Genomic DNA, 143,370 nt, shown 5'->3' with positions numbered 1-143,370 from the left:
TGGCACGAGTCACGGCCACCCAGGTGGCCACAAGGGCTCTGAATGACGAACTTAGCCGACAACCACTCAAACAAAAATAAACAAAAACAACACCATCTTAATGGGGATGCAAAAAATGTATTGTGCATACGTTTTAGAGTTAATATTCTCAATGAATGCATCTTCATATATATATATATATAAAAAAAATAAAAACTCTGAGCAGTAGATGTTGGCGATTTTTAGAGTTAGCAATTTTAGTATCTGATTTCATCTCTTTCACACTGTTTTACAGTGTGGCTTTTATGGGCAAGCTAAAATTAATTCTTTCCCCCAAACGTCGTCATGTTCTAAACTGGTCAGCATGACTGAAAATTTAATTTGTTCCCTTTGCTGTACAGACAGTGAACTTGAGTAGTAAATTTCCAAGAGTAAGCTCGGAAAGGATGAAGGAGATCTATCTTAGAAGGAATCATTAGTGAGTGTGCCTCCTGTGATGGGTCAAATAAATTGAAGTAGCTGTTACACAAACCATCATTTTCCCTTCAACATGGTGATTAAAGATCCTTGAGCAACGCAACTCTGGAAAGACACACAGCGAACGGCAAGGGAGGCAAGATGTGGAGAAAAACACAAAAAGAGAAAACGGTACCACCCTGGCTCATGAGGCTGCTTTTACGAGCGGGCTTCTTGTAATTAAAAAAAATGAACGGTGTAGCTGATATTTCACCTGACCTTCTGTGTGAGCAGTCGTCAGGCAGGGATCCGCCAGGGAGCTCCCCACATCTCCTGCACTCTAATTTATAACGGCAACCCACCAAGCAGCAGCAACAGGAGAACAAACTAGACCCAGGGGTTTGATAAAGAAGCTTAGCGTTGAGAAGGCCTCCGCTACCAGCAGCCACCCTCCTGCCTGCACAAGCCAGAGAGCAGAGGGGGAGTCGAGCCAAACTTTGCACCTGGCCTGTGCAGAGTCCGCCAAGTCTCTTTCCTGTTCCTGTTTCCTGTTATGACGTGTGTTTTTTTTTTTTTTTTATTATTCATTTTTTCTTTTTTCTGGCCATGTAGTTTGGAGCAGGTAAAAGGGCCATTCAGGCATTGAAGCCACCTGGCATAGCAGGTTGAGCAATGCACCAGGGAGTTGTGCTCTGGAACATGTCTGCAGGCAAATTAGTCTGCCTTTACTGATTAGTCGGGCCAGCCTCTCACCTGGCAAACACAATATCACCATGTGACAGTGGAACAGAGGTAACACTGTCAGTTAAGATATGTGAAATATGGTCATGTTGTTTTTTGATGTTTCAGATATTATAATTATGAGTGGTGGTAGTATTTATAGTGATGGATGTTGCATAACAAAATCAGTATATGGAAAATAAATCTTAATTGTAGCCTTCTTGAACTGAATTATGTATTTTATTCAAACATCACAAACGCTGTCATTAACGAGAATTAAAAAGCTAAAGCACATTCTTACTAAAAGGCCTAATTTATATTTTTAACAATATACGTTACATTATTATTAGACTATTCACACAATAGAAATAGAAAAGACACATTTTGTGTGTGTCAGCTGACGAGAACAGTCTTTTTTTCTCCTTTTTTATATGACATATGTAAACAAACATGATGGGATGAATTTAATGCCTTCCTAAAACTTGAATATCTTCGATTTAGTTTTTGTCTTGTCGTATTAAAACTCCTAAATTAATACGTGAGTGATAGGAAGTTCTGAATTTTGGTGATATGGGTGATACTTTTGGTACATTTAGGTCAGAAATTATGCCCTGTTGCACTCAGATGGTTGTTAATATTTAATATATAAATTCAAGGATCTTTTTTGCATATCATTACTAACTAACCCGCTTTCTACTTCAAAACAGCAGAAAGATGCAACAAGCATTGATGTATTGACTACTATTCAACACATTTTCTATTGTTACCAGTTGTGGAAAATAACTTAGTACTGTGCTTTTACTACAATTTTGCAGTACCTCTATATTATTCAAATTCTACTCTGCTACATTTCAGAGGGAAATATTGTATTTTACTCCAGAACATTAAACAGATATACTGTACAAGTTACTTACACATGATCATTTTATAATATATGCATGGCTCTAGATTCAACTACCGGGCAGCATATATAACTTTAACAGTTCAAATGAACTCTACCTCAACCAACTACAACATTAAATTGCTGCTTACATGTTATACTACAATAAAAATGATCCAGTAATACAATAATACATTACTCACAGGGGCCACTCTACATAATTAATATGTTTATTGGTGCTAATAATACTTGATTATATAATGAATACTTGAATGCAGAACTTTTCCTTTTACTGGAGTATATTTACAGTGGGACATTGCTACTTTTACCTAAAGTAAATAATCGGAATACTTCCTTCACCACTGATTAGTACTTGAACTCATATTAACATTGTTTACACATTTTCTTTTTGCTGTAATAAAGCCCCGTGGTTGAACACTGGGTGGCACTGTGCAGGCTGATGCTGAGGTCTTGACAGCAGCACAACAACAAAGCTTAAAGATGGAGAGAAAGTGTAGCCGCCAATCTAACTGGTGGTCCACTCTCTCACCGTCCTCCTGCATCAGCATAACACTGCCTGAGAGCTGGGCAATATTTAGCCATAAGAAAATATGAAACCCCGTTTCTATGACGGTAGGCTGAAGTACACAAAAATCTGAAATGAAAACATTTTGGAAGAAAAAATACCCCCGGAAAACGAACTCACATTTCAGCAGCGCTGTACGTAATAATTAGTCTGACCACTCTTTTCCTCGCCTTTCTTCCTCTTGTCCTTATCCTCCTCCTCTCCTGCCTCCTCCATAAGACAGAAATAGACGGGCAGATCGCCATGCAGGGTGGCTCTGTGTTTTTATTCAGGATGTACTTTCACTCTATTTTCTCCAAGTGCTACATTTATAATGCTAATCAAATATTTATAGAAAACCCCACATCATTTAAATGGGAGCTGTGCATCTTTTTGTATTTGAGCAAGTGGGACATGCATATGTGTCTAAACATCAGCCTGTGTGTGTGTGTGTCTAATAGTGTCGGGTATTAGAAAGGCTGCTTATTATTGAATGGACTCTCTGTGAGGTTTCCGAGGCGGGAGGACATCTATTAGGAGGTTAACAAAACACTATCAGCTAATACGACCTGTAATTACACCAGCAGTGAGGAAACACAGCAAGTTAACACCAGTATGGAAACAATCTGACAATGCAAACACTGCAACTAAGCCACCGCGTGTGTGTATGTACATTTGTAAGCGTGTATGTGGGTGAGTGAGTGCACATACTCTTTGTGTGTGTGTGTGTGTGTGTGTGTGTGTGTGTGTGTGTGCGCGCATGCGTGCGTGCGGACGGAGGCCTCCTTGCACAGATTGTGGGTGTGCGAACTGTCAAATTGGAGTGGGTGGGTGGGTGGGAGTGGAGGGAGCACATCTGGAGGGAATTTATTGTATAATTCAGTCTATTATTGCTGTGGTCGGTGCTTAAGGAGCACGCACACAATTACCGTCCACTCTGCAAGGCTCTTGCGCTGCAAGTGGCCTCTGGCCTAAACTAATAAACTGTGGAGGAGGGTGGAGAGAGGAGAATTCATTTGAGGTTATCATCATCACACTCCTCTCTGCTACCTCTCACACTGACACTTCCCAGAGTTTACAATAAATCAATGAGGAACACCTCCTGATCAGGCCCAGATTATGGTCAAATTCTAATTTGAATCTGGTTTTCAAGGTATGAATTAGACACACATTGCTAGAACAGAACCATCTCGTGGCACATGGTGAGATTTGCTGAGCTCATGTCCAAGTGTGTTGTTTTGGAGTACCGAAAGTGTAGATTTGAATATTAACTGAACAATTTTCTGTGTTTTTCTCTTCCTCTTTAATGTCAACCCACTGAAACATTGAGCAGTGGTGGAATGAATGTTCTTTATGAAAACACTGAAAATAGGATTATTTCAATGAATGTCCTATATATCGTAGGGCTTAGACTAATGAGTATTTTCACTATTGATTAATCTGCCGATCATTTACTTGGTCATTGCTTGTTTTGCGTGACTAGCAGTCCAAAACCCAAAGATATTCAAGCACAAAATCCTCACATTTCAGAAGCTGCAACCAAAGAATGTTAGGTTACTTTTGCTTGAAAAATGGCATAAGCTATTAATCGATAATCGAAATACTGTAGTATGGTATCAATAATATAGATTTTCTGTTAATCGTCTAATCAGTTTTTCGACTAATAATTTTAGCTCTAGTAATGTAATCACACAAACTAGCGTTTCACATTCACCACAACAGCTCATGTCATTATCTGAATGCATTTTGCAGCTGTCATGTGAAATACCCTGCGTGGTGCAATAAGTACGTGCATGAGCGAGGGCACTCTATTGGTTTATGAGGTGATGTCTTCTCATATACATTAGTTTGTATCATAAAATGCTCCGAAATAAAACCTACCTCGCCTTTTCCATTTCAGCAGCCTCTAGGAACAGACCGGTGAGGCGTCTAGAATAAAGTATTTACCAGGGGGAAAATGTGCTCAGGCCAGGCAGTATCTGGCTCAGGCAGCCCCGAATGACCCACAGAGTGTGTGTGTGTGTCTGTGTGTGTGTGTGTGTCTGTGTGTGAGAGATTTAGGAGCTCCTAACAGCGCTGGCGAGGAGCTCGTAACCCAGAACAATAAAGCGCTTCCCCTCCTGGCGGTGACCTCCGCTGAAAGTTGAAGGTTCAACTAGCTACACGTGTCAGGGTTGTGACCTTTCACCCCCTCAGCGTCTCGCTCTCCTGCTCTTTTTTATTTTTTCTGCCTCTTCTCTCCTGCCTTTTCACTCACTATCTCTTGCCTCCTCTCCTGATTTCTATCCCACTATTAACCCCTCAACACACCCCCAACCCATTTCCTCCCCATACCACTTAATGACACGCTGTCTTGCTGTCAAAAGATTGGACTCTATCATTACTGATTTGTTCACTTTCTATTTCAAATGCTTTTTTTTTTTTTTCAATCAAAAAATGTATTCAGCTATTATTTTGGTCAGGCAGGCTTCCAAAGCTGCATTCTACAGGCTGACAAATTGCTGCTTGTGTTGCTTCAGAAGAATTGCAAATACACAACGCAAAGACACACTAGTCATGGGCTATGCATAATGTTTTGATTCTCTCTACCTTAGTTCTTAGGAACTACCTGACTCTCCCAGTTCTCTCTCTCATGTCTGTACGTGAAATACAAAGCTACGGCTAGTAGCTGGTTAGCTTAGGATAAAGTCTGAAAACAGGTAAGAGCTAGCCTAGCTGCTGTTCAAAAACTGAAGTGTATAAATGATAAGTTGTGTGACATGGTTTATCTAAGCTAAGCTAATCAGCCACTGGCTGTGGCCTTATATTTTCCATATAGATATGAGAATGGTATCGATACCTTCACTAAATTTTGAATTATTCCCTTAAATTACTAAATGACAGCCTCAAACCCTGACGTCAAACTGATCTCTGTGGTTCAGTTTCTTTTAGAGATACTTTATTTAAAGCAGTTTACACAAGTCAATACGATGGATGGATAGATGGATGGATAGATGGATAGATGGATAGATAGATAGATAGATAGATAATTGTGATAATTTCTTGTTATCGGCTCCTGTTTCACAATACAACCGCAGTATTATGTCTCGCCCGTGAGGTGTTATGTCTGCCGGGTGCAACGCAGTCCCCAGTCTGTGGATTCACTACAGTATTCACGGATATTGAAATAGCTTGGGATGAAGTGAGTACTGAATAAGGAATGTGCTTGTGGCAGATCTCCACCCCTGATAATATAGGGTGTTTTTTTCCCCCCAAGTGGTTTTGGCCACTTGTTTTTCTCTCTCTGTTTTTTTCTCCTGTTGCATGCTCTGTCACTCTTCCAGTAACTGTGTATATGTTTGTGTGTGTGTATGTGTGTGCGTGTGCGTGCGTGTGCTTTAAGGAGGTTTGTTTTTATTCCGGTTGCTGTCTGTGTTTGTCGTTATACTATCTTTACAAGCCTTGGGTAGTGAGTTGGAATGTAAAGTCCAAAGAACACAATAAGTTCTTCTGGTTACACTTCCTATGCGTAACCTCTGGGCTATGCTTTATCCATTTATCGGGCTTATTCACATCTTATTCACGCTACTGTGAAAAAGCTTTTGTGGCCTGTTGTGGTAAATAAGTGTGTGCTTCTGCATTTGGCCATTACTGTGTTTTCTTGGCTTTTTTTTTTTTTTAATGATGAAACGGATTTTACAAGTGTGCTGTTTATTATGATGGTAGTAGTGTTAATACGATTTAAAGATAGTTCCCTAACTGCTGAGGTGGCATGAATGATTTTGTAGGTTAAAGAGAGGATTCAAAGATTATTATAGCGCAGAAAAAAAAAAAAGAAGTCATTTTGACAGGCTGTCATGACGTAAAAAGACACACTCTAGAATATCAAAGCACTGGAGGCACTTCAGAGGGAGATCAAACATGCACACTAAACAGGCAGCGTGTATGTCCATCTTAATACTTCATTCATTTAATACTGTGAAACAGCATACAGTAGTCTAAATGATACCCTACTCTTTTGTCTGTCCCAATGTGCAATTTACGCAGCTTGGTGATTTGGTCAGATGGAGACCACACGATGAAGGGTGATAGACCACAGACCAAGTGGCAAAAGGACAGGAAATATGCGATGAAATGTGCAATGAAGTGGATGAGGTCACCCACACGCAGCAACTGAAAATCAAGAGATTCGCAACCTCAGAATTAAAGATAATAATTTCTCTGACTTATAACATTATGCCACCACCACTAAAAAAAAACTTGTACAAGTCTAGTTTTTTTCCTCCTGAGTGTACATTCATTTACGCAGAGTGTAGAGAGACCACATAAGAGGAGGACACAAGCAGAACCCAATTAGAGAACGATGGGAAAAAAACTACAAGAAAATAAATGTCACGAAACAGCTGCGGTCACTACTTGTGCGACAGTTCACAGGCTTTCATAAAAGGGGGAAGAGAAAAAAAACACTTTACATATATTGACAAGTACAAGGGGATGTGGAGCAGCCACTACCAAGGCATTTCTCTTTTAGTTGGCTCTCTGTTTTTATTTTCGCCTTTTTGTCACTTAAAAGGATCAGGGTGTCTTTGTTCTCTCGATAGCGTGGAAGAAGCGTTGTTGGGTGTAATTGAGTTTTTTTTTTTTTTTTTTTTAAGTGAATTGGGTGATTCAGAGGGAAGATACGGAGCATCAGAGAGCACCTGCGCTCACTTAACTCCACTGGCCAGAATTAGGGCTGTGCTCGATTAAAGAAATTCTTAGTCATTCAATTGTATCGACTAATCGTTTAGTTGATTTAATCAACAGATCTGTAAATCTGAGTTTCTCCGCAAAGAGACATCCAAAAGCACCACTTTAATTCCTGTGTTTACCAGAGATGTGCTTGTATGTTTCATGGAAATATAAATTTCATTCTGCATGAAAAAAAGCATAAAACATGACTAATCGACTAAAGAAATCTAAGTTGACTAAGACCAAAACGACCGATTAGTCGACTAATCGACTAAGAGGGAGCAGCCCTAGCCGGAATATCGTAAAAAACACTTCTCGGGGGTCTGGCCCCCTTGTAAACATGAGAATGTGTGTGTTTTTATAGCCCCGTAGCTCTATGGATGACAATGTCAGTCAGCCAGTTGGCTGGTCGGTCCAGAACTATCTTAACATCCATTGGATGGATTGCCATGAAATTTGGTACACAAATCCATGATCCCCAGTGGATGCGTCCTAATGACTTTGGTGACCCCCTGAATTTTCCTCTAGCCCCCAACAGCAGCTTGACATTTTTATTTTTAGTGGCATGTCTTTGCAAGCAACATATGCAACATAGATTCCCATTCAATTGTGTACATGCATTCAAGATCTTCAGAGGATGAATCCTGATTGGTGATCACGTGACTTTTCCTCTAGCGCCACCCTGACAATTATTGGATGGATTGCAGTGAAATTTGGTATACGTTCATGTTCCCCTCAGGATGAATTGTAATTCTGATCATCTATGGTGATCCCTTGACTTTTTTTCTAGTGCCATCATCAGGTCAAAATTCCCCAAATAAAAATGTGTCCAATACTTTGGCCAAATATCTGTGAAACTAATAACATCCCCATCAGCCTCATCGTCACCTTGTGATTAGTGCTAATTAGCAAGCTAATGTACTAAACTAAGATGTGTTAGCATTCAGCATCTGGCACCTCTGAGCCTAAGTACAGCCTTACACCGCCACTAGCATGGCTGTAGGCTCGTACGGTTATGTATATAAAATGTATTTTCATGTGTCCTATCTTGTCATTGTCAAACTCAGACAATCGTGCATACTCAGTGTTATCCTGTCCACTTAAATTTCTAGCTTTGCCCATGTCGAGGAAACGGTCAGCAGAAAGATGGTTACAGTGTGTAAACCCCAGCTGCTGTCAAGTTTCAAAGGCTGAATGCTTTATGTGGCAGACATACACTCCAAATTCAATCACTCAGAATCTTACTCTGTCAGATCTCATAAACAGTGGCACCACAATTACCAGCAATTGCAGAGTAAACTTCCATCTACTGTTACAAAATGATTTTTTTTGTGTTTTAAGGGGCCTTATAAATGTAAGTAAATGTAAAAAGCTGTTTGTTTTTTCATTGGGTCCACAATCTTCTAATCCTAGAGCACTTGAAAGTATTTACAGGAACAAGCCATAACAGGATCAGTCTCAGAGCAAGGCTGGAGATCAAAGCGGGGGGCTGCTGCCGACTTAAATATGGAAATAATATGACTCAGTGGGAACACAGGGTGTAACAGAGCCTAGATTGGCAGACAAGAGAGAAAAAGATTGGTAGACACACAAGAGAGGAAGAGACTTGGTTTAAAGGCTGATTTTGTACATTTCTGTTTTTGTGTAACTCAATTACTCAAGTTCAGGAGTTTTTTTTGTTGTTGTTGTTATTATTCCCCTGGAGCAATTTGTCTTGCAGTTTGCTGATTTTTCCCTGACACCCAAACTTACAGTTGTGGGGGGTTCAAACCAGCAGGCTTTTCATATAAAAATACTAAAAAATAACAGACAACAAAGCCATGTGGCAGGAACTTGGTTGATTTATTTGTATGCAGGTAGCCAGAGACTTGTTAACTAACCATGACGCACTGGCAAACAGCACTGTATCTCTCCATCTCAAGGAAAACAGTACTGTAGCTCTCAGCCCGCAGCATTCTGCTGACGAAACACTGCACATGACCCATGGTAATTTTCATAACCTTTGAAAAACAAAAAGGAAATGTTTAAGTGGCTATATGTAACTCTCAGTTTGTGTTGATTCTAGCGGCTCATTTGGACAAAAGCCGTAGTGTTTTTACCACACCTGCTGTCATAAAGTTCTTTTCTTCACGGCGCTGTATTACCCACTGTATATTACTGAGTTAGTGTTACGGGGAGGTCATATAGTTGCGATGAATGTTTTGCTCGGACAGAAAATCAATCATTTATAATAAGAGAATACATTACAGATGGATCGTTGCATTTCAGGTGTTGTATACGGTAACTTAGCCTACTTTAGATGTATTGTGAGCTAAACCTGGTATCACTGTCACTGTGTCACGAGCCAAAGCATTAGCAATAGTTTGTTATAGCAACTAACATAATATTGATAACTTAGATTTATATAGCGCATTTTATGAAACCCAAGGATGCTTTACACAAGTACAGGGGGACAAGGGAAAAGAAATTAGTAGGTCAACACAAATGTGGACTTGCATTGTAAAGTTAATTTTTGAATGAAATAGACCTATTACATACCTGTTTAGGAGGAAGAGGGCCAATTCAGGGTCGGTTTTGAATCATTTACAATCTGTAATTGTCTCCATGAAATCCCGACCGACTCGGGTTTTCGCCCCTCGCTTGCCACTCACCCTTTTAGCTTTTAGTTGTTGCCATAACTACAACATATAACTTCTAAGATAAAAATGAATCTCCTGCTACCTTTTAGCTTGCTGGATACTCAAACACAGGCTTTTCCGGTGTTGCACCGAAATCTGTGAAAGAATGTGTGACTGTAGAGCTGGTCTACCTGCCGCAATATCATTCTGTGACTTCGCTAGAAAAATCGGACCCGGGCAATTCATAAAAACGATATAAAAATAGCGTTCTTTTCACTTTTAGTCTCGTTTGCTGTTACAGGTCATTTATGATCACCAGATGGAAAATTAAACAGTTTAAGAAACATTTCAAAGTTCCACATAGTTATTTTGACTTATTTTGAAACCAACTACATTCCGAGAAGTTCCTGACTGCTGCTTTAAATACAGTATATACTGTATATATTCTTTTACCTTTAGGCTTTCCAAATTCATTCAGAGTACACACATACATGAACACATACTACTGGTATATGAAGATACTGCTCACATTTCTTTACAGTATCAAAGTTTATTTTACACTTTGTTACTAGAGTTTTAAGTTTTAAGTTCTTTTTGCTATAATCTAGTCTCGCATTGCCAGACCTACCTCCAAAGTGCTGTGTCAGCGCTGCAGTATGGTCTGGCTACATGGCTTATCTATTCTGGGATAGGGGTAAAAACACTCTGGCTTGTTGGTATTTCTTTAAACCAATCACAACTGTCATTGAATGCGAACAATATGGTTAGTCAATCAGGAAATGACTGAAAAATATGAAATATCATAAAAATGTCAAACAATGTCCCTACCTCCCTAAAAGCCAGGGGACGCTAGATAGATTTCATCAGACCATGAAATCCATGTAACGCCAACCATCTTTGCTCTAATACAGAGCTGCAGAGGACTGTTGGTTTGTGTGGTTTCCAATATCACATAATTATTTCCTTTGATATTGGCCTCATTGGGAACCTCTTTTCTCCATACAGCTTACTGTCAGCTAAGCATTGGAGAATATTAAAACTTCGCTCCACAATTCGCAAGTTTGCTTCACTATTCTTCATATCATAATCCGATCTAAACTGCTGAGCTCCTGTTTAACAGTTACTACTTCTCTCACCTGCAGTCATTTTAACCATACGCTTACGTAGCTTAACATAAGCTTGTATCCATGTCACCTGCTGCTTATCAACAATATGTAACATATGATAAAAGAGAATTACTGCTTCTTGTCATGAAGTTTTAATATGCATAAGTTAACAATTATCTGCTGGTAGGAATTCAACTGGAACAACTGGACTTGCTGTGCTCTGGTAAACAAAAGCCAGCATTTCATCCATTTAACACATTATCGCTAAAACTGAACTTAAACTGAGAACTTAGAGCAGACTCTTGTCAAAACTTGTCCTTTATCAAAGCTCATATTTACCCTGAACTTGCTGAACTAAAAAAAAAGTGACACAGCGGCAGACCTTAGGGGTGGTGTGACAGTTATCCCTCTCTTTAAAGGTTTGTTCAGACAGGCAACAACACTGCGTTAAAAAAAAGCCTCATTCATTTTAATAGGACCGCTGTGTTGGCATAGCTGGGGGATCCAATGAAGAGGGCACGGCCAAATAAGCGCTTGGCCTTCCGTGTAAAAAGTTGAGTTGCCGCAGTTCACTGCAATGTCATCAGACACGGTTGACCAATCAGTGACTTTGTCACGAGAATGTCGTATTTTGAACGTCCTCCTCCTACTGTTTACTTGCCAATCAGCGCAATTAAAGATACAATTATTGTCACTTTCCAGAATAAAAAAAAAAATAGTATTATAAACCTTGCAGTGTTATGGCATCTAATAAGACTCCAAAATTATTTATTTGTTACTTAAACCAGCCTTCTTATTTCATCATCTTGCTGGTACCTAAAACAACATGCAGCTCCCTTTGCGTTTTTGTGTCTGAAAACCTGAGGTTGAAACTACACCTACCAGAGTTTTTTCCTTTCAAACCAAGACTGAAAAAACAAACGTTTGCCAGAGAACAGAAAAACCTAGATTCTGAACTTCATCCTGAGTCAGTGCAGCACCATGCCAGGGCTAGGTGATGAATTAAATCAATTGAATCAGTTATAATTCACATGTTAGTTTAATGTGTAAAGTGTTTTGATACCACGAGGAGTGAACTTGAAAATCTGCTTTTTTTGTGAGTTGGGTGAAATGACCATAATTTTCTTTTTACTTATTTCATCCCTAATCTTTTATTGCATATAATATACAATATAAATAATTATAGATGTTTCCATAAATTTAGATAGCCTGAACCTTCATTAAAACATGTCATCAATCACCATCATGTATTTGTAGACATTACACCCAGTAAGGTCTGTTGGCAGTGAGTTGTGTATTTACTAGTTCTGTCAGTTAACCGTGTTATTAACGGTGTTAACGCAAACCCATTTTAATGGCGTCAATTTCTTTATCGCGAGATTTACGTTCTTTTTGGCGTAACAAACTTTGTAGTTTTTTTCACATGCTTTTGCAACAACTAGTAACGTTAGAAAAACTACAACACCACACCGGATCTAGCTAGATCGGAAGAAAAACAACAGGCACGCCGCACACACTTGTTTGGGCTTGTGAGCCGGCCAAAGAGCAGTAGGCTAACGTTACGTTTTGATTGGATGGCGAGCGCGAGACGCCGAAATGGATGCCAATAAGATTCTGAATGGAAAGTTTACTTTTAAAAAGTTGTCGAGGGGGACAGTAGTTTCACGCATACACCGCCTGTACTCCACGGAGAAAGCAGCCCAACTGGAACTGCTGCAAAATGCAAACGCTGTCTCATTACCCAGTGATCACTGGACGTCAGTGAGTAATCAGAATTATTTGGGAGTTACTGACATACGGTTTTAGGACTGTGTTTTTTGTATCGTTTTTTTTTGACTGTTTTTGTCCTTTGGGACATTGTCCACCCCCTTTTCTGTCCAGGAGAATTGTTACATTCCTTATTAGAAAAATGTAAAGGTTACAAATGTCCTGCTGTGGCATCTGGTTTTGGACCATTTTGTTTGTACTGTATAAGCAAAGTGTTAGTGTTACATCTCAGTTAGGTTAGGTACTTGGAGGAATTGTGCAATAATGAGAGATTCACACATTTTTCTTTTGTTTACAGTAAATAAATAATAAACAATTACAAGTTCATAAAATAACTTTCTTTGCATTCATTTGATTCCCAATCAAGATACACTGGTAAGAATTGCTTTCCATTGTTAATATGTACTTCAAAACAGTTCTGAAATGCAAAATAATACAATTCTATTCATGTGATAAAACATGCGATTAATCGCGATTAACTATAGAAATTTGGCAATTAATCGTTTGACAGCCCTAGTATTTACAGTTGGGGATGTCCGAAACAAGATTGTATTTTTAGCTCTACATCAAGATAGTCACAGCTTTGTAAGCTTGTTTTAAATGAAGGTTACTAACTCGGTTCTTTCGAAGCTTAACATAATAAAGAAATAGTTTTTCACTTCCTTAATCACAGTACATTTTCTGTTTGTGTGTGTGGCAGAGTGCGAGTGTGGGCGCAAAGCAAGAATTAAAGAGACCCTGGGAATATGTAGAGCAGATGTATTAGCCTAGCTTAAAGGCTTATGCCTGGAGCCCATTTGACACTGTAGGAAATGTCGTCTCTGACAGAAGGCAAAGCATATGTGGGGTCACCAGGTTGAACTAATAACTGAGATCTTCAAAACGATATAAACATATACAGAAGTATAAATGCTTGACCCTTCCAGAGGAGCGTTTCTGTTTAACAGAATAATGGAGGTTGTTGCCATAAGTCTGGGAGTGCGTTTTTACGACTTCCCCATTTAATTTCTGTTCCTAACACAAAGGCATTTGTAATATAATAAATGCCAGCAACTTCTTGGGGGAAAATCTATAATTCACTCCAGTTGGGTAATTTATTCCATTTGTTTAGTCACAAAGGGCTTTGGTCCGGATCAGGAAACTACAGAGACAACTGTCTTTCGAAAGCGAGCAGACTGGCCAGTGATCAGTCAGTTCCTCCGCAGCAAAAACGAGGAAAGCGTTTGTCTGTAGTCTCAACAACGCCTCCAAACTCACGGGCTGTTTCTACACCATAAGGAAACTCCATGTCAGCGTTACATCTCAGGACTCCCACTCGTTCTCTCACACAGCTCTCCATCTCTCTATGTCGCTCCCTCCCTCCTTGGATTCTTCTCTCTCATCTCGCAAAAAAAAAACATGCACATGCCCATAAACAAGCAGAAAAAAAAAACATGTATTAAAAGTCTGTGAAATGAAGCCTTAATGCCACAACATAATGCTAAGCAGCAAGAAAGAAGTGTTTTGATTTAGCAGCTGGCCTGCATGCCGACAGTGTAGCAGGAGATTGGTCATTTCAACTGTGAGCTGCAGCCTAAAGGTTAGAAAAGCTAATTTGTGACCAGTAAGTTGCTGAAAGGCTGTCAGGCTGCCGTGTACAAGGTATTTAACCCTCATTCACTCCAGCAGAGCTGCTTTGTGGCCAGCACTTGATGACTTTGGATATTTTTGCAGCTACCAGGTGTGAATGTGTGTAACTAGTGTAAATGGGAAGCAGGGTGTTGCTGAAAAGATCACGTTCTCTGTCAACTTTTGGGAAGTGATCAAAAAAACTTAACTGAAGACAATATTTGAGATTAATAATATGAAAACAAAATGTTATGTTAAAAAGTAAAATAAAAGCTGAATGATAATATGAAAGACGGATGAACAAATAAACATTTATGAAAGATAAGCTAGCACTATCAAGGACGGTATGGGATGTAACAATTTCTCGTTTATCAGTAGGAATGCCTGAAAGATTATTGTCGGCTGTCAACCATCTACATTTTCACAGCGGTTTAGCTGCTTGTCTCAAGCTAAACCTAGACAGTGAAAGGTATTTTAGTGAACAAGGGAGTACACCGATTTTACAACAATGCCTGTAAGTGTGGTAACTTTAAAAATCAAAGATGGCCACAGCTGTAGTCTCAGACTCCCGGAATGCCATTTACCTGACTCACATTCCACTCTCCACACCGCTGTCTTCGGACAAGAAGTAACCTCGCAAGATTGATAATGTTGTAAGACACTTTTAATAACGATCTGACCCTGTCAGTGGCTGTTTTAGTGGACCAAAATCGTGGGTGCACAATTGCCCCATTGGGTTACATTGCAGCCCGGTTTGCGGCAGCCGGTTACTGCGTTCTTGCTCAGTGCTGGACAGATTTCAAAGATTTCTGTTCAAATCAGTATGTTAGACACAAATGCATTGGGAAATAGGGTCCAGGTTGAAAAAATATATATATATCCCTTTAACATGGTCACTTTTTAAATCGAATCACCAGCATGCCTTGTGCCGTAAATCCTTGGGTGCCGTAAAACAGTGAGTGAGCATTGTCTTGTTGCCAACGGATACGTTCAATTCACTGTTCACCAAAAAATATGAGAATGTTCAATAAACGCTTTTTTAGTGCGTTCATGCACAACACAGATTATCAATAATCAAATGACTATAATGTGACTAAACCTAATTGAATTAAAAGCAGTTTACTTTTTAAGGTAAAAACATTGTCCTGATGTTGACTGCCTCCAGACAAACTCTTCCCACACATTCAGGAAATAAAGGAAATGTGGTGATCCCTTGAAAGTGTATGCTTTATCGAAAATTTGTCTCCAAAATGTTTAGATTTTCACAGTGGCGTTGCTGCCCAGCTGCTCTGTGCCAGACACTATTTCGGATTCTTGTCCCAGTCTTGAGTGATAGTGTTTATTTTTCTGGCAACGGAGGCACCAAGTGTTAGTGCAAGACACTGAACAAAGACTGCATAAGTAGATTTGGTGTGGGGCTTGGTATATTTGGACGTCCACGCTTGTGTACAGTAGAGGCCCTGGAGCGAATTGCGGTGTGTATTTGTTTGCACCTGTCTGTCTCTGTAGATATAACCAAGAAAGATGCAATCTTCCATATGGGAGAGGGACAAAAATAAGTTTCCTTTGAGAGTTTCTCAAAGTAGTGAAAATAATTACTTTAGAATTCTAGATGCAAAACATACAGTACCGTAAAAAATATCTGAATTGTTAAATCTTACTACACTAGAATTAAAAGGAATAGTCAGTTTGAGAATGAACTTGTACGGCATCAGTCTATGTCTGTCTTATATCATGTACTAATCACTGACCAATTCCTGTACAGTCCATTTTACATCTTTCTGCAGTTTGTGGCATGCGACTTCAGCTATCTATTGAAACCATGTGTCTCGTATTAAACACTTCCCTTCCACTTCAAATAAATCAAGCATAGTTGACGTTCTAACTTTATTGCAGCTGTATTAGACTGCGTCATCCCTCCCAATGTACTGCAGATATTCTTTTATTTCTTTATGAGTGCTCCTGTTTCTCAAGGTACAACAGCTACGTCCTAGTAATGCCATTTTGTTGCAGAAGAAGCGGAAAATTCCATGTTTCCCTTTTTCATACATTCACCAAACTTTAATCTGGCATCAAATTGAAGATTTGCTTTGCTTAAGTTGATTTAAAAAAAAAAAAAAAAAAAAAAAAAAACTTTCATCCTTTCATGACTGAATGCTTAAATAGTGGAAGGATCTATTTTTAGGAGCGCTGTTTAGAAAGGAGCCGCCACAACCCCAAGTCACCCCACCCCGCCTATGTCCCATCCCCACAGTGCCTCAGTCTACCCACTGCTCAACCCTCCCACACACTCAAGCCTCCTCTCCTGCGCTCCCAAAGCCCTTCTGATACTTCTCTGTGATGAACTAATCTCCGAGGTGAGGGTCAGGCTGCAGGAGAGGATGACACGCCTCTGACTCTCCTCATCCATCCAGGCCTTTCATTAGTAACCCCCATGCAGCTCCGTCTTCCGTGAAACCCCAACCTTATAGCCTCAGCCTCAGTCTCAACCTCAGCCCAGGGCCCTGAGACAGCCAGGCAGCCAGACCCCTTAGAGAGGCACGGTGCCTTTGTGTGGCTGCACTCCCCAGCTTGTCTGCCTCCCATTATTCCCCCATTCAAGCTCCAAATCAAAGCCAGCTCACATATGAAATGCTTTTGAGGTTTAAAGCTTAACTATACCACTAGTACAACTACTGCAGCTACCATTTCCAACACTGCACGATGGATCAATATTCATGCGGGCCTCCAACTGTACAGAATTATAGGCATAGTCATCCTATGGCAACTAATAACTCCAATATCAACAATATGTTTGTGTTTCCGAACTTATTAGGCTCCATTGATCTAAGATAATATATGGGCTAATATATCTTATTTTCATTAACAACCGCTCAGTCATGTGGCAAGTCATAATTACAGTGCAACTTTTTCATCCTCAGTTTGACAAGTGGTCAGTCAAATGGAGTGCCAGAGAGACTCCAGAGTACAGAGGGATTTTTTTTTTTTTTTTTGCTTGCTCTTTATTTAATCTAGCGCCAGTGGAAATGAAATGACAGCTGTACCATGCTCGTATACTCCCCGAACAGCGATGATGGATGCTTTTTGATTTTTCTTTTTTTTCTCATGTTCATTTTTGCCATGGTGCCCTTTCAATAAATATTTTTAAGTCTGTCAGTTAATTCTGAAATTCCATCGATGAACTCTGTCCAGAAAAATAAACGGGGCAGCCACAGCAGTTGGCCTGGATGGGGAGTTGTTATTTTGTTCGGTCTATTGGCAGGGACTCTCCACAGAAATTTTGCTTATTTTGCTTCGTTTCAGATTCAAGCTTCTGACAGTTTATGTGAAAAACTGCAAACTGTATTGCCATTTAAACACAACTCCTAGGCTCTGTAATTACAAGCTCCATTCACACAGATGAATGAGACAGACAGCCACAGCACAAGGACTGTTTTTGAGAAATAGACATTCCTAAGATCTATAACAAATTGTGGTTAATTTGCAATCAGAAGGAGAAAAAAAAAGATAATTTTCCCCATCATATTTATATCAATCACTACTTGCTTTTTAAGGATTGAACTAGAAACCTTGGAAATCCCAACAGGGCAATTTGTTGGATAGAATTTGGGAAAACACTGTGGTGAAATTCAATGTCCGCTCTGTCAGTCATATGTCTTTTTAAAGGATGTTGCAGTGCGGAAATGTTGACACAATCACCTCAAAAATGTCCTGCGTCAAAAAAGCAGCTTCGTCGAATGGTTTTGACCCAATCATCGGGCTTTGTTGTAAAAGTCATGAGTGGGCCACTGGCCGTAGTGGCCCACAACCCACTGAGTGGGCTCGCTCAGAAATAGAATGGTACATTCCAAACCAATATAACAGCGGCAGTGCACCATCACAAGACCGCAGTAAATGGCAAAATTATTGTGCATACTTTCTGAGGCACGCCTAAAAAACCCCGCTGTGTCCACATGCACTCCTGCTAACATCAGGTAGCACTTAAGTGTCCTTCGCCCTAACGTATGACTAAACATGCTGCCCTTTCACCGAGCTACCCTGATATGCAGAGAGGGACATTGCCATGTGCTGCTGCCTCACCAGGCAATAAAGACACCCGGGCCTTCAATAACAGGATATGGTCTGCATTTCTCATTTTGAAAATGTGCACAAACATCTCTTTAAAGGAAAACGCAGCTTCTGTTTGATAAAAAAAAAGAAAAAGAAAAGACAAAGAGTCCCAGAGCAGCCGCCCATTTCCTGGGAAACTTTGCTGTGTCGCTGTAGCGTTTTCAAATGTTTTCCTCTCTAACTGTGCAGTCTGCTATTTTCCCACTCTTATGTTGTAAAAATCAGGAATGTCCTCGCTATAATGAAGCGCCTCTCTGAAAAGACAGGATGAGAGAAAATTGAATTAATGTTAATATGGCCATTAGGTTACCACCCAGCAGAAGAAATATGGCAAACCTCAGCCATTCATGCTGTACCGCTGTTAATCACTTTGTTACACTCCAAACTTTCATCTGCATAGTTTTGGCTAGGAGCAGGGGGAGAAGGCAAACCCAGACCTAAACCAGAGATCTGTCTGCAGCGTAGTCTGTCTTCCAACCACGCACTGAAAGCTTCTGGTGAACACACAAACTCTGCTGTGAGGTATCCTTGAGGAAAATATCCATTTACTTCACATCAACACACAAAGGTGTGCCTCAAACCGGGCTGAAATAGAAAAGCTGACACACACCGGCACACTGACTGCGTCAAATATCCCTCCTGTTTCAAGTTCTCAGGGGTGAGCATATCTGCCAGTACTTGTTGGCCTTTAGGGAGGCCATTGCAAGAAAAGAAGTAGTGACTTGGACCAAAGCTGTCAAAACCTTTAATTTAATCATGATGGAAAACATCACCTCATACAAAACCTAAGCAGTACAGAGTTTTACGTCTGTTGGGGTTTTATTTGTTGCAGAATTTATGGTCTAAATATTGACTTGAAATTGTGCCTTTAGTTAGCTGTGCCAGTATAAAATAAACAATAACAGAAGCAATGAAATTGAGCATGGGGATGCAGTCACTGTATAGCACAGATGCGACTCTACGCTCACATTTCACAGATCTGAATCTGCCTGTAGCCTGTCAAAGTATTTGTATATATCCTGTGAAATCATCTGTTGTATATCAAATAGATCCACAGTTTCATCTGACAATGGGAGTAGCATCAACATCAATGTGTTCCAGATCTGGCAACGTGATAGCCTGCCTTTCTTCTCCCTGCGAACAGATCATTCATTCAAAGCCTCTGTATTTTACTTAAGACCAGCCCAGGCTCAATGTCCGCTGACTGGTTCCACGTGTGTGCAGGCGGCACTGAGGTGTGTGTGTGTGTGTGTGTATGTGGTTGAGTGTGTATGCACAGGCTCCACTACGGGGGTCATGAGTCACTGGAACGTGGACGTGACTGATGCCCTCCCTAACTCTTACTCTAATTACTGCTGAGGTGTCGGTGATTGCACTGGTGACAATCCTGAGCTCGGCCGGTGTGCTGTTTCAGCCCCGCAAAAGATGACACTGTCACAAAACCCAAGTCTGTAAGGTGTAATTGTGCATTTTCAAAAGTACTGCATTAGTCAATCACTATACACCTTGGCATTTGAACGTGCGTAGGTCGTGGCAAGCGGCAACCCTGTCAACTGCCGTAGTAATTGCTGCTGAGTAATGTTCTTGCTTTGGCTCGGATAGTGAAAAAACTCACCAATAAATCTGGAGGCCATTTTAGGACGTCGCCCAACAGGCTATGAGTTTGCATGGGAAAAAAACCTTGACTATTATAAGCCAAAGAAATGGCAAAGTTGAAACCATACAACCTTAACAACATCAAATTAAAGCTCTCATCAAAAGTTGGCCGCCGTGGAAAGAGGGCGAGAAGGCACAAAGTTGGCCAACAAAGCAGCACAGTTAAAGGAAATACCCGCACCGCTGACTGCACAGAAGCACAGCCTCTAGTCATTTCCAATGCTTGCAAAGACAATGGGGATACGCTGAGGCTTAAGTAATAACCCCAAAATGACTTCCAGAGCATCAGGGCCTCGTCATTTCAGCGTGGCAGCAATGCAGGGAAATCAGAGCCACGCGAGTTGAGGGTTTCATGGAGGATCAAAGATCGTGATTAGTCTACACTGTCCATCCACCATTATGGGGAGATCTGCCGCCGATGGCAACCATATGCCGGCCGGATTAACCTCTCCATCACAATCACTATCCAAGGGAAGAGGAGACAAAGACGAGAGAAGAGGAGAGAAAAGTAGAAGCACAGAGCAGGAGAGGAGAGCAGAACAGAGAGGTGAGAGGAGCCCAAAGAGGGGGGGAGGGATGAGAGGAGTGGAAGTGGAGAGGTAGAAAACATCAAATGTCAGTCAGTGATGTGTGGCATAACACGTGTGCCCAATATGCAGGAAGCCTTTTGGCAGGTTTCCCTGACCTATATAGTCCGGAAGTTGGAGAAACTGCAGGCTGGAACAAGTCTTTCAACTTTTAAATGAGCCACAGTAGATGCTCTGTACTGCACATTTGGGATTTTAATAAAGCTGATACAAGTGAGCAGTGAGGTAATGTAATTTTACAAGCGGTGTTAAAGGAGGGGGTCATCTAATTCAGTAAAAAACTATATTTCATATACAGCAAAACTGAAATGAAAAAAATTTGGCATTGTATGTATTATGGGGCTGTCATTATAGCACTATATATAGCATTGGGCGGAGTGATTAGCGCAACACCTGAAAAGCACCGTTGTTACTCTCTGCTCCTCACCATGAGGCTTTTCTTGTGCTGCGAGCAAATCACTCCGCCCAAGTAGCAGAAGTAGCAGTGCTTCGCCTTCTGAGAATATAGTTCCCAGTTTGTATACAGTTAGAAGATGGCTGTGTCTCATGTGACCTTGTTATTTGTACACACTGTGACTATACAAATCGCAACATGTAAATAGGAACATGTTTCTTAAGCCAAGTGGCGTATTATCTGTACGCATTTTGAGCTATCCGCATGTATGTCTACGCTGTACACAGCGGACGTAAACATACTCGCCACTTTCTAAAGCCAAGTGGCGTGTTATCTGTACGCATTTTGAGCTATCCGCATGTATGTCTACGCTGTACACAGCGGACGTAAACATACTCGCCACTTTCTAAAGCCAAGTGGCGTGTTATCTGTACGCATTTTGAGCGCCGTATACAGCAGACGGGTTGGGTTTAGGTTTAGTAAAAGAAGAAAGCTACGGTTGGGTTTAAGAAATGTGACACGCGGGACATGATCCCCGGTCTCCTCGGTGAAAGTTTTGTGTTTGACCCATCCACCACTCCAACCAACCTCCCTCCACGGATTCACATGCAATCACGAGGTAATGTGAGGCCACAAAAATGACATTTTCGGACGGTGAGCTACAGGTCCTGATAGAAGAGGTGCAGAGGCATTCCTCAACACTTCAGGCAAGAGATTCAAACGTGACAGAGAAAAACCTCACTTGGGATTTAATACTCTGTTAGTTGTGCTGTTGATGTGCTTCTGTTACCACCAACTCTCTGAAGATCCTAATACTTTCACTGTAACTGCATGTGGCTATTAGCACTGATCTTTGTGATTTGGACTGTTTTTTGCAATGAGGCTCCTTTGCATAGAATTTAGTGCCAAATGTATGCATGTTACCTCATTTAAATATGTGGAAATGGCACCGGAGCACCGTGAGGCTATTTGGCAGTGCAGTAAGGGGTGCATTTTACCCTTTGCAGGTGCTTTGAGAATTAGGGCTAATTTACACTCCCTTTACATAAAAAAAAAAAAAAAAAGAAAAGTCCATAAAATACGTCTATTTCAAGGCAAGGCAAGGCAAGGCAGCTTTATTTATATAGCACATTTCAGCAACAGGGCAATTCAAAGTGCTTTACATAAAACATTAAAGAGCAGTTAGAAAACAATTAAAAAACAATAATAAACAAATTAAAAACATTAAAAGACAAGAATAAAATTGATAGTGCAATATAAGAATAAAAGTTACAGTGCAGTATAAGAAATTAAAGTTAATAAAATAGATTATTTAAAGAAAAGCAACATCAAAAAGATAGGTCTTTAGCTTAGATTTAAAAGAACAGAGTTGCAGCGGACCTACAGGTTTCTGGGAGTTTGTTCCAGATATGTGGAGCATAAAAACTGAATGCTGCTTCCCCCTGTTCAGTTCTGACTCTGGGGACAACAAGTAGACCTGTCCCAGACGACCTGAGAGGTCTGGGTGGGTCATAATGTAGTAGCAGATCAGAAATGTATTTTGGCCCTAAACCGTTTAGTGATTTATAAACCAGTAAAAGTATTTTGAAATCAATTCTTTGAGGCACTGGAAGCCAGTGTAGAGACTTCAGTACTGGAGTGATGTGATCCACTTTCTTGGTTTTAGTGAGGACTCGAGCAGCAGCGTTTTGAATCAGCTGCAGTTGTCTGATTGATTTTTTAGGGAGACCTGTAAAGACACCGTTACAGTAGTCAAGTCTACTGAAGATAAAAGCATGGACAAGTTTTTCCAGATCCTGCTGAGACATAAGCCCTTTAACCCTTGATATATTTTTAAGGTGATAATAGGCTGATTTTTTTAATTATGTTAATGTGGCTTTTAAAATTTAGGTCTGAGTCCATGACTACACCAAGATTTCTTGCTTTGTCTGTTGTTTTTAACATTGTCGTTTGAAGCTGAGCGCTGACTTTCAATCGTTCCTCTTTTGCTCCAAAAAACAACCACCTCCGTTTTTTCTTCATTTAATTTAAGAAAGTTCTGGCACATCCAATCATTAATCTGTTCAATGCACATATTTAATTGTTGTATTGGGCTATAGTTCCCTGGCGATAAGGTTATGTAAATTTGTGTGTCATCTGCATAACTATGGTAACTTATTTTGTTGTTTTCCATAATCTGAGCCAGTGGAAGCATGTAGATGTTGAACAGAAGAGGCCCCAGAACTGAGCCTTGGGGAACTCCGCACGTCATATTTGTATGCTCAGATGTATAATTACCTATAGACACAAAGTAGTCCCTATTCTTTAAATAGGATTCAAACCACTTTAGTACTGAGCCAGAAAGACCAACCCAGTTTTCCAATCGGTCAAGCAATATGTCATGGTCTACCGTATCAAATGCAGCACTGAGATCAAGTAATACTAAGACTGAAATTTTGCCACTATCTGTGTTTAAGTGGATGTCATTAAAGACTTTAACAAGAGCTGTCTCAAGTGACCTGCATGCATCTTTTACATTGGCATGGGGGTTTCCCTTCTCCTCACAGCTTTTCTGTTCATCCCGGTGCCCTGTCGAAGTAACATCAAATAATTATTTAAAATGTCCAACCAACTTGCTAAGCATCACCTCAAAAAGTTCCACCATTTAAAAATAAAATGTGTTGTGTCCTATGGTCGCGTCTCGCTTGAACTATTAGCTACACTGCTCCTGAGATTTCCAGTGGTACTGCTTTATCTTTTTAATGTTGCCTATCTTTAAATAACCTATTTTTAACTGCTCTTTCTTTAAAATTCTTATACTGCACTGTACATTTTATTCTTGTCTTTTAATGATCTTAAATTGTTGTTTTAATGCTTTGAAATTGTTTTTAATTGTTTTCTAACTGTTTTTAATGTTTCATGTTTCAAGTAAAGCACTTTGAATTGCCATGTTGCTGAAATGTGCTATACAAATAAAGCTGCCTTGCCTTGCTTTGTTTCGTCCGTATCCGTAATCTTTCAGAAAACGTGCACAAATTTGGACAAAATGAATGCGGAGTATGGACAGACAGCTCAGTCTATATCTTTATATGTATCTAACGTTGAGCATAAATGAGCCTTTGCACGTCTGTCAAAAGACTGTCAAAACTCACAGTAACAGTAGTCATGTACTATAATCTCAGCACTCTGTACATTATCCCTGGATTTACATCTTGACACAGAGCAACGTAGGGCTGCAAAGTCAGTGAACGTAGGAAGTGCTGAAATCACTTCTGGAGTATACAGTATCTCACAAAAGTGAATACACCCCTCACATTTTAGTAAATATTTCATTATATCTTTTAATGGAACAACACTGAAGAAATTGCACTTTGCTACAATGTAAAGTATTAAGTGTACAGCTTGTTTAACAGTGTAAATGTGCCAACCCCTCCAAATAACTCAACATACAGCCATTAATGTCTAAACCGCTGGCAACAAAAGTAAGTACACCCCTATGTTAAATTCCCATAGAGGCAGGCAGATTTTTATTTTTAAAGGCCAGTTATTTCATGGATCCAGGATACTATGCATATGCATCCTGATAAAGTTCCCTTGGCCTTTGGAATTAAAATAGCCCCACATCATCACATGCCCTTCACCATACCTAGAGATTGGCATGGTTTTATTTCAGTTTGCCTAATAGCTGGTTTGATTTGCATTGAGGGATGATATTATGGAAAGTACCCCATGCCAATCTCTAGGTGGGGACAGCACATTTACACTGTTATACAAGCTGTACACTTAATACTTTACATTGTAAAAAAGTGTAATTTCTTCAGTGTTACCTAACCCATTTAAAGATATAATGAAATATTTACTAAAATGTGAGGGGTGTACTCACTTTTGTGAGATACTGTATGTACAAACAAATCGTCAACTTAAGTTGAACTGAAATTACATTGCATTTGTCTGCTACAGCACATACAGTATCTGCTCCTACGCTTGTTGAACGAGCGACCAAACAAACGAGGTAAAAGTGCACTGCTAATGGCAGTTTTCATTCTAGGTAGCTAATTAGTTGCTCAGCTGCAGAACATTAAACAGCATGTAAACGTACCGGCAAATGTCACTTCAGTTAGATACCGGTGTGCTCCTTAGGGCCGTTACAGAGTCAACGCATCAGTACGCATACGCGTCCGCAAGGCTACGCATCACTACGCTTCGGCCGCCATTATGCGTCAATGCGTAGCCAAATGTGCCGTCCTAGTTTTTGATACGCGATACTATGCGTTGTCGGTGGGGGCGACACTGCATGTATTGTAGTAGTGCCCTCTATTTAAATATAGGATACTATATTCTACATTATCAAAAAATATTGAATCAACTTAGCAGAGCAAATTCATCAAACATAGGACTACTGAGTCACATTTTTCGGTATGTATCAACGTTCTATGTGTGTGTCTGTGCTGTGTGCCCTCCTCAAGAGGCTGAAATAGCGTACAGCAGGAGAGAGAGAGACCCAAATGTATTTATATATTTTTAAAACCTGCTAAATGTATTGGTCAGTGCTACCCAATCGTAGTACACTGTACTGGTGGGGAAACACGCCAGCATCTGATAAAAAGAAGTCAGCCAGCCAGCTGCTCACTGACGAGAGCCACTCTCCGGGAGGGTCTGGCTCTGCCGACCGAACACCGTGGAGCACTCTGCTGCCCCCTGCTGCGTGGGTGGTGTATTGCATTTCACGCACCGTCCGTGACGCTTGCGTCTACTTGCGTCCGCTGTTTAGACTATGAAAGGGAGCGTGTCGCTCGCGTTGCTTGTTCGCGTTGCTCGCGTTGACTCTGTAACGGCCCTTACTCTTCAATATCACTAACGACACGCTGTCTAACTATGACATGTAGTCTTTACCGCGGGTTTCTTTACTTTCCCTGTCGTTCTGCAGTGTAATACATAATAATAGACATGCCTCTCCAGCCAGCTGAGACTGATATTTACCCAAAAATCATTTCTCTCTTATTGTTTTAGAGAAGATACTATATACAGTGCAACATTGCAGTCAGTTATAACAAGACATCTTTCTATTAACCCCATCCCACCCACAACAATCCCTTGTGCTGAAGAAAGGACAGATAAAGAAACAAAGAAAAAAAACGAAAAAAAACAACAACACCTTTCTTCTATTACTCATGATAGCAAAATAGTGTAATCAGTGTGCTTTACAATTCTTAGCAGTTATTAAGAGGGAAGTGCAGTAAGTCTTTCAAAGTAAGCCAGTAAAGGGTCCCAATTTTTGTAAAATTTTCTGGTTGATCCTCTAAGAAAGTTTTTTCTATTTTTAGAAACATCATAATATCAGAAAGCCATATGGAGGCTTTTGGTGGTGTAGATGATTTCCATTCCATGAGTATTCTCCGTCGTGCTATTAAGGTTGCAAAAGCAACAACACTTTCCTTACTATTGGGCATTACAAATCACCCCCTTGTACCCCAAACACGGCCATTGTAGGGCTAGGTTGTAGATCCAAATCAAAGGCTTCATTTAAGTCCTTAAATATTGATGCCCAGAACACTCTCAACCTGGAACATGACCAAGACATGTGAAGTGAATCTGCTCTATCCATTCTACTTCTGTCACAGATGTTTTTTTTCCCTCTCTTTTAATGATAAAAAATATTAACAATGAATGTTTTTTAAATGTTGACATCATTTTTAAACCTAAAAACGGATGACTAAATTGGATTTGAATGGGACTTTTACGCAGGTTAGAAGGACATTGAACAAGATACGTAGTCAGGGACCATAAACCTTTGAACTGAGCTGAACAAATCCAATCGGCAGTGATCAGAAGGGATTCATAAATTCCACCTCAAAGCAACAGCTAACAACGTTGGCTCCCCAGATGGTTAACTGCATGCTATCACTGCAGAAAAATTAATGTAATTTTTATGTCTTTGTGTCAATTATAATTTTGACCAAATATGTCAAACAAAGGATATTTTGGGGGGGAAAAAAATCACAATTTCAGTCCAGCTTTAAAAGTTGAACCATAAAAAAATGAAATACCCTATACTGTAAATGTCAGTTGTTTGTCTCTCTATCATTTTCCTGTCTCCTTCAGCCGCTCCCCCAGCTCTGTGCCTGTTCCAAATTACTCAGATGAGCCGATGAGTCGTAAGGTTTAATGGGCCTCTGCTCTCTTTCATCAGCAGAAAGCCCAGTCATCACTACTGAGTGGAAAGCCTATGTGGGCTTGGCTGCTCGGGGAAAAGGAGAGGGATTAAGTTATATCATATTGTTGAGCAGGGGATATCCCTTTCTTGGCAACAGCCCTGAGAGTCAGTCATGCCTTCAATAGGTGGGTAGTCCTCGTGTCTTCTGATTCGGCTCTGTGAGCGGTGATATCTGCATTGGTGATATTTTATCTCACAGCTGTCATGACAATAAATTGAAGTTAAAATGAAGGCATTTGTTAGAAAGGGATGAGTCACTTGTATATCACACAGTCACATTCATCCAGTTATATTACACACACACAGAGCATCTGCGACAGTCTGTCTTTCTTCTCTCTCCAGCTGAGAAAGTGAGTGTGTGGGACAACTCAGCCAATTCCCTTGAGGCCTGTTTTTGCATGGAGAGTGGGCTATCTGATGAAACAGAGTTTTGTGAAGCGGTAGTTATGGTTTATATATTTTCTGTGTAAACCATTTAGCCTTGTTTGGCAGAAGGACACTTGGCCCTGTGAAGTTTCTTAAAAGCATTTTGCACTGAGATCATGTTGACACATCAGCTTACAGTGAAACCTAGATGTAACTTACTGTAGCGCAGAGGTGCTTTAGGGAAACCTGGCCCTGGTTATAAGAGAAGGTCAGGGCAGATAACTGCTGCTGCTTAAATACTTTGTAGAAGCAGCACTAGGCCTCAGGTGGCTCCCCTGTGGCTTTTTAGCTCTCATGACAAAAGTTAGTCCATTTTTAGAGCCTTAATAGGATGTAACCTGAACATCCCAACGTCTTGCAGAATTAAAGCGCCTAAAATAAATTCATGTCTTGTTGAATTTGACTTTGTGCTTGAATAGTGCGACATGTATATCCTCATTAATTTTGAGGTATGTTAAAATTAATGAAATGAATAGATACTGTACCTGAAACAACACAAACGTATTGCGGTTGCTTTGGAGGAAAGGATATTTGTGAATCTGGTCTGGTGGTTTGTGCCTGTGAATAAGCAGAGCCTTCCATCCACCATTCCACTCTAATTAGGTGCAACAGATTCAATATAAACGTCAAAGCGTTTCATATAATCCTGCCTATTAAAATAAGAACCACCATTAGGGAACACTGATGTAATGACTGTTTTGAATGCAAGCAGTTCTACATGTCATATGTCATTTATCATGGCCACCCACGTGTTTCCTGTGTCATGAAACCTTTAGGAACCTTTACAGAGGATTATCAGAATACCAAGTCAGTTATTTTATTAACCAAATACACAAGCCTAGACATGGTAAAAGTGGAACTATTAAAGGGAATAAAACAACACATTTCTTAAATTTGGTAGTAATAATGTCTGTTTTGGTTTTCTAAACCAATCAAACCCAGAATATCAATGTCACCCCATATGCAGGTCAATTCAGCAATACATCTCCATGGATAGGGTTACTGTATGGCAAAGATGTTTCCTTTTGACATTTTAAACTGATTCAGATTGCCACCTCTGGAATATGTGTTCAAAGAAGAACTCACGTTAACTTAAATACGGTGGCATTTGCTATATATTCTCTTAAGGAGGCAAACGTATGTTTTCTTTGGAAAATAGTCAGTAGCAATCTCAACAAAATAATATGCTTATTCTACATAAATATAAAACAATATTCAATTAATGAATAATTTCTTATTTTATTTGGCATTTTTGTAGTATAAAGATATGCAAAGATGATTGCTGAGTAATATGTATGTTGATGTTATATACGGTGGCTAGTTTGGGCGCAAATTCTGTCAAGACAGCATCAAGACATAATAGGGCCCCCTCATTATAGTATGCGCTGGGGCCCCTCATAACTACTTTACGCCACTGTGCCTGCACATGTAATTTTCCAGCTCCATACGTTTTAGCTAGACAGCAGTTGAGTTCTGACACAGCTAACGCTAGTGGATAATAAAAAGGAGTCTGAATACTTCAGTTATTTTTAAGCTCATCGCATACTTTTTTTAATCAGGATCTTCAACAAAAACTGAACATTATAATATTCATAAATGTAGAATTGGTGGCAGACCTGTTGTATTGGATTGAATAGAATAGTTATACGTAATACAGTGGCTAGGGGGGTGTAAGTCTATTGTACAGTAATATGTCAAACATCAATTCACATATAATTTTAATATAATTTTTTTATAGCACTCAACTGGTGTATTACAGTTTTGCTTATTGTCCCCCTTGATGATGATTTATGGGCCCATTTGACCTCCTCCCTAAAAATCCTTGCTCAAACTCATTTCATTCATAACAATAACTCTCAAAATACATCCACATAGCTCATTGTCCTCTTTGGAACAACACAGAAATACGGTATGTTACTGACAACATATTTTAACATCCCGTTTTCTGTTTACTCTGTGTTGATGAGTAACATACAGTGCATGTGTGTTTTGTACAGTGTGTGTATGTGCTTTCAGCAGTAAATTACTACAGATTGACTCTGCATTATTAGTTAATGAATAGCTTGTTATTCATGAAGGAATTTACAAGTACTTCCAACGCTTTTAAACCAGGAGTTGTATAGTGATTAAGTGTTACGACTTTTTTAAGTGAAAAAGCAGAACTCGGGTGTATTGATTGATTCCCCTCATGCTGTAACTTTAGTAGTGCCTTCTGGAAGTATCTATTCCTGTGGCTGGTTATCCAAAGGACAACACAAAGGACACTTTAGAACATTTCATCAAATTTCATGACAGGGAAAAAAATACAACAAGACAAATGTTATTTTTAAGATTATGACAGTTGACGTTAATGGTGATATATGAAGTGCAATGTGTAAGTTAGAAACTTTTTCTGTTCTCAAATATGGCAAGGAATCATCCAGAGGAAATGGCTTTAAGGATGAAATGTTCCTTCAATCTATTTTGAGTGAAAGTTGGTTCATTAAATATACTGGAAAATTACATTTTCTATGCTGGTCCGCAGTATAAAAGTCGAAGAGCGGAAGATTTAGAATTCCAAATAAAGACTGAGACAGATGTTTTCTTTAATGTCTCGTTTTCTGTTATTTCAGTTGGATCAAATGGTTGTACTGTACTTTGCTTAAGCAGCAGTCAGTAAACAGTACAGCAAATATGTAAGTTGGACTGGATGGAATACTTCTGAATTTTAAATGTAAGTTTTGATTAACTTCTTACTCTTGACAAATCTCTTCCAGTGAAGACAAACTTAGTTTGTGTAGTCATGATATCTGTGCAGACATAAAAATGTTGCTTCCCCACCCTGACTCTTTAGGGAAGACACCAAGGGGAAAAACTGTAAATCTATCATATGCAAGACTCTCAACAATTTAGTCACCCTTTGAAATGTGCCTTGATGAGCAGTAATTGCCATCCAGGCCCTTCCATCTTCTGCACACTTTCATGTCCCCTCAGTGGGTCTTGAATCATGGCATCAATATAGCCACGTATTTCTGAACAAGATAAATATTTGACTAATACATACTGTAGGTGCAGGACTGAGCTCGGGTCAAAAACACCACTATCAAAACACGAGTGAAAGAGGAGCATTCACAAGTCGCTGATTATTGCAGATGCAGCGTTTGCACATCTCTGATAAGCCAGGGTCTTGTTTTTCTCACAGTGATTCAAATCAAAATTGCACATCCTAAATAAAACATCTAAAATTGACCTAAAGCCACAAAGTCAATCTTTGTATTTTGACTATTTATGGATACAAATTAGTTCCTTGCAAATAATGTACCAACATCCAAAAGCTATGCCTGTTACTTGCCCTCTTGATATCTGTTGGCCAAATGACACATTTTTAATCAAATAGAAAAATAATTGCAGGCAAAATGTTCTTGGTTTCAAAAGAAACGTTGTCTACATTCAGAGCAGTTCCTTCAATTACAAACTGTTTCAAAAATATCAGATATAATGTGGAAAAAATAAACACTGATAATTTGTTGAGAGACAATTTTGAAATGTTTACGGTATCTCAGTTACATAATGCCTTTCGGGTTGTAGTCCAATTCAAGAGACACTGCTGGCTTTCATTAGCAGCAGGCATTTTTCTCCATCATATTGAGCGATGCTGCCAGAAGTCTGTGCTTCTGAAAACATTGCAGGGCCCTGCCAACAAGTTCCCCCACCCCCCCACCCTCCTCTAAGGGCAGCCAGAGCGGGGCCCGATTGCTGAAAGGCAGCACAGGCAGCGTGGCCCTTCTCCAAGCCTGGCCACTTCGGAAATCGCCACACGCAAGTGCTGGCCTCCCTGTCGGTGGCGTGATGGGGTCACCTCTGGGGCCTGGGGTGGGTAAACACACATGACCCAAGACAAACTTTCACAATTCCGCCAGGTGTGCAAACAGGAGGCCGCAAAAATACCCGGAAAAGTCTGACCGTGCAAAAACAATATAACTGCCTCTGATGAACTCCTACGAATGCAGAGGTAGAGGCAGAAAGGCCGACCCGCGGCGAGGGCATGTTAGCATTGCACATAGAAATTTCTCACGTCTTAGAGAACGAGTGGGTTTGATTGGTTTGGATGGGAAACTCACCTGTTCTTATTGGTCTCTAGTATGGATCGCATCCAGCCCAACTGGTCAGCTGAGAAAACTCCAAACTTCATGGAGGAATCGAATGAGAAACAGGAAAAGGAGACCTTTTTTAACAGTGTAGATTAGATCTGAGCAGGCCTGCATTTTGCTTGGTCTCTAGAATTCTAGCTCAATAAAGCTCTCCACGTTGCCAACGGTCTATTTAATGTCTCTCCAGTGTTCGTTTCATGGCCTGCACCAGCGATTCAATCCAATCCACCCCGTCCTGATCCATTGTCTCCTGGGCCGGTGAGTCCTGAAGCTGACCCCTGTGGGGAGTCTTCCAGGCACCACATGTTGGTTTTGTGTCCATATGAACTCTTCTTGCTTGAGCATTTGGGCCTATGGCACCAAGTCTGAAGGACACAGCAAAACAAGGATTTAACTACAACCAGATGCACTGTCCTCCCAAATCATCCGTTATGCTTTGTGTTAGATGCGCCTCAGATAGTCATTCTGCCAGGGAAAGGGGATGCCTGTTTGTTTGTTCGCGAGGGACAATCAAAGCGCTTGCGATATATTCACAAATGTGTTTTAATTCAGGCTGCCAGCTAATGCCATGACAAAGACTGAACATCTGGCTTTGCACTTTTGCAAATGTTATTTCCATTTGTGATTTCAGAATTATTCATGGTTGATAATTAGTGGATAATCTGACACACAGTGTAACGGCAAACAGATAATTCTTTTTAAACTGCTGTAAATCTTTCATCATAACAACATGCAATTTGAGCCACCAGATTTCTGCGTTATAATGATATCATTGTTTCAGCTTACCTCTGCTCACCCCTACTGCCAGACATTGAGTACGCACGTAGTAGCCTGCTGGTTATACCATTAGCAATACAGATGAGAGATGTCTGCATGTCTGTAAAGACAACCTGTAATTATCATGGCTGTATATCCCCGGGCGAGAGACTATTATAGATTTATTCTGTCTTCAAATTAGCATCATGCCTCAGATTCCAGCATTTCATCTCGCAGGCTGCAGGAATGTTTTGAGAGTAAAAAAGGAGTCATTGTAATTCACAAATACACATCCCAAAACCACCATCTGTAAAATAATGTTGGAGAGGAACAATATGTGTGCTGTTCAAATGAGACACATTAGAAACCTCATTTAAGTGCAGCTGTACTCCTTTCATATTTGGAACAGTTGTGTTTGACTGTTTTGATAAAAAGGGCACCAAAGTATCTCCTTCTGTTCATTATTATAAGACTGGGCTCCGACCAAAGACAGGCATGCTGCTGGTCTTCATTCAAGTCTTTTTTGCTGATTTTTTTCTGCTGCATTTAAATGCCTTCACAAATGGCCCCAACTTTCCAGCTTAAAGATGTGCACCAAATAAATTACCATATGTGATACATTTCTTTATTCTTATCTTTAGTTATAACACTAATGACAATGACAATTATGACACATTTGTATTTATTTTAGTATTCATGAATAATCATTTTATTTCACAATGTTATGATTGTGAGTGTGAGTGTGTTATTAAACCCTTAGGACTTACTCTAATACATTAAATATAAATTGCATTGAATGTAGGTAGAGTACATTAAAAATATATATTCCATTCTTGGACTGATTATCTTCACAAAGCTGCTGTTGGTTTAATTTTATCTACAGATTACTTTTATTTTGTAATGTGTTGTTGCTACTGTGATAGTCCATATGTATTTAATATTTAGCTGGAAAATAAAAAAAAATAAAAACACTGTGCAAAGACAAGGTGATGAGACAAAGGAACCTAGTGCTGGCATATACTTTTACTCAAGCAGTGTAATAAAGTACAAATTTCAGGTACTTTACCTGAGTTTTATACTACCGTACACTTCTATTTCACTACATTTTACTCCGCTACATTTGTTTGACAAATATAACTTAGTTGGTTTGCACCAATGATCATCTTATAAAATATGACAGGTTAAAGTATCTAACAGCATACAAAGCGGTTACAATAAACTTCACCTCGACCAGTTACAACAGATAAATGCTGCTAGGTGTTAGGTTTTGTGATGTTTTTAAAAGTCTAAACCTGTACTATTATTGAAAGTTTACCTGTTTATTATCAATTAAAAAAATGTATCTAAAAATAAGCAGTGACATCCTGCTTACACATTGATACACTGGTATCTATAATCCAATATTACAATATACCACTCACACAGGCCATCCTTCTGCCCAGTGAGTAGTTTTACTTTTGATAATTACGTTACAAAACGTTATTTTACTTTACTAACATTTCAGTTCTGGACTTTTACTTGGAATGGGGTATTTTTTTATACAATGGAATTACTACTTTTATTTAAAAAAAAAACGGATCTGAATCCTTCTAACGGCAATGAAGAAACCCCTGATGTGGAAAACCACACATTGGCATGAAAATGTATTTCAGGTATGCATGTAAACTCCGGTTTTCTCCTGTGCCACATTTTATAACAACTTAGAACACCCACCTCTGTTTAACTGGGCTTTTGAGTTTCTTGTTTTCACTTTAAAAAAATACTTCCAGCAGCACAGTAAGCCTTTTTTTTTTTTTTTTTTTAACAAGCATATTTAATCTGCATGCGTGTTTTAATGGCACATACTGGAATGCAAGTTAATTTTAAGAATGTGTTTACAAGTGCTCCCTTACCCAGCCATACTATAATATATGTATTCCTATCTGTCAATATGCTGTTGGATTAGTCAAATTCCAGCATACATTATAATGTGATTTGTGCTCTCTGTTTGAAGTTAAGTGTTTTTTCCCATAAGGAGTAAATACATTCCTCGGCTGGCCTGTCTCGGGTTGATCTCTGCTGACTCAGAAGAAAGATTGCATACCTACCAAGCATCTAATAGACAATGCCGCAGGGTTTCTTCTGTGCACGTACAGTACATGTGCAGACGGCTTTGTGTGGATAACAATTTTTACAGTTCAACCCAGTCCTTGGGGTAGCAACACAGACTCTCATTTACATTCTGCAGACTGTAGTATACTGCTGTCAGCAAAGAAGAAACATTCATCTTGAAAGAGCTTCAGGTGATAAATATGAGCTTATAAATCCTTATACAAAACCGCTTTAAATATACTGGGTATACAAATTAGATATAAATGTCAGATGTAATATAGCTGTACAATGCTACACAGTATGGTAACTTCCTTTTTTATCCAGTATAAATCTGGGTTTGCTCTGGAGTATTCCCATCTGATTTGAATTTGATATTAAGACAGCAATAAGATATGAAGCCATAAACCATGGTACAGTTGTGTGAGCACTTTTAAATGATTATCCTAAGACAATACAGCCAGTGAACTCTCTAAGCTGGCCTGCCTGCCTGTGCTGCAGGCTGTATTATGACTGGTTCAAGACAGCGTCATGCTGATACATCTTTCTAAAATTATACACCACAATGAAGAAAAGCGGCCACTTCTAAACAATGTCAAAAATTCAGATTTAGATCCCCCCCCCCCTTTTTTATCTTGTTATTGTGTTACACAGGGACTGAAAGACGAGTCACAGCATTATGAAATCATGTGAGGAGGGCAATTATCCATCACAAAAGCCCCACAGAAAAAAAGAAAATAACCCACCAACTGGAGGAGACAACAGAGCCTTTTGTTTGCCCCATTGTCAGTGACACAGTGCCGAACTCCTCCTCATAATGGCTTGTTTCTCCAGTGAGCCGTCTGCCTTCATCAGGCATACTTTGTTCTCGACAGCAAGTAAACTTGAGTTTCTGAGACACATAATGGGCAGCTTATGTATAAGCTCATTCAGTTTGCGATTGGCTGTCGTGACCCCCAGATTTGAGTCATGGCCAGCGCAGAGTTAACGTATTCCTCCTCACACTCGCTGTACACATGACGCACAGTCATTTCTGTTATTGACATTTGCCTAGAGTGACGGCATCTTGTGACTACGGGCATCACGTGACCTTGCACTGGAGTTGTATCATCAGTGCGATGTAATTATAATGCTGACTTAGCAGTTCAGACGCTTGAACTCTGTCGACCTCGGCCTCGCAGCTATTGTAAAATCTCTCAGCTGTTGACGACTGACCACACAATGACAGGGTTTCCAGTGGCCGCAACTATACTGTACCAACCTCAGAGAGGAGTTGGAGTAGAGGCAGGAGCATCACGAGGTCCTCAGTCATGGTCAGCTTGTCTTTGGTATGAAGAAGCCGCTGTAAGTCTCGGCTGGACCTGTCCTCACCTTTAACACAGCATGGCATATGTAAACCAGACAGCAGGACTCATGGAGGACCAGTATTGCTTTTCATGAAGTACCATAAAGTTTAACAGAGGTGGAGAAATAGCGGGAGAGTGGTACGTGTGCCATGTGGGAAAGATATATATATATATATAAGTCCACCTCCATCTACTTAGCACACAAATTAAACCAAGTTGTCAGTGAACATTTAGAAATCATCGCTTGGGTCTCAGCGGGCCTCGCTGTTTGAACTGCAGTGTAGGTAGGCGCTGTTTATACTGGACTGGGCCCTTGATTAAAATGAGGAATGGAGGAAAAAAAAAATGGCCCAGTCTCTCGGTGGTCAGCCACAGCCTCCTCATCGCAGCCTTTACCAATGATCTAACTTACCCCCTTTTTGCAATTTTATGTAATCACAACTCCAAGAGCTATTTTTAATGTGTGTTTAGGTTGTGCGTGCGCCATTTGATATTAAACATTTCCCCTTATTACTTAAAGGCCGACTTTATTTTCCCTCGAAGCTGTGACTCCAAAAACAGCTGTCCAGACACCACAATAAAGGGCCTTAAGTCACTGGAAGCTGTAGATACCACTGCTGGACTCCAAAAGAAAAATATCTACTTTTCATTAAGATTATACTATAGCGTACTTTACCAAACAATTCACACAGAACATCAACATCCTCTTGGCGACGCGGCTTCGTAGATTAAGTTTCTGCACTTCCATGAGTTTTGGACCGTGTTGAAGTGAACCCCTCCGTGACTCTTGCTTCAGTCTATGGGTCCAGGTCACCGTCCCGCCTCAGCAGCGCCGTAAGGAGATATTTACGTTCACACCAGCGGTGCAGCGGCCAACAGAAGCTGATTGCAAGTGGTGTTTGTTTCCAATGAAAGCACGTTAATTCGGGCTTGGCCGCAGTGTAAACTACCTTGGCGTTTTACAGATGTCGCCTGTTGAAGTGAATCACTGTACCTGCCTGTTTGCCCGGACGGGCCGTTCTGATGCCTCGCCAGAGAGAGTACACAACACGAGCCAAAAGGGCTATTAATAAGCCCTTCCTTTTCTAATACTGTAATACCTTCATGTGTGTAATGTCTGCTCCGGGCTAATTATGTCACATCACTTTTAGCTTTCGCGAGAGACAAATACAGACAGCCTCAGTCTGAGTTAATTTTAACTCATCTTAGGTGTCATTATTCCCCAATATTTTTCCAGAAATACTCCGTTGTAAGAAATAATTTGCTACGAAAACAGCCCACTGCAATGTCCGTCTGCTGCGACAAAGCGAGGAAAGAAGCAACACTGCATTACACACACACACACACACACACACACTGTCTTAATAGCATGTGTAATTTTAAAGCATGTTCCAACACATGATACCTCTATTATGTTTCTGTGAGAGCTTGTGATAACAAAGCGAGTCCATTTGAAGGTGTGTGGTCCTGAGTGGTAGGAGAGAGAAAGTGTCTGGCAGGGTGGGCCATCGACCACAGTCCTCAGGGCAGACCTTGGCCAGAGCTCAGAGTATGGCCAGGCTCTTCTGCTCCGCACACACACAAGTATAGCAAGCGTAGTATACGGCCACCAGTGGAGAACCAGTAATGAATGAAATATTATATTCCACAGCATATTCTAGCCCTTAACATGATTACCTTCACATAAAAGATTTTTTGACAGCAAGGAGTACATATATTACAAAATTGTCTGTACAGCAAAATGAAGACAAGCTGGCAGTGTCTTGTATTGAACTCGCTCCACTGCTTCTACTGTACACATACACAGTATGATTGGATATGTTAAATCCATTAAAACACACATCACTGGCTCCTCTTACAATACAATTGTTAAAATCCTTCCAATCAGGCAGGATCAATTCAATAAATACCTTATTTTCCAAATGTCCCAAAAACGTTATTCTTTTCAAAACAAAATCAAGACTTTTAATTAGCATTTTTTGTGGATTAGATCAGGGGTGAGTTGAGTTAAAATCGTTAGACTTGCTTATAGACAAGTAGAGGCTGTGGTCAAGGTTTCAGTGATGGAATCGATTTGTTGTGGTTTTCTTAAGGTGGGTGAACCGCTGACCTGACCAAAAGTTGGGCAAGTAAAACAATATTTGGCTGACTTTAACTAAACTTTGTTACTGTGTCAGGGGAAAACATCATCCATTCCTTGTCCTTCCAATTCATGCAGAGATATCTGAGACGATATCATCCTAGTTCAGATTTTCACCATCAAGGTTGTTTATCACATGCCATGCCACCCAAGAAGTTCTTTTTTCTGCCATACGAAGTTGGGTTTGACATTTATGCTTTTTTTTTTTCATTCAGGATTTTAGATTCAATCATGATGTGCAAATTAGATTCCCATCACACTGCGTGTAATTTACTGTGGCTCAGCAGAGCTCACGGCGGTGCTGCACTCTGTCCTAAAGTTGAATGCTTCTGACAGCAAATCATCTATTCACAATAACCTTAAAAAGGTTTATACATGGCATGAAATAGTATTATCAAACTATGAAGTACCAAACTAATTCTTCTGTACAGCTTGTCTTTGCTATTGCACTGGTGATCCAAACATATAGCCTGACAATCCTTAAGGAAGACTGTTGATGAATAGTATATTAGGCATCAAGGTAAACTGCGTGCATGTTGTGAGCGATTTAAATCTGTAAATGGAAATAGGTACCGTGTACGTTCTGGCATAGTCAGTGTGTGCGCAGCATCTGAATAGGCCTTCCCTAAGGATTCTGTAACATGCGCTGCAACTCAAGAGGCATGTTCTTGTTTTAGACAGCAAATATTTACAAAGCACCAAGCCAAGGAAAATGTTTCACTGCGCAAAAATAGGGTAAGTGGCAAAGACTTGTGGAACTGCTGTTATGCTGTAGAATTTCTGGGGATTGTTTGTATTTCATGTTTGTTCACTACTTTATTAAAGGTAATTTAGATTTGAAGTAAATATTAAACCTTGATTTACTTTATTACTCACACAGATGTTATTAGTCATATCTTTAGCTCAAATGTCTTTACATTGTGCAAACTTGAGGTAGAGTTACTAATTTGTTCATTGACCTCACTTGGATATAATGCAATAAAATCAAAAATCATTGATTTACATTGATTAAATATGTTAGCTTGGGGCTGTAATGGAGTTCTTGCTTCTTAAACAATTTAAATCATCAGACTTACTATAACATTTCTTTACCATATATTTTTAAGACAAATGATCAAATGTTACTTTTAGACACGCTAAATGTATTTCAAATAATACACCCAAACAATGTCCTTATTCTGCTTGTTTTCATAATGTAACAGTTGACCCTTTAACAGTTGAAACAAATGACAAAACTAAACATTTTATCACTTGCCTCTTGTGGTATCTAGCCTCGAAAAGGTTTCGGTGTTGAGATATGTCTCTGAGATTTCTGCTGCCACCCCAATGCAATAGAGGTAAAAGTAAGTTTATTTGTGATGCTCGCAGCAATAAAGAAATACTTTTTTTTTTTTAAATGCAGCAACAGTTTTCTTATTATTTACTATTTCTGTTATAGAAAGTAGTTCCAATTAAACTTGTGCATAGTACTGGTGCCATTGTTTCTAGAAAGACGTATTTTAATTCTGTCAGCAACAGAAACGGAATTCTGTTCACCTCCGTTCAAGAGGGATATCTCGAAAACATGGCCCATAAAACATGCCATTCTTTATTTGGATGGACCAGCCCTTTTAAATTACAGGCTATGATTAAATCGTGATAGATGCAAATGACTTGATTAAAAGGTAGTTTCCACTAGCAATAACAAATCATGAGAAAAGTGCCCGAGGCATTGTTCTTTTCTTTACTGCTTAGTCATACTGGCCAGTGACACGACGACTGATATACTTTCGAACCTGACTGAACCCCCAGCTTCATTCCACACGTTCCTCTGCTTCTGTCCCAACACCCCGTCTGTGTTTTTGATCTGTTGAAACAAAACACCTATGGTGCCTGATCAAAGACGAGCCGTGACGTGTGATGGGTGTGTACCGCGTGTGTGTGTGTGTGTGTGTGTGTGTGTGTGTGTGTGTGTGTGTGTGTGTGTGTGAGATGATTCACCGTTAATTGTCATGAGCTGCCTGCACTACATGTTGGCAGGCCATTCTTGCAGGGTGTGTGTGTGTGTGTGTGTGTGTGTGTGTGTGTGTGTGTGTGTGTGTGTGTGTGTGTGTGTGTGTGTGTGTGTTCACCCGCCCGCCCGAGTGTTAGCGAGACTGTGAGAAGGCATCTCTTTCAGAAAAGAGACAGGTGGCCATGATTTACAGCCTCTTACAGGAATCGCCCCTGTCTGTCGCTTCTATGAGAGCCAATTAAAGGTCAGTACAGGATTGCATGCACACACACACACACACATATACACAGTTATTACAGTAATGACACAATAACATGACTACTGTTTGTGACACAGCAACAGAAAAAGTGTGAAACGGAAGATAAAAGCTTTCAAATTCAGGCTGAAAAGTGACACTGAAGCAGCTCTCGCACACTCCTCTGTAAATAAGCAGTTTCACACCACCTTCGCTTTCTCTATACACACACACACACACCCCCAGCCTTTCTGTCTCTCTCTTTCCCCATTCTCTCTGCTGCACATGTATACACAGACAAACACACACACATACACACCCAGTCTCACACCGCGAGCCAGCCAGCCAGCCATTCGCTCCTCACTCACACCCTCAAATCTTACCAAGCTCAGCTCTCCCTGCTCAGAGGCAGACAGGAGCAGCACAGCAGCCTGTTAAAGGAGTTGAGGGAAGGAGCAGCAGATTCAGAGAGAAACATATAAAGAGCGAGGGAGGGGGATGAAAGAGTGAAGGGAGAGCAAAGCAGAGAGAGCGCTGTTCCCCATATGCTGAGGAGGCATGGGCGGTTGAACAAGCTGCCCCTGCTGAAGCCTCCTGACTCATGGGAGCGTCAGAACCCAATCCCCCAGAGAGCCTGGAAATGCTGTTGAACCACGCGTAAGAGAGAAGAAGGGGAGCCAGAGAGGGAAAAAAAAAAAAAAAAAAAAAAGTCAGAGGAGAGGAGAGACGAGGGAAGAAAGCCACAACGGTAGGCTGTCCCACTCAACTGCTGTGTCGTGATGACATCAGAGGGCATGTGACCCAGGCTCTCAAGTGACGGCACATGGAGGGCAGGAAAGAGACGAGTTTTAAAGCTGGTGCCTTTTGGGTTGTGTGAGGGCTCTGCTCGCCTCCCAAACAACCACAGAACCACAGACGTGCGGCTCGGGGTTGGTGTTTGAGGGCGAAACCTGGAGTGTAAATGGTTAATCGTCGCGGGCCAGCACCAGTCACAAGGACGGCGCTAAGCGAGTAAGTACGTTCCAACCACACTCGCCAAGCAAGCAAGTCCGACACCATCTGATGTATCCGCAAAGGCGATATTTGCCTCTGCAATTTTTTTTTTTTTGCTCTATAAAACCAGACCTGGTTGTTACTTGTGGTCGTCCAAATAGTTGATACATAAAAAGCATGTCTTGTAGATGGCTTTTTCCATTTTTTTTCATGACACGCTGCGTGCTCTTGGTTTAGGACGTGTCAAGGGTCACGGAAACCACAGAGGAACAAAAGTGGGTCTTTCTGCAACCAGAGGCAGCTATGGCATCTAACAGCCTTTTCAGCACAGTGACACCATGTCAACAAAACTTCTTCTGGGGTGAGTACTTCTTCGTTGGTTGCTGTTGTGTCTGGAGTTGGGTCATGGGGAGGACTCGGGGGTCAGGTGTTGAGGTTTGGATACAGGAAAGAAGGGGTTTGGGTAACGGGGGTAACAAACTTGGATCTGATTGAAGGATTTGTGTCCAGATGAGTGGAGTGTGGATCAGCGGAGGTCAGTGAGGACCCTGCTATCAAGGTCCAAGCTTATGTGGTGGAAGAAAGACCAAAATATCATCAAGGCTTTTTGTGGTGCGCGAATACAAAAAACGAAAAGAAGAAAAAACAAAAACAGATTCCACTATTTACTCTACGTTATGTTTATAAATATTTCTCAAAGAGGAAGATGGCATGTTTGTGCAACATACCCTTAGATTTACAAAGCGATGCCATTGCGGAAACCAAAAGCATGGGTGATATTTTTGACAAACGTAAACAGACACTGCACCAGAGAGTTTACAGTTGAGCATTGAAACAAGATGTGGGGATTACTAGATTGTGTGTGTTGGGTGTCTCTGTTGTGCGTATGGAAGAAGTATTGATTAGTTTGCCAAGAAAGGTCTGTAATCTTTTACTGAAACTGTTCGGGTCGTGCTGCTGTCATTAATGAATTAATCAGTGTAGATTTCTGCAGCCTCCAGGGAACATTTCATCGACAGACATAAATCCGCTTTGAACAAGAGGTTGCTCCATGTCGACTTCCATGATATGAATTTGCAATTTAAGTGCTGGAATATTTCATTTGAACTTAAGTCTTGTCTTATCAATTTACCCTGACTTATTGCTTCTCCTCAAATGACTAAAAAAAGATGAAATATAAATTTGTTTGCATAATAAACTCTTTTCCCTTCCCTTTCTTGTTTTCAAATAATTGCACAATTACCCTTTTATATTCAAAATATTCTTCATATTCATCTATATTTCCTTTGTCTAATCATATATTCTAAATGCTGCTTGGATCCCGAAGTGGATCCATAGGAAAAATAAGACCGCGAAAATTGAAAACCTGTGAACAGTAGCAGTGTCAACTTTATGATTTTCAATTACATGTTAAGGCCAACTTGCACGCTCCAGTTTGCGGCCTCTGTTTTGGGTTGGCTGTATTCTATTGTGACAGCTTCTTTACACAATCTAATTTAATCAGTTTTAGGTTTGCCAGATGAATTTTCGAATTTAAACAAACATTTCCATTCCTGTGCGACACAAGGAATAGACAGTATAATAGCCCCCCACCCCCTCGCCTTCTCCGCTCCAGTCCATAGCCTCGGCTCCTCTGTCCAAATCAAATGTTTAAAAGATGTTTTTAAGAAGCCGCTCCGTGGTGAGACACAGCTGTTCTGGGCTCCTGCTCCACACAGAAGCAGGGTGGCTCCTAATACACTCTGAAAGCCGGGAGAGAGTGAGCGTCTTCTACCAATCACCACCACCTATTAACATGTTAACCCCTGACCTCTCGGTGTGTCTCTGGGGTCGGAGCGCGGGAGCACCAGAGGAGACGAGCAGCGGTGCAGGAAATTGAAAGCATGCTGTGGCAGAGGGAGAGAGGAGCAGATGTGTACAGATGTTCAGGTGGAGCGACTCGGAGGAAAGATAATCACTGATCAGTTCTCTCGTTTAAGGTATTGCTGATTGATATTGTGCCGCGGCTCATTGGTGTTGCCCCTGTTTATGAACATCTGGGTAGTAAATCTGTCGGTACAACCACAAAAAGCCCCCTCGACAGCACAATGTGGGCTTGCAAGACCACCAGAGCTTTCTGTAGTATTTATGATATAAAATAAATAAATGGAGTGCACTGTAGTGTATCGGAACTGGTCAAAATTAGGATTCAGATCAGACAAAAAGAGGATCTAACTTTGATTGAAGTTGAGTTTGATTTGGAATATTCATTCAACTCAAATAGGGAGACATTTGATATACAAATTTGCTTCACAGATTTTAATACCAGTACATATTCTTATTTCTTTTCATCTTGATTTTGGAGATTTAGGACTAATTGTCTATTGCTTGCAACTTGAATTCATTTTAGTGGACTAAAACGTGAAATAACTGAGCTCAAGTCTCGCCTGCTGTTGATTTTATATATTTTCTTCGAGTTCTCCTGCTCCCATGTTTCTCCTGGATCATTTTGTCCGGCGTCAGCCAGTTTTATGAGAACACAAAGTTACAAAATATGTTTTGTTAGTTAGAAAGCCACATTACTCCATCCCATCCGTAGGTTTGTATTTAAGGACAGTTTTACTTTAGGACTGAGTGTACATTCCCAGCGATAAATTGAGCTGACTTGAATGAGCGGGCAAATATTCCAAATTGAGAAAAGGGGGCTCATTAAAATTTGTCTTGGCATTTACATCAAGCACGTTTCATTTAATTGCCTCAAATACATTTTGTGTAACTTCTCAGACTGGCAGATCAGATGAGGAGGGCAGAATAATCTTCAACATGTGTGGCACCCACTCAACCACCATGCCTCTCTGGCGAACATTTAAGTGCCTATTTTCTCTATTACAAACTTAATTACATATAGACAATTAAGTCATGGGAGCAATTATCGTTCAGTAGGGTTGTGCAGTCGCAGTAGAGAAGAGAAAAAAAAAAGTGCTTACACAGACGGACCCAAATCAACACGATCAAAAGAAAAGCGGGGCGATGTGGGTAAATATCTGAAGACTCTGGGCGGAAAACTTTCCCCTAAGAAAATGTCAGATAATTTGCAGGGAAACCGTATATGTATTTGAGAAAGGCAGCTTCTGTTGCATAAGTGTTGCCTTAGATCTAACCACATGCCTGCTTCTTGGAGACATCTTAAAAGTGAACCAGACATCCCCCCCCCCCCCCACAGCCAGGGAGAGACGTGAAGCCCACTCATCAATAGGTAATTTGAAAAAGCCAGGGGGGAAAATCTGAGCGCTTCACTGGCTGCTACTGTGCAGAGAAGACTCTTCCCTTAACTCCATGCTCAAAGGAACTCTATATAGCAATGGTTAATTGTACCTCTGAGGCAAACATGTTATTTAATCCCGGCAGGGTCATATTGATGGAGTAAAATGGTGCTGTGTCTTTGCACCCGCTATTAGGACTTATTAGCACTGGAGGTTCACATTAGTCTACAAAATTCCTGAGGGTAATCAGGGAGGTGCCAAGCGTTAATGTGATCAGTGTTTAATCAAAGATAGATTAATTGGTCTGTATTTTCACTCATATGTACCAACAGTGAATGGTGGGTTAATTATGGCCCTAAATAGGCTGTAGGCACTTATTAAGGTCTAAATGAGAGAGTCATGGGAACACTTCTCCTCAAGTTTGTTTTTCTTTTCATTTGTAAAGGTATTTGCATGGTCATAAGAGCATATTTCGAATCCATTATATCTGAAAAATGAATACCTGAAATGAATGGAAATGAGTGTTGCCTTTTCCAAGAAAACAAGAGGACGCCTGATTGTGAGGCACCTTTTTTTTTTGTGGTGTCCACTGCCCCACCAGAACAACTCTGAACTGTAGAGACATGAACAATATCTGCTTCTCCTCCTTCCAAATGAAACAGTGAGGAGTTATTGAAACATGGAATAAATGGTATAAATAGTCTTACTGCAGAGGGAGATCAAATTCACTCCTGTATAATGGAGACTGCAACAACAAACCGAGCGTTCAGTGTAAATACTCACAAGGAACTGTGTATTATCTCTTCTTTTTATCCCCATATTCAGTAGCTGGGGGGCTAATTACACTGTTATGATAAGGCAACCTACCAATTGACGATGCTTATTGTAGGTTTCTGCCTGTGTTGATAATAGACTGAAAAACAATTTTCTCGATGGAGCGATAAAGCCTGTTTGTTGAACACTATGAGTGCTAACATCTCTGCTTTTTTTTCTCACAAATATAGGAGCAAACATTTAATATGTTAGCTGTGTTTACTCTAGCTACATGCCAAATTGGTGTGTGTTTTTTGGATAGCTCTGCAAACTCACCCTACAGTACGCAAAGCTATGATTTTTGAATGCACCATAATTACCAGGTAGTTTAATGCCATTGCGTTAGCCAGCGAGGCTTTTAATGCAGCGCTGTGCTATTTTCACACTTAACAAGATCCTGCAGCCCTTCATCCATTTCAATTGCATCATGCTGGGCGAATTACCGTTATCCGATATAAGCCCTCAGAGAGGAAGTAACTACCTAACACTTTGAAAATTGGTCTATCTTGGAACCGATTCACTCTAATGAAACAGAACCCCAGTATTATAACCCAGATTCATATACCTCTTTCACATTGCCCTGTCCGTTTTCCTGTCCTCTCTTTTTCTCTCTTCCATGTTTTATTTGAGTTATTTAAGTCAGAAGATGGCTTTAAGCAGAGCTGATACAGCAAACCACAGAAACCTGAACAGCATTGTTATGCGTTTCCCCTCGTTTTCCTGCGAAACGACCGAGTCGGCTTCGGTTCCACGCTCCGTGTTTCTATAAGGGGGAAATATGGAGTGTTGAGTCTCCTGGATGTTTGGGTTCAGCCTGTAACGATGTGAGTGTGAGCGTGGCCGCAGCACCTACACAAGGCCATACCTGTTCGGCCCCACATCGGAGAAAAGGGCAGATTTTTCCCCTTGTTAGTTTAATCTTAAAGGAATGCGGTATCCCCTCTGACTCAGGCCAAACTCCCAAATACACAAACCTACTTACCAACAGGTCATGAAAAGAGCAGCACGGGTTGGATGTGTTAGCCATATTTTTTAGGAAATTCTGATTATTATCAGGTAACCCTCACTGTAAACTGCCAGAGCGTAAACATAGAAGGGCAGGATTCTGCTTGATTTTTTTTGAAAAGGTAACACAAGATGAGTAAAGGAGTATCAAAGAGTTACAGCTCTAACTGTGATCAATAGCTTGGCAGCAGATCAGTGGGGCTGTCTGTGGGGATAAGTGCACCTTGTTACAACGTGTCTTCAGACGTTGGCATCACTGCTCACTTTCTCACAAGTCATAATCATTTGTCACTCGGCACACATTTAAAAAAAATAGTATTTTTAAATGGGAGTTTGGTATCAATGTCATGGAATAAAGGGGTTTGAAGTTACTTCTGTGTACTGTAAAGAGAGTATGTGTGTGTGTGTGTGTGTGTGTGTGTGTGTGTGTGTGTGTGTGTGTGTGTGCGTGCATGCACACTAAAGGTGTCTGTGACAGGAAGATCTGTCCGCTTGATTAATGCTCTCACTCAAACTGGCACCTGGAACCAATCCCCCCTTCTGCCGCCCCCGTCCAATGTGCACCATTTGTGTGTGTGTGTGTGTGTGTGTGTGTGTGTGTGTGTGTGTGTGTGTGTGTGTGTGTGTGTGTGTGTGTGTGTTTGTGTGTGTGTGTGTGCATTCCATACACTGTGCCTTCAGAGGGGCTGAAGGTGGGTGTTGAGCAGGAGGCACAGATGGGACCAAGGGACTCGGAGCGGAAGAAAAGAAAGGTGCTCGCAGAGGAGGGAACAATAGGTGGGCGTGCAGTGGAGGGTGTGGGGTGTCATTAATAACACACATGCCCCATCTCCTAATTTGCTCAAATTACCTGCCCACACAGTTGGCCCACCGCCAGGGCCGAGGTGTGAACACAACAGATCAAGTACACCTGAAAATCAGAGTGCCCACCTACTCGGCAACGCCCACGCAAGCCTTTAATGGCGGTCTGACAACTCTGATGGCCTGTGTGTGTGTGTGTGTGTGTGTGTGTGTGTGTGTGTGTGTGTGTGTGTGTGTGTGTGTGTGTGTGTGTGTGTGTGGAAGAGAGGGGTTCCATGTTTGTTCTTTAATGTGAGAGTGAGGTATAAAAAGTGTGAAAATTAGAGAGTGAGAAAGAAACGTTAAAAGCAAGAAAAAGAGTAAGTGAGACAGAGATATGATACAAAGGAAAGGATCGGTTTGCACTCATGAGGCATACAGTAAGAGCAACACAAGACCGACTCTTTCAAACCACCTCCCATATGGCGCCGCAGGGGTGGCCATTTACCATCATCTACCTCCTCTTCTCCCTTCTTCCCTTTCCTTCCTCCTTCTCCTCATGTGCTCCCTCCATCCTTCCCCTCCCACCCACGCTTTCAGGAAAAGGGCGATGACAAATGTGACAGGGCAGCGATGCTTTGGTCACCGCAATAATCAGAGCAGAGTCACCAGCACCGTACCACCTGTGGCACACACACAAACACACACACACACACACACACACATGCATGGAGACATAATCAAATGTGTACACAGACACTGAAATTAAATATGCCCCAGAGATACAAAAGGGGCCAGGAGAGTGTGTGTAGGTGTGTGTAGTGGGATGCTAGTCTTTGAACTTTGAATAGTGTGTGTAGCTGATATTGACAAGTCTCTGGGGAGAAGAGAGAAGCTAGAAATGGTAGCTCTCATTTGTAAAGTGGCCTCCAGAGAGAGAGAGAGAGAGAGAGAGAGAGAGAGAGAGAGAGAGAGAGAAAAAAGAAAGAAAGAAAGGAAACAAGCATGCAGATAGATTTGAGTTTAAGAACTAAAACATTATGTGGTTATGTAGTAACACTTTAACCCCCTTACTTAGCCTTTATAAGCAGTATGTAGACCTAAACTTGAATAGAAAAATTGTTTAGAACCCACTATAATGGAGTCGTAAGCAGATATTAGGATATTTTAAGGCTTTATTAATGTATTTGTGAACAATTATAACTCCTTCCATAAAGCATCGATAAGCTACCCGTTCATTTGCCAGATTTCTCCTAGGGCTTTCAACCGCATTTCATGGCCTTTATCAGCAGGCCGAGTTTGCTCAGTAGTTGTGGAGAGTGAAGGAGAGGTATTAGTAAATGAACGCTAAACTAGACTGGCAAGCAAGAATTACGGGGTTTAAGCATCCCGCAAAATTTGAAACCAAAGGGAACAAGTTAAATAATGACTTCATTTAATAAAGATAAACAAATACTTTCAAATATTTCATATAAAGATGTATTTTAGATAACAATTGTGTTATCTTGTATTGTCAAGCTGAATGTTTCAAAGGACGAGTTATAGTTGTTGACAAATACAATAAAAGACACTTAAGAATGTACTTATATCTGTTTAAAACAACATCATATTGTGCTATAAGTTGTTTGAGTGTTAATTACTGCTTATAAAGGCTAAATAGGAGGTTACAATAAAGTGCTGCTGGTTAGATTTTCTGTCTTGCAACTTTGCTGCAAATTTCCAGAAGTCTGCACAACTCTTGCTGTGAAGAAGAAAAAAAAGAAAAAGTTTTGGACGATTTCTGCTTGTACAGCAGTGTTACAAAACTGCAAAAGCCCCTATGTTACATTTCAGGTTGCTTCAAAGCTCTTTCCTGTGACTGAGGCTGGCATCTCTTGAGAACTTGTAGCTGGTGTGTTTTATGCTGATCCCCGAGCTGTTCCAGTTTACACATATTCAATCCAATCATAGCGCTCCGGCAAGCAGCTCTGTGTGATCGAAGTCTGCATACATACACATTGTCTGATCCTCACTGCAGCAGGCTTTCAGTCTGGAGTCGAATCCTGTCACTCACCCAGACAGCTGCCCTCTTACAGTCGTCTGTAGTTCATTTTGTTGTCGCAGTTAAAAGTTTTCCGTCAACTGTTGCGCTGTTCGTTCTATTTTTTTCCCCAAAGGAAATAGGTCTCTCTCTCTTTTCTCTCTTTCTCCTTTTTGGACGGAGACCAATAACAGGCGTTTTCCACTTCACTTCTCCTGATGCTGAATGAGCAAAGGAGTATCCCAGGGGAGCAGGAATATTTTATTAGAGTGATATTTTGAAAGTTCCTCTCCTCCTCTGTCTTTCTTCCTCTCTCGTGGTGGAATTTTAGGATGCTGCAACAATTTTGTGTGTTTGTGTTTGTGTGTGTGTGTGTGTGTGTGTGTGTGTGTGTGTGTGAGTGAAAGAAAACAGCTCACGCAGAGCAAAGACAATTCAAAGTTACAGCTAAATGACAGGCTGGGAGCTCCGGCCTTTTGAATTGCATTGTTTTCTTTTTATTCCTGCTTGGGAGGAGGATTGGTGGAAAAAAGAAAGAGCCCAATTGAGACAGAAAGCGCGCAGTTTAGTCTCTGGAGAATTACTTTCGGCACAAACAAAAATAGCAGTCATTTTTTTTGCTGACAAACACTTTTTTTTTTTTTTTATGTGAGGGTGTTTTTGTGATGTTGAGCTCTTTTTGTTTTCTTATTTATGACAAAGCTACCATTTCAGGAGTGCGTATGTGTATTGTAGCCTTGATTTACTGTAGCTTAAACGTGTAGGAGAAAATAGAAGAACGAGGGATGTCAGAGTTCTTTGGCTTAATTGGACGCAGCGGTTGGAAAATATGTTACTTTATGGAAATGTATGGTCCAAACGATCTTTACAATGCCCACAGACAAATGTATCTTTACCCATTCTACAAAATGTCACTTTCACATGAATACTACATTACACACATGATTACACCTACACACACACACATATGCAGCCAGATGGCTACACACACACACACACACACACACACACACACACACACACACGCCCTTTTCCTGCAGGACCCTGCAGATGCAGCAGAAACAGTCGAGTTGGTAAACACACAGTGAGAGGCTGCTGGGAGTCTTCACTGGGCCTCCAAATTATAGTCCGGTTAACCAAAGTCTCAGAGCCAGCCCCTTGACTGCTGCACATACTGCTATACACATCACATGCATATCCGCACATAAGCACATGACCTATGCACATTAAAGGCAGCATAGAGGCACACTTTAAAAGCACATATACAATCAGGTTCTAATGGTACCTTGGCTGTGCTGCAGTTGAGCCAAGAGTAAAAGATTTTATAGACATAAGAGAGACTGAGAGGGAAGCAGGCCCTAAGGGCCTATCATAAATATTACCAAATCGTCAGGCTCACAGTGTGAGGCAATTACTAATGAAAAAGAATCCCTTGCAATGTAAACACGGGTTTAATGTTTACAGCTTCTAACCCTGTATACCTGTATTATGATTTAGAGGCTTTCTTTACTGATAATGCTTTGTGGTTTGTAAAGTTTTAAATGTTTGGCCATTTTGCAAGAAAGTTGCTTGAGAGCATGAGTTTGGTGGAGGACTCTTTTCAGCTAGATAGTTCAGTGAGAGGAGGTTGGGTTGTTTAGAGCTTCTTTAATTGTCTGCAAATAAGTTCTGCAACTACTGGGGACATTTTTCCATCTCCTGAGGACACAAGAACATATCAGAGTGATCTATGACGCCATAAAAAAAACATTTAAGATGTTCATTTCCCGCGAAATTATTCGCCATCAATCTTGCGCTTCCAGAGTGACAGTATATTCCAAGCGGACAATTTAATTGTCAGCCCGAGACCACATCCCAACAACCCTATTGCCAAAGAGGGATTTTTTTTATGTGTGTGACGTTCAATTTCTTAGCTTTGCTATAATGCAACACCACAGAATAGATTGTGTTTGAAGGACAGCATTTCACAACGTAATTGATGTTCCCCGTGGGACCCAGCAGTCGATGAGTCTCCCTACTCAGGACTCGATTTAGGCGCTATAAAGCTGGCGTCATCCGAGTGTCAGCTAGGGGCAGAGCCGACACGACATGAAAAGGCCCTGTCCTGGAATAACCGGCAACTTCTGAGTGAGTGTGGAAATTACAGGGTCATAGGCCACATAATCTCACAATAGTCTTTTATCTTCTGTGAAATCATGTCTTCAGCTTTTCCAAAGATGAGTGCAATTGATTTTGTCTGAGGACGTCTCAGGCTGAAAGCTATGAAAGTGAACTCCATGCACCCTTCCCTTTCTGCCCCTCCACACCCCCACCTTGTTGTGAGTCATTTTTGACCAGTAGCTTAATAGGCTCGGTGTAATTACAGGCTAAGGTTTTTGGCAAAGGCTCGTCTCTGAGTGTGCTGCATCAGCGGTGACACTCTCAACTTAATTTATTAACTCGTTCAGCACACAGGGCATCAGATGCTCCATGTGAGGCCACTCAACGTTTTCACAAGCCAAGGCTTCCCGCGCCATTTCGACGTCCAAACGGTTTGGAATCCGATCTAGTATGTATGGCTCCAGGTTGCAGAGTTCAAGCTCTGTGTTTTTGGAGCGGCCCCCAAGCTGGACCGTGATCAGGAAGAGATCAGGGAGGAAAAAAGAAAAAGAAAAGGAGAGCGAGATCCAAACCCTCGGAAGTTGAGTGCTGTTGCCCGATGCACGCCCAGTGCTGTGGCCGCATGCGGTGCCTGCCCAGTACTGTTTTTTCATTTCCTGTTTATCTGATTGGCAGTTGTCTCAGTGCTGGACACACTGCCTGGCAGTTTTGACATTGATTACCCCCCAGAAATAAAGTAGCAAAGCAATGCCAGAACTTTTCGAAGTGGGCTCACTGACTGTCAGCAATATTCATGACATGCAGTCTGTAATGATGGCCAAGCAAAACAGATAGTATATTTAACACATTTAAACACTCCGAGACAAAAAATGCATATGGTACATTTCAAGGCGTGGGTTTACACCGTTTATGTTTATGTCTGCGTGCAATTGAGCATCCGTGACAGCCTCCCCCCCCCCTTCCATCTGGCCCTCCTCTACACCTCCTTATATCGATTTGGACTCGGTGCACCTGGACATTCCTCCACCCTGCCCCACCATTCATATACATACATACATACATCCTTACCTCCTGTCTCCTTCCTCTCCCTCCCTCATCTCCAGCCGCTGTCCGTCCTGTCTTGCCTTCCTCAAATCTCGAAACAGGAGCAGTGGAAAGGGGCGAGTGATAGCTGATAGCCCCCCTGCGAGTGCTAGTCTGGGCCGCTGCGTGTTTGCCTCTCGCCGTGTAGTCACGCTATTTATCTCGCCTGTGCCTCCGTGCCTCGCATAAATCATCCTCAATCGCACTACACGGACAGGGGAGAACAGAGAGAAATCTCCCCCTATAAATCTGGTATTAGTTTTACCTCGCATAATGAACACAGGGCTAAACGGTCCTGGATACATGAGAACAGCATGTCTTGCAGATGTACTATAAATATTTTGATACTAGCCGGCTAGTTTGCAGAGGGGAAGTAGACCAGTGAAATACACAGAGGAAGGGAAAAGTGTAAAGTGGAATGTTGGCCTAGCCCGAGTGTCTGTATTGTCTTTAGCACCTACAGAGGGTCTCAATCCAAGAAAAACGCTCTTTACAGGGTTCCTGTTCCCAGCCGTGGTCCAGTACCACTCCTGGATACGCTGCGTTTCCTTCAAGCCAATCCTTCAAACTGGTCTCTGAGGAAGGGGGCTCATTGTTTGATTAATAGCACGATCAGACCTGATTGAGTGATAGATGCTTTGAAGGGGAAACCAGCGCGCCTTAGGGACACTCTGGGACCAAGTCTGGGAAAGGCAGCTCGAGGGAGGGTTTGATTGGTGGAACGGCTGAATTAAAGTGAAGGACTAATAATAGCATAGCTAATGACACAATGGCTGCATAGAGTGGGGCAGCTAAATATGACTGATCACTGTACATATATTGTGTTGCAGCAATGTAAAGACAAACTGTAACATATATATATATATATATATATATATATATATATATATATATACACACACACACACACACACACACACACACACACAAGTGGAAAAACTGAACTCCCTCTTTTTGGCTTATGTCTGGCCTCAGCCCCGGGCACTGTCACTATACCCCATCAAAGACCCAGAAACACATCCACCCACACACACACACACACGCACACACACACATGCACACACAAAACCTACAAATACTGTCTTACACATGCACAGTGTAGCACTGTGACAGCAGGTGGTGTGTGACACGTCAACATCTGAGGGTTCCCTGGCAGACCGAGAAAGACTTCTCAACTCTGTGCCCCAGTCGCTCAGATCTATCATTGGGACTCTTTAATGGCAGCCTTCGTCACATATTACTGCTTTATTTTCTCCTCTCCATCTCCCAGCCCGCAGAAGTTCCTTTTTTGTTCCTATTTTTAAGTACAAGTGATCTCAATTAGGGACCTCCATGAAGGCGGTAGGCGGCAGACAGTCAGAGCAATAAGAGCAGAGAGGAAATTGTCTTTATACCCCTCCTCCTCCTCCCTCCCTCCCTCCCTCCCTCCTCCTCTACCCTCCTGCCACAAGCAGTGAGCAGCTGCCCCCTCCATGTCTCCATCTATTTCCATGCGCCTCTCTGCCATTTCAAGAACAGAGTGAAATATCAGACAAACTCTTTCTGCATAGCACTTTCTCACTAAGTTAAATACATTAAACTCTGTAGGCACTAGCCACTCCAGCCACCTCAAAGTCTAATGCAAAACTTGGATAGTCGCTCAGGGAACATGCAAACAAACACACACACACACACACACACACACCGCAGAACGTGCCGTCCTCGTCTTAACAGTTCACGGTGATGTCACGGGCTCTGTGACAAACAGTCATTAAGGGCTTAGCTGTGATCTAGGATGAGTGCGTGAGTCGGTGAGGTTGTGTCGATGAGGTCACGAGGAGTAAAGTTTCTGCCCACCGTCGTCCTTTTCGGGTGGCTAGCTGGTTAGCTAATTGACTGCCTCGTTGGCCAGCTACCAGCCCGACTAAGTGACCTGCAGGCTAGTTTTGTGGTGGCTTCTCTGTTCTCCTGGTTGGTTTAGTTGATTGGCTAGTAGACTGGATCTTAGGCTCTCTGTTGCCTAGCCTGGTGGGCTCGCTGATTGGTTAGCTGGCAGACCGGTTGGATGGCTAGCCTGCCAAACATGGAAACATCCCGTTAGAGCTTAAAAGGCCTGGGCCTCGTCACTGCACTCCTCTAGAAAGCTATAATTAAGTGTCTTGAAAAATGCACCACTATGAAATGGAGCCTTTATCCTGAGTCTTAAGTGGTTGTACTTTTCCTCTTGAATCATGAGAGAGTGTGCTTTTTTAAAGGAGAAGGAGAGATGAAGAGTGTTGTTCTCTTTTGTTTTTATTATTATAGTCAAATATATGGTTATTGTCAAAAAGTACATTCAGTGTGTCCTGCCTAAACTGTTGCATCGGACTACTGATGTACTTTTTAGCATCAACACCGAGCTTTGTTTGTCCCGCGTCTATCCTAATGAGAAGTTATTAGTGAGGATAGATGGGCCATTAAGTGTGTGTTTGCGTATGTCAAACAGCAAGAGAGATGTAAAGATGTTGACAGATGCGCAGTTGTAAAAAAAAAAAAAAAAAAAAAAAAAATATATAAAGACAAGGGAAGAGAAAGGCATGGTTAGTTTGCTGACAACATTAAAGCGTTTGTGCGTAAATATTAGCGGTTCACACAGTCTTTGTCATTCAAGTGGGAATGAGAACAGAAACTTTTATTACCAGCTTGATATCTCGACAGGAAAATTAGTCAATGAGTGTCAGCTGAGTATGATTTTTATTGAAAACATATAATTGAAACTGAGCGGCAGAAATACAATATTACCATAAATCATAAAATGCACATCCTGCCCAATGTGGTATACTGTGGTTCTTCACTGTTAGTGACTTCTCCTACTGTGCAATGACTCCAAGCCAGTGTAACACAGTAGATGAATAATACCAGAGCTGAGAGAGACGATCCAGCTGTGCACCAGGCGAGCAGCAGACACACTGACTGAACAGCTTTATGCTAGATTCATTACTACATAATATTAAGTTTTTTTTATACCGAGAAAGATAGGTCAAATATCCTAAAAGTCTACAAAAAATACTATGTGGAAGTTATAGCATTCACATTTAATCAGAAGTTGATTTTTGGCCGAGTTAAATCCAGAACACTAAAGCGGGGAAGTGGTATTTTTTGATTGAACAGTGTATTCTGGCACATTAACGCCTTCTCTGGTGTCTCCCTCACATCTCCGGGACTTCAAACAAAAGATTTCAAACTCGGAGGTTGGCCTACCTCTGAATGACAGAAAGCCAGACAGCAGGCCTTAGTGTACGCATGCGGGCCGTATCCTGTAGGGAGCTGGAAGACAGATGCTGGACAAACAGCGGAGAGGCAAAGTGGAGTCAGATGGGACAAACACTCTTTGATGAGCTGAGCTTGTCAGGGTTAAAGTCACGACTACACAAGGGTGAAGGCGGGGGGGGGCCTGGGATCAGTCTGGGAAAATCAAGAGGCTCTTCCTGTCGCTGCTTCTGATGGGACAATAACAGGGTGCAGAAAACCCAAATTTAAGACTGATTAGTTGGCCTGAAAATGAGTGTAAGTTGATTGTCTTGATAAAATTGGGATTGTATTTATGCATGTACTCATTGATGTGTCTTTTACGAATAAACCATACAAAAAACAATTCCAAAATTTAAATTCCAGTTCAAATTTCAGTCAAAATAACATAAAACACATCTGCATTATAAATAATTAGGCTGATTAAATTGATGGCATGAAATTGACTCCGAGGTTGGTATTATTTCATCCCTAACATTTCCTAAATTAAATTCCACTACAACATTAAGGATGTTTTCCACATTACCCCAAATGTATTCAGCGGTGAACAAATGATATTATCGGAGCTGAAACTTAACTCTGTTGGAATAACCGTCTCCACGGTTCCTGCAAGGCCATGTTTATCACTATTACAGATTTAATTACCACTATTCACATTTATCCATCCATGAATTGTTAGTTGATCTTTGAGAATGTTGGACAATGTGAACCATATTTCTGGTGTTTGGGGCACACGGAGGGGAAGTGTAACTCAATCACTCTTTTTTTTTCCTCCCTCCCCGTCCATATGACGAGGTGCCAGATGCATGTCAATGCTTTCAGACTTTATATATATCCCTCCCACATCCTCACACACACACACACACACACACATGCTAACAGACATAAATGTATGTGCACACCCACATACATACATACATATGAAACACAAGAAGTCAAGTTATTTCAAGTTACAGTGCTCAGGCTTTAGGCTTTTTTCTCTCAACACAGAAACCTTATTATAAAATGTATAAGACTGTATTAAACTTTACAGCATAAAAACAAACTGCAAAAGCCCTGACAGGACCCAAATAACTTGACAGCTGTGCCTACCAGAGGTCCCTTTTATTTTGAAATATCAAAGGCTTTTGTCTTAAAGACTCTGCAATAAAAGCCTGTTTGGGAGTAACGGAAAAGGAACACAAAGTGGCAAATACACATGCTGCTGTGTGATGTGGCACTCAAAAAAGACTTGTTGGGAGACTGTCAGACTGATGGGTAATCGGGGCAGAGGGTGGGGTGGGTGACGAGAGCCGGCTGAGATATGGAGTCTCACAGAGGGTGGAGGATGCCCTCTACAGTAGAGACAGGAGGGGCAGGCCAAGCGCGGGCCTTCTCAGAAACTGTCTTCAGAGCAGCATCCACCCTACATACGACATATTTCAGTACTAAAATAAAAGCATAGAATTATTTTTATTTATTTTTTATTTGAATAGATTTTTTTGTTTAAAAAGAAGACAGAGAGAGAAAAGGCTGTAATTATGTATGGATGTAATTAATGCCATTAATGTTTTTGGTTGTTTTTTTTTAAATAAGATTTCCTCAGAATGTTTTGTTTTTCTTTTGTTTTTGCCTTGGTTTGGGAAATTTTTGCATCCTTCATTTTGCAGTGGTGGAATAAGACCCTTGAAGTTTAAGTACCAATACCACACTGTGAAAGTCCTGCGTTGAAAATATGACATGATAAAACATACTGAAGTACTCATAAAGCAGGAAAAAGGCCCCTGCGAGTGTATTACTTTTAATTATAATGTTAATTAGTATTATCACTTATCATCACGCGCTGACTTGTAGGTATCATTTTACTGTTTAAGTTGGTGAGGAGCAGTTTATTCAAAAACAAAGCATCGTATTTGATCAACTCATCATATGTTTTGTGTGTAAAATCCTGACCTGCAGCGCAACTAAAGCTGTCTAATAAAATGTAGTGAAGTATACAGAACCATATTTCCCTCTGAAATGTAGTGGAGGACAAATAGTAGCATGACATGGAAATACTCAAGCAAAATACAAAGTACCTCAAAGTGCAGTACTTGAGTAAATGTACTTAATTGCATACCGCCACTGTCATTTTAAGATATGCACATGAATAGGAGTTGTGCGCAATTACCTATTATCGAAATCATCTATTGGCTCATCTTTTGGCGTAATGAGATTGTAAATTGTAGATGCAGTACAGTACGTTGTATGAGACACAACAGATTGCGAAATTAGATTTCAAACAGCTGACTTTTCTCAAAAGAGAAACGGCCACATGGTGGGTGAAGTTAAATGAAAGCCCGGAGAATACCTGTACACCTGCACAACAGCTCTCCCCTGCGACCGAGTGAAACTCTACTCCTGCGCTGCGCCTCTCTACCTGTCTCACCGCTCTCCGGTGACTCACTCCCTCCTGTACCTTATGGACCGGAGCTCACTTCTCACAACAGGCTCGGCTCTCTGAACGCTCCTCGGAGCCGCAAACAGTGTCGGGACATATAGGTGGTAACGCAACACGGGCTGACGGACTGATGCGTGTTTAGTGACTGGAAATGACCGTCCCCGGCAGAGTTAGGAGCGCGCTGATGGTCCAGGGGAGCGTTAACATGTCGGTATGTACCGCAGTGCTGTGTGTGGAACTCGTACTAGTGAATAACGACTGAGATGAAAGGCGTGAAACGTAGCCCCGTGCGTGTTTCACGAAGGTATAGACATTACACCGAGACCTGTCCGGCCGTCCATATAGGCGTGATAGATTATGGCAGAGGGAATGGATCTGATTCCAGACACCACGTGTTGGAATCGCATCAGCGCAATAATTGCTGGGCGCTCGAGCTATATAAACCACAAAAAGCCTGAGCACGGGAAACCCCGGCCTCCAAACACTAACCACATTTACGGCTACAAAAACGGGATTCTATTTTCCGCCTCCTTCATCTCGCCGGCGATGCATTTTTTTTCCGACTTCATCAACTACTTTAACCCTATAGGCATATACAACACCGGCCGAGACTTTACCGAAAATATGTACACTTTGCAACCGCCGCGGGGTTATAAATAGCTCTTGTTTAGTATTGTTAAAGCTTATTCCTTTGACTTTGAAAACTCTTTTGTGTGTGTGTGTGTGTGTGTGTGTGTGTGTTCATCGCCTACGGGCTTTCAGAGAGAGCTTTTCAGTTTGGCACAAAGACTTCAATGACACACCTGGAGCAGCCCTTTGACTTTTCACTAAAGGAAGACAGACAAAAAGTTTTCCGAGCATCTGGGTCGACTCTTCCATTTTAGACCTGCCTTTTTGTTGTAATTGTATAGCTTTATTACGCGCTCGGACCTTTATTTGATGTTATTTATATCCACACGTGAGAAACTACGCCAGCGTTGTGGCGCATGCATGGACGCTGCCCCCGAGGAGATTGAAAAAAAAGAGCTCGTCATTTAAAACACCATCAAGTTTTCAAGGGGTTGTTTTCCTTTGCCGGAGAAGTGTATTTTATGTCTCTTGAAGGCGCCCACTAAAGTTTGTAGTGGAAAGGGTTTTGAAACGCGGTTGTGTGCGCGCACGAAGTCCCATTTTCCATTGGCAGACGCGCTGAGGTTCAGCGAGCAGCGGCGGAGTTTCTCCCTGAGTGTGTGAGAGAGAGAAAGAAGGAGAGTAGCTGGAGAGCCTTTGGTGCCTTTTTTTCTGATAATCAACGCTGTTGTGATGCGAATTCCCGTAGATCCCAGCGCCAGTCGGAGGTTCAGTCCGCCGTCCAATAGCCTCCAGCCGGTCCCAGGGAAGATGAACGATGTGAACTCTCCAGGCGGGCAGCCCGACGCAGCGGCGGCGGTGCCAAGACTGCGCCCCCACGAAAACCGCAGCATGGCCGAGATCATCGCCGACCACCCGGCCGAGCTGGTCCGCACCGACAGCCCCAACTTTCTCTGCTCGGTCCTGCCCTCCCACTGGCGGTGCAACAAGACGCTGCCTGTCGCCTTTAAGGTGAGCCCCGTCTCGGTCTTAGTGATGTGCTGCTAAATTAAAAGGAGGGTAAACCACAATGGCATTCAGTGTTTTATGTATGACAAACAACCACTAAGTTAAGCCCAAAAGAAATCATTTTAGAAGAGTGAATGCATTATGTTTCTTTCGAAACCCCAATCTATTTAGAACTTAGATTCATGTTATACTGTTGGGTGCTAGTTTTGTGTTTATCCTCATGTGTCATTTAAAAAAAACAAACATTTAATCACAAATGACACAAATTGTAGTCTATTAACATTACAAGTCAGACAGAAGCTGTGATCTGGGATCTTTTTTTTTAATGTTTTCACAAACAAAATATTCAGAAAATTGTAATGATAAAGCTTTTATGAAACGTGATGTTTAAAGGGCCAAAAAAAATCGTTAAAAAAAGGTTTTGGTAAAATAAATCTCGATGTAAAAAAAGGAAAGGAATCACATGTTCATATTTTTTGTTTTTCACATTTTGTAAACAAACACAATTTACATTTTGTTTGTTGACAATAATAAGTGAATGTAGTAAACTATAATGATTATGATCCCCCAGCCAAAGAATAATTCCACAATCAAAGCTTTGTTTTCATGGTGATTAATTACAGTTTTCTATATTATGTAATTATTTTCATATGTTACAAAATTGTAAAAACTATATTACAACATGTTACTTATGTTACAACCACATCATGGCCTATTAATAACCACAATTCTAATGATTGTACTAAATTATTGTAATTAGTCTTCTCATGTTGATTTTACTGAACTTTTATTGAGCAAAAAAAAATATAATTCAACTTGCAACAAAGACTAATTGTTTATACATTTAAGGCCTCTTAAGGAATTTTTGAAGTCTTGACAATTTTTTGCTCCCATGATATTTCACAGGAAAGACTATTAATTACTTGACAGATATTATTTAAAGGATGAATCAAAGACACACCAAAGTGGAAATGTGTAGCTGTAGCCCTGGCTCCAAATCAAATGTGACACATGTTAAAATATATGTGTTATTTAACCGTTCTTATTACTACGGCTCTATAATTATTGCTGCTCTGTAGGCCTACTCACTCACTTTTATCTGCATCCAGGAATCTAAATGATAACACGAGGCCTCCCCGCTTTTGTTTTAAAGACTGCATATGAGAAGTGAAGTGAAAATTAAATCCATTCATCAACATGATTGAAAGGAAGATGGCATGATGTAAAACAAGTTCTGTCGCATTAGCTCGATGGATTTTATTAGTGAAACTGGGAATGAGGTTTGATTTCACTCTAGTTTTTGGCTTTTAAACTGAAGCGATTCCTTTATTAGATTTTTTTTCTATAATAATCTTTCAAAATGTCTTTATATATTATACTATCTTTATATGTACATGTATGCAGGATATCTAACCCATTTTGAGTCTCAAGTAAAATGTGCGTATTCCTGTAAAACGCCCTCAGCAGTTCCTGAATTTCTGCCCTTTGTGCCCCCGACAGGTGGTTGCCCTGGGAGACATACCTGATGGGACTGTTGTCACAGTAATGGCAGGCAACGACGAGAACTTCTCCGCCGAGCTGCGGAACGCCTCGGGTGTGATGAAGAACCAAGTAGCCCGTTTCAACGACCTTCGCTTTGTGGGCCGCAGTGGCAGAGGTGAGGCCCGAAACACTCCGTGCTCCATTCACTGTACACTACTACGACTCAGTAGGAGCTATTAGGTTCAGTGGTGTGGATTAGTGGTCACATTCCCTTCGTGGCAACCACATAATGATCTCTAACTCCGGGCTCAAGTCCCCACCGCCCGTCTCCTAAAGTCTGAGTGGTGAACCGTTTTGCTTTAAAATTAGGGTCCTTGATTTATTTTTTTTATCTTTAAACCCAGGTGGGACATAAAAAAAAGCTTGTATAACCAACTGTTTCCTGCTTGGGATCTTTGTCCTTTAGTTTAAAAAAAACAAAGCCTTTGACAAAAATAGGACGTGTGATCAGTCTAGTCAGCTGCATAACACAGTGTTGATCTGATAACAAGAAACAAGTAATGATTTTAATCCTCTCCCTGTTCACCTGACGTGACCCAGCTCAGTTCTGGCATATTAACGTGTTGGGTGGTGCTGCAGCCCCACAGCTGATCACTCTGCACATATCCTCAGGCAGTGAGGCAGAGGCACACTTCTAATGGGCCAAAAAGCATTCCCTGAATATTTTGGCATCGCGACTCTTTGCATCATTTAGCGTCTTGTTGGTAAATCGTCTTATTTATGATTTGACATTTTTTTGGCAGAGAGGATGTGCTCTCACACTCTCCAAACTTACTGGAAATATTTTCTTAGAGACTTTTCTTTTCTGCAAGTCTCACAGAAAGTGGTCGCCGACGATAAGTTGATGGTGATAAGCTCTGTCAGCAGCTCAACCAGTGACTTTTCTTCTCAGTTTCCTTCTGTGTTGTAGCTGTCAAAAAGGGAGAAGGCAGAGGCAGTCAGGAGAGATGAGGGGTGAAAAAGTACAGAGAACCGAGGAGGCATGGGGGCTGGGCCTGTTGCCACAGTGACCTTGCGTGCGTCCATCAGATGTGACACAGAATCTAGTCACAGGAAGTGACATAGGAGCCAGGGGAGATCAGACTACGAGGTGTCTGAAATGAATACCCGAGATAAGTACAAGCAGGGCAAAGTGATAGGTTGTTAGATAGCTAAAAGTCATGCACACAGAGGCGGGGAGAGCCAGTAGAGATGGACAAGGACTGATAGTCACAGGGCTGAAATGGTACCATAGTACGATGACAGCAAGGATAGATGGGGCAGGTAATGTAGAGAGTAATCAGATACTTGTGATAACATCATTAGAGTTAATAGTATAGCACTGTCCAGGATTGCCTCGACAGTAAGCCCGAATTAGATCGCAGGTAGCAGATGACGGCAGCGATGATTGCCGGGAAGCAGGGATGTGACGCTGTAGGCGTCCCGCTTTATCATAGATCACCCACATGCACCTCAGAGCAGGTATGTGGGACACCTGTTGCTCTGTGCCCTGCTATCTCTCCCGACTCATCTCATCCCTTCTTTGAAAGGGTCTAGAGCAGGAGTGGGGAGTGGAGGACACACACAGGGGGTCGGCTGTGGCTGAATGGACAGCTGCTCCAGTGAGTCGCTGCAGCAACCTGCCCCCCACTTCCTGTTTCCTGTGTGATGCGTCTGCATACCTCAGACGTTAGTGCTGCTGCTGACTTGGCTGTTGCTCTCTGATTCATAGTGTTCCTTAAGCACGCACATAGGAGCATACACACACGCACTCACCCCCCAAGGCAGCAACTGCTGGGGATTATCGAGAAAGGAAGTGACTATTAAAATGCCTCTCGCCCACTCACACTGGGAGAAAGTCTGGATAACAAGATACTGGCTCCTCCAGTCAATCTTCCATTTAGGCTCTGCCAACAAACCTAAATAGACCCTCTCAAACAGCCAATGTTGTCTGTCGTTAAAAGTAGATTTTTCCCCGTTTGTATTGGCTATTATGTGATCACAACCACACTTGTGACTTGGGGATGGTTTAGCAATGAATGCAGGTCATTGTCTTTGCAGATGGTATGTCATTTGATGTTGTTTGATGTCACAACAGGCAAGAGCTTCACGCTGACAATCACAGTATTCACCAACCCACCACAAGTGGCAACTTACCACCGAGCCATAAAGGTCACCGTGGACGGACCGCGTGAGCCCAGGAGTGAGTACAAAGGCACGCACATACAGTACAATACAGTATGGGAAGATGCTTACACACACAGCAAACAACCTACTTCTTCCTTTAATTCGTCTTTGAACGGGTACACCAGCGATTTAGTATTGTACTTAAAAATATGGGGGATTCACAAGAAAAAGAATGGTCAAACTTAAAGGAGCATAGGCCAAAATATCCCAGCTTTAAGTCCCTAAGCTCCCTCAAGCACTGGATCCTCCATTTCCCATAATGCAACTCAATAGCATCTCTCAATTAGACACTACTACAACTTTACAAAGCTCCCTCCAGAGCCACAGAAGACATTATACTGTTTCCAGAGGCTGACTAGTCCACCTCATTATGTGTAAACTAAACATCAAAATCGGCGGAGTGCCCCTTTAACTAAGCAGTGGGTGTGGCTGACTGTGGACTCAGCCAATGGCAACAAATGCCCACCTAAAATGTTGACGAGGTAATAAAGCAAGTTAATTAACACAAAAAAAGTTTTATTGGAAAGGGTTCTGATTGTGTTAATTAGCAATCAACAGACTTTTAATTAAGTTGACCTCTCAGAAAGCAGCTCAGCCTCCTGTGTGACGGTTTCAGAGAAATATAAAGTGTGGCAGAATATTCCTGAGAGGGTACACTGGGTAGCAGAATGCTAGCATCAGCTCATTTTAATGGGCCATATAAAAACAACTGAGGAGGAAAAAAAAAAAACTTTACTATAGCCTTCAGTGCCAACTGGTCTGGCATGCAGCTGTTTCCCCAACCCTCCTCCCTATTCATGAAAAAAAACATATTCTCATCTCATGGTGTCTCGGTGAACAATATCACATCACAAACAACACACCCGCCCGACTGCGCCGTCACATATGGCACCAGGGCGCACAGAGACTCAGAGGAGCCAGGAGACAGTAGGATTAGTACCACCATCAGTCTCCGCAAACCTGCCTGTGGTGCCAAAAAATGCTTCAGACCCTCGACATTCAGCGTTCATCAACACGCACCCTGAAACAAAGGCACATGCTTGTCGTCAAACGCACATGTAGTCACAATCACACCCACTTTTCCCCTCCATCCCTCCTAGCTCTCAAGCCATCTTGTTTGATCAAAAGCATTTCCTGTGCATCTGCCGTCCCTCGTCAGATGACTTTCAAACAAGTCCTGTTACTTGGTGGCGAGCAGATGGGAGTCGGACAAGATTTTGTTTAGAAAAGCCCCAGTTTGGTCTCAAAAGAGTCGCAGTCTTAGATTTGTGTCTAGAAAGCCTGCCTGTAAGGACATATGTGAAGTGAGTCACTAAACTAGACAAAGGCAGTACTACCTGATATCAGGTGAGGGGATTCTGGCATTGCGAAGAGACTTTACACTTTCTTCCATTGTTCTTCTTCCCTTCTAGTTGCTCAATTTGTGGTCTGAGACAAAGCTTTAAAAGTCAAAGTGTGCATGTTCTAACTTCAGTCTCAGGACAGTCATTCAAGCAATAAAGAGTATGTCATCATACGTAACCCCTGAACTTCTTTACTTTGCTGTTAAGTGGTCAGAATTGCAGCGGCGGTGTAATTTACCCAGAAACTACAGCCAGAACACGTCTCCCTCTCAGGGGTCATTAAGCCGAGGTCGGAGGGTGGCAAAACACACATGTGCCCTCTCAACCGCACCTCCCCTCCTCCAGGTTTTCAGCACGGAGAGATTTGGAGCTGAGAGCACCGGCTGTCTCCAAAACTGTGATTCTATCTGTGAACGCTTCGTTGACACATGGGGGGCTTTGTCGGCCATTACAGCTCTATTTTGTGTTAAACGAGTGGGTAATTAGGAGGCCTGTGGTACACCGGGCCCCTACAGGGAGGGGTCCACTCCACACAGAGACACACGGAGAAAGAACAGTGGGCTGCCTTAAGCCTGACATAGACTGGCACTCTGTGGTCCTCCTCTGTAAAAGCTGTGTTCTTTATGGAAAATAAGCTGACAATAAAACTAGATTTCAATGTGGGCTGGTAACTGGTCTGAAAAGCTAAAATTAGTAACCATACTCTACGCTTTAATTCATGTTTTCTACACTTTTCCTGATGTTATTGGCAGTTTTTGCTCCCTGTTAATGACTTGCCTGGTTGTGGGTTTCTCATTCAGGAAGGACATTTTGTGTCGGCGTGTTTGATAAGCCTTATGGTAGCCATATGAGTCTTCCTGAGGGATGTCATTTCCCCAGCGGTTCCGCATCTAATATCAATGGGTGGATAAAGTCGGACCACCCACGAATGAAACGGGGCTCGAATCTCTGAACTATGGTGCTGAGCTTTAGCTAATTAATTGCGTGGTCAGAGTGACGAATATCAGTGAGGCCTAGTTTAAAGATTTGCGGTATGATTTCCTCAGAGGTTACAGTGTATGTGTGTGGGTATGGTAAGTGGTTAGTCAGGTCCCTCTGGCCACTGTGTTATTAGCGGGAGGCTAACTCGGTTTCTGTGGCTTGCATTGTGCTTAATCGCTTGACAGCTCTTGGTTACCCTGTGGTTTGCCACTGCACCAACAACTCAGCAAGTGTGTGCACATGTATGTGTCTGTGTGTGTTCAAGTGTATAGGCATGTCTGTTGGCTCATGTAGATATGATTGCAAATGCATGTATATCTGTCCCCTAGCGCCTGCATCTGCATGTGTGTACCCACATGACATGTTTTGCAGAGAGAGTGTGTTACTGGTGTCATTAGTCTAGTGTAGCCACAGTGCTGATTTGGAGCAGAGCTAATAGGCCTCATTAAATGTCATTTTGAGCTAATAGACAGGGAGTGGTTGTTTAAACCAATGTGCTTTTATAGGTGGTTCTGTCTCCTTTCAGCTGCTCCTGACGCTGGCTGCGGCCAGCTGAGACAAACTTCCTGAGTGATAATAGCCGAGCCGTAATAACACAATATACTAGGCTTTCTGTCCAAACCCACTGTTCTTATTATAGGTAATTGATGACAGACAAACATAGGAGGTGACAAAAACCATTGTGGCGTCACACGTACTGGGTCTTGCTGTAGCATATTGCAGTGGTTACGGTGCATAACTGAGCGTAAGCGACGTGTGTGTGTGTGTGTGTGTGTGTGTGTGTGTGTGTGTGTGTGTGTGTGTGTGTGTGTGTGTGTGTGTGTGTGTGTGTGTGTGTGTGTGTGTGTGTGTGTGTGTGTGTGTGTGTGTGTGCACGCGCTCACGCCGGCGTGCTTGCGTGACAGTTGTGTGTCAGCAGTGGAGGTTAGCGGTCAGGCTCGTCTCTGGTGTTTGAAGCAGCTGGGTCTGGGGGGTTCTGGGCTTGGGGACAGGGTCGTGTTTTGGTTCGATTTTGGTCAGGGTGTTAACAAGTCTGGTTTAGAGGCCCTGGTTATTTACAGGCCTGCAGACAATATTAGTGGTTCAGGAGAACTGTTTGCCAAGCCAAATTCTTCCTGTGACACACACATACTCACACACATATTTGTATTTTGTAACTCATGTTTCTTTTTATTTATTTATTCAGATGTATTGTACATGTATGTGTGATACTTGCCGATATGCTTCTGTCTACATTTACAATAACCGCTTCAATAATAATGTTACCTTTTATTTGTATGGCATTTAAAAAAAAATAAGTTACAAAGTGCCTCACAGAGCAAATATTAGGACAAGATAATGCATAAATATAACAAAGATGGGCACCTGGTGGTGAGGTCTACCCCTCAACGCAGCGGCAATGGGTTTGACTCCAACCTGTGGCCCTTTGCTGCATGTCATTCCCCCTCTCCCCTTTCATGTATTTAGCTGTCCTATGAATAAAGGCCTAAAATGGCCAAAATATTATCTTTTATATATATATATATATATACACACACACACACACATATACACACATATATATATACACATTCAGCTGATAACGGTACTCTACGCTAACTCTCCCAATGTTCAACCCAGCTGGAAAAAGCTTCTGGGGGGGGTGTTTGGCTCGAGGTCATGGTGCAAAGGACCCTAGGGTGAAATTACTCCGAACCATCACTTTAAACAATGTAATCAAAGAAAATACAAAATTAAAGCGTATTGCCACTGCCAGGGCATTAATGTTGTCCTGTTTGTTTTATATAAATTAAAACTTCCCAGAAAATCCTGAGCCACAATCATAACATTAAAAGAGGTAATTTCTGAGATAACCGCAGAAATGTTTTTTTCTTGTTCAGTACCAAATGTCCCTGTTAGAGTGAGGTGAAGCACAAACGTTTCAGCATAATCTCCTCTGTTTTCATTACAGTCAGAGCATGTGAATGCAGTGCCCACTCTTAATAATGTACTGTAACTCCGAGGTAATTATGATTACCCAGTGTTGTCCAGTAATTCCCAGTGAGAGCAACAGCGGGTGCACGTTGTAAAGTTGTCGTTTTTGCGGTCCTCTCCTTTTCATACAACTCGTGTATTCTTCTTGTGATGGTGCGAGGGAATCTCATACCTGCCATCATTTGTTGCGATTCTCAGAATGTTTCTCAGACCGACATCCTCCACAACACTAATTGTCCTGCAGTCTGTAGCTTTCCACTTCGCTATGGCATTTGTTAGCTTCTCTTGCCTTTGTTCATCTATACTTCTCTCACACGCTGCATCTAACGTAGTCTGCCGAAGCCTTGCGCCACTGTTTGTTTCGTTGACTCCGGTGCCTGGGTCTGATATGGTCTGTTTCCCGACGCTTCATTAAATTGCCGCTAGCTCGTTAGCGTCGTTAGCACCCGGCACTGGAGTTAAGAGCTGGCTGGGTTTGGATTGCTTTAATGATGGTGGCTTGCTGCTAGCTGGCTGGGTGCTAACGGTAACTATACGTCCCGGGGCTGTTGTCAGCTGTCATCCCGACTGAAGTCTCTCTGCGCCGGGGGAGTGAGTCAAACCGACAAGGGTGTGCTAGCTGGCTAAATTAGCATGACCTTTGGGGGTGCTCAGCCCCTAATGAAAAGTTGATAGCAGTTAAGCTAGGGGGGTGTGGGGGCATGCTCCTGTAAGATTTTTTTTTTTTAAACCCTTAAATCATGACTTCTTGTGAGTTTTGGGGAAAGAAATAGACAGATTGAGATATGCAATTATGACTGAGTGCCCAGGGCCCTCATGTGAGGAGGGCCCAAAAATATGCTAGAATTTATAGCTTTGGCTGCAGGGAGGGGCCCATAGAAAATGCCTTTCACAGGGCCCAGAATTTGGAGCTACACCCCTGCACATACCTTGAATGGTAAAATAAGCCTTAACATATTTTTAGACAAGATTATTCATGTTTTTTTCTGCTGTTGATTTTCAACTTTTTCATCTAATCTTATAATGCCTATGAACCAGATGGGGAAAACAAAACATCTTTTTCTGAAGAGCCTAGTCCTCCATGAAATGCATATGTAAATATAATGTGAATGGAATGCTTTTTTCTTTTATTTGAGCCGCTTGGGTAACTTTTTTCATTTTGGCGTTTAGACCATTGACATAACAGAAAGGTTTAGACCGTTTAGACTCGTCTTTCTCCGTCTCTGTGTACTTCCCATTTCTCCTGTCACCGTTTATCTTTGGCGGCGCACTGTGGGACGGACTAGTCCATTTCATTGTGAAAGTAGGGGGTGCTGACCTCTCTTAGCAAGCAGGGCGCCTGCAGCTGTTGGGGGCGCTGATCTGCCAATTCCCCACACAGTGAAATGATAAACAGAAAAACGCTTCGCGGCACAGAGGATTATTTATATATTTTTTTAAGTTAAGTGGCTGCCCGGTTTGCCCGTGCCAAAAACTGCCACTACTTTGAGCACTAAACGATCTCACGTTATCACAATAAGGACTTTATTTTCAGGGGTGCTGAGATGATTTTTAGGGGTGCTTCAGCACCCCTAAAAATAGCCTAGCGCCGCCTATGTTTCTGTGATATTCTGTGACAAGATACGAGTAACTAGAGGGTGAATGGTTATATAACGCCACTGACGAAAGGAAGCGTCCCGTGTCAAAAATAAAATAGCAGATTTCTCTGGGTTTGAAATTTGGTGGAAACATTTGGGATAGTGTAAGAACACAACTTAAAAAATATATAACATAAGTATGGTAATTTTTAGACATTTTAATTTAGAAATTCTACATATTGTACCTTTAAATGAACCCATAAAAAAACAAAACAAACACCCATACTCATTTAAATGCACTCAGACAAACACCCACACACCGAAACAACCTTATAGGAGTGGTCGCTAGGCTATGTCCCATTAAAACTCTTTAAAACTGCCACCTTCAGTGCTGCTAGGCTGGAAACAGTATGAGTAAGTGAGACACCTTCATTAACATGTCTGTCATGATGACACCATAAGGCCTCCAAACAGTGTCATCACACACACATGCCTTTACATGCGCTAGTAGGGTACTATTACCTGCTGTTAGGCCTGGGCTTTGTTTCTGACAACAGCTGTTTATGCTCAATGCTATATGCTAAGATCGTCTGGGATGCCACTACATAGTACCACTCTATTTAGATATAGGGATATGAGGGCATTTTTGGATTATAATGCTTTGTCAGTGACGTCCTCAAGCAACATGTCCAAAAAATAGAATATACTTTTGTAAAGCATCCAGGTACTTAAAGACGATTTCAGAAGACTCAATACGCTGTTCTCCCTCACAGACAGTTACACACCCATACCTATCTGCTGCTGCCTTGACTCGAAACAGCTTTTAACAATGGGAGCCGGACAAATAAAACTCACCAAAACATCAGGAGGAAAAGGAATGAAAAGAGGGAGGGAGAAAGGAGGGGAAGAGAAAAAAAACGACTGCAGGCTTTTCCAGAGGCAGTCAGTCAGTTGAATGTCTTATGAAGTTCCTTGAAGAGGTGCCAAGGCCTTTACAACGCAAAACACAAAGTCATTCAGTGGGAGGGAGAGACAGAGAGGAAGACAGCAGAATAAAGAGTAAGAAATGGAGGCAGAGAGTGAATCATAAAAAGAGATAAAGATTATGAATGAGGGTCCGGAGTTGGTTGGCCCGGAGCTGCAGTAAAAAACATCTCAGAGGGATTTGTTCTCCACTGTTCTGAATCAAAACACTTTAATATGAGCAGAGAAGTGCAGAGGGAGCACACACAAGCCAAACTCTGTGTCTGTATGTGTGTGTGCTCTTTAAACTTCGTACAATATCGTAAAAGTGTGTATATTATGTGTTTTTGTGTTCAATAAATGTTTTGCGTTTCGGAATTTGTGTATGTGTGTGTGTGCGTGTGTGCGCGTGTGCGTGTGTGTGTGTGCGTGCGCGCGCCCTTCCCTTCCCTGGCTTGCTTCCTCCAGGCTGGAACGCATGGACCACACAGACGGCTGGCAGTGCTCCACGACAGCCTGGCTCCCCCTTTCTCTCCGTCTCCTTCTCTCCTTCGCTCGCTGCCTCATCTCCCGCACCTCCTCTCTTTTTCACTTATTTTCTCCCCCCCTCTCTCACCCCCCCACCCTCAATTCTGTTTTTATTATCTCCCCTCTCTTTCCCCTTCTCTTTCTCTCCTCCCTCCCTCCCTCCCTCCCTCCCTCTCCTCCCTGTATACCAGACCCCCATGGTAGACGGGCGTCTGGCTGTCACCCACTCGGCGCTTTTCCTTTCGAGCCACGCTCTGCCAGTTTTAGATTGCCACCTGAAATAATTCATTGTTTCTGACCGCTCACAAAAACAACATGGCCACTGTGAGGGCTCCAAATAAAAAAGTGAAATATGGACCCAGTGTATTCATTCATCGACTTTACTGGCTGTTCCACTGTGAGATGACTGACACACATACACACACACAAATACAGACTGGCTGATTCAACCCAGGCTCCATGAGCATGGTTTTTTTCTGAATCGGCCCCAAAGATACATTCATCCAAGCTCACCCAGTGATCATAAACCAGCCTGAAGGGCTTAGAGGGCATGACGTGACACCAAATTTATAAATCATCCCATTTATTCAGGATTTTCTGGCGCTCAGCAGTTTTCTCACATGTTTCTTAGTCAGTCTGCAGGCAGGAGAATTTGCTAGGGATATGTCTGTAGTGATAGCTGAAACTTGATGCGTTGGTGGGGGTTCTTCAAATGAATAAATCAACATTTTGGAAACATTTTCTCGCCGAGACCTGAAAATCGATTCCACTCTCCAGTCTGTACAGTAAATATGAAGCTATAGCCAGGAAACGTTATCTTAGGTTAAAGACCGGAAACGGCTAGCTTGGCTTTGTCCGAATGTTACAAAATCCCTACCAGCACCTCTAAAGCTCACTCATTGACACTTTCTATATTGTTTTTAACAAATTTTATTACCTTTAGGCAGAGCCAGGCTAGCTGTTTCCAGTCTTTATGCTAGGCTGTAGCTGCATATTTACCTTACCGGTAACAATCTTCTCTTAATCTTCTTCTTCTAACTCCTAACAAGAAAGCAAAAGAGTGTATTTCCCAAAAACTATCCCAATAATCTTTTGAGCATTTGGGAAAAAAAAAGGAAAACTTGGGTTTTTGAGGAATATTTTCAGCCAGGACATACGAGGGAACAGCTAACTATTCGTCAAAGATCTCTGTGCTCAGGCTCAGATCCAATCTGATGCTGCCATTAATTACAGAGGACTTATATTCTGTTTGCCTACTTGCTCTTACTAACTGTTATCAGATCAGCAGGGGAGAGTTGAATCCAGACTTATGTATCTGGGACGGCTGAAATAATACTATTCTAGGATCAGTATGCAACTGTGTGATTAGATATACTATCTATAGCGGTGTTATCTAATCATGATTAATTTTTTTTAGCCTGTGTGTGTGTATGGGCATGTGTGAGCCTGTACGTGTATGGGCAAGGGTGTATGTATGAGGCATGTGTTCAAATGTGCATTATTGCATGCACAGATGTGTGTTTGCATATGTCTATTCTTGCATGTGTGCGTGCATGCATGCGCGCAAGTTGCTCACATCTGGTCTGAATCTCTGTTTCCGGCCGCTGGCTGGGCAGGGAAGTGGCAGGCGCTATCGAAAATCTCCGCTGTTTTCACAGAGATGATGGGAATCTCAGGGACTTTCCCTACGGCAGTGAAATCATCCGCCTTTCCCGCTCCTTTAAATACCCCCGGCTCATTCCTCCGCCCTGCTAGGGTTCCGATAAAACAGCTGAGACGTCTTGTGTTTGGCAACAGTTGTCGTCTAAAAGGTGTAATTAGCTTGTGAAAAAAACTGTATTTACTGTCAAGGCAGGCTAAACTAATAGACTTGAGGTAAGGCTGTTTGGAGTGTAAATTGGACCTTAATGTGGTGGTTGACATGCTGCATTACTATAGGAGGAAAAGATACATTGGTTTCCTTTTTACTGGGTTGCATCCATAGGTTTCTTGACAATATGGTCGTGGGTGAAAGCTGAGAGCTACTGAAATTGCGACAACAAGTCTAAGTTACCAGTGACAGAGAGCTGGCTTGTCATGTCGATCAGAATTAGCTTCATCTCCTTAAATATACATGTTAATATATGTCTGTATTTTGGGATCTTCCTTAAAGATGTCGAAATCCTAAACCCTCTCTAACTATTTCACCATTCGCTGTGCTCCTGACTGATCCAGTGATCTTAATTTACTGGTCATCAGGGTCTCTTCCTCTCCATGTGCCTCCTCCCCCTCGTGTCTGTCCCCCTCTGTCTCCCCTCGTCTCCCTCGGTCTCCCATTGCTATTTATTCCCATCACTAGGAGACAGGCTATGCACAAAGCCCGCACTGTATCCCGAGGCTTTTTTAGAATAGAAATTCGGTCTGTTGAAAATGGAAACGCTATGATTGACTGGGCACAGCTTGCACAGAGAGATGAGGAAGGCCAGCAAGAGGCACAAATTATCCGCAGTAACGATGGAGAAATATTTTTAATGAAATATGGCCATGAATTATGCTAGAAAGCAAAAAACTTCAGTAAGCTGAGGTTTTCAAGTGGACTATATTATGCGCGTTCCAAAGCAACTACGCAAAGAAGCGGATGATGAGATTGTCTGTTTGTTTTGAACTGGACAATGCCAGTCCGGTAACGTCACTGTAATAAAAATCATGGTCTGTCTGGCTGCATTTTCACTCCTGTCATTTTCAAATTGTTGTTCCAGAATAAATTAATTTGAGTCAGATGGTTTCATAAAAGCATTTATGTGGCTGAAATATATTTTTTAAAACTTGCAGTAGTGGAAAAATGACACACCTAAGATGAGACCATTTTTGAGAGATTATTTTGTCATTTGATGTTTGTTTGATGGTGAAAGTGACATAAAATCAGCAGGGAGTGAGACAAAGGTGGGGATGGCCTGCGACAAAGTTCCTCAGCCGGTAGGTCATTGGTACACATTTTAAGGTGCTGACACACCAGGCAGACAGCCAAGAACTATTGGCGATGAAGGCCGACTGGGACCTCGCTTCTCATCGCTCTGTGTCTTGGCCAAAAAGTTGAACTTGAACACACAGCAAAGACAGCGGTCGACGACCAACTGGCACATACGTTCTGCGCCTGTGTAAGAGGAAAAAACGCTCAATACCAGCAGGCGGCGGTAATCTATTCGTCATCTAAAAAGGGAAACTGGATATTCAAACCGTTGTATGATACATACAACAAAACAGTGTTTGCCCGAATCAGCCAGTGGCAGCACAGAGCCTACGTTCCCTCTGCTTCACTCCCCACCGGGATGACAACAGACACAACCCATGGCTACCCAGATTGTCCATCTGCCGGGCTGTCATCCATTCTGGCTGGCAGGTTAGCTTTTTTGCTAATTCCACCCAACATGCCTTCATGCTACACTGGTTACAGGAAATTTGCCAAACATAGTTGTCACTCATCTGGCCATAGCAATGTGTTTTCCTACGTTGTGACAAGAGTGTGTGAATGAAACATTAAGTTCTTACATTTTTCCAATCTAGTGGCCGGCTAGCCGGCTGGCTAGTTAGCTAGCTTGCTTGCTTGCTTTGGGGCTCAGTTCTCCGTCTCACACAAAACCATGGTGCCCAGGGAGAGAGGTCTACGGTCTTTAACTTAAGTTTTGCAGTAGCCTATAGGACATTATTTATTAGTTTATTTTGTCATGTGTAGGTATATAGCATGTTTATGTTCAAATAAATATACCTACACAAGTAGTTATGTATCTTGTTGTACGTTTGCCATATTATGGACATAATGGGCAAAAATAGATATTCCAATTTAATATTAAAGAAGTTTTTTTTTTTGAAAGAACATTGGAACGTCATTTGTGACCAGTTTTGACAGCTCTGTGTGTATTGGATTGATGAAGATGAGATGAAGATGCAAAATGAAAGGAGCCTTCTGTGTGTGGCCTCTCAAAAGTCGGTTGCTTGCTTTCCTCACTTTTTTCTTCTTGTGTACGAAATGGCTCAAGCTGAATAGCCAATCAGATGGATTCCTCTCACTGACGTCTCCGAAAAGAAGCCAAGGAGGTTCGACGAGTAGCAACATTGTGTGACAGATCGCAAAAACTACGGCAAAGAATCCTCACCGATGGCTGACGATCTCCCTGGTCTGTCAGCACCTTTATACAATTTGTCCACAAGGACCCCCGCTGAGGCAATTTTCTGTGGTCTTTGATCTTTTCTGAAGATCTCCTCTCCTTCCATAACACCCACACAGTCCTGTAGATGTAGTGCCAGGCCTTTGTTCCCAGCACAGGCAGGTTGGGCAGGATTCTGAAGTAGCTTATTGTTTCTGTCTGAGCCAACTGGAAATCTGCCAAGCACAGCAGGAGTTTCTACTCTTGATATTTACTTTACCACCTTTACAGGAGAATTAGTGCGAGACCAGACAGACGTACTGACACAGACCTGTGTCAGTGACACAGACCTGTGTCAGTGACACAGACCTGTGTCAGTGAAAAAAGGACTGTTTGTGCACAGGCCTCTCTTTCTACCCCACCTTCGCTTAACTATAGTCTACACCTGGGTCCCTGGGCAGGTTTAGCTGCTGGGCCAATAGGGCTGCTGGGATAGAGATGGGCTGGTTACCAGCCCGAAAGAGTGATGAGAGTAAAATCAGGATATAAAGGGTGTAAAGGTATTGGCAGAGGAATGCAGGAAAAGATATAATATATTTGGCATGAGTTACAACTCCTGTGGGGATAATTGGGCGATGGCGTGAGAGCTTGTGTTTACCTGAGGAAGAAGCCTCAGGTTAAAACTAAACATACATGCATCTTCTCCCTCTCACTCTCACGCCTAACCATTTCTCTCATGCAAGGTGATCGGAGATAATTGCCTTCTTAATTAGCAGGATGTAGCATCCGATTCACAAAAGCCTCTCTTTACCCCCTCTTTGTTTAGGAGCACAAACTATATTTACCAAGTTAAGCATGGCACACAGAAGAACTGAGTCATTAAAACATTGTTGAGGCTAACTGACAGGCTGCATGCCAAGAGAACAAACATACAAATTCAGATCATTTGCTTGCAACATCATAGCGGTAATAAATAATTATTATCAAATAAAATCCTTTCTTACTGCAGCCTGTAATCTCTTTACCAATAAAACACTGTTTTTGTGTGTCCACAGGACATCGTCAGAAACTTGAGGACCCTCCCAAGACTGGTCTCTTCTCAGACCGCCTTAGTGAGCTTGAGAGGATGAGGGTGAGGGTGGCTGTTCCCATTCAAGGCCCCCGGCCAAATCTCAACACAGGGGCCAACTCCTTCAACCCGCAGGGACAGACTCAGATAACAGGTGATTCTCAACTTTGACCTCAGACCCAGAAAAGATTGGTTTTAAGCACCATTAAAGCAAGCAGCCACCCCGGTGAAATGTCATAGAGCAGGACTGTAGATGATTTTTAAAGTTCTGACCCCGCTGTGAAAAGATCCTCTGGGATTATTATTGCAAAACCTTTGCAGGTAGTTAGCATCAGAGGTGTCTTACCGTGAACTGATACAAATACCTTGCATCCCTGTACTGAACAATGAAACCTATTTTTTATCTAGAATGAAAATAATTTTAGGCTTTACCTATTGGATTATCCTGTTTCTTTCGATAAATGAAATCATGTTTTTATGGCCTGGTTCCAATGATACAAGGCATTTAATTAAGGCTGGCGATCAACATATATACTTTTGTTATTATTGTATTATGATATGATCAAAAGTCAGTTTGCAAAATTTACATTTTCAAGAAAATTGGAAATTGGAACACACTTTATTGCTTTGAACATCAATTTGATTATTTTATATACAATTATGCATTTGCCATATTGTGATTTTTATTATTATCAAAAAATAATCTTAATAGTATGTATTTCAGATGGACTGCCAGCCTTACCATTTACATTACTTTTATTCCAAGAAAATGCAAATAAAGAACTCATTGATAAAGTAGGAGCATCTGCAATGTGTACCACACCTTTTCTGAACAATAGCCTAAAGGGTATCACTGAATGAGCAAGCAGGCTTACTGTATGTAAGGTGAAATATCAAACCCCAACTGGAGCCACGTGCACATCCTGATGGGACCACAGAACGCCCAGTGCAGTATGTTACATTGCCTCCGAGATCGTTTGTCTTTCTCTACTCCGTCACTATATCAATCTACATCCTAGAAGGTAACACCATCTCTCACGGCTGCTACCTGATCGCTGCCACACCTCTGGAGGCTCGTCACAGGTCGTCATTTAGCTCTTAGTTACTCTCTGGCATGGCTTTGAGGTGTTACTTAGTGGATCATTTGAGGGATGGCTAAACAGCGTAGCAGTGTGGCCACGAGCGAGAGCATTATCCACTGGATTGGTACATTAATTAACTGCATGTCAGCAAACTGATTCTCAAGTGTAAATATTTTGAGGTGAAGCTTGAACTGTATATCTAAGTACAGCTTTAATTAGAGCAGTGGTTCACAACCCTTGTTGTCTGACGTACCCCCCACAGCCCTGTCACAGAAACCCAAGTACCCCTTTATCACCCGACACATTCCAAATGGTTTTGAATGGATTAGAAATTGGATGTTATTTAAGACTGTTAGTTATATCAAAGTAGATAATAATGTTTTTATACAATTGAACTGCCAATGATTAGGTCGTTTTGGTCGCAGTCTTACTACGTTACATAGTGCTTGGAGTGACTGCTGGACGTTCAACCATTACTTTTAGCTAACTTTTTTAACTGTTTATTCATTACTTTTGGTTACCGGTTTATTCATTACTTTAAGCTTACTTTTTTAACAATTTATCCATTTTCTTTTTGTTTTGATCCCTACTTTTCATGCACTCTCAATCTCAATAGCGTTCAGGAGTTGTACCTAACTCAATATGTTCTTGATTTCTATTTTTTTTTTTTCAAAGGAGTTCAGCAAGTCCATAATCTCTCTGCAACCCCTGGCAACTACCCTCCTTGGGAATCACTGAATTAGCGATTGTAAATCACTGCACATTTGTTCACAAATTTCACCATTACAAATAAAACGTAGCTCACATACAATGTAATATAGGCCAACTTTCATGCTCTACAATAGTGTTGCAACACAATAAAGTGTGTGTGTGCTTTGGTTATTTTCTTGGTTGTCTGCTGGTGTGTTTACACCCTGGTTGTGTGCCAGCAAGGCTCTCTGTGCCTCAGCTGCAAGCACAATGTTTTATAAGGCAAACAGGAAGATCTTCTCTTCGGAGGTAAACATTAGATGTGTCATTAAGGAGGATGTTGCATAATGAGTCCAACTGATACTTACCTCAAAACCTAAGCACAGTGAAACAGAGACGCTAGTAATGTCTACAGTTGTTGTTAATGTTATTACACATTTTAGCAAAAAAGAAAGAACATTTGAACCATCAGATGGGCCACTGGTAATTATTCTTCCTTTCTTTTTTTGTCTTTGTATGTCTTTCTTGGCTATTTCTCTTCTTCCTCATTTCCTTCCCTTGCTTTCCTTCTCCCGATCAGACCCTCGTCAGTCCCAGTCCTCTCCTCCCTGGTCGTATGAACAGACGTACCCGTCCTACCTGAGTCCCATGGCGTCCCCCTCAGTCCACTCCACCACCCCCCTCTCCTCCAGCCGAGGCACGGGCCTGCCTGCCATCAGTGACGTGCCTAGACGATTGCCAGGTAGAACCACGACTCTGCCACTGTGTGAAACCACCCTGTCTCCTTGTCCCATCAGCAATGCTTAAACTGCCACAAATAATCCAGATTTCTTTCTAATGCGAAAGAATGAGGGAAAGGGAGAGAGAAAGACGGACATGCATGCACACAAGCTCGCACGCAAAAGCAGAAACATAAACAAAGACTCCAAAAGAATGTGCTAGTATTTACCAGAGACTTACACAGCACGGCGAGCTGCTATTAGCTCATTCTCAAATGAGAGGAATGAGGCATGTAGTCAGAGTCCGACTGTCTCTCCAGAGAGTGGTTTGGATGGCGTGGATGACAGTAGGAAAAAAAAATGATTGTTTCCTTTTTTTTTCCTTGCTTCGAGCCTTTGATCCCAGATGAGTACGGGTAATAACAGGCCCGGGATAATAACAGGCTCGTGACTGACAAATAAAGTGTCTTTATAGCAATACGCTTCTCTCACAAGGCATTCTGGGTAATTGTCTAGCCAGTTTGTTTGCCTGTGTTCCAATTTGTCTCTGTTTTTCCCCCAATGTGAAAGCTCCTTTAAACTCCCTACATGCCGCCAGACAAGTTTCTCCCCCGTACACCTGTTTGACTCACTGCCATGTGTTTTTTTTTTCCTCCATTTTTCTTTTGCTAATGTACTACACCCTACTGTGTGCGTGTGTGTGTGTGTGTGTGTGTGTGTGTGTGTGTGTGTGTGTGTGTGTGTGTGTGTGTGTGTGTGTGTGTGTGTGTGTGTGTGTGTGTGTGTGTGTGTGTGTGTGTAAACGCCCCGAGCGAGGGTGAGTGATTACGCGACGCGGCCATGTGACTCTGCATTAGAAAGGGTTTAAAATCCAGCCAGCTGCCTTGTCAGCCTTGATTAGTTTGGTCTTTCCCTTCAACTTTCATCTTTTGAGCGTCAGGCTTTGTTCTCAAAGTGTCACGCGCGCATGTGCAAGCACACGCATAAACACAGGCCCAAACCTCGCCTTCACCCACTTGCACACCTCGAGCACTTAATGCCTTCTAAGTGATGTGACTAAGGCTCTCAGATCTCTGGAGATCATGTTGACACCTTGCCAGGCTGCTCTGTAACAGTATCCAGCCACAGAACATACCGACAAGTACAAGCAGAAGCTGATATGGATGCTCCAATGCAAACTGTGCACCGTCCCGCCTCCTCCCCTCCACACACACCTTCACACAATCCAGCTCATGTGTTGAAATGTTACAGTTGCTAAGAAGCGGTTGCAAAAAAATCATCAGTCAAGGAAAAAACACCTAATTCGGAAGTGATGCTCTCGAGTTTGTAAAAATCCTTCCAAATATTTAGACATTGTTCCACTCTGGTTACATTTAAACTAATAAAGTTCGATCTGGCTCATCATCACAGGGCCCCTTTTAGCACTCAAATAGGTCCAAATGTTAAAAACAGGAGTCAGGAGTTTATTGAACAGCGCCGGTCCCGTCTGAGATCACACCGCTGCTCTACAGCGGAGACAATCACCTCCTATTTCTATTAGAATCAAACGGAGCTTGTGGAAAGAGGAAGTTTAAAGGCCTTAATTGGCAGCATATGCTATCTGACGCTAGCGACAAACCGGCTTCGCAATTCCCCCCTGCACATAAACACTGCGTCCCCCTCCTCTTCCCCGCCACCCCCTGTCCTCTCGCAGCAGACATGGTGACACGGAAGACGCCTGGTGATTTATGATAAGAGCGCCATGGCTGGACTAAACCACTGAGAGGAGACGGGAGGGAGGGAGGGAGGGAGAGAGTGCGAGAGGGGGAGGACCTCCTATTCTCCTTAAACTCTGCGCCCAGCGCGAAGCTCGCCGCAGCCAGTTAGTGGTTTTGGGGTATTTTTTAAGGGATGAAGCGGAGAGAGGAACGAATGGTGAGATGGAGCAGCTCCTTCTCTGCTCTCTCGCTCTCTCTGTCTCTCTCTCTCTCGTTTGCCTTCATGCACACAGACACACACACACACATATACACGCACACGCTGGAGCCGATGGGAGGCGAGGAGAGGAGCCACATCAGAGCTCAGCCCTGCCTCATTATGGATCTCATGGAAACTGTTTCTGCTTAAAGTGTTTCCACATGTGCAGCTCCTGATTCATCCCAACTGCTTTTTTATGTGCATACAGTATTCACACACACAAACACACACACAAAACCCTGCACACACACATTTGCATGCATAAACAGTCATATAGATACACATGCGCCTACACACACAGAAACATAAATATGCAGAGGCGTAAACATGTTAAGGCAGATGCATGCGTGGGACTTCTCTTATGTGTTTGTTAACTTTATCAAAACTCAACAGTTGACGTGAAAAACACCAGTCAAGTTGATAAATGTAAAAATATTTGTTGATGAATGCTGTTCTTCTAAATCAGGGGTTCTCCACTGGTCTCACCCTGTGACCCACATTTTCCAAGGTCATTAAGTCGCGGCCCACTTTTATAGAAGTCAAACCAAACAAATTCTCAAAGTGCTCATATTATGCTCATTTTCAGTTTCATAATTGTATTTAGAAGTTGTACCAGAATAGGTTTACATGGTTTAATTTTCAAAAAACACCATATTTGTGTTATACTGCACATTAGTGCAGCTCCTCTTTTCACCCTGTGTGTTGAACTCTCTGTTTTAGCTACAGAGTGAGCCATCTCACTTCTGTTCCATCTTTGTTGGGAGTCGCGTATGTGCAGTAGCTAGGTAAGGACTACTAGCCAGTCAGAAGCAGAGTATGAGGGTGTGCCACGCCATCAGCTAGGTGAGCATTATAACGTGTTACAAAGTGACCACGTTTGTCTCTGAAGTAAAGGCTGGACTACAACAGAGCTGTTTGGAGCAGTTGGTGAACAGTGTTTTCTGTTGGAGATGGTAACTCCCTTTGGGGTGGACTTTAGGCTTTTTCACTTTGTAAACCTATAACTTGCACAAAAACGATATATAACACAATGAAGGAAAGGGAAAAAGCCAAAAAGCATAATATGAGCACTTTAATATAAAATATTTATAATATTTAAATAAAAACACATATACGTCATCTTTTAAAAAAAAAAACACATAAATACACATATTTACATATTTGCAAAGTGCATTTCACAGCACATTAAAAGGAAACTGGGGAGGAACATGACAACTGCATGGACAAAAGTGACTAAAATAAATGAAATATCACAATTGCACAAAATAAATAAGGCCACAACATTAGATATTAGTAATTATTCTCAATGTACAAAAATCCACATTTTAAATACGCCGGGTCATATTTGCGCTTTGCCATCTTGCCTCTGAACATCAACACAAACTTAAAAGTGAACGTTAATCAAATGGTGGTTACCATGGCTACGGCGCTAGACTGCAGCACGGATTTGACGCATGTCTGTCCCAAAAAAAAGTCCAAAATCGGATGCGTATTAAATTTTATTTTTTTATTGACCACCGCAACCCATTTTTGGGTCCGCGACCCACCAGTTGAGAATCACTGTTCTAAATTATATAATACACATATCTGACTCGGGAATATTTGATTACATATAATTCCGTTCACTAGTGTTTCATTTCTCAAGGGACTTATTTGTTAAATTGAGTTACAAGACAAAGTGCTTAATAGTTTGAGTCCAAAGCAACAATTCACATGATCAGAACTGATTATTTCTGCTTGTGTGACGGTGTCTGCCGTGCTGCTGAATCCTAAAGAAATGAATGTGTCTGTGTGTCGGCAGGTTCTTCTGACCTGAGCCCGTTCCCTGGTCAGTTTGAGCGTCAGTTCCCGGGCCTCTCGTCCCTCACAGAGAGTCGTTTCTCCAGCCCTCGGATGCACTACCCGGCCACGTTCACCTACACCCCGCCCGTCACCTCCGCCATGTCGCTGGGCAGCGCCCACTACCACACCTACCTTCCCCCTCCTTACCCGGGCTCCACCCAGAGCCAGAGCGGACCCTTCCAGACCAGCAGCACGCCCTATCTCTACTACGGCGCTTCGTCCGGCTCTTACCAGTTCTCCATGGTTCCCGGCGGGGATCGTTCGCCCTCCCGGATGATCCCGCCTTGCACTAGCGCCTCCACGGGCACCTCTCTGGTGAACCCCAACCTGCCCAGCCAGACGGAGGGAGGGGTGGACGGCGACGGAAGCCACAGTAACTCCCCGACTGTTCTCAACTCTGGAGGCCGCATGGATGAAGCTGTCTGGAGGCCATATTGAAGAACGCCAAAGGGGGCGGAGATTAGAAGTCAACTGATGTCATGGTTTGAAAGCACAAAACCTTTCTTTTTCTTTTTTATTGAAAAGGGGATTTTTGAGCTCTCATCAGCTATCTCTACCTTTTTGCTTGGAAATTAAGGTTGAGATAAAAAGAAAAGAAAAGAAAAGAAATAAGACCAGACTTGTATGGACTAGTCTTCCTGGAATGTGTTTTGACCAAGGCACTACAAAGGGAGTCATTCTCACAGCAATAATGAGAAAGACAATTTTGGTTTACTCGGCCCAAGTGGATGAGACATTATTTCATTTTTATTATAATCCACGAGCGAAGGGATGCTTCAACAATATTTGTAAAAGACTGCCTCTTTTGTATAGTGTTTGTATTTCAATAAGGCTTTTTGCAGAGCATGTTTTTGTACTACGACAATATCAAGATGCAAGTTAGGCACTGAGTAGCAAGTGATGAGAGTAACACATATGTTACCTTAAGTGGTATGGACATTAAATTTGCTTAAAAAACAATTAATTTAACTTGTATATTGTGGGTGAAATGTTGATGTAGATTGAGGCGTTTTCTTAGTTTTAACTTATAAAGCCATAAATTATGTATTATATTTGAAACTTGAGTCAAAGAAGTGTAATCTGAATATTTTTGATGCATCTATATGACTAAGTTAAATTGTTTTTTTTTATAGGTAATTTAAGAGAGTGAGAGGTTTAATTTTTTTTTTTTATTGTAGTACCCAAAGATTTAAATCGTTTTGAATATGAAATGTAATTTCCAAAATGTTTTGCAACATGTTTCTTCTGGTGTAACTTTCAGTTGAACTGCTCCGCACGTCGAGAGCCCAACATCCTCGCTAGGCGTTGACACACATTTGGCTTAGAATTAAACCTCTGGTATTTATTGAGCAATAACTCGTATTGTGCCTTTTGGCATCATACCATGAAAGAGAGCTTCGGTAGGGAAAAATAATTACATTTTGGGGAAATTCTGCTTGATTTCTTCAGTTTGTGTAGTGTGACATGCGCCCAGATACCGTACATATGTATTTCCTTGTCCAAATAAGAAATGGTACATTTATATACAAACTGACACGTAGCCCACAGGTGATTCTGGCGCTGCCACGCCCAGCAGGTCCGACTTCATGGTTCAGTTATTTTTTACGGTACATGAACTCCTCAGGACTGGAATAATCTCTGGATGAACTCAAATCCCACCGATTTTGGTAAATCTGCAATCTTCTTTTCATATCTAGTCCGGCTGAATCCTCTGTCAAGATTATAGGGAAAAACACGCCAAGGCTGTTCTAACTTTCATATCATGTGCAAAAGTTGGCTTTGAAAAAGTTTGTCTTAGTGTGTGACACACACGGGTACGTTTGTTTCTTTGCTTTTTTTTTTTCCTCCTTCAGTCTCTGAGACTGAAAAGGAAATATCACAGTTAGAGACAAAAGAGACTGTGACATTCCTTCAGACATTTATTTATTTTCCTGCTTTTTTTCTGCTTTTGTTGGCCTGGTTTGGATCCTTTACCGGTGTCACAAATCATGTGGCATGAGGGGAGGTCTGATCATTTCCAATTTGAAATTACTATGTGAAATATAGTAAAGAAAACTGTTGCAGTTTAAGGAAAAAGTGCAAAAACCTAAGTGATTGGATGCAGCTGCTGGCAGCAAACTGGTAACCCAAAAATATGGGAGACTTGTGTATGTTTGTTTCATAAAGCACTTATTTCTTGTTTTATTTCTAGCAGCACTTACGGCAGGCTGCCAGCAGGGCTCGTGGTTTTGGTCCTCAGTGCAGATATAACGCCACTGGAGTCACACACACACGCACAGAATGGATCACACTTGGCCAAACAAGCCATTTACATTGGAGTTGAATCTGATCTCACAAGGCAGTTGGTATTTGTTTGGGAAAAAAAAGACATTTTTCTTGCTTTCATACAATATGATATTCAGTACATGTAGGTAATATAATAACCCAATTTGAAAAAGCTGAGAAAAACATGGCCCTGTCCAAGGATCAGACTTCAAGCTTTCATTGAAGGTTTGCACGCAGTGCCTCTTTTCCAGTCTCTGCAGAGGATGTTCTGAACTCACTTAATGGAATCGAACATGTCACAGTACATTTCCCCAACTGCTTCGGCCCAAACAAAAAGTCTCTTTGCTGTTACAGTGTAACATAAGAAAGCAAATAAAAACCTTTTAGATTGTTGTGATTTATAGCTTTTTTCCAATTACAAATTTATTCAATGTCTCCATAGTAACTATGCACATCTGTTGGGATTTATTTAATCCGCTTCTTTTCTGTCCAAACTTTGAACAGGAAATGGTCTTTTAAAAACTGTTTACACATCAATGCAGCACTGACATCCCATTTTGTCCTCATCTGCTTTAGTTTGTGTTGTGTTTTTTTTTTCTTCCTCTTCTTCTTTTCTTCAGAAAACAAGAGGTTCGTCCTTTTTTTTCTTTCCTTTGGTTACATGTTGCGTACAAACTGTCACCAAAAGGCTTGTTTCATTTAATGATCAACATGTATGATATCCAGGAACCATACCTTACCCTGCTCTTATGTAAAGTTTACTTGTTATGTCTATTGTTATGCTTCTTCTCTCATGAACACTTGTCAGGAAACTGAAACTAATGATTTTGCTGGTACGTTTCATATCATCATCAAGTGAGTTTTTTTTTTTTTTATAAAGGGACAAACAGACCTGACAACAGTGAGTGAAATTGGCATTGTGATTGTACATTTTGTTTATTTTAAGAATAAAATAGGAATTTTGTAACTTAATTTTCCCTCTAAATCTCCTCTTTCCACTGAAATAACAGTTTTGTTTGATCTAAAAAGAAAAAAAGGCACTATGCATGTGTGTAGAGATTATCTACCAAAATGTTCTGAGTGTTTACATTTTTATGTTGGCTGAATTTTCATTTAAACCCCCCCCCCCCCCCCACCCCCACGTCCGCTAAAAAATGTGTTTTGCTTTTTGTAACTTAATGAATGACGTAGGTGCAGAGTTTGACACTAGAAAGGCTGGTTTCAAGTTCATCTGCTTGGAGGGGGGAAGATTTATTTGTTGTTCTTTGCTTACTTAAAGGTCCCATGGCATGAAAATGTCACTTTATGAGTTTTTTTAACATTGATATGCATTCCCCCAGCCTGCCTATGGTCCCCCAGTGGCTAGAAATGGCGATAGGTGTAAACCGAGCCCTGGGTATCCTGCTCTGCCTTTGAGAAAATGAAAGCTCAGATGGGCCGTTTTGGAATCTGCTTGTTATGAGGTCATAACAAGCAAGGTTACCTCCCCTTTCTCTGCTTTGCCCTCCCAGAGAATTTGGCCAACCCATGGGAGAGAGACATCATGGCTTTCAAACGAGAAAAGTGGCAGTTGGTCAAGGCCCCACCCCCACCCTCCACCTTGCCCCTCCCGCTCTCCTCCTCAATAGCTTCAGACACCGAAATGGCACATCCTAAGGAAAGCTCATTGTGGGACTGGCTCTAGTGGCTGTAGTTCTGCACCAAAGCTGAATTTCGGGAAAGAGACTTCAGATACAGTATTAGGGGACCACTAAGGTCTATATAAAAGCATCCAAAGAGCACCATGTCATGGGACCTTTAAAAACTATTTAAGACGCGTACATACAAGCAGGATTTTGTGACATCACAACTATCCAATCGTGGTTCCAATATGCAACTTACGGGTTACAGCTGTGATGTGGAAATTTGAAGCCTCCAGTGTACAAAAACCTAGATTTTACTTTTCAGTGAAGTAAGAGACATCTTTAGTCCAGGATTTAAAATAAACAATACATACACATTCATAGACTTTTAGGATATTTAACCAAGGTAATTGAGCTTTTTTGGACAGGACCTTTAATTTCAAAAGTTTATGCGTGTGATTAGAGCTCATCAACAATATTTTCTGGATATTTGGATAAGATTTCCCGGTCTGCTGATTCCTATTTAAATATTATGGGCCACCATTCAGCACACTGTAATTCCCCAAGAACATTCAGCGGTGTTATAACTTCAATCTTTTTTTTTTTTTTTTAAATGAGCAGATCTCCGAACGTGTCGTGTGCGAGGAAGCACGTTGAGCGGTGTCATCTCTGGTCTGCCGCTCCGTCTGCATCAACATTGTCTTTGGACGGGGACTAAGGTGGGCTGAGGCTCCGGGCGCGCTCAGCCAGACTACTACTGCCACTGCCACTGCCATGGCTTCATTTCAAAGGTACACTGGGAAACCAGAGAGATGGAGACAAGGACAGAGACAGGGAGAACCCAGGGAAGCTGTTTTACATTATTCCAAGACATAATAGAGCCAATCTAAGTGTGCTCACGCACGCACGTACACATGCTGAAATAGAGAGAGAGAGAGAAGAGATGGTGAGCTACACCATCCCATGTGTTTTTTTAAGGTTCAGATTGGGAGCATTCTCGGGATTTCCCTGAATATAGATTGCATGGAAAAAGCTCCAGCTGGTTTCAGGTTCACATTCGCAGCGTTCTCAGCCATGTCTAGCAATTATAATAATGAACTGCGGAGGAGCAACGGGACCCAGACACCCAGAGAAATTAGCATAATGTCCTACATGCACGGGAGAGACAGCAGAGCCGAGGCAGACTCATTTAAGAGGGCTTGCTATGGAGTTTTTGTCCCCGTTGAATTTGGTGGTTAAGGAATGATGCCAGCGATGATGTGCGCTTGATTTTTATACCAGGTCATAAGTAGTCTTGCAGCATCAGACAGCAGACTGCACTGTCTTCTTTATGTTATGCACTCAACAGAGAGTCATACAAACAAGAGTTTATGAGGATACAAACCCACTCCAATCAGATGACTGTGCACACACACACACACACACACACAAACCCAAACCCACTGCTGACAGCTCATGCAAACTGTTTACTTGACCTCTACAAAGATTTCAGAGGAGCAGCTCAAGCGGGAAGTGATCCTCAGGGGTCCCATACCACTCACAGAGCGGTATATCTCTGCCTATGTTTCCGTCTCCACTAACAGCTCTTTCTCTGTGTGTGTGTGTGTGTGTGTGTGTGTGTGTGTGTGTGTGTGTGTGTGTGTTCTGTGGGAATTCATGCATCTTGATTTCTCATTTAGTCCCTAGATAAACTCAGGGAAGGGCAGGGAACTCTCCTGTTGAATCAGCGTGAAGCGCTGACCTCCCTGAACCTTTGTAATCTGATGTCATCTGATTTTAACCAATGACGACGGGCCACCTTGATGTCTCAGAGGAAGACCATCTTTGAGCTCAGGCCATGCCCACCGTAAAACACACAAAATTGATCTTAATTTGATCTGAATGTAATTGAGCAATACCCCCTCCTGCTCCAGGAGAATTTCGAACTGAGTCAACAATAACCATGTACTTTGGCGCACTCTAGTGGCTTTTATTTTTATTTAACCTTAGGGACCCGGGTGAGGGGCCCACCCATATGGTGTTCCATACAGCCAAAGGCAGGCTGGATGTGGCCAAACTGGCTCTTTTTATGTTAGTGGTAAAGTTCCAACACCCCACGTTTTGTCTCCAGCCTGTACAAAAGGTTTTGCTCAATAAATGAATATCAGATATGAAAAGTTCTGCACCCTCACAGAGAGGGGGGGGGGGGGTGATGTAAATGACGACTTGTCTTTTGACCTGTAATAAAAGACACGATCAACTGGCAAGCGAGCTGCATCCGGGCAGCAGCCCAGACCCTCCCAGACATGGTAGGTTGTAAGGCGGCCTGACATCCAGCACCACAATCCATTCATCACTAGATTAAAGCATGCCTTCTCTTTAGCCTGCTTTGGAAACATTTGATTCCATGAAACCATTTGCTGCTAAGTGAAACGCAACTCGGAGAAAAGTGCACTTATGAAACATAAAAAGCCTACATTTAATGAGTTCTGCCAGTTCATATTATGCAATCTGAGACATGGCCACACCGCCTGAAAAAAAAAAAAAAAAAAAAAAAAAGGAATTACTGCGAAAATGCGAGTGTCAGGACCATGGACAGCGACCAAACACACAAACAAAAGGCCTCTTTGTCCAAGGCCTCCGCTTCATGTCAATGTTTCAAATTATACACCATCTCAACTGTCAAAAAATGGCAAACTGTTGCAGCATGACTGAGTGCACAGAACATAAGACAGGATAAACCTCCGCTCGGTGCCAAATATTCATGCAAAACAGGCCTTTTCCATAGGTTTCAGCCAGGCAATAAAATTTCAAAAATTTGGGCAGGGACCCCATCTTTGCCTGAAACTCAAGCATGAAGGAGCCTTATGTGTTCTTCCTGTCAGATGAAGCGCTGTTCAAATTTTATCAGGCGAGTGTTAATTGAGAACTAATGGACTGGTAATTCGGAGCAGTGAGATCCAGTTCACTGCTGAATGACATACAACCCTGGTGACATTTCGATCATGTTGGGGCTTTTTTGGAAAATCCACCACACGACCATAGCCACGTGGGATAGCCATGCGGGGATGCCAGGCGAAAAAAAGGAGGGGATGAAGGATGCCCGCCATCGTGTCTGGTTCTGCTTTAGACATTCATCCTCTCAGTCTCCAAGGATCATAACTCGTGTTAGAGGCAGGTTCTATGCTTTATGACTGGAAAATAAAAAAAAGCTGCGTGTTTCCTACAAGCGAAGCAATAAATTACAACTATGAATGATAAAGTGAGCGCCCGCCTGACAGTGCGGATGTGTGAGGGCTGCTGAGGATCCAGACATGTCCGACATGTGGATGTGAGTGTGGTCGTATAGCGAGTGTGGTCACCGCAGTGCGGTTATATACATTGGAACGCAGCAAAGAGGGGAAAGTTCTGGCTCACGAGTAGGTATCAATACCTGACATCATCATCTCACATAATTAGCACAGTGTCCACATCCTTCTCCAGTGACCATGGATTATTTCATGTGGTGCGCAACTGGAACTGAAAACCTAACCAGTAAGTCTGACCAAGACCATTAATACCCCCGGGCTCTGCTGTCTGCAGACATGGTTACTCATTTAACCGACTCCTCTCCAAAAAAAACAAAAAAAACAATCAGATATGTTTATTGTTATCTCCTGCCTAAATTTGGGCCTGATTATTTAAATACACAGAAAAATGTCTTGATCACCTGGCTCCGAGCTCAAACGGTCCACACTTCGGCCACGACAGGCCTGTCCCAGCCTCCGCGCGGCTCTAGCACTGATCTAAGACGGGGGCCGGCGTGTGCCAAGAACTCTCTCTGGTGAGGTCGTCAGTCTTTACGCCCAAACCGCAGGCGCGCGCCAGGCAGATCGATAATCCCCATCATGCTCCACCACAAGTCACTCAAACCTCCAAGGGCAGGCGAGCGGAGGAGGATTGAGGGACCTGCTGAGAATGTGATACTCTCTTTAGATGCTCTCTGTCTCCGAGAGGAAGAGATGAGGCCTCCTCTTCCGCAGCTCTGTCTGCCCTTTTAAACATGATCTCCTGTTATGACACGGTTCCTGTCGTGGGCAGCCGTGCTCTGATTAGACGCTTCCTTCTCGAGGCCTGCAGGCCCTCAGCTGTCACCTTCTCAATAGGTTGATGTTGATGATGTCACATGTCAGTCATAACCCAACACCAGGAATCAGTGATTGGCGTATTCCGGTGGCAAAAGAGAGTTTAATCCCCTGATCAAACTATTTGTGCCATACATACATACATTCAGGCAGTCGTAAAATCCCTTTCACGTTGTTAACAACATAATAAAAAAAAATATAAAGGCATTCTTATTCATGAAAATAATAGAATAGAAACTAAATTCATTTTTTTATGAAAAATTACTTTAATTTTAGTTTTTATCGTACAAATTAGAGTGTCAATAAAATATTAACAAATGATGTTCGGGTTAGGGTAGGGTTCGGCCTACTTGACATGGTGCTTCAAGTTCTTGTTTGTGAAAATATTGTGTCAAAATAAACAAAAGAAATGATGGACCTACTGTCATGTGTTGGGCTACTTCTGTTAGTTCCTGTTTTATTTTGTAGGGTCACTTCCCATGTGTCATGTCTTGTTTGACTTCCTGCCTCGTGTTTTCCCGCCATTCTGGATGGTCTGCCCTGTCCTGATGTGTTTCACCTGTTCATCAGCCCTCATGTCACCTGTTTCTCATTACTACCCTCGTTGCCTTATTTAGTGTGTGTGCGCCCTTGGTCTTACTTACTTAAACCTTTATTTATCCAGGTAAACTGTTTGAGAACAAATTCTCATTTACAAACATGACCTGATGTCAGTTCGTCGTCGTACTTTGTGTCAGGAAGTCTGTCTGTGTCTGGTGCTCTGTTTCCTGTTTTATTGATCACTGCCTGCTTACTTGGACTGGTAAGTTTTTTTTTTTTTTTTTTTTTTTTTTATCATGAAATCATTGAAACTTTCCCTGCTACATCCTCGTCTCTTCTACAGCGTTTGGGTCCAAACCTGTTACTCCTGAAAACATGACAACTTCTTGTTCAGCGCTGGCGTTTGTTATTTAGCCTACACAACAGCGCATGAACGCAACACAGTCTATTTCAAGGGGTAAATATTCATGTAACACAAAGTCAATGCTTGGGCTCGAGTCGATTCAGATATAAAATACAGAATACCTGTCTGGTTCGGGTCAGGCTGGGTTACTCCTGGGGTCGGGTTCTGACAGAAATATGCAGCCTGAGCCGCACTCCAGTACAAATTGCAGCCACTGTCTTTCTTTGGATTATGAAAAAGGGGCGTAATTTTTTGTGATGCAATACACGGGACATTTTTAAATCCAGCTGATTAGAAGAGTCTTTGAGGATTCTGGAAATACCTTCGATACAGCGGTTAAGTGTTAAACAACCTTCAGGGGTATTTATCCAGAAAAACAGATGTCTTATGATTACATTCTGTAACTGTCAAACCGGAGGTTAGGTCTGGTCTATGTACAATCATACAGAAAAATCTGAAGTGCCGAACAGGATATTGTATGAGATTACACAACAAATGAAGCCCTTTCTGCTGCTCTTGCACTTAAAGGACATGGATCATCCAGGGTTTTGACTAAAATAGCAAGACAGTATGAGGTAAACCCAAACTTCACCTCAGGCTGAAACACATGTGTCTGTCTCCTGGGTACAATATCTATGGAAAGCAGCCGCTAAAGGAGCACTGAGATCTATGTATGCAGTATTTCTTAAACTATGGGTCTGGCCCTTAATTGGATCACAGGTCTGTTTCTGGTGGGTCCTCACACGTCAAACGCACCAGTTTGTTTTAATCAGCTCAGGTCTCAAAGCAGGGCTCAATTTAGACAATTTATGCCTGAGCTGAAAAGGTTTACTAAACCTGGCTATAAAAGTGCGCTGTGTGTGAGTCCCTGTCAGCCCATGTGGACTCCCTGTGCTATGATGGCCTAGCCAAGGCCAGCGACTGGTAGATCCACTGGGAGTGTAATAACAGATTAATGTGGCGTGCCAGGCCCCATGACCAGACGTGTTTGACGTTAATGCTCCACTGTATATTATCCAGCTTGCAGAAATGTTGGATGTGAGCAATGGGATCCAAGGACAGGGATGTTTAGGTACTAATTACCAAACAGCAAGGCACAAGTTTCGCTCCATATTTCCTTACTCCTGTGGAAACACTAGGCAGGCTCCATTTATTTTCTTTGACTGTTGTTTCTGGCAAGGCCACGTCTCAGTAAACACCACTCACCCACCATTGTAAATCCGACAGGCGCAGATCTTTCAAGTTAGACTCCTTTGAGGAAAAATGGAGACAGATCGGATGGCGGCGCTCGGGTTTTCCGTCTTAATGAGAGAGTGGAGAAGAGGGATGGCGTTTGATCCCTGGCATGGAAGCCTCTATTTAAGCCTGTCAACGGTCATCACTCTCTCTCCCTCTCCCTCTCCCTCTCTCTCTCTGTCTGTTATGGATGGAGAAACAGACCTGCACCACTGAATTTGATCAACTCAGTCAGGCACACTTAACCCTTTTCAGGACGGCGATCCAGGCTCCACCACCAGCACCTTTTGCTATCACTGAGACGCACCGCTCACCCCTCCCTTCATGACAACCTCCAAAGTATCAGTGTTGATTGATCACCTAGCTGGTAAAGAAAAGAAAAGGCAGGAGCAGATCTGTGAAAATATTATTTTATTTGTGGAGCTTTGCAATGAGCAAGGCTCTCAGTCATCATGCTCCAATTTCATATCACATGTTTGTCCAAACCACACAAGAGCCTTATGGTTCTTCAAGGAAGTCTCGCTATAGTTGCAGCCTGACACCAAGCCAAAGACGATAAGCCCCAAGACAAATTTCCATCCCTCCTCTGCGTGGACAATGAAACTTTTGAACTTGAACTTTAGCCCGCGGATGTTGATAGGCTCCTCAGAGTGGAGGAAATGTCTCTCTGATGAAGGGCTGGAGGGCGCGGCTCCTGACCATCGTGGACCTGGCCTGGAAGACGCTTTTCATCGCAGGCACTAATGGCTCTACCTAATCAGGCCTGATTGGGGCTGCTAAATAAATACTCTCTCCATTCATAATATCATGTGTAACTTAAGACAAAATCAATACCTAGACTGAACACTAACAGCTAGAGGCAGAAAAAATGTCTCAGCTCTGGCTGCTTTACATTTCTTTTTCTTTTTTTCAGAATGTGACATTGGCATGGATTTTTCATACTTTCAAAATAAAGGCACATAGTTGAGGATTTTTCATATCTTTAAAAAGAAGCTCCTAAATATTACAATTTCAAACAGATTCATGCATGCAAACAAATCAGACGCTTTGTTCTAAGCTATCGATGCCCTCGTCAGCTAAATCTTATTCTCTCAAACTAACATTAGCAAGCTTATAAACCTGTTATTAAAAGCAATCTTCCTTCAAATCAATCTTTCAGAAGCAGGAGTGAATTTCAAGATAGTGTAAGCTCAAGGAAACAAAAAGGACTACAGCAACAGCGACGGTAATGACAATCAAAACTGGATCGGCAGATCGAAGAACAGTCATATTCAGCTAAACAATTAGCGCCAAATTATCAATCATAAATGAATCAAGGTGTCTCCCCAGGAGCCAAAGCTTGATAATAAACACTGGAGTCAGACTAGACTTATGTGGGTTTAGGAATAAATAAAGTGAACGACCCTGACATCAGCAGCTAGTAAAATGTTTGGCCGTGCGGACCGGTGGAGTATGTATGAAAGAGAGCTTTGTGTTATGAGAAATAAATACAGACGGGACACAATCATGTTTGAGTGCGAGTGTTATGTCAGAAGTTTCACAGCAGCAACATTTGACTGTGGTTTGAAGCCCTGTAAATTAAGTTAAATGTGCTTGATTTATCCTCTGCTCCCACGTTTCTGTAATTGCAAAACCATATAAAGCTGTAAAGCAGTAGCCTGTAAGCCAACCTGTAACACAGGCTTCTGCAACATCTGACCTGTTTACTGGGACAGACAGAAAGGATTTCTGGTTCCTGAAAATGCCACTGAAGGCGCCTAGAAAAGGACAGTCCCATGTGTATGTTGAAAAGAGATGTGGGTTTGGGGTCGGTTGGCGAGTTACTTGGCCAGTCTCCTCGCCACGTCTTTGTAGGCGGTCTCGATCTCGGAGTCAGCAGCGCAGGTGTTGGTGAATTCATCGCGCGTGTAGGCGCTCTTCAGATAGCGCCACACCCCCGACATGTCTGAGGGGATGTCGTAGTTGCGGTACTTCTTAGCAACAACCTGATAGAGAAGGCAAAGTTGTAACTTGTAACAATGTGAACTGAAGACAAACTGGATTTATTTTGTCAGACATTTTGAAATCCACCCCTGCAGTGCATTCCAGAAGGTAATTTTTTAGATGAGTTGTTGCAACTTGCTATTTTGCACCCTGCTTTCTCTTAGACAGTAAATGTCACATTCACTGTTTTCAGTTAATAAATGTAGAGTAAATGACTTTCAACTTTTTTTGGGGGGCTATGTTTTGTCATGTAAGTGATTTTGTGGAAAAAAAGAGGGGAGGAAAGAGAAAGCTGGTGTGAGTTGCTATACCTTATTCAAATATAAACTTAAAGGGATAGTTCAGATGTTTTGAAGTGGGGTTATAAGGTGCAGTACTAAGACGCAGATATTTTCCTGCGGTTTGGCCTCTCATTTACACGAAAACCCTGTTTTTATCACAGAAAATGATTATTTCTACTCCGGCCAAAGTGGAGATTTTGGAAAACTTTGTTTGCACGTTTGCATGTAAACTGAGACAAACGGAGGTTTAGGCAGCCAAGAGAGAGAAAGAGGACGTGATTGGTTGCTGTAGTTGCTATTGTCGGGATTCTGATTGGCTAACGTGGGCTTGAGCTTCTCGTTACACTGCCACCTACAGGTCTGGCGTGCTCTTGACTGCATTGAAGGCATATATACACGGGTATAAACGAACGCTTTTCTGAAAACCGAGAGGTAGAAATGTCCGTGTATGAAAATAGCCGGCCACGTGTAAACGTAGCATGAGACAAACGGAGGTTTAGGCAGCCGAGGAAGTGAGGAAGAGAATAGCAAGGAAGTGATTCTGATTGGCTAACGTGGGCTTGAGCTTCTGGTTACACTGCCACCTACAGGTTTGGCATTGACGTCATATATACACGAGGACGTGTAAACAAACACTTTTCTGAAAACGGACAGCTGTGCACAATGTTATTTTTGAAAACGGAGAGGTTGAAATGTCCGTTTATGAAAATAGCCGGCCACGTGTAAACGTAGCATATGTGTTAGTTTATATCAACAACGTAGGACCCTGAAAGGTTTGGAGGGATTTCCAAACGGTGGGTATACTGACCACCATCTACTGTAGTTACGAGACTGACTAGGGATAAGAAGCCTACTTCATTCAACCCCACTTCAAAAAATCTAAACTGGGGCGCTCGGATAGCTCACCTCGTAGAGCGCTCGGCCCATTCACAGAGGCTCAGTCCTCCCTGCAGCGGTTGCAGGATCAATTCCGACCTGTGGCCCTATGCTGCATGTCATTCGCCCTCTCTCTCACCCTTCATGTCTAAGCTTGCCTATCAAATAAAGGCCTAAAAATGCCACAAAAATAATCTTTAAAACATATATATCTATATAATCTATCCCTTTTTTAAATTATCTAAAAAAAATAAAAAAAAACTAAGACCACTAGCCGCTCAGTGATGTTGCTAATGCTAACATCAGCTTGCTAACATGCTCACAGTGACCACGCTAACATGCTGATGTTTAGATGGTTTAATGTTTACCATGTTCACCATCTTATTTTAGTGTATTAGCATGGTAACATTTGCTAATTAGCACTCAACACAAAGTACAGCTGAGGCTGATGGAAATGTCAGTAGTTAAGCAGTTATCAGGTAATAGACCTGCAGGTGGCCAAATTTCATGGCAATCCAACCAAAAGTTGTTAGGATATGTCTGGACTTTAGTTTTGGACCAACAGACCAACACCTACCTGTCCTCCAGTGGGTATTTCACTGTATGTTTTTTTTCTGTATGTATATTCCCGGGATGGCTGAAGCAGTGGTGTAGTCTAATGTATTGTAGTGGGTATACTGTACTGTATGTAAATATATTGGCCTATATATATGGGCCAGAATCTGCCTTGGGTGGGGAAGGGGCATATCATAATGGGGGGTCTGAGTGTCCTCCTCCAGGGAAATTTTCTGTTTTCTTTCTTTTACTTCATTTCTTGCATTCAGATACACTTTTATGCACCAATTTACGGTGGAAATACCTTTATCTGGCCTATGCGAAGAAAAAAACACAGATGCCAATTCAAAAGATATCAAAAATATAATGGAAGGTTTGTTGTTGCGTGTCATTGGGCATTTTGAAGTGGGTATATGGAAATCCTGGAGCTTTCTTAGTGGGTATACTGCGTATACCTGCGTATCAAGTAGACCACCACTGGGCTGAAGAAAGAAACAACTTCTCTAAAAATCCAGAGGGACTGACCCAAAGCTTGTTTTTCACTGGTTATATTTATACTGGAAATCTCTTAAAGTGATACCATGTTATTTTTTATATTATGTTTTATAGTTGAATGACTATTGGGTGCAGGAATTATCTTAAAATACCCTCAAACATTAGTACTTGACATTCAAAATAATATAAACCAAATACTTATTCTCAGTGATTTTAAATGAACCGATTAACATTAATGAATATTCCCAGCGGGTACACTCCCTCTTTACCTTGACTATGTGCAGTTTGGGCAGCAGGTTGCAGTCTGCGAGAGTGAGCTCGTTTCCATCGAGGAAGCACCGGTTGGAGCCCTTCTCCTCCTCCATGCTGTCTGCATCGATCTCATCTGGCAAGGCGCTGTTCAGGTAGTCATCCAGCTTCTTCAGGGCCTTGGTCAAACCTTTCTCTAGAACTGAACACACAGAAACACACAGAAGCATGGGTACAATACTGTTACAGGGTAAAGTGTGTGGCGATAACCTCACTAGGTGGCAGCACAGCAAAATATATGAGTCACAGCAGGCCTAAAATGCTGGACTCTGCTACTACCTAGTGGAGGAATATAATAAAGGCTGTGATATATTGTGTGTGTGTGTGTGTGTGTGTGTGTGTGTGTGTGTGAGAGTATGTGTGTGTGTGTGTGTGTGTGTGTGTGTGTGTGTGGGTCTGTGTGTGTAAATGGCATAAAATGAGCAGCCCACCGGCGTTGGCCTCTGGTTTGGTGTTCTTGATGTAGGCTGAGAACTTGGCGAAGATGTCATTTCCAGCTGTATTCGACTCTCGCTGCATGGCGGCCAGTTTGGGATACCTGAGCAGACGGGGGGGGGGTTGGGGGCAGATGCAGGAGACGCAGTCAGAGACTTAGGCAGACCAAACCATCTGGATAGCATTAACACCTGGACTGGAGCTCAGCTCAGACTCAAAGCATGTTACACACTCGCACCGAGTTGGCCGCATGCCCCCTAAGCTCTCTCACACTAAGGTCCATTTATAATGCAAAAAACTTTACAGGCAATAAAAGAGAGATTTAGTTGATCTGACGTTTTTTCTCTGCAACTGCTCACACACTGGCTCTGATTTTCTTTTCGTCTTGGTGGGAATGACAATAACAAAAAAACAATAAACCTGTCTTATTTTTTTTTCTAAAATTACACCAATACTGTGGCTCAATAAAGCACATGTAGTTCTTTTTTTGTGTGCCTAGGATGCATATATACTCATTCACAAAAGTTTTACAACAGCCATAAACAACAAACGTTATAAACGTTATATCAGTTCACATCAGTCTTCATTAAATGCAGCACATATTCACTTTTATTGGACTGAAATGTTTCCTGCCCTTTCAACAGTGTCGCTGCAGTGAAATAAATCAAGCCAAAAGCAGCGTGAGTGTAGTCAGCGATACTATAAACTACGTGTTGTTAAACCTTCCAGTTGAATTACTTTGGAGGACAGAGCGTTTCCTCCAGGAACTCCTCGATCTTGTTGATATCGGTCTTGACTTCTCCGTTGAAGGTCAGGAAAGGAGGGTGTGTCCCTGGAGCCAGGTTGTGCAGATCTGCTGGCTTTCTGCACAGGACAAAGGGAAAGCAGTATGGCATAAGGGAGTGCATACGCTTTTGTGAGCTGGAAGCTTGCACTCAATGTATTCTTAACCTTTTGAGGTCAACGGTGGTGACGTTGAACACGACTCCTTTGAGCCAGAGGACCATGAAGAGGCGCTGAGAGAAGGGACAGTTGCCGATGCTTTCTCCATCGTTGCCTGCCTGCACACAAACAAGACGAGAGAACAACAAGTCAGGGAAATGAAATATGACACGGTGCAAATATAGCCATAGACGTAAAGTTACAATCTCCAAGATCTCCGTTTCATTCATATTCATATTGCGATAGGCAATAGGGGCTTTACAAACATTTATTTAAATGAAAATCTTCCAAGATTGTTATGTTACGTCCTAATTCAATCCCGTCAGCTCATTGGCCGCCGGCCGGGGTGGCTGGTGGCCTATCCACGTCACAGGGCCCAAAGCGGAAGCCAGACAGTGGGACTGGGGTTCAGTCTGAGGATGTCATGTGACGGCGGAAACAGGCAGGATAAGAGGATCAGAGTTCATGTTATGTTATGTCCGCGTCTTCAGTGTATAACAACAGGCTGCTGAGGACAGGCTGGGCTGGAGGACAGGCTGGGCTGGAGGACAGGCTGGGCTGGAGGACAGGCTGGGCTGGAGGACAGGCTGGGCTGGAGGACAGGCTGGGCTGGAGGACAGGCCGTGGAGCAGCTGAGTACGGCGCCGGAGTCATAACGCAAGGTTCAGTCTGGGCGGTCCAGCGTTTGCTTCTGTTTTCAAATGTGCGAGCACAATCCAGCTCTGTTGTAAAAACCTAGATAAAATGAGAGTGAGCTTTCCCCGAGTTGGTTATGCCGTGACACTTACTTTAAGTCAACACATGTTTGACATTATGGCTGCAATGAGTTGGTGAATAATCGATTAGTCAATCAACAGAAAAATGCCAATAATTTTATTGATTTCAGGCTCTCATTTTTGAGGATTTGCTGCTATATATATATATATATATATATATATATATATATATATATATATATATATATATATATATTTATTTTGACAATTATTTTATTACTTTATTAATTACTTTATTAATTATTTACTTTTGTGAATGATATATATATATATATATATATATATATATATATATATATATATATATATATATATATATATATATAAATAAAATAATAAAAAAACTGAGGATTAGAAACATACACATGAATAAGCTGGCAGTCAGATATGGCTTTTGTTTAACAAGCAATTTCTTTTTGTGTTCTGATCTTTGTCAGACCACAGTTCTGTGCCCCAGATCTGCACCCCAGAAGCTAGAAGGGATAACATGTCTTGCTCCAGCTCAGAAGGAGCTTAAACTCAAACCTTCATGAGGAGCTGTTGGGGAAAATCTTTAATGGCAAGGTCATCTCTCTGAGAACAGACTTGCTACTAACAATGAAATACGTATTGGATTTAGTTTAGATTGTTATCTTTGACTTTGATTTGACCGGTAAGGTTGTTCAGAGAAGTGTCATGAGTTGTATAAATGTAAACACTACAAAAACACACATAAATACGTCACCCTTGAAACCAATTTATGATAAGGGGAGAGTCAAACCAAAAGTACACTCTGGGCATCAGTATTATTCTATTTGTACTAAATGGGGTAGATTTGGGCATATAACAAAAGCAGTATACTCTCGTTGTCAGCTACCAAAAAGAAAAACAAAATTGTGGCATGTCTCCAAATGGTTTTAAAATAAGTTCATCAAGGGCTCCAGAGGCTTTATTGCTATAAATAACCACATACTGTAGTTTGCAGGTTTTTCTCTCTACAGCGACACTACTGATATAATCACTTTGTGACTTTACGTGGTGATATCATGTGTCGGCATGTATGGAAACGCCGAAGAGCATCGGCAGTGACACCTGACCCACTGGCCCATCTGAATTATACATAGTGATTCCATCAGCTGGTTCACTGGCCGACGGGGCACAGGGTGCAGGGTCAGACCTGCAGGCCTGCAGTCCCAGAGAGGTTCACAACACACGGCACAATAAGTGCAATGACCTCACGGGTCAACAGAGATTTAGCAGTGGAGATAGTTTCCTTTTATTTACTATATTAAGAAATATGGAGATATGGAAATTAAACAATTTAAGAAACCAGTAGATGCATTTAATTATGTGCACTTCTGTTATTACTATCCTTGAGATGGCAAATATCATAAACAAATGATTCACTTAAATGCAGTCTCTTCACAAATAAAAAGATACTACAGTGGAAAACATTTTGCCATTCAGTTCATGGCCCGACAGTACACCGCTCCTAGCAAACGCCAGAAAACAGAGCTGTCGCTCTAAAAGTAGCTGAGCCGACTGTATGTACGCCAGCCATTGATGCTCAGCGCTGTAATGCAGCCTGAGTGCATGCAATGCTTCTGTCCGTGCATTGTTATGGCTAGGCTCAGCGGCACGGCGGTAACACAATACACAACCGCTGATAATAGCCAATCAAGATCTAGAACACCGAGGACAAAAGCTGTCACACACACAACTGGGCCTGTAGGCAGAAGGAGCATGAGGGCATGGAGCCGCTGAGAGATCTGATGATGAGTGGGCTCCACTGGAGGCAATGTGACTTCATATGATCCTGCACATACACATGTATACTTTACTATAACTGGGTTTTGGTGTTCTTGGTTTGTCTTACCACACATGTTAAATGAGAATGACTATGATAATGTAGCATTACCAGTGCAGTGTAAACTAAACAATTGCTCATGTTTTTCTTATGCGTTTAAGTTAGTCGTTAATTAATTAACTTTGAATGCACTTTTTTCCCAGTAGAAAGATCAGATGCCCACGCTCAGAGTAATATTTTGAATTGAATTATATCTTGCCATTTAATTTCCAGTATGCCGTTTTCTTTTCTAAAGCACTTTATGAAAGCTATTACAATACTTTTCTCATTAAATTGAACATAATGTTACAATTTGCCCAATAAGTACCATGCTTTAAAAATATCTAAAGCATGCCACTACAGTAAGAGAAAAAAAAAAATGTGACTCTTATCACAAATAACTGACACAATGAAGTGTTTCAGCTATTTTGAAGAATAATGTAGGCAAAATGTGCCAGTGTTAAGCACTGGTAAGTAACAAAGTAATTTAGTATAACATATTTCATAAGGTTGGAGGACTTAAAAGAGAGAGAGAGTTGAAGAAGAATGGTCAAAATTGATGCAGCACAAGACGACATATCCTGACTTTTATTCTCAATTATCAAGCCCCCAAAAATGCTGCATCCCACAATGCAACCAATGACATTGTCTTTCATTGGATAACCACATATATATTGAATAGATGGAACAGTGAAAATCTAAATTGTGTGCAGGGCTGAGGTCATTAAAGGAGGCGCAGCCCTGTAGGATAGCTCTCTGTCCATCTAGGTCACATCTCAGATGGCAGCATGAGGAAAAATCATATCTGGGCTGCAGCTGCTATGGAAACCACTCCATATACAAGGTTTGTGCATCAGACTGGCTCTGTACTTACCACACCTCACACAGAGCCAAAGGTGAGTTTGGTTTCATTAGGGAACAACAATCTGCCAGTGATACTGACAGAGTATCAGCTTGAAAGAGTGACAGCTTAAAACAACGTGTCAAACTCAAGGTCCGCGGGTCGAACCCGGGCCCTCACAAGTTTGGATTTGGCCCACATATCAATATAGGTGTTGTTCACCAAACCAAAAAGATGGGAAACCAAGCAGAATTTGGCAGATTTGCCGACTTTGAACCTCAGAAATTCCCACAGAACCAAAGAATTTTCATGTGTGGTAACCTGCTTTTAAAAATAGGCTCGTTCGAGATGAGCCAGATCTGCGCAGAATCGATCACCGCCGATCGGCGCCCAATGCATGCCGGTTAGATTCGTGTCCGACTTGATCCCGACTTGCTCTGACGTCATGCACACGTGGGCAACGATAACCTCACGAGATCAAGGCGGCTGCCGTTCTGAGACGCAGGCAGCGCAGTTGCTTTTCACCGACTGCAAGAGCCAGTCGGACCCAGGGCATGCTGGGAAACATCTGGCTCTCAGCTGATCTAACAGCTGATTGGTTCAGAATCAACTCAACATGATGATGTTTTACAGTTTTTTACAATCACTTTGCTACTAATTTCAGAACCTTGACATCATTTTTCAAAACTCTTGACACAAAACTCACAACCAATGATCAAAATGCACATTTTTCAAATCTCTAACACTTTTTTCAATTGCTTGGATACAATGCACATATCATTTGTTCATTTAACAAAGATCACCTGTTCAATATGACACAACTTAACATCAAAGTACTACTATTTCAAAAAGCAATTCACACATTACATTTTAGATAATTGTCTATTCATTCCATTACAATCATCTAACTATCAATCGATACAACTACTCAAAATGATAAGTAACTAATGCATAATTGTATGGAAACAGACAAACAATATTCCATGTTTAGATCATGAAAGTTTCAAGATAACGAGATTCACATGTCACCAATTAGCGTGGATCATGAAACAATTAGACTACATCATCTATGGATGTAATATTTCATCATCATTCTTTACTGTAATGTACTACTGTTTATCAGACACTGTTTCTATAGTACCATGTACCAACTTTTCAGACTCTTTACAGTATTTACAGTACTGCACTGTATGGATTCAGGCCCTTGGAATTGCTTGTCCAATTCTGCCAACTTGTTACTGATGATTGAGATATATAATTTACAGTCATGTGAAAAAATTAGGACACCCATGCTAAAGTTGACTGAAAAGAGGAATACAAAAAAACATATATTGCAAATTGATCTTAATGCCTTAATTAAAAAAATGAGGGAAAATCCAATCTTTAAGGACACCATTTTCTTTGTGAATGAATAATGTATCGGAAATAAATAAATGTTCTTCCTTAAAATACAGGGGGCATAAGTAAGTACACCCCTATGTTAAATTCCCATAGAGGCAGGCAGATTTTTATTTTTACTGTAAAGGCCAGTTATTTCATGGATCAGGATACTATGCATCCTGATAAAGTTCCCTTGGCATTTGGAATTAAAATAGCCCCCCATCATCACATACCCTTCACCATACACCATTAAGATCAATTTCCAAAGATGATTTTTTTATTCCTCTTTTTAGTCAACTTTAGCATGGGTGTCCTAATTTTTTCTCATGACTGTATATATACTTTATTTATAGAGTACTGTATGTCTGTTGTCGTTGCAAATGAGAATTTGTTCTCAATCGACTTACCTGGATAAATAAAGGTTAATATAAATATATATATATATATATATATATATATATATATATATATATATATATATATATATATATATATATATATATCTACCACATTGGTATGCAGTATTCACTCTACTACTGCAGTACTTTAACAGGGATGTATTTACTTGTAGTACCATAATGAAACATGTATCACCTATTTTGTACTACAATATTTAATGATTGTACAAGCGATGACCCAGTGAAACTATGGGTAGCTTATGTGTGGGTGATCTAAAGTAACGTTTCAATGGTATTTCACAATATATTTGTTTTTTGAACCAGTGATTGTGCAAGTGCAAGATTTCTTTAAAGATATGAATGCCCAATGCAATGTTTTGAACATTGGACAGTCTGTGTTACAAGTGATAACTGTTTTGAGTTTTGTGTCTAGAGTTTTGAAAAATGACATCAAGGTTCTGAAATTAGTAGCAAAGTGATTGTAAAAAACTGTATATAAACTTTTTTATTGATTTTGAATTGGAGGGATTTTAACTGCTACTTGTCTGATTTAAAAGTTTATTCTGTACAAACCACATGTTGTGTGGCTGGTAGTTACGTTTAGTAGTCAGAGAGACTAAATCTGTTCATATTACGGATCATCTACAGTCGGTTGTTAATTAAAATCAGCAACATATTGCATGTAGAGCATTGTGGGAGCTACTATGTCATAATAAAACAACTGGATATTGTGTACAAACTGATATATGGGTCTGATAACATTTTATTAAATCGGAATCGGACCACCAGTGTTTCTGTGACTTCCTGTTCAGCCTGAAGGCTGCTGGAAACAGCTGGAAACCGTCCGGCTTGACAGCGGATTTTTGTCACCGCCCCCCGCTGCTGCCGCCTGCTCTGGTCCACTTTACAGGCGAGGCGCAGTTCATCTCGAACGAGCCTAATGTAATTATTGTTTTGCTTGATTTGCAAACTTCTCTGATAGCTAAGGAACTTTTTGCTGACTTTTTAGGGCTTTATGTGGACCAAACTGTAAGTAAGAAGGCTACATGAGCCATGCAATAATTGTCAAAAACCTTCACTTTTTCGCTTAAATAAAAGCATGTCCAACTATGACTTTCGAATCACTAACTAAATGTAAGACAGAGCACAAAAGATCTAGCTACAGCATGGTGCTTTCGAGAAATAAGAGTTTCATGCACCTGAACAACAGGAGAATATTGTGAATGGCTTAGAAGGCGATACAAGCCGAGTGTCAGTGAACTTTCAGTTACCTAGCTGAGCGGTTTCCTAGGAGGTGGATTGGCTGAAAGCCGCCTCTACACCAGCTAATTGGGTCAGTGCATCCAGGCAGCACATCAGCGATGAGCCTTTCCACCAGCGTTCACCTCACCTGCCTCAGGTATATTCATCTGCCTCTAACATTTCCCACAGAGCCTCAAGTGCATCTAACTGTGGAGAACAAAACACCACAGCTGTTCCTACTGATGCTGGCACTTCCAAAATGGCACTTTCTGTTCATGTTTGCTCTATTTCAGGTGATAATCTGGAACATATATTGATCAGTGATTGCCTACACAAACATATTAACAGGGACACTTGAATATAACAGAGCAGAGTGGCTGATTCAATTGACTCTGGAGTAATATGGAGTAAAGCTACCACAGCGAGCAGCAACAAGCAGCTTCAGTATCACTGTCACAACAATCCTGGGTCAACCTAGAGAATGGTGTGCCAGTGCCACGGTAACTCTACCTCTACTATTGAGTTACACAAGCTTTCCATAACACATTGGTGCAACACTGAAAATCCTGCTCATATACTGTCTCCATCTTCCATCAAAACGTAACTTTAGAACATTCTGTAACCATAGTTCTGTCTCTGCCTTACCTTGACAAAAAGCTCGATATCAGGGTCTCTGTCTTGACTGTTAGTGGACATGATGCCTGGTTCTGGCTGTCACTTTGATTCTTTTCTCTTTTTTAACTGCAGTCCTTATCCTTGGAGGTCTACATCCTCCAGAAAAAGATGACGAAAACCCAGATTATCCTCTCTCAGCTGACAGTGATCCCTCACACCTTAAGACGCTGTTTTTTGGTTTCCCTGAATAAAGATCTCCAACACCTTTTTGGTGTCTTCTCCCTTGTTTGTGTCCTGTCCAGGTGGCAGGTAGAGCCTTGCGCTCTGATTTAAACACAGATGGAGAGCAGAGCTAGCTCTCACTGACTGACACAAAGTGGAAAACAGGTGTCATTCTATAACCAGGGGGGTGGAGTCCCATCCCTCTCTTCCCACCACTGCAACCAAACTCCCCTCTAACACACACACCACTACCATCACCGCCCCTCTTATCTGTCTCGTTTCTCCTAAACTGGTCACCTCACTCTCTTCTTTTTCTCTTGGCTTCTTGGGGTCAGATCAGATTGACTTTTCTTTGGCACATCACATCATGTCAAAAATATAATCGCTCTTGAGTTAACCTAAATGTCAAAATAATGTGCTAAAAAAAGGCATGATATTTGTGTCACTTTCTGTCAGTTTTTGAGTGAGCGAGCAGCCGCATTTATATTTAATGCGTGTTCACATGTCTGACTCTGGCAGAATGAGGCAGGTTATATTTGATCACCGGCAGGGGAGAGGATTCTTCTGTGAATTATTGATGCTTGGCTTTGGTTTTGAGGCAGGAATTGGCATTCATTTACGGAAAAGGGCGTATGTAGGGGATCAAAAATATAAGCAGGTCTGTCTGACTGCAACAATCTTCATCAGCACACATTGAAGAAATTGAGAGGTGCTCACTATTAGCTTAATTTGCACTGGCACAGAGTTCTGAGAGACGTCTCCCATCTCTCATCATTTGTGATCAGATGAAAGCACGAAGAGGAGAGAAGCTAGAGCTAATTTTTAAAACCGTTTCTATTTATAGGGCAGCCCCCTCTCCTGGCTGACATACCAACATGCAGCTCAAACCAATTACTGGGCCACAGTGTTCATTATCAGTTTTTACGAGGGGAAAATTTACTTTCTAAATGTGTTATTTTAGGTTTCATTTCTATAGGCCTTCATCAAAGTTACAGTCTCAATAGGCCTCACAGCACCCACATGAGGAAAACAATTCATTATAATGAGCTGAGCCAAAAGTCTTTTTAGATCTTATTCAAAAGTCTTCCAACTGCCAGATTTAGCATCAATAAATGGAGAAAAAAAACTCATTCCAAATGGGCACAACTCTATGTCTTTGCACTATCAAATGTTTGCAAATTTATTGAAAAGAAAAAAAACTGAAATATCACATTGACAAAAGTATTCAGACCCAGGTTCAGATTATTTTATTTATACTTGTAGGTAAATTTGTTGCGCCGTTAAAAAGTGAAGGGCATCCATGACCCTTCAAGCTGTGACACTTGTAACTCGGCTCTGGTGCCTCGCATTTCTCTTGAGGATCTTTTAGATGTTTCTACACCTTGATTGGAGTCCACCTGTGGTAAATGCATTTGATTGGACATGATTCGGAAAGACAAACACCTGTCCATATAAGGTTTCAGCTGACAATGTGTAACAGGAGCACAGTGTTAGAAGTTTGGAACAACCAGGACTCTTTCTAGAGCTGGCCACCTGGCCAAACTGAGCAATTGGGGGAGAAGGGCCTTTGAAAAAGAGGTGACCAAGAACCTGATGGCTACTCTGACGGAGCTCCAGAGATCCTGTGTGGTGATGGAAGAAAACTTCCAGAAAGACAACCATCACTGCAACGCTACACTTATCTGGGCTCTGTGGCAGAGTGGCCAAGACGGAAACTCCTCCTCTCCTCAGTGAAAGACCCATGAAAGCCTGCTTGGAGTTTGCATGAAAGCACCTGAAGGACTCTTAGAATGTGAGAAACAAGATGCTCTGGTCTGATGAAACTAAGATTTAACTGTGTCATCATGCTGTGGGGGTGTTTTTCAGCAGCAGGGACTGACTGGTCAGGGTTGAGGGAAAGCAAAGTATAAAGTACACAGATATCACTAATGAAAACCTGGTCCAAAGCAATCTGGGCCTCAAACTGGACTCAAGGTTCACCTTCCGACAGGATAATGACCCTAAGTGCAGAGCCAAGACAATGCAGGAGTGGCTTTCATTGAATATCCTGGAGTGGGCCAACCAGAGCCTCGACTTGAACCAAATCGAACATATCTGGAGAGACCTGCAAATGGACGTCCACTGACTGTCCCCATCCAACCTTACAGAGAATGAAAAGATCTACAGTGAAAACTGGCAGAAAATCGACCAATCCAGGTATGCAACTAAAGCCTGTCTCGTCATACCCAAGAAGTATGGAGTTAAGGGTCTTGATACTCGTGTCAATGTTAAGTGGTATATCAGTAGTAGTTTTATTTTTTTATAATTTGCTAAAACTTCTAAAAAAATCCTGCTTTGCTTTGTCTTAATAGTGAATTGAATATAGATTGACGAGAGAAAAAATAATGTAAAGGATTTTAGCATAAGGCTAACAGCCCCAAGCTTGACAATGGAGTTCACAAAGTACTTTGAAAAGAGAGCTGCGGAAGTGGCTAGGGATTAAGCTAAAATTAATGTACAACACAGCTTTTTCTTTTTTTCAATATTGAGCGAGTGGCTTTGAGCAGGGGAGCAGAGGAAACTAACAGCCCTGTGAGAGAGGAGTGTACATTCTTACAATTCACATGCTGAACGTTGCATAGAAAAGTGGCTGCCGCTCTAACCATCCTGCCATGTTGATTTGAGTGGGAATCTTTTTTTCTACTCTCTATTTCTATGGGTTTAACATTGTTGATTTCACTTGACAGCAGTATCAATCTTCTCATCTAACTCTCTGCAAAACAGCAAATAAACACATTCCCCAAAATGTCTGAAAATCCCATTTTTAAGGATGTCTAAATCCTTGATTATCATAAGAGTTCAGAACAAATAGTCTTGTTTGTGTGTCCCCCTTGAGACAAAAGGAAGCTTAAATCACTGACTTGTTGGGTTAATCATTCACCCGCACCTCAAACAGTAACCAACATTTTGTATCTTTCCGGAGCCAAGGTGGAGAGGAGTGTTTGAACTCTCGCCTTGTGTTGACACACTTGCCAAATGTGACAATCCAACATCTCATCTTGTCAATATAAGCATCGTCCTAATGAACAATCCGTGACCACAAACTCTATAAAAAATGATTTTTATATGGCCTTTCAGGCTGTGCCAGTGATCTTGCACAGTTAGTGCATAAACCTAGCTTGTTCAATATAAGAATATAAAAAATGGAAAAAAAAAAAACACTTGTGATAGTGATCGCCTATTCTGCCATGGCCTGCATTATCACAGACCGCAGATAAGGAGCCATGTAGGCTTTCCACATAGACCGGTAATGTCCGTACTCCCCTCCCTGCTTTTATAGTGCAGTTTGGTTTATGGCCATTGTTGAAGATTAAACTGTTGGGAAATCACCCACGGGTTGGAAAGGATGTGTGGCAGGGTGGTATACGGAGAAGGGACCAAGTCTGTTGTCCCTCTCATGGTGAACTATGGTCCACAGTTGTGTTCTAACAACATTAAAATAGCATATCCCAAATCCGACCAATGCTGTTTCTCATCAAGACGATGGGTAAAAATCAGCTGCAAGGACAGATATACATGTATAGTGCAATAAGGTTTCTTTATGACGTGATAAAAGACATCAAATCTTTATTTTTTTTTTTTTATGAGAATTTTCCCTTGGTAAAAGTCACAACAATGGACATTCAATATGTTCTTCATATTCATGAAATGAAATGTTGGATTTGGCAAAAGCTAAAGGTGAATGCTCTTTCTGGAGTTAGCCCCAGTCCCTGTCACAACTACAGGAGGATGTTTGGATCACATCAACAAATCATCATCCAGGTCAGATTGTAGCAATTACTTTGTTTGTTTGCAACTCATCAGTCTTGATTGCACACCCCTATTCTCATGACCATGGCCTCTGCTGATACAATACAAAGACAATTTTAAGATTTAGCACAACCTACTACTGTCGTTCCCTATTACAAGGCCCGGGGTGAGCTCAGACAGAGCTCCTTAAACCCAGCCCATTGACTCTCAATCTCTGTTGCCCAATCAGCAAAGTGACCCCTGCATGTGCTGATAGAGCAGTCTGTGAGGTGTACTATCAGAAAAGCAGCAAAACACACACAGCGGGATTTGCTCAAGCATGGAGTTCACAAGCCATTTCTAAGGCCATACAGTAAACGAGTTAATTATTACATCAGGCTGCCCCCTGAATAAAGTCACTGACAAAGCTTCTGATACAAAGATCACTGCTTCTATGAGATTTCTTACTGAAATCAATACCTGTCATGTATATTTCTGATAATACTTCTATTTATAGTAAATTTTCATATAATAACTGATTTTAAAAAGTGTAATTTATTGAACTTAAATAACCTCTACAGCAAGTTAGGCTTCAGCAGTAAACGATGTGTATGCTCTCTGGCTGTAAATAAGTTGATAATATTTCTATGGTTAGTTTTCCGCATAGTAGTTAGACACCCTAGTTTATAGTGCTTGAGTATTGTCTCTTCTACAACATCGTTATTATAGTTCTGTTTCTTCTTTACATTTTTATTTTGTATGTTTCTTACGCTTAATATGACCTGCAAATGGAATCCATAAAGTCAAATTTCTTGACAGTCTAAATTTACGTAGCAAATGTATTCAAATCCGGATCTTGATAGGGAAATGCCTTAGCCTATTGGTCACCGCTTCCGATTATTTTATAGGATTATCATATGACCTCAGAGGCTAACTTACTTCGACTAGTCACATTCATGGCTCACTCAGGCAACATACGGTTGATGTTACACTTCTTTGGAATTGCACTGGTCTTTGATACATGGCAGATATTGCTATACAATAATCAATGTTATGTTCTCTAAATGCAGACCATGTCAGTTTGTTGATACTTGTATTTAAGGGGAATTAAAGTCCATAATGTAATTGTGTTGGGTTTTCCAGTGGTGGAAAGTAACAAAGTACATTTAATCAAGTGCTGTACAATTTTGAGATGCCTGTAGGCCTACTTAAGTGTTTCCATTTTCTTCTACTTTATACTTCTACTCAATTCAGTGGACTACAGTATATTGTACATTTTACTCCTACATGTATCTGAAAACAATAATGCCAAATGTAATCAATGCATAAATCATGATGTATTATTAAAGGTTAAGATAAGACTTTATTGACCCTCCAGGTGTAAATTCACAAGCTACCCAGCGATATATAAAGATATTAAAATGAGACCCAGCTTCACCTTTACTAGCTGCAACATTATAGTGATGTAGCCTACACATTATATTCCAATAATATATATTCTAAAAGGGGCCATGCATATTGATTATTTTTTGGTAATTTATAGCCTAGCTATAATTTGATGCTAATTTTGAAAAATCTGAACCCTAACACCAAAGAAACAGGAGTTGTGCTAGAGGATCCAAAAAAAAAAAAAAAAAAAAAAAAAAGCTCCCAGCACAGGGAAGTTTACATAAGACAAGATGGCTTCAAGGAGCCTTTTGGCAAATCGGATATTGCTGCGGAGTTAATCACTAATCAAAGTGAAAACCAACTTGAATCCAGCTGCTTTCATGGTGTGATGCCTCATGCTGAACAGTGAGGCTGAAGCAAGCTGATGCCTGACCCGGCATCAGGTTAAACCCTGCGGAGAGTGCTCGTAGTCTACTTCTTACCTTGACGAACAGAGAGATGTCAGGCTGGCTGGGGTCTGCCGGCGCTGCGCTGCTCTCATCCACAGTGTCATTCTCCAGAGTTTTCAGGCTGTAGTCGACAGACTCCTCCGGCGTGCTGTCACTGCTGGGGAGTGTGTACGCCATCAGCATCCCATTCTCCGCGTTATCCTCTTCCTGGATCCTCCGCTGGATCGGCGGGTCGTCGCACGGGTCTCCGGGGGAGGCGGAGGATGCTGAGGAGGCCGATGAACGCCTGGATCCGTCGTGCGCCTCGCCGTTCATTTCCTCCACCTGTCCCTCCGGCTCCACACTCACCTCTGCCACTCCCTCTGGTTTAGCATCTTCGTCGTCGCTGGATGAAGAGGACGAGCTGCTCTGTTTTCCCACGTCTCTGATGTCCATGTATACCGGCGAGCTGCGCTCTTCCTCGGCACAGACGTGGACCTGCACTTCGCTGTACAGCCGTTCCTTCGCCGCGCAGGAGGAGTTCTCGTATTTGGGCTCTGGGTCGGGGCTGTCTGCTCCATCAGGGCGCTCTTCATGATCAATAGTCTCCTCTACGGTCTCATATATGTTCTCCATGTTTTGCTGGGATGGTTTTGTTTGTAGAGTGCTGAAGTGTTGGCACACAGTCTGCCTGCCTCTGCCTGACTGAGCGCCTGCACGGTAAAGTCCAGCGATAACTCGCACGAGACCTTTGATCCTGCGAGTTAAAAAGTGATTTATGCAAAAGCTGAGGCCTGTGCCTTCAAGGACATATTGACAGTGAGAAAACATGTGCAAGGAGCACTTAGAACTGCAACTTTTTGTCTTGAGTTTGTTTTCACTCAAGTTAACCTACTCCAATTTGGAGTCATTAATAATCCAAATTTTACAAAGTTACAATTTAGAATTTTCAACTCTGTTAATTGACCAAGCTAACCGAAGTTTCTTACTTTTGAACGAGCAATTTAATATTTTTCAGGACTATAGTTCACTCTAGTTGAAGCAAGAGGCGAGCTTGGTTCGTTGCTTCACATTTACTGTTCATGTTGATATTTTAAGGACTGTACACAAAGGTCAGAATTGGAGGGGGGTGATGAAGGGTGAAGGGAGGAGTCTGACATTTTTAGGGCATTTTATATTTGTGTGTGTTCCATTTTTATTAATTCAGTGACCGTAATAACGGTTTAATTGGAAGGTCTTTATTTAACAATCAACTGCCAGTTATGTTGTTTGTCAAGAATTTGGCAAATGTATAATTCCAGCTCTAATGTGATGTGTGATATTATTCTATTTTCATAATCAAGATTCAAATTAGGTTATGCAATAGTTATTTTATAATGAAATGAATTGCACCAATTCAGTAATCTATTTTCGAGATATTGGAGGGGAAGGTAGTGTTGCATTTTCTTTCTCAATGGGAGAGTACAAAGAAATGATCTATAATGTTGAGGAGGGCCTTACTATTTAAAAACAAAAGGTTTAGCCCCGCTCGCCACCCAAATTTCTGTACAGTCCCCAAGCGCTAACAACTTGTAATCCTTATTTATGCGAAATAATTAGTTACTATTTCTACACAGATTTTGTCAGACTTCAGAATCAGATTTCTTGAACTGTTTGGCCTTTTTCTTGTCGGTATACGCTTGAGTAAAGTGGAGATATAAATGTTCTGGACTAAGAAAGCCCTGGCATCATACACAAACGCTTACACGTACTCGCACACGTACACACACAGAAAATAAAATTGGAAAAAATAAACTGCTCAGTTTCACATAAGTCCCTTTAATTTCAGAAGACTCTTTAATTGCATCAACATGGCAAAGATAGTTAATTTGTAAATCATATTAAATCTCCATAGTTCAAGTTAATAATCAACAGAAATAAACCTGATAGTTATTCTTTTTTAACAATTTTGAATGAATTATTTAAACATTCTGGATGCATTTAATTTCTCAGTCTACAAGTTGGGGGGAAATTATCAGACAACACTTGTCTTTCATAAAACAAGACTATCAGAAAATGAACAATTTCCATACAAATGCTTTTAATTTATGAATTTAAATTTTGTAAAAAGTATATATCACAGTGATATCTGTCTTTTTGTTGGGCACACGTATTAGTAAAGCATCTAAAAGCATGAGGAGAAAATTTAACCAATTGTTTCTTAAAAGATGCTGAGAAAAATATTATTTTATTTGCTGATTTGGATTCTACTTGACTTTCTATGATTATGCTATTTAAAAAGCTTTTTGGCAAGAGGCACCTAACATTTTTTTTTTTTTTTTTTTTTTATAATTTCAAATAGCAACGACGAACAAGAAGTGCAAATTATACATGACCGAAAAAGCATCCAAATACGTTCCGTTTCATTTCTATCCTATAGTGCAAATCAGGGGAACTGTTCTTGCAAGTCATGCTGAAATAGTCTTCTCAACCAAGCAACAGCCAAACCCTTAAAATCCCTAAAATGAAATACTGACCAATAACAATTGCACTTCACATTTCACCAACAAATGGCCATGGTTATTATGACTTATGAAGGGGTAATAAACTGTCAACTATACAAAAAAAATGCCCTCCAAACACAAACTACAAAAAAAAAAAATAACCCACAAATGATTGCACACCTTAGAGATATTCTCCGTTAAGTTAAAAGGCAAATGGTAACTTCCTACTAAAGAGCAAGATGGTGATGTGAACGGCCCAGGGGATGAACCTACACCTATGAGCAGAAACCTGATGCACTGAGTGAGTTTATAGTGGAACATCTGCTTCCAAGTAACAGTCAAAAAAATAACACTGACTCCAGCCAATCTCCTGAAACTTTCACTTGAACTTAAACTTGAGTAGTCACAGCTTTTGTATTTCCAGTAACTTCTAATTCAGTGCTTAGACCACAAGTAGAACAATTGGTGGCAAGAAACCCTGACGTGACCTAGTCTCTTCTTTACCGCATGACATACAAATCTGTTTTGCATAGATTTGAAAGTGCAGAACAAACGACATCTACTGCCGTCCATACCACTGTTACTGTCGGGGAGTAAAGGTGTCAGTATGATTCTTGGTGCTTTTTGGATCGGTGACATCCGAAACCCCTTCCCTCCAAAACTTACATCAGTTCACACTTCCTTACTTCTGTTTTCTTACGTGCAAATGAGTGCAACACTAAGAATGCCATCGAGGAAATATTGTCTGAAAGTGTGTGTGTAGTTATGCTTCTTGCCCCTCACTATGATGGCTTGCTTTTCACCCCACCTTTGACTGTGGCTGTTAAGCTAATAACTCCTTTACCTTCAGAAAAACAAGTTTTGTTTCGAGCATACTGACGCCTTTTTTTAGGTTATCCAAGTCAGTGGTTTTGGCCAACAAAGGTTCATACTTGCTAGAATCACAGGTTATAATTTCACTCTTAGCTTTGACTTTTTACTTATAAGTGACAATGAAAATGACGAGATGATATTAGGTAAAGTTCACAATCAAAGCAAAGCCACTATGAAGCCCATGTAAAGGTTTATTATTTTGATTAAGTCTGCACCAGAAGCAAACCCCAGACATTTCCCTTCCACGCAAGCAAGCGAGATGTACCTCTATGCATGATTATGCTAGATTCCCTTGATCTCCGACTAATAAAAAGAGCAGCACGAAAGCATTCAGTCGTATGAGGGAGGCGTTAGGGGATGCTTCTGGACAGAGCGGACTACCCTGGGGAGCAACACCTCCTCTTCTTTTACGTCTGCCATCCCTTCTGTTTCTTCAGCTACAGGTGCAAGTCCTCTTGCAGTAAGGGCTGCGACATCTCCCTGCTTCTGTGTTTTAGCGAGGGCAGCTGTTTGAGCGTCACTTGTCTGATGTAGACCATCAGAAAGCCCAGCACCATCACCACACCGATGAAAGAACCCACGACGGGGGCGTAGGAATACCCGTTGGCCCTGGGAGGGGTGCTGGGTGCCGTGGATGGAGCTGGCTCTAGGGACAGCAGTTCCTGAACGTTTGAGAGGGAGCCGTTGTTTGGTAGAGGGGGGATGGCCAGGATGTGGCACATGAGAGGGTAAAGGTCAACGGAGCGCATGGAAGTCTTGACGTAATTCTGCCGAAAGGCCGGCCCACGGGCCACAAACACAGGCTGCATGCTACGCAAGGTGTTGTCGTAGCCATGGTTTCCAACTGGAGAGAAAAGACAAGACGTACATTTATATTTGCATAAACTGGTACAATGCTTTGATGTTAATTATTCTTCCATTGTTAATCTGTAGATCTTCAGTTTCCACATCCCATGAATTACAGGCAGAGAGAGATTTATGGAATCTGGCACTGCTGCTCTGTCAGATGATTTAATACCATCACTGCTTGTCCCAGCTGACTGGTTACTGCTAAAGCAATCACAGCAAACTCACCACAAACACTAAAAATGTAATTAAAATACACAAGCACATAGCCCTTTAGATGAAAGCTTAGGCTGGCAAACTACTGCTCCTAAATTACATCAGGGCAATTACATTCCTAAAGAACTGACTGAATTCACTAAGTGCGCTGTGTATGAAATCAATACCGTTCATCAATGCTGGCAGCATCAGTCGGTTCAACTACTATCCAATCAGGTTTCAGTATCTCAGACTTATCAAATGTAAGACTTTATGAAAAGGTACCCTGTGAAGTTTTTTTTTTTTTCAACCAGTAACGCTATGGATCAAGTTTATTTATTTAATTTTCTACCTTAGTTTTCATTGTACACGTGCATGACTCAGACGCAAGTGCGGGATCAACGCGTTACACAATCTAACCAAAAGGCAGGGAAGAAGACTGCTAGCTAGTAAACGATGCAGGATTTGAAATATAAAAAACTAAAAATTGCTTTGTAAATGTTTCATGATCAAGGAAATGCATTTAACATGTTTTGTTAAACGTTAAAGACACACATAACGCGACACCTAAAGAATAATATAATTAGGGATGGGAGATCGCATCAACGCAAAAAAGAAATGCATCCTTGAATTCATCTGCTGTTAGCCTAGAAAAGACGCATCCTAACAGCAGCAAATGTAATTTGCAGCCAGGGTCAGTCTAGCAACTCTCCGTTGGCTTGCGAGCTGGAAAATCCAAACTCTACTCAGGCCAATCACATTGTGTATAGAGTCGGCGGGTGGGCTTAACATAATGACGGCAGAGTTGCGACGGTTCCACGTGAATCCCCTGCTACTTGAAAACAAACAAGGTGGCGGCTGCTGCTGGCGAACAGCGGCCTTTTGAATCGGCTTTGGCCGCGACTCTGGAAGACTTGGAGTTAAGCTTTTCTTTGAGAAAAGAACAAAGAACGGCACTGAAGTCATTCTTAAAAAAGGAAGATGCGTTCGGAGTCGTTGCCGACCGGATCAACTAGCGTTGCTCTGCTTGGTTGTAGCTCTATCCTATTGCGTGCAGAGGGAATTTGAATGATTTTATCCCGCCCCTCGGATTGAGCCCTGCCAATGGTGAGTTCCCAGACCAAACATCTTGATGTGGGTCTGGCTTGTCAGGCTAATCTGTTGTTCCATCTTCAATTGAAGTTAACAGGGGAGGAGGTGTATATTCATAAGGCTGAACTGCCATCTGACTGTACCTATAATCTTCAACCACCAGGAAGTGCAGGTCCAGTCCACAAGCACCGATCTCATCAAATATGTGAGCATTGCTGTAATTCATTCACACTGGGTCTATACTAATATATCTTAAGTGCCTTCCCTGTAATGCACTGAGAAGCAGAAGTTGCCACTGCTCGACAGTAACAGCTATGGTTTTATCATCCAGGGCCTATTGATCTCTCATAAATCAAACGGCTACATGGTAGCAACAACTTTTGATATCCGGACCAGCATAGTAGCATACTTCACATATCTAACTCAGCAGTCTAACACCACGTTGTCACTGAGGACAGAGTCAGCAGGTTTTTACTTTTTACTGATCAACAAGCCTTCAACAGGAGAGGAGAAAAATCTGCAGCTGCAATAAAAAAAAAAAAAAACAACTCTGTTTTGATATCTCTAATCTGAAGAGGACGTTTTGAAAAACAACCTGCTTAAATTTAAATTGAAGACAATAACTGCGCGAGACAATCTTTCAAACCCACACACTCCTGCTGTTTCTAAGTGAAAATCTGTCTATTTCTGTTAATTACAGCTGGTATAACATGCGCTAGCTTTGGTTCAATGATTTTAAAAAAAAAAAAAAAAAAAAAAAAATCTCCTGTGAAGCTATTATTAGATCAGACTGATCCTGCCGTCACAAACCAGAATATAATCCCAACACAGCTTTAGGACGTTTGACTACGTACGCATGAAAGGGGCAGTCCTGTTCTGCACGACGGTCCAGCCCTCCTTGGACTCTATGAGGATGGGCATGATCCTGATGTTGTGTTGATAGTGGAAGTGCTCGGGAATGTCTTCCTTCTTGTAGACCACCATGTTCGGGTTTGCATCCGCCAGCTTACTGTACACCTCGTCAAACTTCCCTGCGAGACAGATGACAATACATGAGAATACATTTCCACCTCAAATCAAGTTTCTTGACGGCATTGAACGCGACAGATGTTTTAAAAAGCGATACCTTCTTTGGGCAGTATTCCCACCACCGGACTCTTATCCACCCAGGTGTACAGGTCTCTGCTCACATACTCATCCAGTTCTATGATTTTATCAGGGGAAAGCTGCGCCATCCCGTGGTCACTGGTCACTATCAGGTTCACTTTCTCATACAGCCCCGCCTTCTTCAGCTCGTTCGTGAGGAAGCCGAGCTTCTCGTCAATTCCGGTGATGACTGCGTCCATGAGGGAACTCTGAGGTCCCAGTTTGTGTCCGCTCTCGTCCGGCTCCTCCCAGTACAGAACTCCAAAATCCACCGCTGCGTCTTTGGGTGCAGAGAACCACTCAATGATCCGCTCCACTCTGGCTTCAAAGGACACGGTGGCATTGTACGGGAGGTACTTATTGGGGAACATGCCGTGGATCTTCACATCAGACCCTGGCCACATTGCCGCCCCGCTCCGCCCCCCAGCTTTCTGGATGGTCACCCAGAGAGGCACCGCCTCCTCCCACCACCGTGACTCGTAAATACTGTCCGTCTCCATGGAGAAGGACCGGTTCAGAGCGGGGTCGTACATCTCGTTGGCCACGATGCCATGCGTCTCAGCATACAGCCCCGTCACCAAGCTGTAGTGGTTGGGGAATGTTTTGGTGATGTAAGCACACTCCACGTGCTCCACCGTCACGCCCTCATCAATGATGCGGCGGAAGTTAGGCGTCGGGACCCGGTCAATGTAATCCCAGCGGAAGCCGTCGAAGGACACGAGCAGCAGCTTGGGCCGGTCCCTCACACCGTGGTTCCTGGGCCCATGTTGGTTCAGGTGACTGAGGGAGACCAGAGGCAGAAGAAGGGCAAACAGGCAGACCAGAGGACCGCAGCCTCCTCCCAGGAAGCAGCCCAGCATAGTGTGGTCTGTGTGTGATGACAAAACCTACAAACACACACAAAAAGGAAAACTCAGTGAGGATGAGCAGTCAACTCCTCCTATCTGGAAAAAAAAAGTATATGCACATCCTGCTCACATACTTCCGTAAACGTATATTTTTGGTGGTTTGGCCTACGCCCCTTAGTTCCAGTTCAGTGAAATCACAAATCATACAGCATACAATGATACTTACCTAAACAATAGGGTGCCTCCAACTAACTGTTCATTATCAATTCATCCACTAAATCTTTTATTGATAAATTTTTTGCCTATCAAATGTGACAGTCTATCAGATGTCTTATTTAATCTGACAAACAGTCCAAACCTCAAAATATTTACTATTATGTATGACAAATACATCTTATCCAAACAATGTGGCCGACCTCTCCTCCATATTAATGCCAATTAGTTTAGAAATTAGATGTACAACAATCACAAATGGGTGGAACATTAAGAGGGCAACCTGCTGTGTTCATTGCCTCAATACTTTTCTCCACTTACTTTTGGCAGAAAGTATGTGGACAACTGAAGCAGGTTGACCTCTGAATGTTAGCATACTTGCTTTTCAACAACATACAATAGCTTTGCAAAACAGAGAGATCTTCGCAATACTGCTAAAAAAACATGACATTTGCAACCAAATGCATCTGAATCGATAATGTGATCATTACTGTTGATCAGGGCTAAGGCAAATAATCAATATAGCTGCACACTAGAAAATTCTTCAACGACTAATTAATAATCATCTACTCATGTCAGCCATTTATTTATGCAAAAAAGACAGAACATGGCTGGTTCGAGCTATATTTTTATTACATTGTACATTGAATACCTTTTGGGTTTGGACGTCACCTTTAGGCACTGGAATCATGTAATGGATACATTTTATCGGTTCAATTTAAAAATGGATAACGAAAATAATCAGTTTCAGGCCTAGCGTAAGAAGTTTTTAAAAAAAACGTCTGAGTAATATCCGTGTAATACAGCTATAAAGCTCTGTCATGATACAAGATAGCCTACCCTTATTCCAAGCAATAACAAGTCTTCTAACGCTAGCTGTTATGTTGATATGGCTCTATCAAACATGGACATCCGCTAGGCTACACTAACCATAAAAGGCATTAAAGGTCAGGAGAGCAATGATGTCACTGGCAGACTCAGGATATAAAACGTGCAATGCCTCTATTAGGTGACTTGGCTACATTAACTAGAATACATGGCAGTAGCTTTCCTGCTGACAGCCAGCCACATTAAAGAGGAAATAATCAGCCTCCGTATTTTAGCATTGGGCTGCAGAGCTAACGGCTACAATACGCAGCTCTGCCTGCAACAATAAGACAACCACATGCAGCGGCAACACTTCACATGAGCGGATAAAGGAAGAGAAACTCACACACCAAAAACGCCAGATATTATTCTTGTGCTGTCAACAAGCTTAACGTTACCTTGTTATCTGATGCTGCACTGGATCGCCTTGCGCTGCGCACACCGAGATAAACAGCCGGAAGGAAGCCCCGCCTATTAACCTGCGGTGTTGCTTTTATTTACAGAAATGAAAACAAACCAGAAAAATGAAAGACAAAAGGCTGTCCGGCGTCTGCTGCATGTGCATGCTTCTCTTCACGGTGAGCTGCATCCCCCAAATTCACTGCGAATGCACCGGTCCCTGTGACGTAATTTAGGAGGAGGTGGGAATGTGGGTGGGTGGGTGGGTGGGGGGGCGTTATAGATCTTGGTGTCAGTCATCTTACAAGCATTTTGCTTTAAGATGAAAAAAATAATAAATGTTGTAAAATATGTCCACGTGAATGGCGCTACATTTCAAGATGTGAAGACAAAAGACGCGTGCACTCGAAATAATGCTCCCTACTAAAAAAGAAAATAGTCTCCATCGAAGACATTGTGGCTCTATAATTCCGTCAGATAGTGATCATTCTGAAAGTGCAACGCAATAGCCGCCCTGCAACAAGAATGACAAACACCGTCCACTAGGTGTCAGTCAAGTCCTGTCTAACAGTCAGGTCTGGCTTTCTTCACAGTCTAGCGGGTATAAGTTAGCAGCAGGTTTGATATTAGTTTTCAACCTACCCCCATTCAATGTCTTGAATAAAATTCCACTACTTTACTAGTGTAGTATGTTGAGGACAGTTTAGGACACTATAAAAAAAAAAATAAAAAAGATCACAATGGTATTTCTTGTCGCTACCGATTTACGAGCAAAAACAGCACTTCAATCTACCTTCTGGCTGTGGGCTGAGTTAGGGACCGTCTACAAATTACATTGCTCAGGTTGACATAGACTAGGCCTAGTGGGATTATTCAGGAAAGAAATCACCAAAATTCTATAAAAAGATATTTTCTCATTCTGATTGCTGTAGTAGTTGCCAATGGTAAGCCTTTACTTACTACAGGTCATATTTTTCTCATGTCACATGATAGTGAAACCGTATGAAATTAAAAGTTTTAAATATTCACCAAAAATCAACCAAAAGACATTTTCTCATTCTGATTGCTGTAGTAGTTGCCAATGGTGGATTGCTAGTTACTACAGGTCATATTTTTGTCATATGTCACATTATAGTGAAACGGGGATGGAATTAAGTTTAAAATATTCACCAAAACTCAACCAAAAGTCATTTTCTCATTCTGATTGCTGTAGTATGGGCTCCAATTACCAATTAAATGGTAGGGTATGGCTCCAATGATGTTTGTTGTATGTCTTGACATGCTACATATGTGTACCAAGTTTTGTGACTATATGTCAAACGCACTGCAGGGGCTCAATTATTTTTTATTTTGTAGGGGGCGCTAGCGAGCCATTTTTGTGCGCCTATCCCAGAAACCCTTAGAATACGTACATTTTCACCAGAATTGATGCGACTGCCAATTTAGGTGAGTTTTTGAGTATGTTAAGCCCCTCAAAAAGGCGATTAATTAGCCGGACAAAGGAAAAATAATAATTCCTTCAGTTTTAAAAGGGCCTTCGCCGCAGTCTGTGCTCGGGCCCTAATTAGTTTTTCTCATTCTGATTGCCCTCATATTTCCCAGTCACTTCCTGCTACTTAATACAGACCATGGTTTCCTAAAACAAGTTATATGGAAGCAGGACTCAATTTTCTCTAGAAAATATTCACCAAAATTCAATGAAATATTTTTTTCTCATTCAGATTGCCGTAGTCCTTACCAAACTCTCACTGCTACTTACTACAGGCCATGGTTTCCTGAAACAACAATTTATATATCAGGACTCAATTTTCTCTCAAAAATATTTTTGGTGAATATTTTAAACTTTTAATTCCATCCTGTTTCACTATAATGTGACATATAACCAAAATATGACCTGTAGTAACTAGCAGTCCACCATTGGCAACTACTACAGCTATCAGAATGAGAAAATGTATTTTTGTTTTTTTGGTGAATATTTTAAACTTTTAATTCCTTGCCGTTTCACTATAATGTGACATATGACAAAACTGATGTGTAGTAACTAGCAGTCGACCATTGGCAGCTACTACAGCAATCAGAATGAGAAAATGTACTTTTGTTTTTTGGTGAATATTTTAAACTTTTAATTCCTTCCCGTTTCACTATAATGTGACTTATGGAAGAAAAAAATGTGACCTGTAGTAACTAGCAGTCCACCATTGGCAACTACTACAGCAATCAGAATGAGAAAATGTACTTTTGTTGATTTTTGGTTAATATTTTAAACTTTTAATTTCATACTGTTTCACTATCATGTGACATATGAGAAAAATATGACCTGTAGTAAGTAAAGGCTTACCATTGGCAACTACTACAGCAATCAGAAGGAGAAAATGTCTTTTGGTTGATTTTTGGTGATCATTTTAATCTTTTAATTCCATCCTGTTTCACTATAATGTGACATATGACAAAAATATGACCTGTAGTAACTAACAGCCCACCATTGGCAGCTATTACAGCAATCGGAATAAGAAAATGTCTTTTTATAGATTTTTGGTGATTTCTTTCCTGAAAGAATCCCAGTAGTCTGTCACCAGCCTGAGTAATGTAATTTGTAGACGGTCCCTAACTCAGCCAACAGCCGGAACATAGATTGAAGTGCTGTTTTCGCTTGTAAATCGGTAGCGACAACAAATACCGTTGTGATTTTTTTTTTTTTTTTTTTTTTGATACAGTGTCCTAAGCTGTCCTCAACATACTACACTAGTAATGTAGTGGGATTTTATTGAAGACACTGAATGGGGGTAGGTCGAAAACGAATATCCTGCGAATATCAAACCTGCTAACTTATACCCGCTTCAGTCTGTTAAAAGAAAGATGGCATCTCAATCATGACGCTGCGTCGTCACAGTGAGACTATTTCTGACCTACTGAGAGAAAGAACTGAGGCTCGCTACTCTGATGCACCGTTTTAATCCTCTCTTCAATTGCTGTGAATTTCATTTAATGCAGTGTCCATTTTTACGATTGTATGATTATGATGGAAAGCTAATAAATGGACCTTGAGATGAGACAATTTGGGTTTGTCAGTTGCTTGTTGTTTTAAACTCCAAATAGTTTTTGTTAATCAGAAGTTAACCTGTGAAATAGACTTAAACAGGAGCAATGGTCTATCATGATAACATTATAGAACATGTATTTCCAGACAGACATGTAAGTAAATAAATAAGGAAAACATCTGACTAAATCAGTGAAGAAACATAAATGCAGACGTGAGGGGTGAGCATCACAATGATGCAAATCATATTCTGTGGGCCTTCCCAGTAAACCACAGCTCAGCCCATATCTGACACTGTAGAGCAAGGCGATGAGCCTTAAACACAATGATGACAATCTTAAAATCCATTCTTCTAACCCTCACATAGGGCCTCTGGTGACATTTCCAGACTGGAGGATTGGGATCATATTCTCTTGTTTGAGTTACAACACTGCTTTGGCAAAATCTGTAGTAGGCACATTAGAGTCTCTTATCACATTTCAGTTGGCCAAACAAAAGGACATTTAGTAGTTTTAATTTACTAGTAATACAGACATTTAAACACATGATTATATAAGAAACCTGACATAGGCCCCAGAGCGAAGAAATGTTCAGCCAACAAGTTTACGTTTTTCAGGCATTTGGAAAATTAAAGTGAAATGTGTCATTATATTAACAACTGTATGATAGTCAACATGATTTTTGCTTATTACCAAGAATCGTTTGGTACATTACATTAACTATTATTTTTTATCTTTTTTTTATTTATTTTTTTGGTGATCCCCTGACTTTTCTTCTAGCACTGCCAGCAGGTTAACATTTATACTTTTATGTGAAACAAGAAAAAGGAACACTGGATGGATTGTCTCAAAATGTAGACCATCATTTTTCGCTCAGTGTGAATTGAAATTACTTTGTTGATCCCCGCTCTTTTCCTCCAGCGCCATCATCAGGTCAACATTTTGAATGTGTCTGCAAAACTAATGGCATTCCCATCAGTCTTAAACTGCACTTTGGGTTTTGTGCTAATTAGTAAATGTTAGAATGCTAACATGCCAAACTAAGATGGTAAACATTGTAAACATTATACATGCTAAATAGCAGCACGTAGCATTGTCATGTTTCTGTGTCAGCAGCATGTTGGCATTGAACTCAAAGCCTTGCTGTACAGCCTCACAGAGCTGTTTGAGTATATTCACAAAATATTCATTTTTATAAGCCCATCAGTGAGTGGCAACACATGATTTTGGTGCACATGTTTTCAAAAGTGTTTACATTCAATCATTCAATTGTTTTATTTTAAATAGTGAAACCCTTATGTATTGTGTGTAGGCGATCAAACCAGGCAGCATCACAATTTCCAACTTTTGTTGCTCCTTTGTGCACAATTCTGTGTATCTGTTGGGTATCTAAAAATGTCTGAGCACACTCTGTCAAGGCCAGAAATGTCTTGGGTGCACAAAGCAGGCTCGAAGACTCTAAAGGAAAAATCTGAACGATGTTAGGCCTACAATACAAAAAGGAAAGCATCCAGGGAAAAACGCAACTGATGCCCATAATAACTGACAAAAGGGTACAATCAAGACAAAAAAAAGTACAAACAGAAAAGTAGTGGTCACCTGTGCCAAAGAAGTTCTCAATGTGAATAAAACATTTTTGGGGATTATTCCTTTCCAGCGTGGATTATTTTTGTGTCTTTTATGTATGTATGTGTTGAACATGTTCCTCATTGTGTTTTTTTTTTTTTTTTCCCTTGCATTTAGCTGACGGTGCAAATCTATCTGGAAACAGTGGAGCGGCCATCAAGCTACCTGCTCCTGTGTGTTCTGGGTTGACTTCTAACATGAAGGGGTTTTGTTTGTTTGGGCAGGAAAGCTCTGTCTATTGTGAGATTTGTAGCTCTGTGTGTGTGTCTATTGTGATGCTACACAAGAATGTCGAGGTTGCTTTTGTTGACTCCTCTGTAGAATGTTTTTTGGCCTTCCATGTTTAAAATGGTGTGCTTAAGGTTCGCAATGTAGAATATGACGAAAGCCATTGTTTTATAGAAGAGTTTCTAGAGTATTATTGTTGCAAAGTTGGTAGAATTCCCATCCACGGAATATTATCATAAATTAACTATCAAAGCACAGATGGCCTCTAGTCAGTAACAGAGTTTGAGCATATGTTTACTTTTAAATAAAAATGAATTTGTTGAAGAGTCTAGAAAATGTGATTTTAGTTAACCCCAAAACGCCTTTCACCGATAGAAAACAATGGCCTGTTAGACATTCAAGTAGAGCTAAAACAATTAGTTGATTAATTGATTAGTCAATTGACAGAAAATGAAATCGGCAACTGTTTAGATAATGGTTGAGTAATAATCGTTAAAGCGAGAAATGCCAAATCATCTCTGGTTTCAGCTTCTTAAATCTTTCTTTGTCATTTGTGAGGAAATTAAATATTGTTGGGTTTTGGAGCATTATTTGGACGAGCAATTCAAAGACCTCAACTTCATTCTGAGAAATTGTGAATGCTTTATGTACAAATTGGAGCTGTTGCACAAATTGATGCATGAACAATTTAAAAACAACTATGGCCTTCATGAGGACCATTCTTTCTGATTTTAACTACAGAAAAAGTGATTTTGAGAATATAATTGCACTCTTCAGTCTCTTAAATCGATTTAGTAGCCAGTGGTTCCATTCAGCGATTTAGTATCATGTGAAAGAAGTTATGTGAGACAATTGAGGCAATAAATCTGAACAGTGGTGTGTGCACGAACTTGGTAAGGCACAGGAGCAAGATGGAACAAAAAAAACCGACACCTGTGTAACACAGGGTTAGGTTTGACTTAAAACGCAGCGCCCTGGATGGGTGCTATGAGGGGCACAGGCACAAGGGGCACCATAGGTGTTGTAAAACACTTAAAAAAAAAATAAATAAAAAAACCTGGGTCAGTTATTAGAATTACTTAAGATTGTGTTTAGGATTTTGCCCAAGTCCCAACAATGTGACAGTAGTGCTGAAAGAGTCACTTGGGCTGCCCAGAGAGGTAGTTATGGGACTCTGGGGCCAATCTAAACTGACCTTTGGCCAACCAGAGGGTACCAGATCAGAACTTAGGCTAAGGGGCATTTGGGCTGACTAAAGTCCAATTTATAACTTCCGCAGCCACATGGGCGCAACGGTTTGTGAAATTTCATTTCATCATCTGCCCATATCAATGAGGGTCCATGTGGACTGACTGACTGTATGACTACACAGACTGTACACGCAGACATACATAGTGTGAACGTGTTTGTCTATGCAGGCACCTAATGTAGTATAAACAGAACCGCCTGTGCATCCAGGTCCGTTTTGGACTATTATCTGGCCTTTATACGAGCACTAGGGTTGTAACCTTAAGCTTGGAAGTGTCCCATTAGGACAGCGACACATCCTAATCAACTGGGTTGCCTGTTGAACCTTGGCTTTTATATACCTTATCAGGGTTGTCCATTGAGTTTTCACTTTTGCCCAGAAGTGGGTGGTTTACAGTATCTGTTAGCATACATGGATCCGATACACCGGATAAATATCGGTGCCAATACTGACCTCATTTGGTGGATGGAGCATGAGCCATGACGGACCGATCCACATTGAATGTGGTTTTCTTTGTCTCCGTCACTCTGTATCAGCAGATGCCCAGAGATGAGGTGTCTGAATGGGTATCCACTGAGAAAACCTTAAATCAGTATCCTAGTGTTAACACATTACAGTGCAGTTTCAAAGACAACTTATTCCTCTCTTCTTTTTTTTTTTAAAATATACATGTTTATAATAAACAATTTTAGAAGTGTTCATTATGCGAGAGACAATTCAAACAAATAATATATAGCCTCCCAAAACACATTACAGGCTACATATTAATACACTATGGTATATATCCTAGTCTAAGGGCTTAGGCTCTTTTATAGTGTTCTTTCCAGTTTTTATATGGATTTTATTCTGACTTTGCTGGATAATTCTGGTCTTAATAGAGAGAGAACTCAAATGAAGCAGTGCATATTAAATGTACTTGTGCACAATTTAGCCTTCAACCTATGTACATGTACACCTGTCTGATGCTTTACATTCCCATGAAAACAAGTCTGTATCATGTAATAATTCACTCAGTGGTCTAATTTGTCTGAATTTACGGTGACCTTATTCACTGTATTGTTTGACTAGTATCATGTTCCTACCGGGACTGGTGCCTCTGCAGCGATGGTCTATTGGTTATGCAAAATGTGGTGTGCGATTACTCTAGTTCTTTACAGCAGTGGAAACCCTACAAGACACAATGCTCGCCAGATTTTCTGGAGCTCTTCTATGGCCGACATTGTGCCATTGTGCCCATTTTTCTGGTCCTTTGTGTTTTATTTACAACGTCTCTCTCATCCTACATTTCCCAGATCCACCGAGAGTCGGCCCTGCTTTCATTGGCCTGTCTCCACTTTTCTCTCTCAGCCATCGCCGTCTAGTGGGATCTGCGCACAAAGAGCGCGTAGCCAATCACAGACCCCCTCTGATAAATCTCGGCCAATGTCCGCTGGCCTCTTATTTACATAGTGACGAGACGAGCCAATCAGGAGTCAGCACAGGAGAGGATTTGGACTCCTCTAGCCAATGGCTGCGGGAGGTATAGAGTTTTGGGGAGTGCATATAATCAACATATTATCGAAGGTGCTTAGATATTGATCCTGTATTTCGAGGTAGTTCAAATTCGCCTCTACTGGACTTTCGGGTTTGACCTTAATCTTTCCGTGCTTGGAGAATAATTGACGCGTAAAAATGCCGAAGAGAAAGGTGAGTGCCGTGTGTGCCATCCAGCTCACTTTACTGTAGTTTGTCTGTTCGTGCATTTGAGGAAAATAGCAGTGCGCGATTTCTGTGGCACCGTCGAGGCAGGTGAGGTGATGCCAAAGTTTCAGGAAGCGTCTTTTCGTCCGCAACCTTTCAGCTGTATTTAACACGTCTTTGATTGTATACATGAGATTTTATTATAACCATTTTTCTCTTTACATTATAAATGTCCCTGTGTTCATTTCAATGGCCGTTCCTGTGGTCGTTTTATTTGCCACTTCCCTGTCCACTGTGCGCACTGGTGAATGTCAGACGGACCCACCGGATGGATGGATGCGTAATTCCCGTAAGAGACGTGCGTGATGATAATTCTTCGAGGCGCGTTTCACGCATATATATGCGATTTATTGATTCTGAATAATGTGTACTCTTAACCGTAAAAAAAGATGCCCACTTCCCCTGTCTTTTGGTTCTCCGGTGAGGATGAATGGTAGGCGCCAAGCCGATTGAACAAACCCAAATCCAGACGGAGAGAAAGGAAAAAAGAAAGAGGGGATCAGGGACAATTGCCGCTGTGTTAAAAGAGACCGTGGCACTATCTAAACAGCATTGCACGACGAGCTCCAGTGCATTGTATCAGTGCATACATGGAAATTGGCTTTTCTGCCATCTACAAACTGCCATTGTCTGCGCAGATTCGCCTTTGAGGACAGAGAATGGGGGGCCTCTAGGGGCGGAGGTCGCCCACATGCAAATGATGCGATTGCCAACCTGCAGGCTTAACCAACCTTTATTTTTTTTTTCCATGGTGGGGGTGGGCTCTCCTGTACACTGTCCTTACCTGGCTGCAGCCTGAGCAGCAGCCTGTATACCATGTTGATGATATGATGATGTGAATGGAGGCTGACAGCCTGTGTTGTTTATACGCCATCATTCTTTGGGGAGCTCAGTTCTTGGCATGTAAGCAAGGTGCCTCCATTAAAATGGTAATCGCCACATGTCAACATTAGATAATATGAAACTGCATTTGGTACAAAACGCTTACATCAGTGGTTCTCAAACCCCAGGGGTCCTTGATGGGGGTTCTAGGGGGTCCCCAACAAAAAGGGGAATCATTTATTTTCACTAGAATTTCATCCATAAGTAACAAAACCTCCAAAAGCAAAAAAATCAGGTAAGAGGCCCTTGGTCAAAGTCTTATCAGATGTGGTCTAATTTGTGTCAGTTTAGGGGTCCTTTTAGATTAAAACTAGGGGTTTGTGATGTGAAACATAGGCTAACAGTTTGTTTCTATTATTTTAAGAAAAATACAAAATCCTAAATAAATTCAGAAATTACAAAAGTAATTTTAAATAAAATGTAAGACATCTCAGAACTCTTTTTGCATAACTGTGTTAAAATCCTCAATATATGAATCCAATATTTTAATAGGCTACCTGACCATGTATTAGTAAATCAGTAGGGAAAGAACGTATTGTGTTGTGTGCGCTATTATTCTGTTTTTGTTCATTTGTATGTTTTTATTATATGCACTGGACTTTAAAACTAAGTTTTGTATTATAAAAAACTAGTGTTACAGACATGGCTGTAGGGCTATTTTCATTATCAATTAATCTGATTATTTTCTCGATTAATCATTTGGTCCATTAAATATCTAAAATAGCGAAACATTTCCCAAAGCCCCAGCTGATGTCTTCAAATTGCTTTTTTTGTTTTGACCAGTATAGTCCCAAACCGACATATTCAATTTAATATCATAAAAGACTACTAGTAATCAATCTCGCAAATGATAACAAAAGAGAAAGTGGAACTAGTTATTTTTTTTGTGGCATTTTTGCTAATAAAATAAAAACGCTTTATGGATTATTAAATAGTTGCCTAAAAAGACAATTAACATTTGATCCCAAAACAAAATTGTTGCAGATATTTTTTCTGTTGTTTGATTAATCAACTAATTGTTTCAGCACACAGGTACACATTTACTATATTATTATTATTATTATTATTATTATTGTTATTATTATTATTATTATTATTCGTAGTAGTAGTAGTAGTAGTAAGTGTGATGTCTGTCCAGGAAGTTAGGCGTTTCTCTATAATAAAAAAGGAGCCTCCAGCACTTTTCATGTCAGTATGTAACCTTCTGACCTTTTCATAAAGCTGCTTAATGATTAGCATTATTTGTCTTTACAACTCATCCTGGCTCCCTGTATTACTGCACAGAGAGCTTGAACTACATATACACATCTAAACAGAGAAAACCCCTTGTGAACCACATCTCATTTTTAAAAATTAAAATGTTTTGATGATGCTAGATAAAAACAGCCAGAAAAAAAAAAACTGTAGAGGGCTCATACACACGCTTAACCTGTTAACGGTCTCTCCATTCCTCGTTGCATTTCCTACAGTCTCCAGAGGGACCTGAGGGCAAGGAGGCCTCCAAAGTCACAAAGCAAGAGGTACATGTTTCGTTTGTGTGCTGTGTGTGGGCGTGCAGGCGTGTGTTTGTGTGCTGTGTTTTTATTGTACTAAGTGATAGTGTGTGTGTGTGTGTGTGTGTGTGTGTGTGTGTGTGTGTGAGAGAGTGAGAGAAGAGACACATGACAGGTTAATGATTAGGACACCTGTAGCAGTCACAGAGCACTCAGGATCAGCCCGCAAAGGTACAACTGATATCTGTCTCTCTCTGTCACTGTCTCTCTCTCTTTCTCTCTCTCCCTCTCTCTCTCTCTCTCTCATTGATCATCCCTTGTTCCGGTAGCCCCCCAGAAGGTCACAGAGATTGTCAGCGGTAAGTTTCGTTCTCCTCTCCCTGTCTTCACCTCTCTCACTGTCCTCATCCCGCCTCAGTTTTGTGGGTTAGTACAGTAAGTGTCATATTACCAAAGCTCAGAGTAAAGTCCTCTCCCAGTTTATGGATTTGATCAAGGCAATTTACATATTCCATAAACATGTTCCCTGAGGATTTTGTCTGGCTTGGTACGCCTGTCTTTTTTTTCTGTTGTCTTTGTCCATTCTCAGTCTGGTCTGGTGCAACAACTTGTTCAAGTGTGGGGCTGCATGATTAAAAGGAAGGCTTAAGCCGATACGCGTTGGTGTATTCTTAATGTCTTGCCCTGTTAATTAAAGGCCTTTTATCACTTTTTGTTACCAACCTTTACACTGGACATGCTATTTTAATGACTTTTTTTAGTCATAATTCTTCCTCCTTTCCGTAGCAGTGAATGAGTTTAGAAAATTGTACCAAAAAAGCATGTTCTTCCTAATTAGATCCCCAACTAAAGTTGCCTCGACAGTAACCAAAGCTATTCATAGAAAATGTTCCATTTGCATTAAAAATGCTCAAATTGTTCCCCAAATCCTAGTAAAGCTAATGATTATGGTTATTTACAATAATACTGTTATCTAGCCAATGAGTCATTAGCTTATAATTTTGATGTGATCATGCAGCTCTGCCATACAGGCCGTATGTTTTTATCTGTGTTGTACTTTGCACGTCGAACCCATCAGTATTGAGTCTTTGCATGTGTTCGTACATTTGCATGTGCACTTTAAAGGAATAGTTTCAAATTTTGGGAAATATGCTTATTATGCAGCTAGCAGCCAATTAGCTTAGCTTAGCAAGACTGGAAACAAGAGAGTGACAGCTAGTCTGGCTCCATCCAAAAGTAAAAACTACCAGCTCACAAATTAACACAATAAATCTTGTTTGTTTAATCTGAAATAAACAAACTGTAAAAAAGACAAATCGCCATTTTACGGGAGACTATTTCTTGGCCAGGCGACCTATGGAGACCAGGAAAATCACTGTGCTAGCTGTTCCCAGTTTTAATGCTAAACCTCTCTTGGCTGTAGCTTCATGTTTTAACGGACAGACGTGAGAATGGTAAGAAGAAGAAAGAGAATAAGTGTAGGCTATTTCCCAAAATGCCAAACTACTCCTTAAAGCTTTTAATGTGACTGGACTGATGTAAACATGCTAGCTGTAAATGTTGTGCATGTTTCCTGATCTGATCTAATTTCCTGGTTCTTTGAACGCCTTCAGCGGTCATCTTATAAACATGTGACTTTTTTTGGCAGCAAACCAGCACTGCTATGTTGTTTATCGGCTACTATTTGGACTGCGTGTCAAAAATATACTCTTCCTTGTGTTTCCAAATTCTAATATGGTCGGCAATTTCCTGCACCTAATTATAAATGTCAAGCCCCCCCATCCCCCAGCGTAAGAAGAATTTATGTCTTTCATTTATCATCTCATGTGTGTCCGTGAAGAAAAACAGAGATATTTTGAGAAAGAATCACATGATTTAATTTTGTCACAGCAGTGTTACTGTAGCTCGTGGCTTCAGGCTAACGAGGTCCACACTCAATTTGAACTCCCATCTGATATAGTCATTGTTCAGTGGTCTGAAGTCAGTTCATTTTGAAAAGAGGCAGGTATTTAAAACTGCTTTGCACAGGAATATTGTCAGATCCCACTGCTTTATAGGAAATATGGTACAATTACTTGGTTATTATTAATATCTACAGTGGGAGCCAGTACAGCCTCCATGTGTTCTGTGTCAGTCCCAGTGAATACTCTAAGCAGCTCCTGTGGCTTAGGTAACAGGATTTTAAACAGTACAGAAATGTCTCTGTAAGTGTAGAGACAGGGAAGTGAGAGGATGGGGAACTAAATACAAATTAATAATAATAATAAAATAAATAACGTGGATAATATTTATCCAAAAGTGTGCACTGCTCAGTTGGTCAATCCTAAATAACTTCTGCTTAATTTGCAGAAACCTGCTCCACCCAAGTCTGAGGCCAAGCCCAAGAAGGCCATCGTCAAGGTAAAGTACACACACACACACACACACACACACACACACACACACACCTACGCCTACAATGATTTATTTATATCCCCATGAATTGGCAACAGTCCGAGGCACTCGGTTGCCCCTCACTACTCGTTCATGTGCGTGACCAAGGCCGCTGGATGTGGAACACACACACACACACACACACACACACACACACACACACACACACACACACACACACACACAGAGAGCTCCTCACATGCAATCAGACTTTGCAGCTACACCTACAGTATCCAGGGCTCATTCTTTCACCCTTTTAAAACAATACAGGAATGCATTAGTATTTACTTTGAGTATTGGTTAAATATTATAATAATTATATACATGAGCAAAAAGACAATGAGCCTCACACGTAGATAGATCACTTTGAGGTCATAGTGGGAATATTTTCCAAGCATGATGATATGTACCATCATGTCATTTTCATGCAGTTCAATGCAGTTTTCTCTTTTCTTGCACGCAGAAGGTGGCAGACGATAAGGGGGCGAAGGCAAAGAAAGGCGGCGCTAAGGGTAAGAAGGATGACGGCCCCGCCCAGAACGGAGAGACCAAGACCAATGAGGTATGAGGAGGGAAAATTAGAAAGTGTTGATGAAAGAAGAAAACATTCAGTCAGACAGACAAGAAAATAATTATCTTTATTCCCTTATTTTGTCAATTTGTGTATACCATGAACACACATACACTATATTTATCCACTGCATTGCCACACTTTTTCCTACCACTACACATCTATTTCGACTCACACGATGCATGCTGACACCCCCACACACACACACACACACACACACACACACACACACACACACACACACACACACACACACACACACACACACACACACACACAGATCTACGTGTCTCGTCCGTCTGTCAGAGTGTCTTCCAACAGCATGGCTCCCTCCTTGATGTCAGTGAGAGGGCAGAGTGAGACAGTCAGAGTTAAGGGTATGGTCGAGTGTTTCTAATCCATCTCGAGTGTGTGTTTGGACACTAACTTATTCAGAAAAATTGTATGTTATTGTGCAAACATTTACCCAGTGTGCTTTGGAGTGCTGTGGCGGGTCCGAGAGTGAGAGTGAGAGAGAGAGAGAGAGAGAGAATGAAGGAGACCGTGGAGAGTGAGAGAGAGAAGAGGAGGATGTCTGGCATTTTTGTCGCTGTGTGGAGTGAAGTGGGCCAAGGACAACTTTTAACCCATGCGCAGCAAGGTTTGCTGTTCATCACAGCTGTGAGGTGAAATGTGATTGGCTCACTGTGTTTCCACTGTATGGTATGGCTCTGCTCCACTCGACTCACTTTTTGGTTACCAGTACTTTTCTCTTTTCGTTTTCCACTGCGGATAGTACCCCCTCGGTGTAGGCGGGATTCTCAGCTGAAAGCCATAAAACGGCCATTACATCATCTTCCACCCAATTCTCTGGATCCTTTAATTGGCCACCAAACGTCTGCACTTCGTCAATTGTACGGCGTAGTTTTGCATGGTGCCTGAGTGAATATAAAAAAAAAAAAAAAAAAAAGAAATTTGGGACGTGCTATTGACGGTAACTTAACTATTTAAAAATGGCAGGTTTGTGCAGGACGTCTCGTGTTTCTCTCTGACCAATCCATGGTCTGCATTGTTTTAACTCCACCTTTCGAAAATCGTCTCGGATCACTTAGAACCTTGGCTTAATTTGTGAAAAATTGTAAAAAGGTTACATTCTTTTGTAAAAAAGGTTGTAATAAAAACAATACCAGGCGCTATCCAAAACTTTTGCTAATGGAAAACCAAACAGTGAATCGAGTAGAGTCGAGTTGTACCATGCTGTGGAAAAGCAGCAATAGGCTGCTGGCTTCACCAGTGGTCAGGCAGAGGAAATAAAGAGATGATTTCTGCAGATACTAGAGGAGTTACGGGTTTCAATGAGTAACTTTTCAGAGCAATTTAGTAAAAAATCTTAGCTATGGTGGTTTAATAATATCACATAAGCCAATCATGTGAACACTACAAGATTTTAAGCAGAGAAACATTCACTTATAATCATTTGAGCTAGCAGCTTGAAGCCGGACCAATCATCAAATTAGGGTGAGTGGCTACATTTTACCTTTCGCAACTGTTGATAGTTTTGGTTAATTTGCTGAGGTTTGAAATGTCCATACCTGACACCCCAATACAATGGAGGTGAATGACATATTGTTTGTTCTGCTCACAGCATAAAAAAGACATTTGAAAAATTCTTTTCAGAAACAAGGTCCCCGTTACCCTTGATAATCCACAGATCTCACTGTGAAGAGTTGTTTTTCGAACTACCTTCTACTGGAGAAATTGTCCCAATGACTGTTGACATTTCATTTCCAGAGTTGGAAATCTTAAAAAACTCAGCACATAAAACCGAAACTATCTGTCATAACAATCAGTAAGTGGACTACAGTCCATGCTCCAGATTTGAAGGTGTTATTAAAAAAACAAAATCCTGATGACTACATAAACCTGCTTAAGGCCCAGGTTTTCAAAGTTAAAAAGAAAAACGACATTGCAGCTGTTCTGTACATATTACATTTTAACGTAAACTCTTCTCTGCGTAGCTACATTTAAGAAAATAAACAGGCCAATGCAATTCCTGTATCATACGTAAAGGAATAAATCAACATTGAAGAGTAAGATGAGAAGATCGACAACGTTCTCCTGGCTGTATGCTACATATGAAGCTAGCGCCAGGAGATGGTTAGCTTAGCTGGGAGACTGGACTCCGGGGAAACAGCTAGCCTCAAACATAGTTCTGTCATCAGTTTTTGTACGTATTACACAAACCAGTTACAAGTTTTTAATTCGTGAGCTTTAGAGGTGCTGGTATGTGTTTGTTTTTTTGTTTTTTTTTACACTTTTGAAACCGAGCCAGGCTAGCTGTTTTAACCTGTTTCCAATCTTTCCAGTTCCAAGCTATGCTAACCGCCTCCTGGCTCTAGCTTCCCATGTAGCTCACAGACATGAGAGAGGTGTCAAGCCAAGCAAAAGTTGTTGGTTTCCCTTCGAGGCTAGTAAATTCCAATCCGCTTTGGAACCTACCTGTGGCATCGTTGGGTAACTCTTTCCCCTCTTCTTCCCTCCAGGTAACTGAAGCAGCGGAGGAGGCGACTGAGGAGAAGGCGTAAAGACACGGGCGCGTCCACCGACTCGTCCCCTCTGACTCCATGGCAGCAAAGCATCTTTTTTTACTGACGATTTTTGTACCATGCTGAATTTTTTTTAGACTTGTGATAGTAGAGACGGACAACCAGCAGCCCCTTTTCCATATATTCACACTTCTTTTATCTCCCTTACCTACAGTATGTTTTGCCCGGAATTGTCCTTCCTCCTCCATTCTGTATCGCCCCACGCCTCTCAGAAACAGCAAGACAGAATTAAGTGTTTGGCTGTGGTCGAATAAGTCTTTTTTTGCTTAGGAAGTTTCCTAACTGAGCGAAATGACCCGGAAGTATCTAAGTTGCAGCCATGATAAGAGCTTGTCGAATTCTCTAAATGCTAAGGAAAGTTGCTTCAATGCTTCCTTTCTTATCTCCTTGAGGATAGGGAACACAGGACCATCCTTTACGAAAGGAAAGGAGATAATGCCGTCCCACAATTCCTTGTGGCAGCAACATTTAAGTGACACACCATTCGGCCGTTCACGAAAACAAACACACAACATGGCCGACAAGGTACGCAAATTATCATGTAAGTTACTGTATATAGCCTGCTTGAATCAAAACAGTAAGAACGCACAGGGCGAAGTATCTAAGATGCACTTTTAGTAGTCTATCTTCAGTACCGTTGTAGTTTCACCATGGCAGATCCGCGTCAGTAACATTCGCGGTTGCACTAATTACGTAGCCTGAGTGCTGTCGGATTCTCCGAGCAGATTTCCTAAGTCCTTTTGAATTTTCCTTCACATCTTTCTTTGACCTCATGAGATTTTCCATCGAGTTTTTGACTATTCGATCGCAACCTTTTTATCAGGCGGCTGCAGATGTTCTTTTACTTGCCTAAAGGGGGCCGTAAACACGACTGTTATGATCTCTAAACCAGCTCTAACTATATTTGTAGTCTCTATGAAAGATCATTATTGTATTTGGCACTCTGATTAATTCCCCCCCTGATGGTTAAGGGGAGGACTTGTGGATGTATATCAGCAGTTCAGATGCAGAGCTACAAGAAACCAAGTTCATAGTCGCCATGGAGAACATCTGCAGCTTTTTAAAAAGATCTTAGTTTTTTAGAATCACCACCAGTGTTTCACTTAGCTCCTTTTGTACGTGTGTGCCGGAGTGAATGTGTTTGTGGGTCTTTGTGTTTGACTTTATTTCCCCCTTTATTTTTATTTTTACCCCCCTCCTGAGCGCCTTGTCCTGCAGCAGAGTTACATAGCAATAATGAGTGGTGCTTCTGTTCTAGACGGCTCTATTGGCTTTGGACCCTCTGGGCTTCTCTGAGTTTCATCCTGTTGGGAGAATATTTTGAAATAAAAGAAAAAAGTTGATGTCACGTGGCAGTTTTTGTGTTTTTGTGTGTCTCTTCTCTTATTGATGTATGAAACTTATTTATATATATATATATATATATATATATATATATATATATATATATATAAAATAAAATATATATATATATATAAAAATAAATAATTTGGACAGCTATAACATGTTATAGTCACTCGTACACTTTAATCGTATGCCTTCACCTATGCTGGGTTTTGTAGTTTGGAAAACTCTGAGACATCGTGTATGCATGTAGTATGTGTTGTGTTTGCGTTTGAGAGCTCCTTTTCACTGTTTAGAATTACTTTTTAAACCAACACTGTGTGTGTGTGTGTGTGTGTGTGTGTGTGTGTTCGACAGGGGCACGTGGCTGTGTTAAATACAACTGCTGTGTCAGGAAGTGAATGGTCAGCATTTGCCAGAGTGGTGGGACCGACAAAACCATGCAGTCTCTTCATTTAGGGACAAACTGTCACTCACACTCATGGACTAATAATGTGGAGCTGTTTCCTTTTTTGTATAATTATTTTTTTTTTCTTTTTTAAATGTGGAGTTGTTTGGGGCATGATGTCTGAAAAGCACCGATACTGGAGAGGAGAATTTAAAAATGTATTATCAGGAGCCAAATCTAACAATATGCTGCCTCTTTTAATATAACATACCAGCAGTCGAAATGTGTGCAAAAGTGCTGAATACATTAAAAAAATATATATTCTTTTGACAGGTTTGTTTTTCTAAGTGGAAAATCCTTCACTGGGATGATCTGGCCTTTGAACCAAAACCACTGAATCCAGGGTGAAGCTGCACAGGTATAAAGAATTGATGATTGAAATCTTTGGGCAACCACGTAGACCTCAGTAGCTACAAGAACAGAATGACAGTGAAATATGATCAATGTTTACACCACAGAAAGATCCATCAAAGCTCTTGGAAAAGCTACAACGGCAGCAACGACAAGCGTGGTTCATAGAAGCTATAACTTACAATGCAAAAGGCACATTAAGACATCAGCTTCCTGGATTAATGTGTGTGCGGCCGTTCTGAATCATTTACACAGGAAAGGACTGCTCTAATCAAATCAATTGAAGGAGCTGATGGGATAACATTTCACTGGAATTGTACCTCGTATGATTTCATGTGACAAATAAAAATGGATTCATTGATTGATTGATTGATTGAATTATCCAATTCTTGTGTGTTACTGTATAGCGAGACATGGCAAAAAACTTTAGAAAGCAATTTGATAAATATTATTGAAGCTCACATGATTTCAAAGCAATAGAAAATGCAATAGAATTTGAAACATTATGTCCAGGCTGGTTAATTGCTCATTTCAGGCAAGCTCAGCACACTGTTACCGAAAATGAAATGTGTAACTGATCACATTACCTTTTTGTTCGTAACCTTTGACTCCTCTGTGGCCCTGTGCACAAATACGAGCTGCAGAGTGAGGTTGCCTCCTTGTGGCCGTGTCAGCCAGCACAACAACAACAACAACACCTAAAGCGGACATATTATGCTTTCCTGTATTTTCTGTCATATCTATAATGTCATAATGTCGGATTTTCATGTTAAACGTGGTCAAAACTTCAAATAATGAGGTAAACCTATTTTAGGCAAATCCCTGTGAGCTAAAACGCTCAGATTTCCAAGTCTTCTGAACGCTCCAGTTTTCAACAGTTTTTTTCTATTCTCGGCTAAGTGTTAGGATGACAGGTGATGTGGATAGGGACTGACAAAGGCCTAAAGATTCAAACCTGGCCTTACTCCTTGCCACAATGTATTCCCAAGTCCTAAAGCCTTTGAAGTACAGATTTCAGGATGGTCTAGTGGTTGAAGAGACCATTCTTAAGACGGTTGACACATCTGAGGTGGCACTAAATCCCTAACGGCTGCAGGGTTGCTGTACAGCAGTTGAACTTTGAACTCTGAATTCCTTGCAGCAATTGAGGCGAGTAAAGGCAAAAACAATAGTAATTAATCAAGCATTCCTCAATCATTAGGCCTGCATTTGATTACAATTCTGTAAAAGTGTTTGTCAGTCAACTGTACCTATCCAAATCCATGGGAGTAATATGTGACAAATTTAGCCTGATGTGACATTAACAAATTTGACACAGCTGACCTAGCTGTATTAGTGGAGGTCAACATACACTTGTGGGTGCAGAAAGGGCAGAATATGCCTACTGCTTCCTCACGGAGTAGAGAATAAGCTTACCTATCTGCCAGAACACTTTTGACAGCTAAATAAAAGTAGTTACTGGATGCTCACATTCTCTGTGTAACTCCTGCCTATCTGGTACAGTGTAAGTATTATTTGCGGTTGACGCTGCCAAAATGAATCCATCAAGTGCTAAGCAAAGCATACAACAACAAAAATGTCGTTCACAGCACTGAACAGGATTTGGGGAAAATGTGTGGACTCCAAACTGTCAACAAAACACAGTTACAAAACAAATACCAGTTCAGACGTGAAATGGCTATGCATATAAGATGTATAATATGATGACATATTCATTTGATTATTCACACCTTAGCTATTAGAAAGAGACTGAATGAAATGATTCCAATTAAATGGGCAGAACAGTAAGCTCCTGTTAAAGGATGTCCTATGTGTGTCTGAGTTTGAAAATTAAACATAAAAAGAGAACTACATCACAGACTATTTTTTTTTTTTTATTTTCATCCAAAAAACAGAACACATTTTCAGTAAATAACAGAGGCCAAGAATAAGTCAGTCATCTGTTCAAGTTTTTAGATCATCAGCTACATCCCAGCCACAAACTCGTCTGTTACCTGATGTCTCTGCCAGGGAGTTAAGTGACACAGTTGCTATATAAATAGGAGCATGTTTTTTTACACAGGTCAACCTGTAACCTGTGTCTATAGTTTTTTTTAAATAATGCTATTTGATCCAACACTCTACATTAGGCCTACATATGCTACAATGATAAAGTGCTAGAAATAATCAATTATTTAGGTACAAGTATACACCATATAAGCACCTGCACACAAGCACACTGTTAATACTGAGGTGAAAAGAAAATAATAGGGTTGAAAATGTGTGAACAAAGGTCAGTGTTTTCTGTAATTAGGCAACTTATACTTTTATTGATATCTTTCTTCAAATAAAGGAAAGAGTATGTTTAAAAGGTCTTTATGAGACTGGGAGGTTGTGTTTTGTTGGTCACCTCCTGAAAAACACATGTAGGCCTATTTAATAGATAAAACAAAATACATCCTTTACACACATAATATCACATTATTTAACTGTAGTAAATAACACCTTAGTGTTCTTGTGAAAAGAAAATAATAGGGTTGAAAATGTGTGAACAAAGGTCAGTGTTTTCTGTAATTAGGCAACTTATACTTTTATTGATATCTTTCTTCAAATAAAGGAAAGAGTATGTTTAAAAGGTCTTTATGAGACTGGGAGGTTGTGTTTTGTTGGTCACCTCCTGAAAAACACATGTAGGCCTATTTAATAGATAAAACAAAATACATCCTTTACACACATAATATCACATTATTTAACTGTAGTAAATAACACCTTAGTGTTCTTCCCTTTTCACAACTTTTTAGTGAACCATAGAGGAAGTGTGCTGTGTGATGCACGTCCTTGATAATATTCCTTGATTATCTATCTTGGATAACTGTCTAATTCCCATTAAATTCCTGTAACTCACGAGGTTTCATTCATTTAGCTGCATTCCCCTTCTTCTCCAACCCTTCCCCCATTTTACTGCCTGGCACTATTTGGAAGAGAAATGGACGACTTCCCCACCAAACGGCTCCCAGAGAGAGTGGGTGTGTTAGCTAGACATCTTGTTACACAATAACGACAGAGTAACAACAAGCGAGGCCAATGAGGATACATAAGATGAACACATCTAGCTGTATTATTTAATAAAACCTAGCTGAAACGGTTAGATCGGCTGTAAATCCCCCTCAAACACGGTAGCCATGTTCTACATCCGCAGCTACAAATACAGAGAAATAGAACAGGAATTGCGTTGTATTAATCCGCAAAAAAAACTTTTAACTTTTAATATAAAGGCCTGTAATTATTTAAACGTGATACATGTCATTTAGCTACGAAGCAACAGCCATTCTGCAGCAATGTGTCCTCTCCTACAGCAGGCTGCCATTTCTACCTCCCCCTCTACAGTGAAACAAACACACCACTTGTATTCTTCCGCAGAGGGCTTGCGCTTTTTCTTTTGAGGGGGAGGGGGTTTAAAACAAACATTTCTCCACGACTGACCAACCGCCACTAACATTTACTCCAAGGGGATAGTTAGCCCAAGAATAACTTGGCGGTTGTTTATTTGCTCGTGGAGGACGGCGTTTTGCGGGGTAAACCGTACATCGCGCACTAATTGTCGCTTCGCGGAGAAATACTCGACGCAGCCGGGACTTTATGTGAGCGGAGCTGAATGGAGGCAGCCTCTCTTCCTGGTGGATAAACAGTGACAGCTACAGGGCAGCCACCTAGACCCACCACACAGGCTGTGGCGCTGCCCTGGCAAACAACACCAAAATGGCTTCAGACAGTACACACATCGCGCAGTTGACTTCTGGTGAGTAAAGGAGATCGGAAAATATGTCATGGTTGTTTTAATATCCCCACAATTTCCTCGGTGCCCTCTTCTAACGCAGCTCCCGTCCTCTTCTCCCCCTCCAACCATACCAGAACTGTACTTCCTAATAGCCCGATTTCTAGAAGCTGGACCGTGTCAAAAAGCAGCCGAGGTTGGTGTTTTTGCATTTTAGGACAATTTATAATATGTCCGGAAATGTCATGGGGTGTAATTTTGTATTTTTATCCGATTTTCAGACCCTGATAAGGGAGGTGGAGGAGAAGGAGGTAAGCAGTCAGCAATACGAGAGATGCTTCTCTCTGCACTGTACTTAGTGATGTTGCCTTTTCTCTGATTTATCATTTGACTGTTTTAAAACATGACTTGATACATTTATAACCTGGGTGATCACAGTCCACACTATTTTTCCATCTCAGCTGCTACCCATAAGGCTGGACTGGACAGGGCAGGAACACCCCGGGACGTACGAAAATTTGGTAAGGGAGCTCTATAACTGAGGAAAAAGTTTTTAGAGAGCAAAATAAAAATTGAATTTCCCGCAATTTTTAAATCAGGTGGTAAAGAAAAAACTGTAAAGGACTTTGCAGGGCGAGCTGGCTGCAAGTTGGGGCCGTTCTGGGGCACCAAGGGGTCGGGTCCCAGCCTCCTGTGCACCGTAGTGTGCGAGTTTGGTGCCATGCATGTCCAAAAGGTTGTGATAGTTGTTGTAAAAATGTGTGTGAAATGTTGATACGTCATGAGTGTTGTGGTGTAGGAGCGCCAGGATCCGGAGGAGGGACTCCCTGCGCCACAAGCCAGAGAGAGATGGAGGCGCTCTTGTCCTGCAAGAACCTATCGTTTGTGTTGCATGGGTTGAAAACACACGGGGGGCAAGAGTTAGAAAACAAGAGTTTTTAAAGAGAATATAAACAGTATATTCAGTAAAGCTGGAGTTCCAGCGCTCGTTTGAGCGGAGGCTTTCTGTCCGGTTGTTGTGGAGTCGTTTTGGAGAGCAGTTTTTTTTCTTTTCTTTTTCGAGGATTGTGGTGCAAGCTCGGATGGAAGAGAAGAGATCAGTTTGTGTGAAGATGCGAGGTAACGTTGAGCCGATATCTTATAATCGCTCTATTAATTGACATGCTAATTGCCATGTAAACAAACAGGGCTCGTCTGAAAGCGCCGTTACGCATGGGGGCGTGGAGAGAATTAATCATCGCTTACATGTTTATTTCTTTGTCAGTCTGCCGAAAGTGTAAGCCCCACTTTTTTTTTTTTTTTTTTTTTTTTGCTATTTTATTTGATTCAAGTTTTATTTTAACATTGATACAAGAATAATGACCTATGGCCTATTTAAGCTGCCAATACCTACATTTTGTAGATTTGTCCTCTCTCTCTA

At 41.4% G+C, this 143,370-nt stretch overlaps 5 protein-coding genes across 17 annotated transcripts in view; 3 read left to right on the top strand and 2 right to left on the bottom strand.

The window, feature by feature from the left end:
- The first annotated feature begins 41,192 nt into the window (after positions 1-41,192).
- On the top strand, positions 41,193-85,487 carry runx2b (RUNX family transcription factor 2b). Of its 4 annotated transcripts, none has more exons than XM_028605417.1 (8): positions 41,193-41,474; positions 41,694-41,817; positions 59,504-59,766; positions 61,264-61,420; positions 63,383-63,487; positions 76,017-76,184; positions 78,383-78,544; positions 82,279-85,487. In XM_028605417.1, the coding sequence occupies exons 2-8, from the start codon at positions 41,760-41,762 to the stop codon at positions 82,755-82,757; spliced, it is 1,392 nt and encodes a 463-aa protein (XP_028461218.1). In that variant the 5' UTR covers positions 41,193-41,474; positions 41,694-41,759; the 3' UTR covers positions 82,758-85,487. The 4 variants fall into 4 exon arrangements, with proteins under 4 accessions (XP_028461218.1, XP_028461220.1, XP_028461219.1 ...); XM_028605419.1 differs by having other exon boundaries at positions 41,193-41,478; XM_028605418.1 differs by having other exon boundaries at positions 41,193-41,817.
- Positions 85,488-93,497: 8,010 nt separating this feature from the next.
- Positions 93,498-111,644, bottom strand: clic5b (chloride intracellular channel 5b). 2 transcript variants are annotated; one of them, XM_028604550.1, is made up of 6 exons: positions 111,303-111,644; positions 98,374-98,483; positions 98,161-98,286; positions 97,419-97,525; positions 96,948-97,129; positions 93,498-94,473 (listed from the first exon to the last, which is right to left on the bottom strand). In XM_028604550.1, exons 1-6 carry the CDS (start codon positions 111,582-111,584, stop codon positions 94,309-94,311), a joined length of 972 nt encoding a protein of 323 aa, XP_028460351.1. In that variant the 5' UTR covers positions 111,585-111,644; the 3' UTR covers positions 93,498-94,308. The 2 variants fall into 2 exon arrangements, with proteins under 2 accessions (XP_028460351.1, XP_028460353.1); XM_028604552.1 differs by lacking the exon at positions 111,303-111,644 and adding an exon at positions 105,472-105,522.
- A 1,421-nt stretch (positions 111,645-113,065) lies between these two features.
- Positions 113,066-120,423, bottom strand: enpp5 (ectonucleotide pyrophosphatase/phosphodiesterase 5). Of its 4 annotated transcripts, none has more exons than XM_028604546.1 (4): positions 120,210-120,423; positions 117,864-118,770; positions 117,592-117,768; positions 113,066-115,448 (listed from the first exon to the last, which is right to left on the bottom strand). In XM_028604546.1, exons 2-4 carry the CDS (start codon positions 118,741-118,743, stop codon positions 115,042-115,044), a joined length of 1,464 nt encoding a protein of 487 aa, XP_028460347.1. In that variant the 5' UTR covers positions 118,744-118,770; positions 120,210-120,423; the 3' UTR covers positions 113,066-115,041. The 4 variants fall into 4 exon arrangements, with proteins under 4 accessions (XP_028460347.1, XP_028460348.1, XP_028460350.1 ...); XM_028604547.1 differs by having other exon boundaries at positions 120,162-120,214; XM_028604549.1 differs by lacking the exon at positions 120,210-120,423 and adding an exon at positions 120,158-120,203.
- On the top strand, positions 120,289-137,401 carry hmgn3 (high mobility group nucleosomal binding domain 3). Of its 4 annotated transcripts, none has more exons than XM_028604556.1 (7): positions 120,289-120,389; positions 124,990-125,045; positions 130,441-130,491; positions 130,794-130,823; positions 132,814-132,864; positions 133,364-133,409; positions 135,991-137,401. In XM_028604556.1, exons 1-7 carry the CDS (start codon positions 120,317-120,319, stop codon positions 135,996-135,998), a joined length of 315 nt encoding a protein of 104 aa, XP_028460357.1. In that variant the 5' UTR covers positions 120,289-120,316; the 3' UTR covers positions 135,999-137,401. The 4 variants fall into 4 exon arrangements, with proteins under 4 accessions (XP_028460357.1, XP_028460356.1, XP_028460354.1 ...); XM_028604555.1 differs by having other exon boundaries at positions 120,299-120,389; positions 133,361-133,409; XM_028604553.1 differs by having other exon boundaries at positions 120,302-120,389; positions 133,361-133,459.
- Positions 137,402-141,653: 4,252 nt separating this feature from the next.
- The window catches only part of phip (PHIP subunit of CUL4-Ring ligase complex), a 52,466-nt gene continuing 50,749 nt past the window's right edge, over positions 141,654-143,370 (top strand). For all 3 annotated transcript variants that reach the window (XM_028605266.1, XM_028605267.1, XM_028605265.1), the window contains exons 1-4: positions 141,654-141,974; positions 142,088-142,146; positions 142,232-142,261; positions 142,412-142,471. In XM_028605266.1, the coding sequence (XP_028461067.1) occupies positions 141,935-141,974; positions 142,088-142,146; positions 142,232-142,261; positions 142,412-142,471 (189 nt within the window). In that variant the 5' untranslated portion in view covers positions 141,654-141,934. The remainder of the gene's footprint in view (positions 141,975-142,087; positions 142,147-142,231; positions 142,262-142,411; positions 142,472-143,370) is intronic.

Source organism: Perca flavescens, chromosome 18 (assembly GCF_004354835.1).
Source record: "Perca flavescens isolate YP-PL-M2 chromosome 18, PFLA_1.0, whole genome shotgun sequence".
Taxonomy (NCBI): domain Eukaryota; kingdom Metazoa; phylum Chordata; class Actinopteri; order Perciformes; family Percidae; genus Perca; species Perca flavescens.
The sequence above is the reverse complement of the archived record's forward strand: the minus strand, read 5'-3'. Positions and strand labels throughout refer to the sequence as shown.

What these genes read in the sequence shown, in the direction of transcription:
- runx2b (XM_028605417.1), top strand. Translation starts at nt 41,760, where the DNA reads ATGGCATCTAACAGCCTTTTCAGCACAGTGACACCATGTCAACAAAAC. An exon ending in TCAACAAAACTTCTTCTGGG is followed by an intron (nt 41,818 to 59,503) that starts GTGAGTACTTCT and finishes GAATTCCCGTAG; the next exon opens with ATCCCAGCGCCAGTCGGAGG. An exon ending in CGTGCCTAGACGATTGCCAG is followed by an intron (nt 78,545 to 82,278) that starts GTAGAACCACGA and finishes GTGTGTCGGCAG; the next exon opens with GTTCTTCTGACCTGAGCCCG.
- clic5b (XM_028604550.1), bottom strand. Translation starts at nt 111,584, where the DNA reads ATGAACGGCGAGGCGCACGACGGATCCAGGCGTTCATCGGCCTCCTCA. An exon ending in ACCACCGTTGACCTCAAAAG is followed by an intron (nt 98,287 to 98,373) that starts GTTAAGAATACA and finishes TGTCCTGTGCAG; the next exon opens with AAAGCCAGCAGATCTGCACA. An exon ending in CAAACCAGAGGCCAACGCCG is followed by an intron (nt 97,130 to 97,418) that starts GTGGGCTGCTCA and finishes CTGTGTGTTCAG; the next exon opens with TTCTAGAGAAAGGTTTGACC.
- enpp5 (XM_028604546.1), bottom strand. Translation starts at nt 118,743, where the DNA reads ATGCTGGGCTGCTTCCTGGGAGGAGGCTGCGGTCCTCTGGTCTGCCTG. An exon ending in GGGAATACTGCCCAAAGAAG is followed by an intron (nt 117,769 to 117,863) that starts GTATCGCTTTTT and finishes TCTGTCTCGCAG; the next exon opens with GGAAGTTTGACGAGGTGTAC. An exon ending in CAGGACTGCCCCTTTCATGC is followed by an intron (nt 115,449 to 117,591) that starts GTACGTAGTCAA and finishes TTTTCTCTCCAG; the next exon opens with TTGGAAACCATGGCTACGAC.
- hmgn3 (XM_028604553.1), top strand. Translation starts at nt 120,317, where the DNA reads ATGAAAACAAACCAGAAAAATGAAAGACAAAAGGCTGTCCGGCGTCTG. An exon ending in TGTGCATGCTTCTCTTCACG is followed by an intron (nt 120,390 to 124,989) that starts GTGAGCTGCATC and finishes CCTTGCATTTAG; the next exon opens with CTGACGGTGCAAATCTATCT. An exon ending in GAGAGACCAAGACCAATGAG is followed by an intron (nt 133,460 to 135,990) that starts GTATGAGGAGGG and finishes TCTTCCCTCCAG; the next exon opens with GTAACTGAAGCAGCGGAGGA.